The sequence below is a fragment of the Sabethes cyaneus genome, chromosome 2 (assembly GCF_943734655.1).
Source record: "Sabethes cyaneus chromosome 2, idSabCyanKW18_F2, whole genome shotgun sequence".
NCBI classification, from domain to species: Eukaryota; Metazoa; Arthropoda; class Insecta; order Diptera; family Culicidae; genus Sabethes; species Sabethes cyaneus.
In genome coordinates this window covers 165,489,697-165,633,875 of record NC_071354.1, presented here as the reverse complement: position 1 = coordinate 165,633,875, position 144,179 = coordinate 165,489,697, and the positions used below count along the sequence as shown (strand labels likewise).

General features: G+C 41.1%; 2 protein-coding genes across 2 annotated transcripts; one reads left to right on the top strand and one right to left on the bottom strand.

Moving 5' to 3' along the window:
• The first annotated feature begins 33,251 nt into the window (after positions 1-33,251).
• Positions 33,252-56,123, top strand: LOC128736295 (uncharacterized). Its single transcript, XM_053830771.1, has 9 exons — positions 33,252-33,357; positions 34,172-34,177; positions 44,751-44,853; positions 45,121-45,372; positions 45,563-46,152; positions 54,611-54,916; positions 55,181-55,441; positions 55,682-55,773; positions 55,857-56,123. Exons 1-9 carry the CDS (start codon positions 33,252-33,254, stop codon positions 56,121-56,123), a joined length of 1,983 nt encoding a protein of 660 aa, XP_053686746.1.
• Positions 56,124-68,080: 11,957 nt separating this feature from the next.
• Positions 68,081-132,925, bottom strand: LOC128734731 (uncharacterized). Its single transcript, XM_053829059.1, has 9 exons — positions 132,331-132,925; positions 102,666-102,796; positions 96,474-96,637; positions 95,890-96,064; positions 84,400-84,442; positions 83,922-84,342; positions 83,140-83,862; positions 68,631-68,858; positions 68,081-68,548 (listed from the first exon to the last, which is right to left on the bottom strand). Exons 2-9 carry the CDS (start codon positions 102,781-102,783, stop codon positions 68,414-68,416), a joined length of 2,007 nt encoding a protein of 668 aa, XP_053685034.1. The 5' UTR covers positions 102,784-102,796; positions 132,331-132,925; the 3' UTR covers positions 68,081-68,413.
• Between the last annotated feature and the right edge of the window lie 11,254 nt (positions 132,926-144,179).

Here is a 144,179-nt window from a genome sequence, read left to right as displayed (position 1 = left end):
TGAAAATTGATGCGTCAGGTACCGAGAGTACATCATGATAACTCTTTACCCGTTCATAGATTTGAAGGCGGCGTATGATTTAATTGAATAATATTAGTTACGGCAGATAATACGCCGATAATATTTTAATTTTTTCATATCCACCCTGATGTGTCTTTAACCATTTTCACATGTTTTAATTGTGTGCAGTCTCAAAATATATTCATGCCAACTTATAGCGAACTACCAGAGGAGAACGAACACGCTTACGAATGATGCTATCTAATCATGAGTATAATAATGACCAATTCTTTAGTTCATTTAAGTAATCTTTCAGTGCGGGTAATTAGAAAGCAAGAATTTGTAACAAATAATCAAAAGTAGGTAATTTGGTATCATTAAATTGGCTGAAAGAATTCAAGATCTTTACTTCGGAACTAATTTGCTTAGTAATTTCAACCTATGTTAGGTTCTTTCAACGTATTTATAACTTTACGCAGATTAGGTTTGAACACATACTTTGTTAGCTAACCATTTGATACTAGATCAGCACAAACACATGTCGCTGTGGTACTAATATTGCAGTCTAAGATTTGGACCCTCTGCGGTTTTAATGACACCTTTCGTTGCCCTAGGCGCTAGCAAAAGAGAAAAAGTGCCTTGAGTGCCACTGACACCTGAAATAAGAGGACTCTCGTGAAATTTCTTCTACGCTCTGCCTTTCTAGCAGGCATCGCTCGATGCCGACGAAAATTTGTGACACTTTTCCACGTGCAGTGGTTCGTCTCCAAGCTCAGCCGGTTATCCCAGACGATACCATTAACTTAAATCACATTCACGGCACCTTTTAGTAGAGGCGTTGTCCTTGGGGTGATAATTTCCGCTTGCGAAGTGAAAAAAAACGATCGTGTTAGATCAAGAATAAAGCTGATGGTGACTGATGGTTGGGTGACGACGGAGATATGTTGTAGTTACACTGTTTGACCAGTAGTAACACCTGACACTTGTTTATGTCACAATGCCTATTTACTTTACAAAAATATGTAACCAAACAAACACTTGATTTGCTATAAATAGGGCAATTCATTTCAAATTTGGAATTGTTTGTTTTTTTATGTATCAAAAACTAAAATGTATGAGAAAAATAAAGAAACCCAAAAAAATTTATGAGATTTTTAGTTAAATATTACCAATGAAAGATTTCAATTGTTCAATTAATACATTATTTTCATTAATACATAATTTCTCAAATCGTCACCCATTAGTCTCTAAATTTCTAATTAGTTTCAATGTGCATTAAAACGGGCTGAGCTCAGCTTAGTCAAGGTAATTGAGGTGCTCAAATCTTGAGCGAAATTGAATACTTGTTTGTGGAATCGTACCTAATTTGAATCTCTTATGACATTGTGTTTGATAAGATCAAGCTGAATTAGTTTCAATTTCTTTACTCTCCGGCACATCAAGCTTAGCAACAGAAACAATTTACGAACATCATGATTTACTACGTAATACGCAAAAACAGCAGTACCGGTTTAATCCTGACTGTTAACATGCCATTAATTACCGTGTTGCTCAAAGAATAGTTTTTGCTTTGAATTTTGAGTAAAAAAAATTAAGTCTTTTGGCACAAACGGCTTGCCGGTTACTGCCGCCGCTTGGCTGACGATTCGGCTAACGATGTGACATGCGTTTTTCAACATATGCCGTTTTGACGAAAAGAATGTATTTCGGGACGTTAAATTTAGAAACACCAAAAATATGCGTCTTTATAATGATATTTTTAAACTAACGCACTTGGCGTTTGCACTGGCATGGGAAAAAGTTTGTCTCAGTGCATAATTAAAAACTAGTATCAACATGTTGCCAAAATCTGCCACGGTGGGATTTATGCCTTAATGACATTTTGGCTGTGCAGTTCTGACATGTTGCCTGTTCTTTCTGTGCTGTGCGAATTAATGTCAGTTTCACTTAGCTTCGTGATGCCGGTTTTTTTGAGACTTTCACATGAGAGTGAAATCCGATTAAATCTGAAACGAACCTCATTATTTGACCCATTCAGTTGTTTCGGGGGTTATATAATATCATGCGTCTTTAAAACTAATTCAATTTCTTCAGACACGGTTTTGTGTAAGATCACAGGATTGTATTAGTTGAAAACATTCTTAATTTCTCATTTAGTTTTTAACATCTTTTTGTTTTTTACTCTGTTCCGTTTGTTTTATTGTCACTTTCTCCTTAGGCTTTTACTCCTTATACCTTATACTAATGAATAAAGCATCATTTTCATTTGATTTTTTCATTATTTTTAGCGGTATTCATGTTCCATATCGTTTCTATCTTTTCATTTTAACCTTTTTCCTCTTTTCTGTTACATTTCTTCGTATTTCCTGTCCAATTTTTACACATTATTTTCCTCTTTTTGTTCTCTACTGTTCCGTGTTTCATTAGTTCGTTTTTCTTCGTTTCTTTTCCTTTTTTTCTCATTGTTGGTCCTAATTTGCCTCAAGTTTTATACTCGTTTTTTGATATTTTCTTCCACGTGTTCCGTCTCCTCTCTTTTTCCTTTTTTGTTTCCAGCTTTCTTCTTTTTTCCTCCTTTCCTTCTTGTTTTTTGTCTTCGACTGTCCTGTTTTTCCTCTTTTTGATGCCAAATTTTTCCGTCTTGTCTGTGACGTTTATTCTTTTTTTGGCTCTTATTTCGCTTCCATTTCTGGTTTTCATTTTTTTTTGCCTTTCTCTCTTCCGTTTACCTGAATTTATTTTCTTTTATTGTCCCATTTTCTGTTTTCGTCGCTTCTTGTTCTTTTCATATCCCGTTTGACCACATGTTCACGTTTCCCTCATTTCATATCTCTCTCTCTATCTCCCTCTCTTCCATTTTTCCTCTTTTCCTGTTTTTTTGTCATATTCTACCTTGTTTCGACCTTTTCGGTCACGGTTATCATCTTTTCGCTCTTTTACTTTTTTTCTATGCTGTTTTTCATTTTCGTCTATTCCGTTCTTGGTTCTATGCCCTGCTGTATTTCTGTATTCTTTTATTTGCTTTTTTGGCATCCTTATTCACTTCCGTTTTAATGGTTTCTCTCCATTAATCTCCCTCCTTTTTTCTTCTTTTTTTGCTCTCTTTTCTCTTGCTCCGTTTTCCTGTTGTCGCGTTTTCTCTTTTTCTGTCTAATTTAGATTTAATTTCGTTCTCATTTTCTTAATCGGTTTTTATTCTTTTCTTTCATTTTTCTGCTTGTCTCTTACATTGTTCATCTTTTCCTAGATAGTATAGTATCTTCGTTTTCCCTCTTTTTATTTCCCGATTTCTTTTATTATACTTTTTTTCTTTTCATATTCTGTTTCCCTCCCACGTCTCTGTCACGATTTGTTTTTCATTTTTCATTTTTTCATGCCAATTTTCAATCTTTTTCTTTCTCACCTTTTTCTCTTTTTCTATCCCGTTTATCCAATTTTTGTCACGTTTTCTCACAGTGTCACAGTGCTCTTTCCCGTTTTTCTCCTTCTGTCTTATTATTCCTTTTTTGATTTTTTTCTGGAGAGCAACCGTAGACGGATTACCTCTAGAGTTATCAGTAATGCATCTGTAAATATGTATACTAAGAAAATTTACTAACATTTTCACAAGAAACTATTTGCTCTATGTTGTTTGATTCATGAGATATGAATTATTGCATTAGGTAATTATTCAGGAAAACCGCGGAATTGGAATAAATCGGATTAGAAACTAGACTTGTACATTTAATTTTTTTACCGAACACCGTAATTTTTTGACGAAACCGTTTGACTCTTGAACGTTCGGTAAAAATTTCGGTGATACATATATGTCAAGATTTTCGGATCTTTAGTAACGTTTGGTATTGCCGAAATTTTTACGAACGTTCAGCATAACTAATTTCATTAAAAAATTACGGTGTTCGGTGAAACAATTTGAGTGTGTAACACTATTGGATGTGACATCGGACTTGAAATTATTCATGAGGTCGGACTTAAAATCAAAGTTGTATAATTAGTCTTGGGGATGGATATGCAATTGAACTTGGAAACAGGGATGCCACATATAATTCTGTGTTTTTTGATGGAAAAATCTGACAATCTGTACGGCGACGAAAAATATCTGTGCAAAAATCTGTCCAATGCAAAACAATGAGAGTGAAAGAGATAAAGAGTCATTTTGCTGATTATTTCCGTCTCTTTTACTCTCATGTAAAAGCTCAAATCTGTTTAATCTGTGTAATTTGGCGAAAATCTGTATTCTATGCATACAGATTCTGTACAGGCGATTTCTTTCAAATATCTGTTAAACACAGAATAATCTGTGTATGTGGTAACCCTGCTTGGAAGGGAACTTAAAGTTAGAATTGAAAGTGGATATAAATTACATTTAAGTTGCACGTGAAATTCTACTTGGAATTGGACTTGGAACAATAAAATTTGACTTGAAATCTTGTATTGAAATTGGGCAAGAAATTAGAATTGAATTTGAACTTGAAATTTAATTTATAACTGGACTTGAGATTACACTTGAACCTGGAACTATTTTCAGGCAATAAATTTACTGGCCGATTAAATTAAAAACTTTGAACTTCTGAGTTATAGAAATTATTTGGTTTTACCTTACATTTTACAGAGAAGGTTGGACATGTGTCCCTGTGTGAATTCGATTGAATCTAAATAACAGAAATGTAGCAAAATGGTGATTAGTTTAGTGAAACTATATCTAAATATTGGGCAACTTAAATTTACCATAAAAATAACTTTTACGATTCAAATATACTATTAAGCGTACGACATCTGTTGAAGATCGCTTCAACCAGTAGTGTACCATGCCGTTTCGATTGTAGTTGTGCTGTACATATATTGCTTTGGTTACAACTGTCTAGACGGAATGGTCCCCGTTAAGCCAAACTAAAGTGCGGCCTTGAAAATCCAACCAATCGAACCTGGCAGTACAGAACACTATTTCAATATCGTTCAAAAAACTTTACATTGCCACGCGTGTCTCCCTCTCGAAACGAGGAACGAAAATTTTACATGCCACAGCTGAGCGACTAAATTTATCCTTGGCAAACGTAGTGAATGAACCTCAGCATGGGATAGGGATATAACCCGAACACTAAATTTTCCTATTTTTCAAAACTCATTAATCAAAGCATCATTTTCGGTCATTAATTAGCGATACATCAGCAGTCGAATCGCTGTCCTGGGTCAGTGGCTATTTTGAGAGAGTAAGGAGGTGAGAAAATAAATTCGTCCCAATATGAAGCTTTTTTTTCTTCGAATAACCGATCCGGTGATCCCATCATGTCTTCCTGTAACTGAGGAGATTACTGTCACTTCCAAATAAATATACACACGAAAGTGTGTTACGCACTGGCTTAGTTGGTGTACATCAGATCGGAAAACGCCGCGCATTACGTCAAATGAGCTCTCATCATCCCGCTTTGCCAACGTACCTATAGGCGAGCGGCTGCTGGTGGAGTGAAATTCAACTCGACAAAGAAAAACGATGGCTGCTGGCCGAGCAAGGCGATTATCTTACGTACAAAAAAGCAAAACGTAGAGCTACGCAGCGCACAGTTTTCCGTCTTTTCATTTTCCAACATACTTCCGACATTCTTATGCCGTCAACAATGCGGAAAGCGGGCAATTGAACGGTGTATCTTGAAATGCTAGATAATAAATTACTTTTGCGATGGTGGTCAACACCGTTATCAGACTTGAATACTTGAGCAGGCACATTGCTCGATTGGGACAATTAATAATCTATTCCACGACTTTTGACTAAAATTTTAATCCATTGTACTCGTTCCTGGGCTACTCGTCGCCAATTCGTTGCGCGTCTCGACACACGCAAGTCGGCTTCAACCAGGTCGAGCCATCTAGCACGTTGGGCCTCTCTATTCCTGGTGGCGGTGGGGTTCTTGAAGAGAACGGATTTCACTGCACAGTCGTCCGGCATCCTTGCGACATGGACGGCCCACCATAGTATCCTAACTTTTGCCAGGTGTACTATGGGAATCTCACCTAGTAGTGCCTGTAGCTCGTGATTCATACGCCTCCACCACTCTCCGCTTTCCGTTTGTACTCCACCAAAAATAGCCACTGTCCGTGGGAGGCAAACGTTACTTTCTCTGGAGACTCTTCCTACCATATATTTGGTCCCAAGGTTCCTAGTAATGATGTTGAGGTCGTCTGCGGAAGCTAGGAGTTGACTACTTTTGCTGAAGATCGTTCCTCTCGTTTCGATGCCCGCTCGCCGGATGACACCTTCAATAGCGATATTGAATAACATACAGGACAGTCCATCCCCTTGCCGCAACCCTCTGCGCGATTCGAAAGGACTCGAGAGTGTCCCCGAAACGCGCACGTAGCACATCACTCGCTCCAGAGTACGTTTGACCAGCCGCGTCAGTTTGTCCGGAAATCCGTACTCGTGCATTATTTGCCATAGCTGTATCGTATGCTGCTCAGAAATCCATGAAAATCTGATACCTGGGAAAGTTGTACTCTCGACATTTCTGGAGGATTTGTTGGAGAGTAAAAATTTCCAATAAATTCGGCTACAGGGATACCTCGATATAAAGCTTGCTTCATTTAGAATTGGAACAAAATTTTGCACATATTGTGGTGCTCTTTGTGGACGGATTTGGAAGGTCTTGGCGTCCACGTGTCGAAAATTTTGTTAGCTTCACCTGTGTATTTTTGACATTCCGTAAAACGACTGTATTTTGTAAACAAACAACATGGAAGCCGAAAGAAGGGAAAAAATTGTGAGCAGTTATTTGGAAAATCCATTGTGGTCTGCATTTAGGCTAGCTAATCAACTGAAATTTTTCGTATGGCGCGTTATCAAAAGGTATAAGGAAACATTGACGACGATTCGGAACCCTTAAGCTAATCATCGGAGTGGAACTGTTGACCAGTTTCCGGTCGAAACGTGGTAGGATTTTGAAGACCATCAAGAGGAATCCGAATCTGTCGGACCGTAATTTAGCCCGAAAATTCGGTGCTGCCCATAGGAGCACTGTAAGGAGAATCCGACTCCGGAAAGGAATCAAGTCGTATCGAGCAAACAGTCAAACCGGACCATAAAACAGAATAGTGTGGCCAAAATCCGCGCTCGAAAGCTAAACGATCGGGTGCTAACCAAGTTCGACGGGTGTCTTCTGATGTACGATGAAACCTATGTCAAGGCTGACTTCGGGCAAATGCCGGGTCAAAAATTTTACTTTACAACGGCTCGAGAGGATGCTCCAAGCAAATTTCAATTTGTTTTTGCCGACATATTTGCACGAAAATTTATGATTTGGCAGGATTTTTTCAGCTGTGGCAGAAAAACGAAAGTTTTCGTTAGAAATAAGATAATGACGTCGAAACTGTACCAAAAGGAGTGTCTCCTAAAACGAATTTTATTCCTTCATTCGATCCCACCAGCATTCCGTGATGTTTTGGCCAGATTTGGCAAGCTGTCATTACAGCAAAGTCGTTCAAGAAGGGTATGCAGAGAAAGGGGTCCAGTTTGTTCCGAATGACTTTAACCCACCCAATTGCCCCCAGTTCCGCCCTATTGAGAAATACTGGGCAATCATGAAGAGGAGACTCCAGGCAAAGGGAAAAGTTGTCAAAGACATCAATCAGATGAAGACCTGGTGGAATAAGATAGCCAAAACGATGGACGAAGAAAATGTGCGCCGCCTAATGAGCCATATTACAGGAAAGGTTCGAGAATTCCTACGAAACCGTGACGAGTAATTTAATCTGTATGTTTTCTTAAAAGTATGAAGAAAATGCTACATATGTGTAAGAAACGATCTTGAATTCAATAATAAATAACTGAAACACACGCAATTGTTTTTGTTCCAATACTATCTGAAGCATGCTTTAACCCTTTATAAGGCCGTGCCAATTATATTGCCACCAACGAAAAATATTTGTTTTGCGTCTATAATGATATCAATATAATTATAGAAGCAAAATAAAAAATTTTTCTTGGTGGCAATATAGTTGCCACTGCCTTATAAAGGGTTAAGACAACATCCTTATAAAACAATTAATATAAGACAGTTATGGCCAAATTGCGGCCCGCGAGCCACATGTGGCCCTTCGAGATAATTCATCAATCTCGAGCCTATGTGCCACATGTGGCCCGCGGACTGATTTGAAAGATGGTGGACTTATGAGAAAAGTTTTAGATGACAGGAGTCACTTAGTTTAGCCGTAATGCCTCGTGCATATTGTGAATCTAAATGCTTTCCGGTTCAAATCTTGTGGTGATTCCTAGAAAATGGTTTTTGTTGTCGCATATTTTTCATTTGGTTATGCACAGGAATGGCCAGAGATTGTTGCGCCCGCGGCATTCATGGGCGATCTGATTTGGCCTGCACCATGCCTATGCCTGGGCACCACTGATCAGACAATTTTCGTCTTATATCGAACAAATACCTTTAACATAGCTGGTAACGATACCAGTGCTAATTTTCAATTCCAAATTAGCTATGAAGATGTCACAAGGTCGAGTTTTGCAAGTTTCTGAGGAGCTCAACCATAGACGATTTACTTTGGTAGTTACTTAACTATGAAAGCATGGGTAGTTTAATATACAAATGACACATTCCAAGCGCATCTATCCCATGAGAGCAAATTTTGAAAGTAGTAATATTAAAAATATTTGTATGTAGTATGTTCAAACATACTACAAAGCATATAAAAATCCTGAATTGTCATATTGTTTATTGACAATTCATGCTAAAATGCAGCTTACAAGTGGAAGGTTAACAATATAGATTTTTTCATCATTTAGGCAAGGCTGCAATAAATTCTCTGTCAATAGTTTTAAGCCAAAATAATTTAAAACTGTATATCGTCAAAACATGTTTCATTACTAGGGGAACATTTTGTTCATACAGAGTTTTTTGAAAAATGAAAGCATTTTCCAGATAAGCGGCCTTTAAAAGCAGGTACTTTTATAATGGTGTCCCGTAACGAAAATTTGGCATTTATTTCCATATACCAGAGAATTTCAATCCGAAGTTTTTGAAACTATGGATTTTCTTTAATCATATATGTACAATCAAAATCGCGCTGTGCTGCATAAGCATTTGATAAGCATTTCTATGTAAAATAAAATAGGTGCTTCAAAATGGTGTCCCGTAACGTTTTGTTTAATGCAAAAAGTAATTGAATGAAAAAGCACTTATCACATCATGTTTCAACTAATCTTTATCGACGATAACAAATCTATTATTTGAATGACTGAATGCAAGTAAATATGTATTTACTATAAGTATGTATAAATATGATTACAATATAATAATATATTGTAATATTAAGGAATGTGCGGTAAAGACGGGCACCTCAAGATTAAAATTCTATATCTACACAAGTATCTCTGTTTGATATAGCCATACTACTACTAAATTTTGTTCAAAACTTATACTTTAACATCAAAAACATTACCTAGTAATCATATTTTTTATACATTGTACAGAAAAACGGACACATTATATGAAAGGTGGACACCGCAAAAAAAGGTGTGATGCTTGATGAGTAATACCTAACGAGGTATGATACCAGTTGTCGTATGTTTGAATCTCGACTGGATGGTGCTGCCAAAGTTAATAGGATCGTTGTACAAGCCCCGTAGAGTGATTTATCTATTTTGGGCAGACGTTGCGCGTGCGTTATTTTGGACATTTACGGCAAAATTAAATAGAAGTGACCAAAATAAAGTACGCGTAAAGCCTATCCAAAATAGACAAATCAACCTAATTGTTTTGTACTCTAATAACTAGCTGCAGAGTCTCTCGACAAAGGGTGGCTCCAGGCAAAGGGTGAACATGTGCATTCCATAACCTCTGTTTACTAAATTCTACCCCTACGTCCACGTGTTGCCGGCTGGGGTACGCAATCTCGGTTGCTGTAGGCTAACAGTGAAGGGGACAGAGTGGCTTCCTCCCACCTTAAGATGGCAGCCACGTCAGTGAGATAGGGACCTGACGCTAACAACCCACTGTACCCGAAAACAAAAAAAAAGTTAATGAAAAAGAAAGAAAGTCTCTCGATAAAGAAGAAGGGTTAAGTCTTAAAGACATTTATACCTAACGCCGATTTCGACTTACTTGAATACTTTATCATTAAAATACTTGAATAGTCTAAAAATTTGGAATTCCGTTTCTGAAAGTTGTTTAGTCAGCTTTTTTAGCAATTATAGTGGCTTCGCTGAGCACACTAGCAAGAAAGCCTAGCCCAGAGAACATTTTTTAGCTTGCAAGATGCATAGTAAGTGTCGTACTTCGAACGGCATCATTTTCAGCTACTTTTTTAGCGTTTCTTTTTTGAAAGTTTTCATGACCCTTTTCAACTGTTTTATTTTTTTATATTTTATATAATTGTTTTATGACTGTAGAATAATTTGCAAGTTATCAACAAAGTTATTTTAAACAATAGGCAAAATTAGTCTTTTAAAGCAACTTATGTTATAGTTATAGTTCGCAACATGAGTTGTTAATGTTGCATGAAATAGTAGAGGTGCTTAAAAACTTTTAAATTTATGCGTTATGATACGTTAACTGATACGTCTGAAGTAAAACAAAATACCTAATTTTCGAATATTTGCTATTTAATACCATTTTGGCGTGCAGCGTAAATAAAGCATACCTTTCGCATCAAGACGAACCTTATTTACCGTTTTAAATTTTTTCAAATAAAATTTTTGAATTTTGTTATTTTGGCCAAAATCATGCAAAATCTTACATGGGCGGAGGAGGCGATTATTTAACAATGGGGAAAACTCGTTACATAATTAATGCACAGCCCCTACATTTTAATTACTAATGTGTCCAAACCCTAAGATTAGGCAAGCATTTCATTATAATACTTCAGTATAGTTCTCACATGGGTATTTCTCTTTACCTGGAAGTAAACTTTACCTTACATATACTTCGTTACGTATGTCTTATTACCAGACTATCACACACCAAATCAGTACACTATTGTTACAAAATATAGTGAATATAGACCAGATACAGAAAATATGACGGCCTAAATAGAAATCTAGAGAAAATAAACCATATAATGCAGTTTACTTTTTTCGTTACGGGACACCATTTGCAGAATACCGTTTGCCCAACAGCGCATGGTGTCCCGTAACGAAATGATTTTTATTATATCTTAAAAACTAAAGCAAAAACCTGAATATACTTTTACATTTTGAGTTTCAGGCTGCCTTCAGCTAAAAATTTTCGGAACATGTCGACTTTGAAAAACTTGAAAGAGAGCAGAGTTTTGCAAATGTTTTAATCTCGTTCAGAATACGCATTTTCTGCGATGGTGTCCCGTAACGAAAAGTATTCCGTCACTATTCAATGATGCTTATTATAATAAATATTTCGCCCTCGTATTGAGAAAGTACTACTAAATAGCATCTCAAAACACCTATTTTGAAAGATATTCGTCAGACTGTTGGTGAAATATGAACAAATTTGCTTCGAAAAAACGGTTGCTCATGGTGTTTCGTAACGCTGGAATGTGTCAAATTTGGAATTTTTCCTCACAGTAAAGTAGAAAACAACCCCCCCCCCCCCCCGTTGCTTAGCCAGAAAGAATAAAGCGGATAGCACTTAAATATTCGCCGTGATTGTATAACATTTCGCCGAATATCATTTCGCGAAAGACCTTACGCGGAATGTATGTTATATGGAAGAGTCCAAAATTTCTCGAGCTCGATTAGTTTTTGAGTTATGCAAAAATTTCTGTTTTATTCGTATGAGAGTCCTTATCCCCCTACCACAGGGGTGAGGGGCCTCTAACCATCATAAAATAAATTCATGCCTACAAAATTCCCCAAATGCCAAATTTGAATCCATTTGCTTGATTAGCTCTCGAGTTTTGAGGATATTTGTATTTGATTTGCATAGGAGCCCCCTCCCAATCAGGATAGGGGTCCTAATTCACCATAGAAAAAAATCTTGCGTCCAAAAACCCCCTCATGCCAAATTTGGTCCCAGTTGCTTGATTACTTCCCGAGTTATGCTCGAGTTATGCAAAAATTTGTGTTCCATTTGTATGGGAGCCCCCCACTCTTAGTGGGAGGAGGGGTCTCTAACCATCATAAGAACCTTTCCCGGCCCCATAAACCCCTACATTCAAATTCTCACGCCGATCGGTTCAGTAGTTTTCGTTTCTATAAGGAACATACGGATAGACAGACCGACAGAAATCCATCATCTATCAGATCCGCATTTCGCAGGCTTCATCTGCGTCTGTCTCGAGTTTCAATTATAAATTATTTCGGCCATTATAACAGAAACTGCTGTGCAGCAAAACCAAATTATGTTTATTTGTTTATTTGTTTATTAATTAATTATTAATTAATTAAGTCAACAGATTTTTCTATCCTACTGACAAGCTAAAAAATAATAGCAAGAGCTCTAAATCGGGTTTTCAACACGTTGCGGCTGACGTCAAAGTCGAAGTAGGACTCAAAACGGTTGAAGTTCCGTTGTAAGCCGGTTATAGTACCGAAAGTACTGTAGTTAGTTCTCCGATGCGGTATAAGCAAGGACTAAGGAGGAATTGTTCCGCGTTAAGCGAGACCGAGTTAAGATGTCTAGTCTTCCTAGAATCCAAGGACAGTCAATCCGAGATGTCAGAACATCTGATTCGAAGACAGCTCTAGTTACGTGCCGACGTGTTTGCAGGGTGTCAAAGTTGATTAATCTGTAGTGCTGTTCGTAGCTTGGTAGCCGGAACGGATCATTCCATGATAATCTACGGAGGGCATCAAAGCGGATGAACCTCCGTTGCACCGACTCTATTCGACTGACGCCGTTTTGGTAATACGGGCTCCATACGGGTGCAGAAGAGTGATTTCAAATAATAAACATCGTTGATGTTTTTGGCGATACGCATGATGAATCCCAGATTTCTGCAGGCCTTGTCGACAACGAATGAAACATGCTGTTTGAAAGTCAATTTAGAGTCCAGCAGTACCCCAAGATCCTTGACGCAATCTACACGGCGTGAGGGCACGCTTGATAATCGGTAATCGAATATTATAGGGTTCAGCTTTCTCGAGAACGTTATCACTTCACATTTGTCGGGGTTTAGTACCAAGCGATTGTGTTCGCACCATCCAGCGAATATCAACAGTTGCTCCTGGAGTGCGAGAGTGTCCGATGAATCGTTAACTTTCGAAAACAGTTTCAGATCGTCGGCAAACACAAGCCGAGGACCTTTGAGCATTAAGTTGACGTCATTGAAATAAATAAGAAAGGCCAACGGTCCGAGATGGCTACCTTGTGGGACTCCAGAAAAAGCGGTGAAAGCCGATGAGGTGAAGCCATTGATAGACACGTTGATAGGACGGTTCGTCAGATACGATTTAAACACCTGAAGCAGCGGCCCTCCAATGCCCAGTTTGTCCAGTTGTGCAACGGCGATTTGATGATTTAGCTTGTCGAAGGCGGCGGAGAGGTTAGTGTAGATAACGTCCGTCTGGGATCGGTCGTCAAAGCAGTCCGTTACGTACGTAGTGAGCGTTAGTAGATTGGTAGATGTTGAGCGCTACGGCATGCATCCGTGTTGCTCATCAGCGAGGTATTGCTGGACGAACGAGGAAACAACAACATTTGAAAAGGGCGGATAAGCCAACTGTCAAACAGAACGAGTGAGAGTTCATTTTCCTATGCTGCTCCAGCAAAATATAACTCTCTTTCGTTCTGTTTGACAGTTGGCTTATCCAACCCTTTCAAATGTTGGTCGTCAATTGAATTCCGTCTTCCGGGGATACTTGCAACACTTTTGTGCATCACGCTTTTGACAGCTCTAACGCATTTGTTTGTTAACATAACCATTTGTAGTCAATGACGTTTTAAAGAAGGGATGTTTACCTATTGTTGAGTTAAGGTTAATCCATTATATCATTGATTTGATTGTTTTTATACGATTTGAAAGTAATTTAACTTTCAGAGTAAGCAAAATGGATGCGCAAAGTAGCGTCAGTGCAATGACATGAAATTATTTTTTATCGTTTGGTTCTTGTACACATTTGGAGTATCATATAAGCTAACAAATAGCAACTTTGAACTTTATTTACATTTTAAACTTGGAGAAGTAACGATGACATCGTGTTGCTACTTTCACTATGGCGTGGCTTGCAGCACTTGTAAAATACATAACTATAGTAATAGACAGTATGTAAACAATATGTTTGCATCTGTCTAAATCTGTTATTTTGTTTAGGCATGTTATCTCCAGAAAAATTAAAATTGTGAAAAAATTCACGTGCCTTGAAACGGGAACAAAACAAAATATGCCTTTAGTATCTCTTGTTTTACTTGAAATATACTTAAAATATCTAAATATGCTCATTCGCGGTTTGAAATCAAATTTAAAATCATAAGAAACGCAAAATCAGAAAAGTGTTGCCCTATTGCCCTATTTTCATTTCATTATACAGGCTCATTTTGTTGATAATTTTTCTCATAATCATAAATCAAAAGTACTGACCACTATACAAGTCTTGGTTACTTACACTTGGACCTAAACGGTTATACCGGTTACTTGGACCTAAACGGTTATAAAGTTATACCAAGTCAAAGTTCAAAAGTGTTGCAAGTATCCCCAGATGATGGTACCTAATTCTCTAACAAGTAAGACAGTCCTTCCGTCTGTTACGAGTACGTTTATAATATTAATGACATAACTAGGACTAATCGTTAACGGTCATTTGCATTTGGATGTTAATTGCCGCAACTAAAGATTAAACACCTGCAGGAAATAGGCAGTTATCCAAAACAGCTTTCAACTTCTTTCATTGGATTAAATCGGATCATTTTTTAAATTAAGCACATTACCCGTTGTATCGTCATGGTTTTTTCCCGACTTACGTCAGTTTTTCACAATAGTTTGTACTCATTTCCATCAATCACTAGAAATAAAGATCATTAAATTTTGCAGATAATGCTCACGCTATTCTTTACCAATTAGGTGCAAAGAGGTTTGTTTGAGGTATGTGACGTGTGACAGCAACCCCAGAACTAATCACTTCTCAAACGTTCTCACCAGCTGTAGAAATATCTATTACTTTATTCAACAACTGATATAAAAAATTAGTAATCTAATAGTACTCATGTACTAAGAGTACTAAGAGAGCTCAACATGGAATGAAAAATAAAGCTGATCAGATGAGACGTGAAAAAAAAGTCAAAGGAGAAACATTGGTAGCATGTTTCTATGCATGAAAATGTAACTGGGTGAACGAAAAAGATCGAGTAATAACCACTTTCACCGAGGAACAATCTTGACATTGATGAACCTTGCAACAGAAAACGGTATCATTTCGGTTGACTGTCATCACCAACTGACTGAAATTGTTTTGTTACCACAGTCGATGAGCCCAGTTAAATGAACGCCACAGCAGCAGGAGATTGGTAGAATTGCTCAAGTTCACTGTCAAGTTGAATTTTTCGCTGTTTTAAAAATATAAGCAGTCTATTTTTGCGAATATTTGAGTCGGCTTCCGAACATGAAATTTCCTTTTGCACCTTTCTTGTCGTTTCGAACGGAGCAACGACGAACGAGTTCTGTAGCGTTGCCTATAGCACGCAAATTGGCATAGCCCAAGGCTTTGCATGGGATTTGATGGGTGCGAGCATATTCTCTGTGACTCCTGAGCAATCATCCGATGAGTTATGAGATCATAAAATGTCAACAGGTGGACCATTGTTACGCTCTAGCAGCAGGCAATAAATTGAATAAATGATTCAAACTCCCGGTTTATTTCAAACACACAGAGCTTGCCATAACCTGTGTAGTTCCAAGAAATGGTCTCGTTGTCAGACAGCAATGTTCGACAGGTTGATTTAAAAGTTTATTCCCTTCAGCTCGCTAATCTCCTTTTGACATCGTTCCGCATTTGAATATGCTTCATATTTTCCCGATTTACCTGTCTGTGTCATGTTCTACTTGTGCTGCTGAATTTACAGCAATTAAATTAGTTATTTCGAGCGAGCAACTATTTCACTTTCTAAAACAATGTAGCGGAGCTACGAAAGATACCCGTGCCAAACCAACAATGATGCAATAAAATTTCCTGTGAAACATGACTCGCCCTCTCACGCAAACGCTGGCATTTGCTGGCTCTAACCTGGCGGCGTCCATGCTGAAATTATCAATTATCCACCCCCACAGGGTCACGTCATGCAAGTGAAAATCAATCATTACTGTGGCGTGAAAAGTGATCCACACTTTAAGAGATCCGGTACTGGCAAAACAACCATCCTGACTGTTGTAGTCCGACAAAGACATGACAAAGTATAGCCGTACGGTCGCGAGGTGGAAGGATGTGGAGAGAGCGTCGCATTTTCGATTTTCCACCTATTCTAGTTGCGGACTGCTGATAGAAATTTTCAAAAAATGAAGTCATCAAACGGCAAAAAAGACACGTTCGACAAAGGAAGGAGTCATTGGACGACGCTCGTTGTGTTGCCCATTCGTCGGCGCAAACACGTCTATTGCGGAAAAGTTGACCATGAACTTAAGAATGCGCGTAATCGGACGATATATGGCGAAGCGGTCAGTGTATAAGCGATTAATGGCTTGTGTAATACTGGAGCAGCATTCTTCACTTCGTAGCGGAATGATTCATGAACCTAAATGGGTGCATGCGAAATTTAAGAAAATGGATAAAAAATTTCAATGATTATGGCTTTTGATTTGATTACTCCTGCTAGATACTTTTTCCAACGTATAAATATTACTATTGATGGAAATGTTACTAAAATATAACCTGCATAAGCAAACGGTGTCATGTTGAGAATGTCATTTGAACCATTTTTAATTTACACGTCGTGCAAACCAGCGGGGATCAAATTAAAAACGGTCAAGCGAACGGGGGTCCGCGGTAGAACAGGCATTCTCTACTGCGAACGATAGCTGTGAGCGAGCTGTGTGAGAGCTGTGTTAGAGAAAGAACCTATTTATATATGAGGTTTAGGTCTGTACCAAAAACCAGGTCTCTGACAGGACGTCATAAGAGGCTTATCGGTAACTAAACACAGGTCCCTGACAGGACATCATGCTTTCGTAGCAATGGGTTGTATCCTTAATCACCTCACTGGTCGACTGCTGGACTGCTCGATTGCTCGACTGTTTGACTAGACTGCTCGACTGGACTGGTCAATTAGACTGCTCGATTTGATTGCTCGACTGGACTGCTTAACTGAACTGCTCGACTGAACTGTTCGATTCGACTGCTTGATTGGACAGATCGACTTGACTGCTTGACTGAACAGCTCGATTTAACTGCTCGAGTGGACTACTTGACTTAACTACTCGATTCGATTCCTTGGCGTACTACTCGACCCGACTGCTCGACCTAACTGCACGATTGAACTGCTGGACTGGACTGTTCGACTGAACTGCTTGACTGGACAGCATGATTTATCTGCTCAACTTAACTGTTCAATTCGACGCTCGACTCAACTGCTCGATTCAACTGCCTGGTTCCACTGCTCGTCTGGACTACTCGACTCAACTGCTCAACCCGATTCAACTGCTCGACTAGACTACCCAATTTGTTTGCTTGACTCAACTGACAGCTTGATTCAACAGCTCGCCTAGACTGCTCGACTTAGCCACTCAACCCGACTGCTCGACTCAACTGCTTAACTTCACTGTTTGATTCGACAGCTCGACTTAACTGCTCGATTAAACTGCTTAACTCGATTGCTCGGTTCAACTGCCCAACTCGACTGCTCGATTCAACTGCTCGGTTGGACTGCATGACTGAACAGCTTGATTTAACTGCTCGACTAGATTGCTTGACTGACTGTTTAATTCGACAGCTCGACTAAACTACTAGATTCAACTGCTCGAATGGACTACTCGACTCAACTGCTCGACTCAATTGCTCGAATAAACCGTTCGACTGGATTACTCGACTCGACTGCTCGAATGAACTGCTCGACTCAACTGTTCGACTTAACCGCTTGACCCGACTGCTTGACTAAACCATTCGATTCGACTGCTCGACTCAAGTGCTCGACTATACTACTCGATTCAACTGCTCGACTGGACCACTCGACTTTACTGCTAGATTAAACTGCTCGACTGGACTGCTCGACTTGCTGCTCGACCACTCGATTCAACTGCTCGACTCGACTGCTCGACCTAACTCATTAAAAATGAGTTAATAACAGCAAACGATCAAGAATTTTCTAAGCAACATTTTACTCTAATCAGACGACATAAATGTTGCAAACAGCCAGAAGTTTCTATTCAGTTAAATAAAATCCAATACGACTATAAAAACTATTTGTTTCAGTTTCTCGCTATGACTCTTTTATGTATAACGTCTTAGAGCTTTATTATGCAATATAAGAACTCAAAGAACTAACACAAAGATTAAACAAACACTGGCCTATAGAATGTATCCGCAGTTTTCTGAATTCTGAACAGTCCAATAGCCTTTCGGTGTGCTGGTGGCCGACCAAATAAAACAAAAATAAAAAAAAAAATTCTGAACAGACATTTATATTTTCCGGATCGTAAGATTCGAGCTCAACTAGTCGTTAAATAAATCGCAAAGTTTTTCTAAAATACATATTTTAATGAAACTTTTGTCTAATTCTTGTTAGTTTTCCTCATTTTTGTTGATATTTCCGTGAAAGAAAATCATTAATGTTGCCAATGTATACTATCTTAATACATGAAAGCGTGCGAAATTTTCCGCTGCTGAAGCTGCCTCTCATGATAGATAAAGTCTTCCGCTAGCTGGTTCGTTATAGATTAGCTGAATTGACCGTTTCGCCCTGAATCAGCGTTTATACAATCTTGCTTGTAAGATGACGACCTATTTCGGTGCCTCACCTTTCTTTTTGTGAATAATGCAAAACGAATAATGAAAGGTTAAAAACAGGTAGAGAGTAGTGAAAAATGTTTAAAATGCAGAAAGTGGCGAGAAGTGAGAAACGAGAAACGAGTAATAAGTAGTGAAAAGCGAGAAGTAAGTTGTGAAAAGTGTGAAGTAAGTTGTGAAAAATAAGAAATAAGCTGTGAAAAGTGAAAAGTTGTGCAAAGTTACTGCTGAGCAGTGAGTACTGAGTAGCAGAGATGCTAGAGGTGAAGACATGTCTTTATTTTGAAGACATTTTTGAGGATTTATTTTGAAATGTCTTCATTTGAAGACACTTGAAGACATGCCTTCACCATGCAATTTAAATGGGCGGGAAATTTTGGAAACCCGGAAGAAGACAAATGGAGACATTTTTTCTTGATTCGGGAAGACTTTTCAAAATTTCACCTGGTAACCCTGGTGAGTAGTGAGCAGTTAATAATGAGTGGTGAGTAGTGAATAGTGAATAGTGAGTAGTGAGTATTAGTAGTGAGTAGTGAGTAGTGAGTAGTGAATAGCGAGTAGTGAATAGTGAATTATGGGGTTGGAACAGAATGACCATTCTGATCCGCATTATAGTGGGCTATGTACATGGGACTTGTTAATAATCGATATTCGACCATTTTTAAATACAAAACTACGTTAGAACACAATGCTCCACTTCTACTCGTTAAACCCTTAGTTAACACAGGAAACAAATATCCCTCCCGAATAGAAGCGAAACCATCAAGGAGTGGAAATTCTTAATATTGTTTTCCACTCCTGTCGTAAAACACCCGACACGCACATCTGGCAAGATCGCATCCCAGCGCAGCGTGGGAAAAGTAGAATATGGAAACCGTGGGAGACCACGCTATCACTCTCTCCGCTTTCCACTATTCCAGTGCACCGATCGATGCAGCGTGGGAGATAGGAACAACCGCGTGGAGGTGGCAGCTAGGCTAGGTTAATAGTGCTAGAATTAAGAAAAATCAGTTTATAACTCGGTAGTGAATAAAGAGGACGTAAGTCCTTTTTCCTAAAGTTCACATGCCTTTTTATTAACTCCTTTTATCTGATATTCATATTGTGGAGATTTTGCATTATTTCCAGTCATATGCGGCCATTTTCAGAAAACCAAAAGTCGCCATCTTTGATTCCAAAATGGCGTCAGAGCACAATTTTCCATATTCAGTCGTCATACTCTTTCACCAATACCCATTTTGAAGCGGTTTTGCATCATTTATTCATTTAGGCTTATACAAATTTGGAAAAAAGTTTATGTCCTGGTCTCGAAATATTGTTCAAGGGGGGGGCAAGAAAAAAATAATAACATCAAACCTTCAATAACTAAACAAAGGAGAAGAAACCAGTGTATATTTTTCCAGATTAATAAAAGTTCAATACAAAAAAGTTGTACAGTTCTTAAATTTTAGTTCAAACCAAAACAACTTTCAAAATTTTTTGATCCGAGCACATAAAATAAATATTCTGGCAGAGATGAATCAACTTGGAAATAGTGGAGTGCTACAGTATCACCTTAGAGAGCAATAAACGTATAACTTGACCTTCATTTGAATTTTGTTTTTTACTTGCATGTCACTCGGTTAGTTACCTTGTATTTTAGAATAATCCAAATCTCTGTCACTTATTAGTTCAGAACTCGGTAACCACGAAATAGTATCGGAATCTAATCTTCTCGTAAAAATGGAATTTGGGACCCTAAAACTGTTTTACTTGGAACGCATGTGCTATGCTACTGACAATTTTTAGGAAAAAAAATTTCTGACACCATTCACGTGTGAAACCGCTTGTTTCTTGGTCAACCTTTTAGTCATATGAATATCAGCCCATTCCTCAGCTGATGCTGGTTCTCAACAGCTGTTTATCTTTAATATATTAAGGATATTAAGGACTTCGGATGAAGTGCAGTACTGCGCTGGGAGTTGTTTTCCAAATATCAGGGCTTCTAACAGCCCTTTGTCGAAGAACCTTGATCTTTAATTGAAAAATGCCGGATATCGGCGTAACAGGTGTTCCGAGTCTTTTTTTCTATGCCACAGCATCGACATTTATCACCTGTCAGTTTCCCCATAAGCTTCAGATGATAGCGGTTTGGACAATGTCCTGTTATAAGATCAGTATAAATGTTTAGATCTTTCTTCGAAAGCTCTAGGATTTTGCGAAGTATTGAAATGTTTGGAGAGATAAACTGTTTCGACTGCCTAGTAATGAAAGTGTTATTCCAATTCCACCTTCGTACATTTCCATACCTCCCAGTTGGTCTCGAGGTAAGACGCTGGTCTAATAAGCCAGTCGTCGTTTTTTCGAACCTTGGCTAGGAGAGGCTGTTAGAGTCAATAGGATCGTAGCACTGACCCCGCACTGTCCTGTATTCTAACAGCTGGTTGCGAAGTCTGTTGTATAAAAAACAGAAGGTCAACTTTCGATAACGGAATTAGCACCCAGGCTTTGCTTTTTACATTTCCCTACTAAAGCTCAGTAAAAAAGCAATATAACTTAACATGACTTGATTTGATGTAATGGTCGGGGCCACCGTTGATCCCAATGATAATCACAACATGACAATAGCCAGAAAAGTTTCGAACAGTTCAGTGACATCCTTTCTGCATGCGTCCAATGCATGGAAAAAATTGTATCTTTAGGTTTTTCGTCCCTTACATCAAAAATTAGGGTAGGTACATGGACACTACGGAATAAAACGATCAATTTGGAACCCCGAAAGCACCGAAAGTTGATGTTCCGGAGTGTGTAATTTGTTGTATTTCTAATTTAAGCTTATCTACTACCTATGACAGTAAAATATAATCCCACAGCAATTCGGAATATCTTCGTCAAAAGTGGTAGCAAATTTCACTAATACATTGTTTAGTTGATTGATGCCTCAATCTAATTCGGTTCTTTTGAAGCAAATTGAATTAAAATGGAACAAAATTTAAAGTAAATGGAGCCAAAAGTCTAATTCCATGCACCCCAATTTTTGGCGTCGGAACTTAAAGGTTAAGCACAATAGTCGCCTGTGACCTGTAACAGGAATCAGAAAGCATAGCTGGTGTAGAATAGTTGATCGAGACTAACGGGTAAATTACTTCAACTTTGCACGCATTGTGTAATTTAGAGATGTAAACTTGTTGAATTGTAAAAATCTGCTTACCATTAAAGAATGCAACATTATTGCACTTTATTTTTTCGCCCCTTCAAATTTCGAAAATTTTTGAAGGGGGGGGTGACATAAACTTTTTTTCAAATTTGTATAAGCCTTATTTCAAAAAAAATTCGAAACTTATTGTTTGTATACCAAAAACCTTTACGTCAGGGTATAGTCCTCATATAATACGTCCACTGCAATGCAAAGAATTTGAATTCGCTGTCATAAATGAATCTAGACAACTATATTGCTGATAGGACGAATGACAGAAGAAGCACAAAAATAAGTTTTTTTGTTTAATTATAGTCACTTTAACAACTCGGGTCATTCGTGACTTCTGCGGGGTTGGGAATTGAACCACGGTCGTCGGTGTGAGAGCCTCTCACTGAGAGGCGTGAATGCTAGCCACTGAACCGGTATTGACCCTAACGAAAATAAGGTTATTGCCTTATAAGACAATATTTTACATGCAAAAATAAGTGTGAAAATACAAATCGTGATAGAATTATTCGTCTTCTTATTTCTCCAGATAAAGCTTATAGCTTCCTCGAAACGGAAAAATGTAATTAGAAAAATCTTTCTGAGAACGCTATATTACTATTGAAGACGAAACGTGAAACTAGTGATTCTGCAGAAGAAGAAGAAGAAGAAGAAGAAGAATCAGAAGAAGAAGAAGAAGAAGAAGAGGAAGATGGAGATAAAGAAGATTAAGAAAACTAATAAGGGGCAAAGTTTTGATTTTTGATTAATATTAACTTATATGGATTTTGTGTTGATTATTAAAGCTCATACTTGCTTTGAATTGTTTTATATAATGTTTTATCCTATAAAAAACCATCTGCAATAGTTTTCCAAATGACCCTCATTTCTTATACGTCATTATTCTTAAAAAATACTTGAAAAATGGTTGAAAATTCTCCCTAACACAAAAAATATACGTTCTAATGCAAAATAAACCTGAAATTCGGGCTCAGCACCCCAAAATTACTTAAGAACCGCATATTATCCTTGATGAATCCTTGAAGAGATTTTTTTGCTTGGCCAGCATTTGTATGGAGTCGCCCCACTGTGCGCTCAGCTGAGCGTCTACTAGCTTGTTAGTAAAAATACTTGATGATTTTTATCTCCGTAAACGCACCTAATTCTGCGTACTCCACATTTTGGTCAAAACTTTCAAATTCCTGCCAATTTTTATCTTAATTAATACTGCTAGAACTATTAATTTGAGAATGCTATGATTTCTAACGAAAGTATGCGGTGCGCAGAATTAGCTGCGCTTACGGTATTCATATTTTTTATTGATACAGGATTATTATTGCTGATTGCAAGGAAAATTGTACCATCCAAAGTGCGATATCGCTTATAAAAGTGCTATTAAGTATACATTAAATCGTTTCGGTATCTTCGGCGCACTTTTTCGTTACAATTCAATGAATAAGTTCGCCGAAGAGACCTAAACGATTTAAGCTAAAATAGTACTTTTAAGAGCGAATGCGCACTTATTGATTGGACAACTTTGTTTGCAATTAGCAATACATTCTTAAAAAATAAAATTCGCAATCACGGTATCCAAAACAGAAAATCACCATATAAAAAATGGAGGGAGGAGGCAAAAGAAATGGTTAAGCGCTATCAGTTGGACACCTGCCGATGAAACATATCGGTTTTTCATTGTAGTTACGCGGAAGACCCGCGATTATTATACAGGTGAACCCGCCACTATTCTTTGTAACATTTTGTTATAGTAATTATTGACACATGACTGCCAATACATCCACCAAAACAGATGGATCGCGTTTTATTCTATCATGACCAGAAATATCTACAGTACACCATCTAGGTATGGTTTGCTTCCCGGGACATCTCGTGTCACTCAAAACAAAAAAAAAATTAAGGACAGAAAAAAATTATTACGACTATTCGAACCGACATTAAAACCGGTCAGTTATTGCCAAACTTCGACGACGAATGTCGGGCCGTCCGGCCAGCTGAGCCAAAGGGTTTCTATTTTTGCCAGCCGACCGACCGAAGTGAGACGCGCACCGAACAATATGTATAATTGACTCTTTTCGCTTCAATTTCCAATATCAGTGAGTGAGGTTTCGTGCGCCCGACGGGCGCAGAGATTTTATTTTATCGCATTCCTGCTTGACGACTGTGAAGCAGCAGCGGTTTGGCTTTGCCATCCACCGTGGGTCCGTCCACCCGTCCGTGCCGGGAACAAGGTGATGCTGGTCGTTGTTCTTTGCGTATCCCAGGAGATTAATGAGTTTTATTCGTTACATATTTAAGACGATGAAATGTTAATGGCTCGAACGTTACGAAATTAAATAATAAACAATCAGCGGAAATGTACCGAATTGTTTGTAATGCGACGGATATTTTGGCCAAAAATGAAATTGTCCCACTTAGAAGCGATGAGGCTGTGCTGATATGATAAATACGGATTTGCCGAACTTTTTACTAAATGAAATTTTTTTCGATCTCTGGCCACTTGGACGCTATGAGACAAAATTTATAGCTCAAAAAATCTTCTTCTTTCACTACTGTTGGCATTGCTACCATTCGCCTTACGCGTGTTTTGCAGAATCCGACCTGTACTCGACGTTCTAGTTTTCACGGCGTTTTGCCACTATTTTGGTTGTTTGACTCACAATACATCTTGTCACATCCATCACGGGAAATATTACTAACGACATTTCGTTGCTTTCTGTCAATGCATTGCATTATGATGCGACTCTAAAGTGTGGTATTTCGGCACGCAAAAGATACAGAAACGAATTAAATGTGAAAGGTACTCTTCGTTGGTCCGTTATATAATGATGGTTAAAGAATGAAAATTTTCGTTCATTTAGTGTCACTCTCGGTTGTACTTGGATTTCAAGCGATTAACATAATTTGTTCATTAGGCACTTATACCCCGTGATGATCATACTGTGCCAGAGACTTCTGAGGTGGCCAAAAATATCTCGTTTTCAGCTTGCTTGGGCCAATTGTGAAATGTTACGAATATGCATAGATTCACGACAAATAATACAACTTGTTGCCAACGAAAAGAGAAAACTACGTTACTAACGATGCACCATTTGTATTATTCTTTGAAAGGTCTAGCTTTAGGTGGCTAAAGTATGCAACAGAACGCACGTGCTTAGAATGACGCCAATGTTACACTGTAATCTAATGGTAAATTTCGCTTTCTATAGCTACAATAAAATTGCAGTAATATCTTGGCATGCATTAGCAAAACAGTGCGTCATACGGATCCATCGGGACGAAAGGCGAAGAAGAAGGGATAAATTTGTCATACTCTCGCTTTGAAATGACCCTCGACAGCTTTTGCAAAGACCTACAGTTTTGGGAACGTTTTCTACGCTGTTACCCGTGCCTGGCCTGGTTTAACCCTGGACGCATTCGTCGTCGATTTTCGGCTTTATGAATTGCATGTGTTCATACATCATTTCGCTCATTAGTAGTGACAAACGAAGCAACATACCACATTCTTGCTTCACGGTTTAATTTATGGCTCAATTTGATCCACTATTTTAGTTTATCGTGACCATGAAATGCTCGACAACTGCAAAACAATTATATTTCTGTAGAATGAACTTTAATTGAAATTGACCTTTGGGTAGAATCAATATAAATTTTTCATGTGCCAGTCAAATTAAACATTCGCTCGATGAATGTTTATTTGGCTAGCTGGTCCAACCAGCTCAATGGGAGCTCGTGCCACCACGGACCAAATTTTCTCCATTCCGCAGATTCTGCAGCAACATCTGGAATACAATGTTCCCAATGTCCATGTATCATATGTAAATCAATTTCAAGGCAACACACGATATAATCGTTCGAAAATAGCTGTGGCAGATAATGCATCAATACGGATTTATGGACATCCTGAAGCGACTGATTGCCGCTACTTTGGGTCAAATGAATCGTATTATGTGCGTCTCTGCGGCATTGTCGAGCGTTTCCCAGATGCGGCGAGGTATGATATAAGGTGTCGACATATTCTACATACAACATCGACGAGCGGGCATAGAAATAAGAGCTACGATTTTCAGCAAGAATTGCCAACTACTAGAATATCGCACATAGTTTCGATATTTAGCCAGAAACTTCAGAACGGCGGACACAGACACTAATGATTGATGGCGACGAACTAGAAGAGGAAGAATTTGTATGTTTGAGATTGCTGGTGATCGCACGAAAAAATACTACAGTAAATTGGGCTCTCTTAGCCACCTCACCCCAGATCAAGAAGTATACGCCGTACGACAATTTACAGAACCTATATTAGACCGATAACTCTTTATGGAATTAAAGCAGTGGACGTAATGCTGCTCACAACAGATATACGCGCTATTGCTGTGATCGAGTAGATCGAGCGAGATGATCTTTGGTCGAATACAAAGTAAAGCAAAAACCCAAATCATACACGCAAAAGATGGGTGGCTACAACAGGTCGGACAAATAATGTTTAGATCGTACGAGCCAGAAGATGAGTGCAGTGACAAACATTTTCTTTAATAATCCCACCGGCTCGAGGAATACCGAGCTTAATATTCAAGATGGTTCGACAAGAACGAAGGCAACTTCTAAAATGCCTAGGAAATTGACGACGAGTGGCAGAAGAAAGAATTGGATAATGACGAGCTCAATGACGAGACTTGCCGCTTCTGAAATCATGAGAGTGAGACCTCGGAACACCTACTCTGCGAATGCCGAGTATTGATACAACGCAAACTGCGTATCCTCGAAAGGAAATCCTAGAACTTTCCGATATCTGGAATAAAATCCCATTGAAGTATTTAACTTCATACGAAGTGCAGTACCGAACTGGGATACATGTGCAATCTGACACGGCCAAAGACCAAAGTGATGAGCCAAAAGTATGCACATAGATTAAGGTGGAGTATACCACAATAGATCTCTAGCCACTCTGACTCTACGCTGAACGAGGGGTGATGACAATTGACAACCAATAGTAAAGTTCTTGTTGATTTCCCTATAATAACGTATTCACATAAAAATAGACTGATTTTAGTGATTTTTCATACGATCATGCATCCATCTATGCATCGGCAATCATAACTACCATGTTGTATACAGAACAAAACTGAAAGCGTCATCAGTTGATTTGCAGCAGCCATGGCAAAACAGTCAAGCAACTGCGTTGGATGCTTTGTTCGTACTGCCAGCTCCACTCTGGACCGAAGAAGTTGGACAACGTGACGCACTTCGTGTCCGTACGTGACCTACTTGACACTGGACGGCAACGACTGTTACTATACGTGCCCCACCTAGCGACATTGGCGTAGCTAGGAATTATCTCTGGAGGGGGCCCAGGGGGTGCCCTCGAAAAAAAATTTTTGTTCATTATGTATGAAAATATCGATCTAATTACACAAATATAATGTTCTCAGCATGAATATTTTATTTATTTTATTAATTATTTCCGAGACGGCACGTCGAAGTAAAAAGTAATAAGAACGTTACAGCGGAAAACTCTCAAACGTAAAACTTTTCAGTTTGCAGTTTTACGAGAAGGTGAACTAAACTCGTAAAGGCTACACACCGACGCCTGACATGTGTAGGGACGAGAGAGGCAATCTAAACATAAACGAGCGCGACATTGCCACCAGGAGGAAGCAGTTTCTCGATGAACACCTCAAGTTGCAGAAGGAGGAGGAACGGAAGTTAATCCATGGAAGTAACCTGATCTCCAAAAAGTCAAACGAAAACTCGGGTTGCTGAAGACCAACAAAGCCGTTCGTTGGTACAAACTGCCTACCGGCAGATCTGTTTATAAAGAGCTAGCAACGGCTGTAGCACCTATAGCGATAGACAGGTCTTGTAGAAATATCGGGAGTACAACTTGCCCATTCCTTACATTTTTATTTATTTCAAAGTAGCATACGATACAAGTTAAGGCAGATAATGCATGAACACGGTTTTCCGGATAAGCTGACGCGATTGATCAAAGCTATATTGGATCTAGTGATATGCTTCGTGCGCATTTCAGGAACACTCTCGAGTCCTTTTGAGACGCGACGAGGGTTGAGACTAGGTGACGGCTTATCCTGCATACTGTTCAATATCGCTCTTGAGGAGTGCTCAAACGAGCAGGCATCCAAACGAGATGCTTTTCACTAATTTCTAGGCTTTGTACAGATTACTTTTGTATCAAAACACGGAAATTTGCAACCGTGACTCTGCTCTCGGAGGATATACGAGCCCTGACCATGTCCGAGCGGAAGATACTACGAACGATATTTGGCGGAGTACAAATTGAAAGCAGAGATTGGCCGAGGCATATGAATCACGAGTTACAGTCACTGCTTGGAGAGATACCCATCGTGCATCTGGCGAAAGTCAGTAGGCTGCGGTGGGCTGGGCACGTCATAAGGATAACAGAGAACAGTGCGACGAAAACAGTTCTCTTTAGCCGCACCGGCACAGGAACGGGGATGGCTCGACTAAGTCGAAAGTGATTTGCGAGTTTTACGATGACTGGGAAATTGGCGACGAATGGCCCAAAATCAAGTTGAATGGAGACGACTGCTTGAAACAGCATGAGCCACCTCGGCTCTAGGCTGCTGACGACGACAACAACAGCATGTTTGCATAAATTCATCTACGCAATGGGAATATATACACTAAATTTTTCTCCTGTGTTCAAATTCCAGTGGGGAAAATTTCTGGAGGAACCCTGGTCCCCCAGGCAGCCCCTCTAGCTACGCCAATGCCTAGCGATGATGTTAAATATATTTCCCACACTAGGCTCCCTGAGAAGGGTCTTCTGTGACTGACGATCTACGTGAACGTCCAAGCCACCGTTCTTTCCTTCGGGGCATGTAATAAACGGGGAGATAGGATGCAAACCGAAGCGCCTTCCGGAAGTTACCACCTCCATCAACAACTATCACGCGATGGAAGATGTGGTATTTTGGCCGGACCTGGCCTCGGTGTTTTGTGCTAAGGGATCACTGGAGGAGACGGATCGGTTGAAGATAAGTGTTGTACTGAAAACCCTCAATCCTTCCAACGTTCTCCAAATGCGATCGATAGAGAATTTTTGGGCGTACCTTAAACATCGTAACATCAAAGAAACATCAAACTCAAAGAACATAATCATGCTATTAAAATCTAATCGAATCTTTTCGGTTAATGTGTTGGAGATAATGCAACACAGTGCAATTTCTCACAATTTTGCAAAACAGTAATTAAATCCCGTTCTATATATCACTATCTCAAGCCTCTCGGGCTTCTTGCGACCATATTTCTGTTAGCATAGTGCAGTTTGGTGGTGGTTTGGTTGTTTTCGTCGTCGTCTTCGGCTTTGTCCTCACCTTGATCTTCGTCTTCGTCCTCGTCTTCGTCTTCGCCTTCATCTTCGACTTCGTCTTCGTCTTCGTCTTCGTCTTCGTCTTCGTCTTCGTCTTCGTCTTCGTCTTCGTCTTCGTCTTCGTCTTCGTCTTCGTCTTCGTCTTCGTCTTCGTCTTCGTCTTCGTCTTCGTCTTCGTCTTCGTCTTCGTCTTCGTCTTCGTCTTCGTCTTCGTCTTCGTCTTCGTCTTCGTCTTCGTCTTCGTCTTCGTCTTCGTCTTCGTCTTCGTCTTCGTCTTCGTCTTCGTCTTCGTCTTCGTCTTCGTCTTCGTCTTCGTCTTCGTCTTCGTCTTCGTCTTCGTCTTCGTCTTCGTCTTCGTCTTCGTCTTCGTCTTCGTATTCATTGTCGTCTCTGTCTTCATTGTCGTCTTCGTCTTCATCGTCGTTGTCGTCGACGTCAGCATAGACCAGGGGTGGCTCGTGCTGTCTGAAGCATTCATTTCCGTTCACCTCGATCTTGCACCACTCGTCGCCAGTATTCCAGGCGTTTCAGAAACCGCAAGTCGCTTTCGACCTGGCCCCTCTGTTACTTAAAACAATGTCGAAAGGGCAGTTAAAGAGAAGCGTTTCAGTTGTACTGTCGCCCGACATTCTTACTACGTATTCGGCCCACCATAGCCTAACGATTTTCGACATTCATACGCCTCCGCCATTCTCCGCTTTCAATTTGCAATCCGCCAAATATCGTCTACACCACCTTCCGCTTGAACACGGTAAAGTTTCAAGTCGATAAAGAATTACAGTCAGTCCACAATCATGGGTTCCACATAATTATGGGTTATTTTAGCTTTTTCTACCGATTAATGCGTGAATATTATACGCAGTAATGGCTAAAATTGTTACTCATAAGTAGCACTAATAATTTTATCAATAATTAGGTGATATTTAAACGCTAATCAGCAGCTAGAGCTAAAATGGCCCACAATTATGTGTGACCCATGATTGTGGACTAGTGTTCGACATCGGAACGAAAATTGAAGTCCGGGTTCCGGTCCGGTCCGGTTAAAAATCGGCACGAACTTTGTTATTCCGACTTTATTCCGGTCCGATTTGGCACTGTTCTGGTTTCGGAACCTGAACAGAGCCAAATCGGACCGGATTATTAGTCTTTATAGTCGGAATAACAAAGTTCCTGCCGACTTTTAACCGGATCGAACCGGAACCCGGACTTCAATTTTCGTTCCGATGTCGAACACTATTGTGGACTGACTGTACCAGTCTAATGAGAGTTTTGTACATTGTCAGTTTCGTACGGCGGCGTATGCTTTTTGCTCGTAACGTTTTGCGATAGGCAAAGTAGTCCGATTTCCTGTTTGAATACATCGCTATAAGTTCCTAGTAGTACAGCTGTCCTAGGTCACATGCGCTCTCAAATACACGAACTCTTGTTCCACTTCTAGTTGGTTTTCGATACACCTGTTTAAGCCCAATCCTATTAGACTCCGCTGTTAATCTGGTGTAGATTGCCTTCACCGTTGCAAAGCTCTTGGCTATGACATAAAGGGTGTCCCACATCAAATTGCACCACGGAAAAAAACCTTGCAGGAAATTAGCCATAGGGTAATTTCTCTTGAAAATTAGGATAAAAATAGTTTAGAATGTATTGTTGACACAGTATTTTTTTTATCACTGTCAGTTTTTCGAAAACTGCAAAAAATGGCGTCACCCGAATAGCAACGCCGCGAATTTATTTTGTGCAAGTACCTGGAAAATCCTCAACTCTCTCATCGGGACATCGGAAAACAACTCAGGATCGTGCAGTCAACGGAGAGTCGTGTGATTAAACGTTACTAGACAACTCAAAGCATTGAACGGAAGGATAAATGCGGTAAGCATGGATGTTCTATTAGTATCAGGATCACAAGCGTATCGTGAAATCGTTTAAGCGGAATCCCAATGATTCAATCAAGGATGTGGCCAAAAAGTTGAATCTGTCCAAGTCTTTTGTTCAGAGAGCCAAAGACCGTGAGGGATTGGATATGTACAAAGTGCCCAAGGCTCCAAATCATGACGAACGACAAAATACGGTGGGAAAGTCACGGGTCCGGAAACTGTACACCCTGATGTTGACGAAGCCTCATTGTCTTATCGTGAATGATGAGGCTTACGTCAAGGCGGACATCCGGCAGCTTCCGGGGCTATCGTTCTTCGCCGCCCAGCACAAGTTGCATGTTCCGAGGAAAGTAAGGAAGCAGTATTATTACCAATGTAAAGTAATTAATAAGTCAAAATGTAATGCATTTTTTGTAAAATGGCTTACTTTTAAAGTTTAAGAGTTTAGGAATTAAAACAGGAATGAGGATATTTAATCCCTTATAGCAGCGCTTCCCAACCTTTTTTGGTTGGGATTCCGTAAACTCTCCTGCTGTAAGCTACATTTTCGTGAACCCCAGGGTGTTCACTAATCCCCATTTGGGAAACATTGCCTTACAACATTGTTTCCAACAGTAAAGGAACTGTGGCGAGTAGCAACAGCATATGATGAATTTTCTTACCTCCAAAAATCGAGACAGTATTATTCACAAACCCGCTTTCAAACCGCATGGTAAAAATATGGAAAACATCAAAGGACACAACGGAAGGATTTCTGCAAAGCATGAATTATAAATAGCAGAGCAGACATGCATTCAATTATGATAATCCACCAACTACTGACAACGTTAGAGTGAAACGGATAGGCGAATGGATGGGGGGATGAAAGATGGACACCAAAAGTAGTCAGCCGCTAGGAGAATTTCATACTTTCCTCTGTTTCGCTCTAATGTAACGTGCATTGTTCCGCCCCATTAAACTAATTACCTGTTTTGAACCGTATCGAATGGATCGTTGAGTCAGTAAAAGATGCCAACGTGTCTATTTTTTTAAATTAATTCTATGCTATTCATTCAGTACAACTCGCCATAAACTCTATCTTCCGAACATGAGCAAAGTAGAATATTTTCGTTGCTAACTAATAAAAGATCATAACTCATGCCTAACTGTTGGCTATAAACTGATCATTAAATGATCGCAATAATACAATCGCTATTTTACGTGTACAAGGAATTTCTTTTAATTAACGAGTACTACTTATGTGTTTGTTTTCCACCATCCAAAGGAAGCAGTTATTGGCAGATAAACTCCTGTCTGTGTCAGTAATATATACAACCAAATTGAAACGTCATCAGTCTGAGCGGTGGCACGTAGGGCACAGTGTAATTCGCAATTAATTGCATAACCGCACCAGCCCGGCTTGGCAAATCCAACATCGGCATGTAATGTTTACCATTTAATAAAAGTGAAAATACTCAGCATCGCTTGCATCCCGATTACCATTCGCATCTCAACAGGAAAACTACAAACTATTGTTATCTGTAGGCAGCGCGCACAGAAAGCATGGAGTATAACGAAACCCGTTTTCACGCTAATAAGGAAATGAATTAACCAACGTCACCTGGCTGGCAGGCTGCAGCAATATTCGAGGGTTCGTGGGAGAAATTGCAGTTCAGCGATCACCGAAGCTCTTTCTTCGCGTCATACATCCACCTGAATGCGTCCAGTCATGACTTCTTCGGCGACCCGGTAAAATCGCGCGCGACCTGAACTGATCGTGCGGTGAGTGAAGAGTGCTTACCTGGCGTAAATGCAGTTTTTGTTATTTTTCGTGTTTTCGTCGTGCCATCGCATGGAAATGCGAAACGAAGGGCTTCGCTGGAGCATAAGGTAACCTACCTCAATCGATCGGTTCTCGCATCGCCAGTTGCGGTTGAATGTTTCCGGGTGGCTGGTCGGCAGGGATGTTCGACACGTGAAAAGTGACTGATTCTGTAGAATAGAGTGTACCGTAATCGAAACGCAATGAAGAAGGTACGGTCGATAGCGGTGATAATACAGCGAGTTTTGATTACGCTGCTAGTGTTTTGGTCTGCGATGAAGGTGATCCACCATACGTCGATTGTTCCAAGTAAGTTACGTGGACCGAGTTGTGAGTGACGTGTGCTGTTAATCACTAAAGTTATGTTAATCGATTGAATTTTAGTTTAAATTGGAACCATTCGACAGTTAAAGCATGTTATGCTAGCGATGAGTAATTTGGAACAGTCAAATGGGGGTTTAAATTAGTTATTTTAAACGCGCTCGACATATGAAGATTGAATATTTTCGTGCTATTTGAGACCTAAAAATTTTCTTTTTTTTTTGTTTCAAATTTCCCGTGATGAAAAGGAATTAATTTTGATTTATTTTCTGTCTAATTAGTTTCTACCACCCACGAAGAGAACTTTGTGTTGTTGCGTAATCCAAGTTACATTCTTTATTTTTTATGTCGAGATTCGGTTTAAGACATTCAATTTTTAACTGAGATGTAGGATGAAGTAGGGGTCTGCGGGGTACGGCTGGCTTCGCGAGTAAATTTGTGATTATAAATACATGAATGTTACATTTACGGAAAGTATATTTCTCTACATAGATCCTGTATGAGTTTGGTGGCAATCAATTATGGCTTTCAATGAGTTTGGTCAATATGTTTTGTTATTCATATTCGATGGCAAATCGATACGCAGTTAATTTTTCCTAAGCACCATAAAAGGGCAGAAGATTTTTGAAAGCTTTAATCTTTCGCCTGAAAAATTTACTCACACAGTTACTACTTTACGTTGGAATATAAATGCAAGAATATTTAACAATTTAACATACTAATATATTACAATAAAAACACCCGCATATAGTTTTCTTACAAATGTTTGTACGACCTATTTGTTTTTCCCAAAACATTAAAGCGGAAAGTTTGTTTTTAAATTTATGTTGGTAAACAGCTTAAAGCGTTTCAAGTTATTGGTCATATGTACTTGAAACATTTCGTTACATACAGAGTACTTTTACATGTATGCCGCCGGTGGGTGGTCGGCCTTAACCCCATCCACTCCTATAAATTTTCCTTGGTATCGAGCAACGAGCTCAGTTCGTTTACTGCCGGCGGCATAGATCATCCTGACCATCCTCAAACAGAGCGAAGCCGGTCGGTGTTGAGTGTAGGATACCTTTAACAAACCGATTTGACCCGGCTGCTCTCATTTTCACACATACACACACGCTCGCGGCAGTACTTTCAAACTGATTTAGACAAATCCATCAAACTGCTGATGAGAAGGACACCTATTTATTTTTGTTTTTGTTTGCGTGGTAAAATGATGATGACTGTCAGGGCAATTTATGGCACTTTTGAATTAGTCAGCGAGAGTCTGAATCGGTGCCGAGCTGAGGGTGCTTTCACTTTTTACATTTCTAACTTTCCTTAATTGCCACGGCTGTAGCCTTTCTTAGGAAAAACTATAGCAATCACCGTGAAATATAATATTAAAAGTCAGCATATAAAAAACGATGGTCATAATATTGTTCATACTTTTAATATTTGATGTTCAAGTCGTTGACAGCTCTTGTGAAATTTCTGTTCTAGTATTTCAAAGAAGTTATTGATTGAACAATAAATTAAAACCTTTTATTAAAATACCATCAAAAGAAAAAGCTTGCTTTTCTTTTTGTAACAATTTTTTGACGTAGGACTACGTTTTACGGCAAGTTTTGAGATAGGGTGTCATTCCAAAAAATCGAAAAATGCGAGCGTCACGAAAAATGAAAGGTTTTGAGCGCTAATAACTCAGCGGTTTTCCGATCGATTTTCAATATTCTTACACCAATCGATCGGAAAATCTTCTAAGAATTGACCCAAATGAAGAAAAGTATGAATTCTTGATGCTGAACTATTGAAAAATTGAAAATAATGAACCTATGTTTTACCAGAATTCTCGCTTCGTGATTGGTTGGAAGATTCTTTACGATGATCTAAACCTATACCAATTTGATATCTGTGCTTGGGAAGTAAACCAAAACAAGTGACAAAGTTTCCTTATTTCAACAAGATTTCTTAACACCGCGGTTAAACCTAGACCATTTTGATGTCCTTGCTTGGGAAGTACGCCAGAGAGAGTGGCAAAGCCCCCTCGTGCCAACAGATTTCTTACGAACGCGATTAAACCAATTTGATGTCTGTGTTAGGGAAGTGTGCCAGAAAAAATGACACAAGTTCGTTGCCCCAACAGATCGCAAATTCTTTACTGAGGGACGATTAAACCTCGGCGAATTTGATATCTGTGTTGGAAAAATGTGCTACAGCTGTAGTGTTCGGTTATAATACGACTCTGTATGAATACGCATGCTTGCCGTTTCATTAGAAATGTAGTGAAAAGATGTGCTGTTGATAAAATATGATTGAATTGGTAAAATCTCTTTAACGTGGGAAACCATGGATAATAAAAATAATCTTTAATTCCAGTAAGGTAGCAGGAAAGCAATAGTTTGTGTTCTTGATTTTGTTAAATTGTTTTCAAATACACAATCTTTTGAGAATTGAACGTGTGCAATGTTACTACTTTGATAAATGTCACATACAACGCATGTAGCATGTATATATGTTGCATATAGCATGTATACTTGAAGAATCGAATAATTACAAGCATGAATACATGCTACTATCACTACAAAGAGACTTACGTAGTCCTGCGTCACCTATATATGCGGTCGTGTCTTGTACACGACCCCTCTGATTTTTTATGAAATCTTGTCACAGATAAAAAACAAATAAAAAAAATTATAGGTATTTATATCTTGTTAATAATTAAGATATTTGGTCTAAGTTATTGACTAACTTATTCTATCTCTTGAAAAGGAAAACTGTTGAAATATGGATTCTTGTCGGAACAATATTTAGAAATGTGGATTTCATGGATAATATCCATAAAGGGTGTACCTATTGTAAATAAATTTTGGTATAAAGGTTTATAGTGAAATATTTCGTGTGATTTGAATTGTTGCAAATGAACTCTACGTTTAGGAATAAAACTAGTTTGGAAGTTTTTGATATACAGTCAATTTTTTGGTATAGTTTTACTTCTTACTTCTAACCGTAATATAAACACTGGTTTTTTTTTTATAAATTTAATACCATTAAAAACAACAAATTATTAATTGTTTTAAAAACTACACTAAATATCAGTGAACTGATGTGAACTTTTCGTTTGGACATTCACGACAACCAATAATGCGTAGGGGAATGTCGTCGTGGTTGGGCCATGTTTTGGAATTCGCCTATAAGTTACGTTTCAAAGGGAATTTTGGAAATCTAAATGCATCGTTGCATAGGTCTAAGAATAAGGTATATTTCCGGAAAGTTTTGAGATGATTGCTTGAAAAATAAAAAAGTTATAGTCATTTACGTGAAGACAAAAAATGTTGTCATAGTCGGGCCATGTTGTACAGGTTGGGCCACCGCAGAAAATCTACGACATACGAATTGAAATTCTATATAGGGACATTAAAAGAATGAATTCCGTGAAGAACGGCTCATATAGGTACAAATACGTTAATTTTAATTGCATTTTTGCGAAATTTTGGCGATCTTGTAAAATCAATATTGCTCCAATCGCCTTTTCCGTAGTGTATAACTACAATGAAAAAACAACAAACATCTAGGTTTTTATCGTATTCATTTTGCTTTATTTCATCACATTTTACGTGACAGACAATCTCTAGCGATTATTGCGCTTCTGCGTTTAAAATTATGGTGGCCCAACTATGACTACTCAAGTGGCCCGACCTTTACAAATAGCGCTTTTCTAGTTTTAACCTTAACCTTCCCAAACTCCTTACTGGAGGGGCTTTTTCTATAGTCTTCGTGTGCAGCACAACACACTTCATGCATTTTCCAAATTTATCTCGATAATTGCATTTCATGAATCATTTGTTGGAGAAAAGTTCATTGCGCCTGGAAAACTTTTTTTGTAAGATTTAGTCACTGAATTCAGTACGGGTGTTTTGAATACACGATTGAAACTCACAATATTGTGGAAAGTTAGCTATCACAGTAAGAAGTTTTACAATGGTTGTAGCATAGATATCATGAGTTACTAAAACTGTAAAATCGTGATGGCCCGACCATAACAGTGGCCCGACGATAACGACAATACCCTATCTATTCCTAAGTAACAATTCTGAAATTTATCATGTTTCTCTTGTGGTTTTCATGATCAATTTCATAGAACCGCTAATGAAACTATGAGCTCCGCTAGAACTTCCTGATGACGGCTATAAAACTGCCTTCCGAGCAAGGGGCCCACTCTGCTGAAGGTCTTTATAACCACTCTAAGAATCAGGTTATAAGCTTAAGTGGTCTTATCATATTCTGCTGAAAGCTGAAAGCAATATAACCGATTATGCTTTTCGCTGTTTGACAGCTTTCGCCATTATTTAATGAACCTATTCGCTACAAAGCTATAAAGCATACGGTTTGCTCTGGTAAAAAGCAAATTCTGTCCGCCAGCTTTGTTAATATGAAAATACATCCGTGAGCAGAAAAGTTAAAGTTTTATTGTCAGATCATCCTGATCTATTAGGTTTATAATGACCATAATAAAATATCCCACAGAATTATTAATACATTTTCATAAGTCTCCGTTGGTTTGCAGCATATGCGTATTAAATTTGATCGTGCATATTGATATGATAGGTAAATAAACCCTACGTGCAGTCGAAATTTTGCAATTTTTGAAAATAAAATAAATATATTTAGTTAGTTAATCTTAATTTCTACCAAAATCATTGTAATTGCTTCTTGTGACAGGAAACCCGATTGATGATAACTTTCTTTCTGCAAAACACTTTGCGTTGATGAGTTTTGTTTGCGAGCTAAAACAAAATACTAAAATATGACATATGGCTTCGCATAAAAAATAATTCCAGTGTTTAATTTTAATATTCTTCACAATAGTAGCAATTAATCTAATTGGTCATGGTGTTACCGTTTTAATAGCTTTAAAAAACTAACAGATTTATTGTGGTTTGACAGGCATATTGTATTGCTACGCCACACATATGGTAAGTTTATAGGAGACGTGTTGCAGCCAACAAGTTTTATCGTGTTAATATAAGCAACTACAACAATTTTGCTTTATTAACAGCTTTATTGCGATTTTATAACCAGTTATAATTGTGCTTTGACTCTCAAGACTTTGATTAGTACTGCCATAAAACCTTTATAAAATTGAAGTAAAACCAGGTATAAAATTGTTACTTGGGATATGACCAGATTTTGAATTAATTTGTTCGTGATTTATGTCAAATTGAACTAGATCTTAAATTGGATTTGTATTTGAAATTGGCATAGAACGTGACATTGGGATCATTGGGATTGGTACATTGGGATTGGTACATTGGGATTAAAATTTGACTTGAATAGGGACTTGAAATATGGTTAAAAATCACTTTTAAAATTAAAGTTAAGAGAGGATTTAAAATGAGACATGAAGTTTGACTAGATGTTCCAGAATCACCGAAGACTATCCTCAATAAGCTGTCCGTTCTAGTTCGTTCTTATTTATTTACCCCGAGTAAGAAATTCAGTTCTAAGGAGCACTTGTAATTCTACAAAACAGCGATTCAATGTTGAGAATCGAGCGAGAAGTCAACCATGCCTACTCACACGCAAAAGATTATAAGAAACAGTGGCGACTCGTCCGCATGTTCAACCTGTTCATAGGACAGGCAACATAATTCAGCCCGACAAAATTATTTGCATCACTCGTTCATAATTTCGTTAGCACCGACGCATATGCAATACGAATCTAGTTTAGTTACGAAGCTGAAGAGCAAAACGTTCAACACGACGTTTGAACGTTGCTTTAGATATCACAATGAACAAACAGACCAACGCATTATTCCTGGTGCTGATTGTTGATACTAGCACCAGGAACAATATGTTGATACCTACGAAGGGGATTTGAAAATAGAGCGCGGTTGGCATGCATTATTCGCAAATTTTTTTCATTAACTCGTTCATCTTTAGCATTGAACAACTTACGCATTTACCTATTCACCTATTTGCCAACGTGTGCGTGCATCGCAGTAAGGTGGTTATTCTTGAATTTGCTTCAATAGGTAAATTGAACGAAAAGTTTCAGAGACGAGTTTGCTGGTAAAGTCATCCTTCGTATTCCGTTGCTATTTATAATGTTTATTTGACGCTTGTAATATAGTATTGATTTGCATTTTTCGCTGGTTGAACAGGTAAGCTAAACCCCCACGAGTCACCACTGATAAGAAACATAGCATTCAACACTTACGCCGCACACGCAGGCGTAAAAGAAACAGGCGCCAGTGCTGAGTGCAGACATTCTGCTACCCACACACTCCCGCACGCACATTTTCACATCGTCTTCCTGCATAGCTTATTTCCGAGGCAAAAAACTCATAGGGAATCCCTGCCCTCCTTCTGGTACTAGCCCTATCCCTATCCCTACCTCCTTCTGGTACTAGTCGGGATACGAGCAACCTTGGTGGATATCGGGTAACCAATCCTGGTGGAAGCCAAGACTGTATTATGCCGATAGGGAAGGAGGGCTCTTTTGAGCTTTGTTGGCCCACCGGCGAAATAGGGGGTTGGTGTAGCAGGCTTTGCAAGCCGCCACCATGAAAAAACTAAAGCTCGGAACGAACAACAAGGAAATTCGGACTGGAACAATCGGAAAAGACCCACGCAACGAAAAAGGATTATGGATTATAAACTCGGGACGTGAAACTGCCAATCTCTCAACTTCCAATGGTGGTGAATGACCCTTTGGGTTAAAACCACTCAAAAAAAAAAAACTTCCAATGGAGCACTTGGGTATAGCTTTCATAGTGATTAGCGAGATGCAAAAACGGGTGATTGGGTGGTGGCTAATCAATCCTTGAATGTGCAGCCCTACTAGCACGGTTGTTACAAAGTTGTTGTGGTAACCAAAATATAACTAATTTCAGTCGTAATTCGGTTGCATCAACATAATGGACCTACAGTGTGCTACTTGGGAGGTTAAGAATCAAGGGCCGGTTATGTAATATAAGCTTCATCAACGTGCACAGCCCTCACCGCAAATGTACCGATGACGACAAAGAGGAATTCTACGCGCAGTTGGAGCTTGAATACTACCACTGCCCAAAACATGATATCAAGATCGTCATCGGGGATTTCAATCCCCGGCCGAGATGCGCAGTGGCACACGTCAGAACGTGGAAAGACACAAAACAGAAGAAGATGCAGTGAAACCAAATCTTTCGGGAGAAAAAGCGCTACCTGGTAGAGCAGGAATATGCGGAATTGGAGTGGCTGCATCTTCCTCAGGAAACGTGAATGTTCTACCAGAAACTGGACGGATCCCGCAAAGGCTTTGTGCCGCGAGCCGAAATGTGTCGGGATTAGACTGGCAGTATTCTGACGGACGATCGTGAGGTGACCGATAGGTGGAAGCAGAACTTCGACGAACACCTGAATGGCACCCAGGCGGAGAACCATGGCGGCGGGGGAAAGCGATTTCGACGGTGCAACAAACGGGAAAGAGGTGCCAGCTCCAACGATAGGCGAATTTAAGGAGGCCATCATGCAGGTAAAGAACAACAAGTCAGGACCAGAAAAGCGTATGTATGCACCGGCTAATTGTTAGAATTAGGGATACGGAACAGCTTCCGGAGGAGTGGAAAGATGGAGTTATCTGCCCGATCTATAAAAAGGGCGACAAGTTGGACTGTGATAACTATCGAGCGATCACCGTTCTCAATGCTGCCTATAAAGTACTCTCCCAAATCATTTTCCGACGACTATCAGCAATTGCGAACAGATTTGTGGGAACTTATCAAGCCGACTTCGTCGAAGGTCGATCTACAGTGGATCAAATATTTACACTGCGGCAAATCCTCCAAAAGGGCCGTGAATACAGAGTTCCCACGCACCATTTGTTCGTTGACTTCAAAGCCGCATATGATTCCATCGACGGAAAGAGCTACGGAAAATCATGGACGATAACAGCATCCCCAGGAAGCTCATCAAGCTGTTTCAAACTACGATGAATGGTATTGTGCTCGGATTTCGGGTGGATTGTCAAATTCATTCGAATCACACAGAGTTTCTCATGCCTTCTATTCAACATAGCGCTACAAGGTGTTATGAACCGAGTGGATATTAACACGCGGGGCACCATCTTCAACAAATCTAGTCAATTCGTCTGCTTTGCCGATGACGTCGATATCATCTGCAGAATATCCACGGCGGTGGCTGCACAGTACACCAGACTAAAGCGCGAAACAGAAAAGATTGTCCAGTTTGAAAAAAAAAGATTCGGAGGCGTATTATCAGCGGAAGTCGTGCTTACTATGGGCCCACCAAGCAATTGCGGTGGAGCAGACTAAGTCCCCGTACAAAGTGCACCCGGTACAAGACGCTTCTCTTCTCCTCTGTTGGGTACTCTTACCACTGCGTCCATTATTTTGAACTATTGTGGTATGCCCCGTTTCATTATTTTACTGTGCGCTTCGAGGTAACCTATCACTTATTGATATTGACACACTTAGTGGTATTGAATACGCGAGCATAATTTGGCAACCATGCTATGAAGTGCATAAGAAACGAGTCGAACGAATTCAGAAAAAAATTATACGCTATGCCCTTCGGAATTTAGGATGGTCTGGAGAGATGCCCGATTACAAGTCGTTATGCATGTTGATTGGAACGGAAGCTTAGAGAGCAGACGACGTACCACAGATGCTCTTTTCCTAAAGGATCTACTCAGCGGCAGGTATAACTCGCCATATCTGTTGAGTCAGATAACCGTGTACGATGGACGTTCTTCGTTGAGGCGGGTTAGGCCTTTCCAATTGACAAATAGAGTCCAAAACTATGCTAGAAACGAACCAGTATATAGAATGATGTCCATATTTAATAATTATCGCGATATTGTTAATGTTCAAATGACAAAGCAGCAAATTAAGTGTAGTTTTAGATTGTTTTATGTAAATTTTATGTGATAAATAATTATTTTTAATGATGATAACGGGCGAAGCCTATCAATCAGTTAATCAATAAATAAATAAGGCTGGTAGCTGGAGCGAGACATGTGCCAATCAGGGATGACTAGGTTTATAAACCTAGTATCCTGATCGGCAACGCCGACCAGATCTCCCCTTTTTGAGATACTGCAGCCTGCGTACTATTTGTGCTCCACGATAGCAGAGCAAGTGTTCCGAGGTCAAATATCATCTTGTACGAAACTGAGATTCCGAAGATGATATTTACTCGGATAATGTCCTGCCGCAAGACCGGTAAGCTTGCTGAGATCTCTCTTATTGAGACTCGGCAACTTTGGAGTAACCTAGGGGTGGATACTCCTCGTTATATATTCTTTTTATAGATTGTTTGAGCGATTGTACAGCCATCCTACTGGCCATAACTGTTCCGCTCTCCTTTTGTTTCAGTCCACCCTCCAGCACACAGTTAGAGATCAGGCAGAGTGAATCTCGACCCGTGAGTAGAGAGTAGGAGCCACATCTTCGTTTGTCGACTCACAACGAGTTGGCGTGTTGAGGATAGACGAGGATCAGGACTGAACCTCTGCTAGCGAGTCGTTCAAGTCCTGCTCCTCCCCTACTCTCCTCTCCACCTCATTCGTTTTGTTTTTCGGCAGAGAGAGCTTGCACGGTAAGAAATCGTCCACTGCACCAGTGACCAGCTTGATGCAGCAAGGGCAAATTGCTGTGGAGGGCGCCCTGGTACTCCACAGGCTCCGTTGCGGCGAGAGAAATTATAGACCCCCCTCCACCATTCATCCCTCGGCACGGGTCGCATCACACCTTGGATTAGGGGTTTATCCATTCAAATTTTTACATAATAGCCATAGATAACAGCTATTACAACCATTTCCTTTAGGGGCTTTGGACCCTCTGCTTTGGTTCCTGGGAGTCAAGAGAACCGTCCGGCAGGCGGAGAGTTTACACTTCAGCCTTTGCATGAGTGCCCCCTTCTCTGTCCGCATACGACCTTAGTTTTCACCGGTTGTCCGATTTCCACTAAGAAACGTATCCCGGATGGTACCACGAGGAGGTCGAGATAGGAGTTGCTAAATAAGGGGCTGTGGAACCTCTAGGTGGTTCTGGAGCGCATTATTCAGCCATTTACCATCCTACAAGACGCTTATTAGACCGATTGTTCTCTACGGGCATGAAACATGGACAATGCTCGAGGAGGACCTGCGAGTGCTCCGAGTTATCGAACGACGAGTGCCAAGAACGATCTTCGCTGCGTACAGGAGAACGGAGTATAGAGGCGGAGGATGCACCATGAACTCGCACAACTCTATGGAGAACCCAGTATCCAGAAGGTGGCTAAAGCTAGACGGATACGATGCGCAGGGCATGTTGCAAGAATGCCGGACAACTACCCCGCAAAGATGGTGTTCGCCTAAAATCCGGAGGGAACAAGACGACCAGGAGTGCAGCGAGCAAGATGGTTAGACTAGGTGGAGCGAGATCTAGCGGAAAGTACTCGGTGTCCGAGGAATTGGAGAGCGGTAGCCCTCAACCGAGTTACATGGAGAAACTTTGTTCAACAGGCTTTGTCTTAGGTCGGAAAGCCACCTAAAAAGAAGAAGAAGGCTATCTTTCTGTAACCGTTTCGTATACACCAAAAACATGAAAATGCTTGCTTTTCAACTGATTAAATGGCGGCTTCCCACACACCTCCCAAGTGTGCAGCTTTTGGAGCGTTTTAGTTCTAATGAATTATTTTTTCACTTCACTTCAAGTTCCATCAAGTTCTTGTAGTCTTTGTTCCGTATAAGTCGTTTTTACCCGTCAAAACATCAGAGCAAACGGAATTGAACGAAAAATTGACAGTAATAGCTGGGCTTTTGTGTGGACCATAATCTTAACTCAAGAGTTACGTTTGTTTTTTTGTACTAAAACGGAGGTTTGTGCTGTTGTTATTGAAATAACTATTTCCTGGTTATGCGCATATCAGCAACAACAAATTTTTTATAATTGATCCACCTTTTCACGATTAACGTGTAAAAAAAGAAAGAATAGAATCTACAATTACTGAAAGTTAACTATTACACGAAAATTCAGTCTTATGCCATTGATTATAAAAAATACACAAATAAATTCTTTAAGCTTCGAAAATACACGTTTAGCCGGTACGGTTTCGGTGATATCTTCCATGCTTTTTAAAATTGATATAACTTTAAATGATATAGTTATATAATCGAATTATATCTACTGAAAATTCAAATTTCGATATGCGTGAATCAACTATTATCAATATAATGTTTACATTGTATTTCTAGATTGAATGGAACTAGCTTGTAGTTGTGATACTATATACAAAGAAAAATGGAAGATGAATTTTATGCTCGTAAAAATACGTTGCAATCATTTTCCAACTATCAGTCACTACCAAAGTTTTGCGTGTATTTATATTCGTAATAAAAATTACCCTACTTGCAGAAGCGATCCTCGACTCGTGCGATAGACCGTGCAACCGAGCAGACTGGCCCCGCATCTGCCGATACAAGCTGGTAGTGGAAAAACGTACCGTTTTCAAGTCCTCGTGAGTAGTTTCAATATTTATTATTCTCCTCGAAATTGTTGCATTAAAATCCGGATATAACAAAGGGTGCGACAGCACCATCAACGAAGTAATTAACCAACCAAAACACTATCCTAGCTAGTTTGGTCAACAAACGAGCGGCGGCCGCGTTTTCTTTCCCTACGGCTAATTGAGCTGCTGCTGCTGCAAGGAAAGGAACGCCAGCCCCGCTATACCGGAGCTGTATTTTCGCTCAAAATATAATGCGTTCCGCTTGTTTAATTACAGAGTGGATCATAAAAGTATAATTAGCGACGCTGAACCGGCTGGCGCTGTCGATGCCGGGCAGTTCGCTGGTGGCAGAACTGGGGCCGATGACTACTACCTTGTCAACGGAAAGCACACCGGACCGACGCTGAGCGTGTGCGAAAATGATTTCATTGTGATTGACGTCGAGAATCGCGTCCCAGGCCAAAGTATTTCGATTCACTGGACCGGCCAAACTCAACGCCATACGCCCTTCATGGATGGGGTACCGATGTGAGTAGGTGGTGTACCGAACGGGTGGGTGACTTTTTGCAAATTTTCAATGGAAACGCCTGGTAGTTGAAGCTTACCGTCTCCATTGATGTTGATTTAGCGCTCACTTGACGACATACACGGAATGATTGGTTTAATCTGTCAATGTCATTGGGCAAACTTTGAATATTTTTATTTTCTACTATTTTAGGGTTACCCAATGTCCGATTGCGAGTTACACCACCTTTCAGTACAAATTTCAAGCAGACCGTGCCGGAACGCATCTGTACCATGGCTTCTCTAGTGAAGAACGAAAAATGGGTTTGGTTGGTGGCTTGCTCGTTCACACGGTTCATGAACAAAGAAAGCATCCGTTGACTAAAAACATTCGAGGAGATAAAATCTGGATTATATCCGAAGGCAGCGGATCGCTTCTGATAAACGGCAAGAGTCGACTGCTTCAACCGGTTCTGGCTGGTGGCGTGAAATATCGATTCCGTGTCGCCTACATTGCTCCGGTCGATGAAACGAGGTGCGAACGATGGCTCGAGATACAAGACCATCATCTTACGGTGGTTGCAATCGATGGAAATCTAATAGAGCCACTGGTAGTTCAGCGGATGGCCCTGTCGGATGGGGATCGTGTTGATTTCATATTACAAACTGCCACTTCGGCGAAGGACTATCAGATACGGTTGTTCGCTGGCAGCGAGGATGGCAAAAATGGTACCTGTTTCCAGCGTCGTAAAAACATTTTGTCGAACAGGTTTAAACTCAGGATGATTGCAAACGGTGGTGAAGGTGAGTTTGTCATTTTCTACTGTAAAATTCTCCGGTATATCAGAGTAATGAAATTAGTTGGTTTAATCCGGATTTATATAGTTATGAACTACAACAGGTATAGAAAATTTTTAATGCAAATACTAGACAATTGACTAATAGGGTCGGGAACCATAATGGAAGAGTCACTATTACAACCATAGACATAATTGTATTACATCGAATATTCAGCCTGCGTTATAGCTTATTTTTGAGTCAAAATATTCTACGCGGTTTCAATTTCGAACAGCGTGGTCCGCCCAGCAGAAGATCAAAGACGAAACAAATTAAATTGAAACCGACAACTGCAGTTGTCTCGTTTTCAGGTTTGTATTTTGGTTTTTCGCTTTTGATTTCATCGTGCTGCACAGCGATATCAGTGGCCATTGGAAAAATACCGCTTGTTACCGGTTTTGCCGTTTCTGTTGAGTGGTTTTACTAGACGTAATTCTGATTATAATTTTAATTAGCACCTTGTATTTCAAGCATTACAATTGCCCTGTCGAGAACGCAAACTGCAATGATAATGATCAAATCATTAGGACGCGATGTTCGCATTACCAAGTTTCATCTAAGCCGTGCACTTTTTATAGCAAAACGATTTAAAAGAACTTTTAACTTATTCTTACAAGATTTTGTTTCGAACAGAAATAGTGCCAAATAAATGCCAAGATCAATATGCATTATTTTTGTTTTCCCCGAGTTTTTGTTTGATGCTTTGAATTACTTTTCGAAGGAAAATTTCAATTAATGGTTTTTGCTATGCAACTGAATGATTTTCATCACACTGCGCGAAGGGAAAATAAAAATAATACCGAGATATGCTTTTCTCACCAATGAGACTTATATAAGTGTCGAAAAATTTCTGAGTAATAAACACAAGTACAAAACGCGCTTACGTCTTCGCTGGTCGTTCGTTCGACATGCTTGGTACGTAACAAGCCTATCTTTATACACTTAGTGCAACTCGTGGCTCATGTGGCTAGGTCACACTTCATCCTCAAGTCTGGTAACAAGTGACCGCAATGTATTAAGCGCAAGAGTCTTCGCTTCTTACCGTAGACTGTCACCAGGTGAATCAGTGTCTTGTAGATTACAAACTTAATGCGAGCTTGTAGTTCAATGCAGTTGGAGTCTATTTTAATTATCTTACAGGTTTTTACATCGTCGGCTTAAAAAGACTGGAAGCCTGGTGGCAGAACAGTTGCCAGTTCATTTACAAAAAGAAAAAAGAGCAGCGGCCTAAGGCTGCTCCACTGTGGTACACAAGAGATGAACTCGGACCCGATCTTCACACTCATCCTATGGTGTATTAGGTACGAGTGTAGCCACTTGAAAAACGGTGCGGAAACTTCCAGCTTTTCAAGCCTTGTAAGGAGGATACCGGGCTGGTAAACGGCTTGGTAATGCGTACCTTCGGTGCCTTGTGCACTGGGCATAAAATAGACCCCACAGTGGTTCACAGCCTCTTACCTAGCAACTCCTACCCCTACCTCCTCGTGGTACCAGCCGAGATACGAGCAACCTCGGTGGAGATCGGGTAACCAACCCCGGTGGAGGTCGTATGCTGACAGGGGAGGAGGGCTACGTCAGCCCTCCGGCGATACTGTGTGGTTGGTTGCGGGCTTTGCAAGCTTGAACCACTAAAAAAACCAAAGCAATGGACTCCGTAAGTAATAATAATAACTCTAATCGGAACAATCGGCAAAGACCCAGGCGACGAAAACGGACTAACGATTGGAAATTAGGAACATGGAACTGTCGGTCTCTAAATTTCCTCAGAAGTACCCACGTGCTTTCTAAAGAAGTGAAGAGCCGCAAGTTCGACATCGTAGCGCTGCAGGAGATATGCTGGAAAGGAACGATGGTACGTACGTATAGAGATGGTCATACCATCTACCAGAGCTGCGGCCATACACACGAGCTGGGCACAGCTTTTATAGTGATGGGCGAGATGCAGAAGCGGGTGATCGGGTGGTGGCCGATCAACCCCCGAATGTGCAGATTAAGAATCAAGGGCCGATTCTTCAATATAAGCATAATTAACGTGCACAGCCCTCACCTCGGAAGTACCGATGATGACAAAGACGAATTCTACGCGCAGTTGGAGCGTGAATACGACCGCTGCCCTAGACATGATGTCAAAATTATCATCGGGGACTGTAATGCTCAGGTTGGTTAGGAGGAGGAATTCAAACCGGTGATTGGACGGTTCAGCGCCCACCCGCGAACGAACGAAAACGGCCTAAGACTTGTCGACTTCGCCGCCTCCAAGAACATGGCCATACGTAGTACCTTCTTCCAGCATAACCTCTACCATCGGTACACCTGGAGATCACCCAACCAGACAGAATCACAAATCGACCACGTTCTGATAGATGGTCGGCACTTTTCAGACATTATCGACGTCAGAACCTATCCGGGCGCTAACATTGATTCGGATCACTACCTAGTGATGGTAATAATACGTCAAAAACTATCTGTTGTGAACAACATACGATACCGCCGCCCGCCACGGTATAATCTAGCGCGACTGAAGCAACCGGAGGTCGTCGAAAACTACGCGTTATCTCTCGAAACCGCGCTGTCGGAAAAGGGTGAGCTGGATGAAGCCCCTCTTAAGCACTGTTGGAATGCAGTGAAAACGACCATTAAAAGCGTGGCGGAGAACGTCCTAGGTAGTGTGGCACCGAATCGACGTAACGAATGGTTTGACGAGGAATTTCTTCTTCTTCTTCAGCAGCATAGAGCCGGGGTGGCTCGTGCTGTTTCAAGCACTCGTCTCCATTCAACTCGGTCTTGGGCCACTCGTCGCCAATTTCCTAGTCGTATCAGAAGTCGCAAATCGCTTTCGACCTGGTCGAGCCATCGTGCACGTTGGGCCCCCCTGTTCCTGGTGCCGGTGGGGTTGTTGAAGAGGACTATTTTCGTCGCACAGTCGTCCGGCATCCTTACGACGTGTCCGGCCCACCGTAGCCTGCTAACTTTCGCTAGATGTACGATGGGAGTCTCCCGAGCAGTGCCTGTAGCTCGTGATTCATACGCCTCCGCCACTCTCCGCTTTCAGTTTGTACTCCGCCAAATATCGTCCGCAGTACCTTCCGCTCAAACAAGGCAAGGGCGCGTATGTCCTCCCTAAGCAGCGTCACGGCTTCAAGTCCATAAAGAACTACCGGTCTAATAATGATTTTGTACATTGTTCGTGCGGCGGCGTATGCTTCCTGATCGTAGCGTTTTACGAAGGGCAAAGTAGGCCCGATTTTCCGCTTGGATGCGCCGCTGGATCTCCTTACTAGTGTTGTTGCCGGCGGTCACCAGCGATCCCAAATACACGAACTCTTCTACCACTTCTAGTTCGTCGCCGTCAACGGTTACCGTCCGTGGGAGGCGCGCATTTGTTTCCTTTGAGCCTCTTCCTTTCATGTATTTGGTCTTCGACGCATTTATTTTTAGCCCAATTCTCCTAGACTCCGCTTTCAGTCTGGCGTAGATTGCCTCCGCCGTCGCAAAGTTCCTGGCAATGATATCGAAGTCATCTGCAAAGCCTAGAAGTTGGCTACTCTTGGTAAAAATCGTGCCTCTCGTTTCAATGCCCGCTCGTCGGATCACCCCCTCAAGAGCGATGTTGAACAGCATGCAGGATAGACCGTCACCTTGTCTCAACCCTCGTCGCGTCTCGAAGGGACTCGAGAGTGTCCCAGAGATGCGTACGAAACACATCACTCGATCCAATGTAGCTCTGATCAGTCGCGTCAGTTTGTCCGGAAAACCGTATTCGTGCATTATCTGCCATAGCTTGTCTCGATCGACTGTATCGTATGCTGCTTTGAAATCGATAAAGATGTGATGCGTGGGCACGTTGTACTCCCGACATTTCTGCAAGATCTGTCGGATAGTAAAAATTTGGTCCGTAGTTGCGCGAACCCCCATGAAACCCGCCTGATAATTCCCTACGAAACCTTGTGCTATCGGTGACAGCCGGCGTAACAGGATCTGGGAGAGTACCTTGTAGGCGGCATTAACCAGCGTAATACCACGATAGTTGCAGCAGTCTAGCCGATCACCCTTTTTGTAGATGGGACAAACCACTCCTTCCATCCATTCCTCCGGTAGCTTTTCCTCCTCCCAAATCCTAGAAATAACCCAGTGTAGAGCCTTTGCTAGCATTTCTTCGCCATGTTTATAAAGCTCTGCCGGTAGGCGGTCCTTCCCAGCCGCTTTATTGGTCTTCAGCAGCCTGATTTCTCGTTTGACTTCTTGGAGATCAAGTGCTAGGACATCACTATCTTCCATGGGCGCTCCTAGGTTAATTTCCGTTCCGCCTCCTTCTGCGACTTCGTCATTGAAGTGTTCATCGAAGAACTGCTTCCACCTGTCGACCACCTCGCGCTCGTTTGTAATTAGATTCCCTCCCTCGTCCCTACACATGTCAGGTTTCGGTGTGTAGCCCTTCCGAGTTTGGTTCATCTTCTCATAAAACTTGCGCGTGTCATTAGCTCGCAATAGTTGCTCTAATTCTGGTTTGACGAGGAATGCCAGCAGATATGGCTGAGAAGAACGCAGCGCGGGTACAAATGCTGCGTGGAGCCACCCGTCAGAATTTGGAGCGATACAAACAGAAGCGGAGGCAGCAAACCCGACTCTTCAAGGAGCAGAAGCGCCACCAAGAGGAGAAGGAGTGCGAAAAACTCGAACAGCTGTACCGCTTTCACGACACATGGAAGTTCTATCAGAGACTCAACGGATCTCGCAAAGGCTTCGTGCCGCGGGCCGAAATGTGCAGAGATAAAGATGGAGGTATCTTGACTGACGACCGTGCGGTGATCGAAAGGTGGAAACAGCACTGCGATGAACACCTGAATGGCGTGCAAGCGGAAGGCCATGATAACGGAGGAAGTGACCATATTGGTGCAGCAAGCGACGAAGATTTGCCACCCCCATCGATAAGGGAAGTTAAAGAAGCCATCCAGCGGCTGAAGAACAACAAAGCAGCGGGAAAGGATGGCATTGGAGCGGAACTTATCAAAATGGGCCCGGACAAGTTGGCCGGCTGTCTGCATCAACTGATTGTCAAGATTTGGGATACGGAACGACTACCGGAGGAGTGGAAAGACGGGGTTATCTGCCCTATCTACAAGAAAGGTGATAAGCTGGATTGTGAGAACTGCCGAGCCATCACTATCCTGAATGCCGCCTACAAAGTGCTGTCCCAAGTCCTCTTTCATCGACTATCGCCAATAGCCAATAGATTTGTGGGAAGTTACCAGGCCGGCTTTATTTTCATTTTTGATTTGTATTTTTTTGCATGATTAAGTTAAATACAAATATTTAGAATTATTTTAGTTTTTTAATCTATCTTATTTCCGTAAAAATTGTGATTTTGGTAAGTAAAACGGTAATTTTTACTTCATATTCAATACAGTCTAGCAAAAAAGGGCCGACCTGGACCGATGCGATCTCAATTAATTTCGGTGGCCAATATATTTCTAAACATCCATACAAAATTTCATGTGCTGCTTTTGAGCAGTTTTCACGTTATTGACATTTGAAAAAAGCATATATTTTTAGAAAAACTGTCTGTAGCTTCAGAACCGAAGTAGATAGCGACCTGATTCCTTAAGATTAAGATTTAAGAAAAAACGGATTTTTTAGGTCCACCCCGACCAAAAAACTTTAAATTGCCCCAGTCCATCAACCATAAAAGATAGGGCTTTTATTTCTTTAGCAAAGTTACTCAAAATTTAATGTTCTTTAACTTTGCTGAAAATTTTATTCAGCTAACTTCAATCATAAAAAAGTTTATATTTTGCACACGCCTACTATGATGGTCACCCTAATGCCATATACAGCAAAAAATGCGAAAGTTGAAATAACAAATTTTCTCCGAAGATACTTTATACCTAGGACTAACGGTTTAAGCGTAATTACTTTTGTCCACCTAGATTTGGGTTTCAACCCGCGGTGCGGCGGTAGCTCTAGCCTCTTGATATCCATGCTCTCCATGCTCTGACATGTCGCAGTGATACCCAAAGTGTGGGTACTGGCCGGGATTTTCTTATCACTCACTGATCGTGACTACAGCAAAAAAGTCCAATATTGGCTGAAATCATTAAGAATCGTCCCCCGCATGTTTGTACCCAAATGTTTTACTAACTAAACTTCCGATAGTTATATTAGATAGCCTAATACATAATTTTATTTTATTCTAACAATGCTGTCACTCCCAATATATGCGTCACACACTTCGTGGCAGCACGGGTGCCAATTCCAGCTGCCATTGCCCCGAAATATTTATGGTCTATATCAGCAGTTTCCAACCTTTTTTGGCGAACCCCCATTTTGAAAATGCGCGAAGACTGCACCAGGTGATGCCAGTGTTTTTTTTTTTTTTTTTCTAAGTTTTAGGGGTGTTAATGAAACGATGTTTTGTTAGAAAATGTGTTCGAGCTGTTACGTCTGTTAGTCTATGACTAAATCATGTCTTTGAAGTACTTGTACCTTTTCGAACAACATTATACCCGTACCTCCTCCTTAGTTGTTGTATTCCTTAAAAATCATTTTACAGTTGGGAGATCACCGCAACCAACAAAATGCAGCAACATTTTTCCGCAACGCACCGCAACGGATATATGCAGCACATCTTTCTAAGATGCCTCGGGACAAACTAGCAGTTCAAAGGTTCTAGAATATTTCCAGAGTGCAAAAATTTGAAGGTTTCGCTGTTGTTCATTGAAATATCAATCGATGTAATTCATAGTGTTAAAATCTACACGAAATATTACATCGATAATGTTTGAACGATAACGTAGAACCGTTTGCTTCCTACGAAAACACTGCAAAAATGCACCATACTGTTTACAGCAAGATTCTGCATCGTCTCACCAGGCAAAAGCTACACAGGCTTGGTGTGAGAACAATTTATCGTATTTTATTTCTTCTAAAGAGTGAGCTGCCCCTTCACCAGATTTGAATCCTTTCGATTTTTATGCATGCGGTTACATGCTAGGCAAACTATATGGGAGCACCTAATGATTGACCGCTCTCTAAGTACCAAAAAGTAGTTAAAGTAAAGAGAGAAAGATTTGAGTTGGAGTAATTTAAGATGGTATGGATATACTTTCACGAAATAGACTTACAGATAAAATTTATGCAAGCGTCCTATTTTTGTGACCTACTACACTTTACTATACAGGGTCAGCACTTTATTGAATTTTTCAGGAAAAACACTGGATTGAAGCACAAATTTTGAAAAATTGCTAGAACATTGTATCTCCTAGCGGTTTTTAAATTTTTTTTAGAAAGCTGAGAAGGTTTTACGTAACAAAAATTCGTTTTTAGTCATTTATTAGATTTATCAGTCTTACTTTTGAGATACAATGTTTAAAAGTTAACGTCAAGTTAACGTTAAATTGTGACAATGAGCATACTAATGCGTAGTGGCGTATCTTGCTGTATATTAATTATAGAACGGTTGATTTCTGATTTAATGAGGACATTTGAAAACTTTCGGCGTGCCTTAATGCGAAATTTAATGCGATTTTGTTATTGCATTGCATCTACTTTAATTAGAAGGATATACAATTTTGATTCCATATTCATTTATATGCGATTTATTACATACTTCGATTTACGATATCTGGTTATCTGGGTTGTTACGGTTCAATGAAGACACATAGTGCTTTAACCGTTTTACTTGTGGCAAAGAAAGTGGTTTCTCTTTGCCAAAAATAAAACCTTTAAAACTGGATGCGGACCATAAATAATATTTTAGTTATCTTAGATATCTTAGCAGCTGAGCGTAGTTAGCTTCTTCTGTTTATTATTATTATTTCATAACGTTTTTGGACTAGTTTTAAAAAAAAGTTCAAAGTATTATGTTTTAAATAAACACGGTTAGTGATCAGATAAAAAATTAAAGCAGGGTTTTGAGTAAGAAAGACATGATCATAGCATGTACACTTAAAAATTTTAGAAGGACATTACCGAAAAATGAAAGTCAAGAATGACTCTAGAATCTAAATCTGAAATGAAAATTGTTTAGACCAGACTCGTGTTTTGTCTTGACGATTTGTCCCATTCCGTTTGGACACTATCAACACATTTGTTTCATTGTTTCTTCTACCGTTTCCTCCGTTGATTGTACAAGCTATCGGTATAAAAAATTATAACCAAATGATTCTTTCAAAAATTTTCGACGACGATTTCCTCTTAACGCGTCGTTACAGCTTAAAGTAACTAGAAATGTTTTAAACCAACTAGAAATGTTCCCCTTCAATAGCACAGATAGCAATAAAAACTGTAACCAACAGTACCTAGTAGTGACGCTGTATCATCCAGACCATAGCTTCCCATATCCGGATAGAAATGATTAAGTTTAAATTTAATTTTTAATCCAACCACCTTCCTTTTAAAAACTCTATCTCTCGTATCCCTATTGTAGGCCCACTTTCACAGGAAGTGGCCTCGAATGGACTGTACCCAAATCAGCAACAGCAGCAGCATCCGTTGGGATTCAACGTGGGACGGTCGATTTGCGAGGAAACCCCTTTTTCGATCGGATCCCAGCAGCAGCAGCAGCCGCAGTACCGACAACTTTATGAGCAGCAGGTCTGCCTACTCGGTGCCAGGGCCAGTAACGATGACGACACCGCCGGAAAGGATAAGTTTCCGCCGCTGCTGCGTACCGTCGACAGGCAGATTAAACTGATTCTTTCGAAGCAGAAAATTGAAAGGGAGATCTTTGGTGGTAAGCCCCAGCCAGCGTTAGCGGACGTTTTTCATGCTGTGAAACATTGTAAGGTGCCAGCTTAAAGCTTTTTTTATAAACAAGAATTTTCTCGTTTTTTTCTACACATGACAGCGGAGGTTTGGTTTTCCCTGCTTGTAATTGAAAACATTTTTGCCAGTATCGCTAAACCGGATTTATAACTCTTGCAAGCTAATAAAAACTGACACCTTAACGACTCTCATAAAAATCGAAAGAGTTTAAACTCTTTTTTATTACTTCTAGAACATTTTCACGATATCTCCTACTCCGTCAATGGATTTAGTTTCATCTTTCCTACGGTGTTGATGCTGTCAAACATTCGGGATGGCGAGTTAGTGCCACACCTTTGTGGTAATAGCAGTCGCATAAATAGCGCCAACGGTCACAGCCAACAGGTGCCAAGTAAATGTCATTGGCCAACGACGCTTGACAAGTCATGCGAATGTGTTCACGTTGAGACTATCGAAACAGGTCATCGAGTTGAATTGGTATTAATTAACGAAGGTAATGTCTCTCTAGGATTTTGTTTCGGAATCAAAAATGTTATTGCTTCGTTGCCTACGTTATCGCAATTTCTTTGAGAAAGTTTTCCAATTTAATTGCCTCTAAGTCCCAATGCCAGACGACTAGAAAGCCATTTCACATTTTAATAAGGCCACACGAAACAAGATTATATCATCCCAGTTACGAATTGAAAGCGTTCTGACTACATAACTCATTACTATCTTTTCCACACACACGCAGATCCGGATTCTGACCATTCCTATCATCTTCACGGCTACCGATTCTATCTGTTGGCAGCAACCCGCTGCTCTGACAAGGGTTGCTTAAACCAGGTGGGTGCTGCCTGTCTCGTCGTTTCACTACCGAATTTAAATTTGTTACCGCTTTTTACATGTGGCTGTTCGTGTCGTTCCAGCTGGAAGCAGTGCACCGGAATTTCGACCGGCCAATACAGAGGGACACGATCAAAATCGAGAAAAGGTCATTGGCGGTGCTGCGATTTGTTGCTGCCAATGCCGGTCTGTGGATGCTGCGAGATCTGGGCGCTTGGTCCGGGTGGTCACGGGGGCTGGATGTGCTGCTCAGTGTGACAGACACACCACCACAGCAAACCGGTATCGATTTTCCACCAGGTTTTCCTACCTGTCGAAATTTTATAGGACCAAAGTATTTTCTTATTTAGAGTGCTGAGTGAATGGGCTGAGATGAAACAGAGTAGCTGGTGGAATGATTCCGGGATTCTGAGAAACTATCTTTGTTAGTATGAATTGACGCAAGTTTTCGGTTGGTGTTAGCACTATAGTTTAATTTTCAATTGATTCAATTGTTGATAATACGTGTCGTTGTTATTTGGTCTCGTAATATGAAAGTATAGTATTATTTATTTACATTTTTCACCTGAAATGTTAGAGTTGTTATGCAGAATAACTAAATAAATATTTATGAATTATAGCGTATTTTTAAATTATTGATTAGAGATTAACATATCTGATATATTTTAAATTTAGAAGTTATTTGTAATTGATGTTTTTCAAATTGAATAGAATAATTTACCATTCGGGGGGGTAGGTGGATATCATTGAGGTATAGTAGGAATATTAAGGGGCCTAAATTACTTCCATGTGAAACTCCAGATGTTGCGGCAAAAAATATCGATTGCGAGTCACAATCGGGTCATTCGTGACTTCTGCGGGGTTGGGTTTTAAACCGGGGTCCTCGGCGTGAGAGGCGTGAATGCTAAGCACTACGCCGGGACTGACCCCTAAACCATGAGGTTGGTGTTTGTAGAGTGAAATAAAAACATGTTGTTCCTCCGCAATATAATTATGACAATTGTGAGTGAAAAAGTTGAGTGTAATATTTTCGAACAACTGGGAAACGGAGCACAGAGACGCGATTCCATGGTAGTTGTAGCAGCTTACCTTATTTTATTTTTGTGCACAGGATAGATGAAGGATTGCTTCCAGCTTTTAGGAAACGTACCTGAGCTAAGTGATAGATTGAATGAAGATTTAATAAACGTAGGATTCAAGGGTACGTAGGAATTTTAATATCATGTTTTTTGACTCATTTCAATTTTTTTTAAACGTAAAAGACGAATTGATTAGGGTGTTTTAGCATTCTAAACGTTGCACTTCAGCAACACTTATTAAAGGCAAAACAAAGTGATGAAATCAAAGTTCGCGACAGCCGGTTACCCGCCGTAGACTTCATCTGTTGCCAGGAAAAGTTATCGTCAACAGACCGGATGTCGTTGGATAAGCTGCGTCGCCATGTTCTTCTGGGTCTGCCTCTTCTACGGTGTCCTTGAGGATTCCGCTCGAGTGCTTCTCCGCAGATCTCGTTCGCTCCCTTCCTCAAGGTATGTCCGATCCACTTTCACCTACGTTCACGAATTTCTGTTGCTATTGGTCGTTGATGACATCGCTGATGGAGTTCCTTTTCGGATATCCAGATTAATAAATACCTGCAGTTTTTGCGTTTTCTTCGCTGAAATACACTACGTTTCGAAGGCATACAGCAGTTCGGATTTAACGTTTAGGGTTTTGGCATGTAGAGTGATCTGCGTTGAGCGCCAAATGTTTCACAGACCTTCAAAGGCAGCCCTGAACTTCCTGATCCGTGTGGCTATATCAGTCTTGGTACCACCATCGGGTGTTGTCTGGCTACCCAGATATTGAAAGGCGTCCACCTGCTCAACTTGTTGTCACAGTAGCGATGTGAAGTTGGTGGGATTCTCAGTGTTCATTATTATAGACTTAGTTTTTTCCACATTGACTTCGAGACCTGCTGCCTAGGAGCTCTCGAAGAGGTCATCTAGCTTGCTCTGCATATCGTTTCGGCGTTGTGCGAGCAAGGAAATGTCATTGGCTAAGCATAGGTCATAAAGCTGCTTCATCGTTAGAGGATTCCAGGGCAGTCCTCCGTTTGGTCTACGACTAATAGCCCCAACTAATATCTCACCCATAATGATGAGAAACAGCTACTTACTTTTACTTATGTGTCCATGTCCGCCGGTCCGGCAGAACAAACGGATGAAATCAGAGATCTCCACTGCTGACGGTTACCCGCCATGGCTTTTACCTGTCGCCAGGACAGGTTCTCGTCTACAGCCCGGAAGCCATTGGCTAAGCTCCGTCGCCATGAGCCTCTGGGTCTGCCTCTTCTACGCTGTCCTTGTGGATTCCAGTCTAGTGCTTTTCTGCAAACCTCGTTCGCTCCTTTCCTCAAGGTGTGTCCGATCCACTTCCACCTACGTTCACGAATTTCTGTGGCTATCGGCCGTTGATGACACCGACGATGGAGTTCCTCATTGGATATCCAGTTATCAGGCCACCGGGCACGAAGGATGTATCGCAGGCACCGGTTAATGAATACCTGCAGTTTTTACTTTGTCTCCGCTGAGACGCACCACGTTTCGCAGGCATACAGCAGTACGGGTTTAACGTTTGAATTAAAGATTCGGGTTTTCGTACGTAGAGTGATCTGGTTTGAGCGCCAAATGTTTCGCAGACCTGCAAAGGCACCCATGGTCTTCCTGATCCGTGTGGCTATATTAGTCTTGGTACCACCATCGGGCGTTTTTTGGCTACCAAGCTATTGAAAGGCGTCTACCTGCTCAACTTGTTGTCCCGCTACTGTGAAGTTGGTGGAATTGTCAGTGTTCACTACCATAGACTTAGTTTTTGCTACATTGACTGTGAGACCTGCTGCCTGGGAGCTCTCGGAGAGGTCGTCTAACTTGCTCTGCATATCGTTTCGGCGTTGTGCGAGCAAGACAATGTCGTCGGCTAGGTCGAGGTCATTTAGCTGCTCCATCGTTAGAGGATTCCAAGGCAATCCTCGATTTGGTCTACTGTCAATTGCTCCAACTAATATCTCGTCCATAACGATGAGGAACAGAAGCGGTGATAAAATACAGCCCTGTCTCACGCCAGCAGTAACCCTTATGGGGTCGGACAAGACGCCGTCGTGCAAAACCTTGCACGAGAACGCCTTGTACTGAGCCTCGATGAGTTGGACTAGCTTATCTGGAACTCCTCTACGCCTAAGTGCGCCCCAGATGTTTTCGTGATTGAGTCGGTCGAACGCCTTTTCGAAGTCAACGACCACCAGCAGAAGAGAGTCCTGGAATTCTGCTCCAATATAATGCGGAGCGTTGTGATATGGTCTACACATGATCGGCCAGCACGGAATCCAGCTTGCTGTCGCCGGAGAGTAGCGTCGATCTTCTCCTGGATCCGGTTGAGGATTACCTTACAGAGTACTGTGCGATGAGAAACAGCAGCGGTGATAAAATGCAACCCTGTCACGCCAGATATAACCCTTACAGGGTCAGAGAAGACGCTATTGAGCAACATCTTGCACGAGAACACCATGCATTGAGCTTCGATGAGATGGACTTGCTCCGCCTGCAAATGATGGATCTCGGTAGAAGCATGTTCGATGAACCTGAAAATACTGCGAACAGGAGCAGAGGGTGCAAAGCCCCCAAAGGAGGACGGTTTTAATAGCTGTTATCCATGGCTAAAAGTTAAAACGTGAATGGATAAACCCCTAATCCAAGGTGTCATGCAACCCGTGCCGAGGGATGAATGTTGGGGGGAGAGGGTTCTTTGAATACCCAGCCTCAAACGGAACCTGTGGAGTACCAGAGCGCCCTCAACAGTAATTAGCCCTTACCGCATCATGAGGGGCTCTGATGCGGCGGACTCTTCTTTCCCCTTAACTCGTGGGATTCTATATGAATATACAAAATAATTCAAAAACAAATTTAACTTCAGTGAGCGTGGACAGATTAGATAATCCGTTCGCAAGAGGCGGTATCCAGAAATCTCCGCCGATAGATACGAGCAGAAACGCAAGTGTAAGCGGAAAGGGAAGCGGCACACCTGCCGCTCCAACTGCATCTACACCGAACGCAGCGATAAAAGCAGTGGAAAGAAAGAGAGACATGCTACCAAGAGTGGTAGTGGCGTCTCATTAGCTCGATGCCATTATCGAGTTCGTGGCAGGTCGAAGCACCCTGGCCACGGACCTGAAACAAAATCTGTTCATGCTTCGGAGCACCATGCGTGCTGCGACGAAGGAGCACAGCGAACCCGAAGCGCGAGTAGAGTGGCAGAGAAAGAGACCGAGAAGGCGTTTGCATCGAGATCTGTACAAACGGATGCCTGCCCGTCAATGACTGACCACACTGTGGCGCTCGTGACTACGGAGCAGTCCAACGACAACAAGGTATCCACCAAACGTGCGAGGCAGTCCCCAGGGAAAGAAACCCCCACGGGCCCGAAGAACCGCCTGATCGCAATGGATCGCAAGCCAACCGAAGAACCCACTGAGGGTAACGAGACGCAGTTGGCGTCCGACAATCACTGGGAATTAGTGAAAAAGAAGAAAGCCAGGAAGAAAGAGGAGGATCGAGCTTCACCGAAAGTGGTCAGTAAAAAGAGGAGCAAAGGCAATCATCAAAACTGAGGGGCCGAAAGTTGAAGGGCCTTGGCGCGGATGAGCGGAGTATTCGCCGCTCTCGCACGGGCGACATGATCCTTGAGCTTAAAAAGAATGCCACTGAGAAGGGTTCCGCCCTTTTGTCCTTTCGCCCTGGACGAGATCACTGAAGCGGGCGAACTAGTACGAGCTCTCAAGGAGCAATGTAACGTGTTGGTGACTACCGAGGCAGTTCGTCTGCGTAAGGGACCGGCGGGAAACCAGGTAGCAACTATAAGACTTCCACTGGTAGACGGGAATGTAGCCCTGAAAGTGGGTAAGCTGAAGGTGGGATGGTCCGTATGCCCATTTAGCGTGTTCCAGCAGCCGGAGGCCTGCTTCCGGTGCTTTAAACGGGGGCACAAGTCCTGGAGGTGTAAGGGGCCAGACCGAAGCCACCTGTGTAGGAGACGTGGCGGTGTGGGCCATATAGCGAGGGACTGTACTGAGTGGCCCAAGTGCCTGATATGTACCGGCCAACGGGACGCTAAGCACACAACAGGAGGCCCAAAGTGCCCGGCAGGCGCGCCGGCGACTAAAACACGAGCGTAGTGCAGGTAACGCAACTAACCTTGAATCATTGCTACGTGGCCCAGCAGCTGTTGTACTCGGATAGGTCCGGGACGGCGGCTATATGGACCCGGTTTCCCGGTTCCCGGTTCCCGGTTCAAGAGGTATTTGCGGTTGCCAAAGTGGGTGGAGTGTTCTACTGTGGTTGTTATGCTCGGCCGACTTGGTCTATCGAGCAGTTTACGCGGATGGTAGACCAAGTATCAGTTGTGCTGACTGGTCTAAGGCCGTTGGTTGTGGTGGGCGACTTTAACGCTTGGGCGGTAGAGTGGGGAAGTCGTCGCACGAACCATAGGGGTCAGTTTCTGCTTGAAGCTCTGGCAAAGCTGAATGTAGATCTGGCCAACGTCGGCACAACAAGTACCTTCAGTAAGAACAGTGCGGAGTTCACCATCGTCGTGACATTCCCCGAGTAGCACACTTTTGTCATTTCTGGTTGCTGTAACCTATTCATGACTGAAATTAGTCATTATTCGGTTACCATAACTTGTTTATATCAACTGTGCTAGTGGGGTCGGCAGTCCTGGTCTGACAGGAGACTGGAGGGTAGACAATGACTACACTCACAGTGACCATCAGGCAGTCCGCTATGGTGTGGGTCAGATAACGAGGCGGCAGGCGGCGAGTAGAGCCGACACTCCAACCACCCGTGGATGGAAGACATCATACTTCGATCCCGAAGCATTTGTGGAAGCGATCCAAAGAGAGTGCGGTGATCGCGGTATGCTCGATCCGAACGCTGATCATTTGGTTGAGGTACTTTCGCGAGCATGTGACGCTACCATACCTAGGAAAGGTCGAGCTAGGTATAGTAGGTCACCGGCTTACTGGTGGACAGATGAAATTGCGGAACTCCGCGGAGCATGCTTTCGTGCGAGGAGAACTATGCAAAGAGCTCGTTCGGACGAAGCCAGGGCTGAATATCGAGTAGCGCTTGTTGCTGCACGCACAGCGCTTAAGAGTGACATAAAAGCTAGTAAACGAGCCTGCTTCGAAAGGTTATGTGCTAGTACCAATGCGAACCCGTGGGATGATGCCTACAGGGTCGTAATGGCAAAGACCAAGGGCGTGATGGCGCCCACAGAGCAAGCACCAGAGAGCGTATCATCGAGGGCCTTTTTCCGCGCCACGAGCCAAGGCCGCTGAGTCGTCCCACGGCCGGCGTTCCAGTATCTCAGGCCATAGCGTAAGATGGTCGGCTTTCATGGCGAACATCCAAAGTAACGTGGGCGACGGCGGTTTAGAGGACGGGGAGGAAGCGACGGAATACCGAATTTGGCCATTAAATTAGCTATTTTGGGAGCCCTTGAATTATTCGGGGCAATAATGAGTAGATACCTGGAAGATGGCCACTTCCCGGACAGATGGAAGCGACAGAACCTAGTCCTCTGGTATCCACGGAAAACTGGCATCCGCTATTGCGCAGTTGTCACGCTTGACGTGAGAAATGCGTTTAATAGCGCTAGTTGGGACTCCATAGGCAACTCGCTTCGGAACGTCCAAGTGCCGGTGTCGCTGTACATGATTCTGGAAAACTATTTCCAAAATCATGTGCTATGCTACAACACGGAGGAGGGTCAGAAGTGCGTTTCAATCACTGCAGGGGTTCCGCAAGGTTCCATACTGGGCCCGCTGTTGTGGAACGTCATGTATGATGAGGTGTTGAAGCTAAAGTTCCCGGTAGGGGTTGTGATTGTCGGCTTTGCGGACGAGATCACTTTGGAAGTCTACGGTGAATTTATCAAAGAGGTTGAGTTGACGGCCATCCACTCTATAAGCATTGCTGAAGATTGGATGCGATCCAGGAGACTGGAGCAAGCGCATCAGCTCAACTTCGGGAGTCAGGTCGACTATGCCTGCAAGAAGGCTTCCACAGCTATTTCGGCATTGTCTCGTATGATGTCTAATAGCTCTGCGGTATATGGCAGCAAGCGAAGGCTATTAGCCAACGTGGTCCAGTCCATTCTCAGGTATAGCGGGCCGGTGTGGTCATCGGCGTTAGGTACCAAAAGCTATCTAGCTAAGCTGGAAAGCACCTATCGTCTCATGTGCTTGAGAGTGGCGAGTCCGTATCGCACAGTTTCACATGACGCAATCTGCGGCATCATCATCAGCGAGGACGTAGAGTGCTTCAACCAACGTGGAACTAGAGGCATACGGAGTACCACAAGATCATCACCGGTGGACACATCGACTTATCCCGGAACTATCTGGGTGGGTCGACAGGCGCCACGGCGAAGTCAACTTCCACCTGACACAGATTTTGTCAGGGCATGGTTGTTTTAGACCGTATCTGCACAAGTTCGGGCATGCGGAGTTCCCCGCGTGTCCCGAATGCGTGGAAGTAGAGGAAAGTGCAGAACATGTTTTCTTCATATGCCCTCGTTTCGCGGACGCGAGAAGCACCATGATGGCAGTGAGCGGACTGGACACTGCTCCGGATAACTTAGTCCAAAGGATGTGTTCCAACTCGGACGTCTGGGGAGCGGTCAATGCGGCTGCTAACCAGATTGTACTTGAGCTACAAAACCGCTGCAGAGCCGGCGACGGCTAAACAGCCTAATTACCATAGTCTAGTAGTTACTTCGCAGCTTCCCGAGGCCTGGTGATCCGAAGTACCTTTTTCCCGCGCAAGGATATCCACAAAGCCACCTGGAGATCACCTGACCAACGTACAATGAACCAAATTGACCACGTTCTCATAGAGGGCCGGTTCTTCTCTAACATCACGAACGTACGCTCCCGTCGGGGTGCGGATATTGATTCTGACCATTACCTAGTAGCAGTACATGTGCGCTCAAAACTGTCCACCGTATACCGGACACGTCAAAGCCGCCCTCCTCGGCTGAACATCAGGCAGCTAGATAACCCACAAGCTGCCGAGAACTACGCGCGAGTACTGAATGAGGCACTGCCTTCTTCCGAGGAGTTAGGTGCTTCAAACCTCGAAGACGGTTGGGGCAGAATACGCTCGGCCATCGGAGAGGCCGCTACCGCGGCACTAGGTATTGTGCCTCGGAGTACACAAAATGATTGGTTTGATGGGGAATGCCAACAAGCGGTGGAGGAGAAAAAAAATGCTTGGAAAAATTATCTAAGTATTGCCACTAAAGAGAACCTGGCCAAGTACCGACGAGCTAGGAACCAGTTGACCACGATCCTGAGGAGAAAAAAGCGCCAAAAGGAGGACAGAGATCGTGAAGAATTAGAGCAACTATTCCGAGCTAATGACACGCGCAAGTTTTATGAGAAGGTGAACCAAACTCGAAAGGGCTACACACCGAAACCTGACATGTGTAGGGACGAGGGAGGGAATCTAATTACAAACGAGCGCGAGGTGGTCGACAGGTGGAAGCATTTCTTCGATGAACACCTCAATGGCGAAGTCGCAGAAGGAGGCGGAACGGAAATTAACCTAGGAGCGCCCATGGAAGATAGTGATGTCCTAGCACCTGATCTCCAAGAAGTCAAACGAGAAATCAGGCTGCTGAAGACCAATAAAGCCGCTGGGAAGGACCGCCTACCGGCAGAGCTTTATAAACATGGCGGGGAAACGCTAGCAAAGGCTCTACACTGGGTTATTTCGAGGATTTGGGAGGAGGAAAAGCTACCGGAGGAATGGATGGAAGGAGTGGTTTGTCCCATCTACAAAAAGGGTGATCGGCTAGACTGCTGCAACAATCGTGGTATTACGCTGGTAAACGCCGCCTACAAGGTACTCTCCCAGATCCTGTTACGTCGGCTGTCACCGATAGCACAAGGTTTCGTAGGGAATTATCAGGCGGGTTTCATGGGGGCTCGCGCAACTACGGACCAAATGTTTACTATCCGACAGATCTGGCAGAAATGTCGGGAGTACAACGTGCCCACGCATCACATCTTTATCGATTTCAAAGCAGCATACGATACAGTCGATCGAGACAAGCTATGGCAGATAATGCACGAATACGGTTTTCCGGACAAACTGACGCGACTGATCAGAGCTACATTGGATCGAGTGATGTGTTTCGTACGCATCTCTGGGACACTCTCGAGTCCCTTCGAGACGCGACGAGGGTTGAGACAAGGTGACGGTCTATCCTGCATGCTGTTCAACATCGCTCTTGAGGGGGTGATCCGACGAGCGGGCATTGAAACGAGAGGCACGATTTTTACCAAGAGTAGCCAACTTCTAGGCTTTGCAGATGACTTCGATATCATTGCCAGGAACTTTGCGACGGCGGAGGCAATCTACGCCAGACTGAAAGCGGAGTCTAGGAGAATTGGGCTAAAAATAAATGCGTCGAAGACCAAATACATGAAAGGAAGAGGCTCAAAGGAAACAAATGCGCGCCTCCCACGGACGGTAACCGTTGACGGCGACGAACTAGAAGTGGTAGAAGAGTTCGTGTATTTGGGATCGCTGGTGACCGCCGGCAACAACACTAGTAAGGAGATCCAGCGGCGCATCCAAGCGGGAAATCGGGCCTACTTTGCCCTTCGTAAAACGCTGCGATCAGGAAGCATACGCCGCCGCACGAAGCTAACAATGTACAAAACCATTATTAGACCGGTAGTTCTTTATGGACTTGAAGCCGTGACGCTGCTTACGGAGGACATACGCGCCCTTGCCGTATTTGAGCGGAAAGTGCTGCGGACGATATTTGGCGGAGTACAAACTGAAAGCGGAGAGTGGCGGAGGCGTATGAATCACGAGCTACAGGCACTGCTTGGAGAGACTCCCATCGTACATCTAGCGAAAGTTAGCAGGCTACGGTGGGCCGGACACGTCGTAAGGATGCCGGACGACAGTGCGACGAAAACGGTCCTCTTCAACAACCCCACCGGCACCAGGAACAGGGGGGCCCAACGTGCACGATGGCTCGACCAGATCGAAAGCGATTTGCGACTTCTGAGATGGCTAGGAAATTGGCGACGAGTGGCCCAAGACCGAGTTGAATGGAGACGAGTGCTTGAAACAGCACGAGCCACCCCGGCTCTATGCTGCTGAAGAAGAAGAAGAAGTAGTTAGTTAAGAGAGTGCGTTAAGCACAATAGCCTCTGCCTGAAGTACTACCGATAAGGTGATGCCAGGGAGGATTTAGGCTGGAGACTCGAGTAGGGTTTTAGTGGGTCCTTTCGCCCCATTAGGGGGGTCGGGATACTTAACCCCACATCCTGAGTTGTCCTCTAAGGTGTCTGATAGTAGCGTAGGTGCTGAGCAAATTTCCCTACTCGTTAATAAAAAAAACTCTGACAACCTTGTCGTTAAGTTGAGTGGCACTAAGAACATTAATATTTATGAAAATAATGCTAGTGTTCGATGTCTCAGACAGATATATTCGAATCTTGAATGTCGACCATGAAAGTGTTCTAAGTTTGAATCAGAATGGTAAACTTTCTTGCGAATTTTCTCACCAAAATGAATTTGAATTTGCCAAGGATACTTTTGTCCGGGAAGCTGTCCATAATCTAACTTCACGTAAGTTCCATTGTTCATGCATCTTCTTCGTATTTCCAAGAACCTTATTGCATAACCTCCGGGCACGTCTTTTGGTCACTAGAATCTGTTTTAGTGTTGCTTACCGGCCCGAGAAGATCAAAATCCTTCTGGTGATTGCTTTTGACGGTGCTTTGGTTGGCATTGAATTTCTTGGCGGTATCATAATCCAGGCTGGCAAAGGATTAACAAGTGCATTCCATAACCTCTGTTCGCTAACTCTTATTCCTACCTCCACGTGGTGCCGGTTGGGGTACGCAATCTCGGTTGTCGTACGCTGACAGGAAAGGGGGCATGGAAACACGGACACGAATCGGTACATGTAATATACTGACCATTGGCCAGCAGGGCAAGCTGGCTCAACTTGCAAGGGAAGCTAGCCGCCTGAAGCTTGAAATCCTGGGGCTGAGCGAGGTCCGTTGGCCGGGTACTGGCGAACACAACACACCATCCGGGCAAGTTATGCTCTACTCTGGCATACGAGGTGAAAATGCTACTCGAGAAAGAAGAGTTGGATTCCTACTGAGCACAAGGGCACATGCGGCCCTGATGAAGCTAAACTTTCCAATAACCGTTTTGAATTTCTTCTTCTGACAGACTTAAGCGTTGAGATTTCCGCAAAACAAATGGATCAGATTTTGAAAATAAGTTTTTCGCAAGCAATTGTTTTTGTTTATTCTTGCAACCATTATGAATACAGAAAGAACAGTCAGTGGAGGTGAAGGCGCAAGAAATGCATACGGGGTAATGAAATATCAGCACTGCAGAGGATTCAAATAAAATGACTAAGTAGATCAGTTTTCAACAGTAGTTGCCTTTTTGCACTAAGGCATAAGAACAAAACAAATACTCTGTAGTTTAGTAGAATTAATCCAAAGAATGACCCAAACACCCAAATAAACAAAATAATTTATGGCTATACTACTTTTTGCTTACTACTTTTACGTAAATAAACTTGCAAAAGTTAGGATATATTTTAACGAAATGCATCCTAAAATATCCATCCATAAAACTATCAAGATGAAATAAGCGGTCGGATTACCGTTTTCGAGTACATGCGATGTATTTATTTTTCTGCTATCACTTGTTCTATATCCCGGTCATGTGGGCGGTACGGGCGTCATTTATTCTTAGATTTACTAGATTAAATCGTCAAGAAAAATTACTTTCCGAGTGTTTCTGTGATGCTATTAGTTTCACCCAATTGCAGCGGTACAGTAAGGCGACACACTTAAATTTTTTTACCGAACACCGCTTTTTTTTTTTGACGAAATTAGAACTGCTGAACGTTCGGTAAAAATTTGGGTGATGCCAAACGTTACTGGAGATCCGAAAACGTTGATATCCATCTCCGAAATTTTTACCGAATGTTCAGCTGTTCTAATTTCGTCAAAAAATTGCGGTGTTCGGTAAAAAAATTTAAGTGTGGAGGAAGGAATTTGTTGTTTAAATAAAAATCTCTTGTCTGTTAATAGTAAATATAAAAGTTGTTATTTTCGAATTAAATTGAAAGAAATCATTACATGAGCATTGTAATGTAAAGGGATCCAAGAGAGAAAAATAAAACATTGTTTCGGATTGTGACTTTATTGATAGCCGGTATTAGAGTATTTAACATAACAGCAAAGTAAATTGTTAATACGCTTTGTAGTCTTAGAGATTTCAAGCATTTGTGTATTTCAATTGCCACTCTATGCTTATTAGCTGCATCTTATTTAATCTTCTCTGATCTCCACATAGAATACTATATTTTTCCATTTTGCGTCCTTCTTTTCAAAATAATTTATCCTCCGCTACTGAAAATGGCACTTGTATACAAAATTAAATCGTTAACATTGTTAATAGTTTAAGTAATCATGCTTTTTGATTCCATCTTATAAGCTACTTGCATTTTCTGAACAAAAATGGACCAACAAGAGTGCACGTTTCGCCCTCTACATGATACTGCACGGCATTGCACAACATAACGGAAGACACACGGGTACGACGGCGGCACCGGATTTAGAGCTGCTCTTGGATTTACTTTCCGCTTCATACATGTACTTGCCACTGGCTTTCGCATACTCGCCCTGTTAGACAAGAGAGAGAAAAAAAAATGCAATCCATCACTTTTCGGCTACACTTAGTACGATTGGAAATCCCAGTGCCCACCTGTGCCCGCCATGCGCCGGCTTCGCTTTCCTTCTTGGCAAACATTTCATGCCCGGGTGGATAGTACACCGGTGGGCCGGCGATGTTTTTCGATGAAACAAGCGCTGCCTTGCTATCGATCGGTTCCTCCAGCTGGACCGTCTTTCGGGGCGGTGTCGGTTCCCGTGGTTTCTTCGGACCGGTTCCGTTTTCAACCGTGTGCTTCGACATGTAGGTTATCTGCCCGTTCTGAAATGGACCGGAAAGTGGAGTGTTAGGTAAATTTGCTATCAACGGTGCAGCTGAACGAAACCTGTAAAATTTCGTTTGTTTAAATTTTGCTTTTTGGCCGAGAGGTTGAGTAACAAGTATTAGAAGTCACCCTCTATCTTCTCCTTTACATCAATTAGGATGAGGATAACAGAAGCTTATCCGTTATGTGTGCGACAAAAAAAACACCTTTAGCAGGGCGACAAGGGTACCCGGGTACCCAAAATTGATATTGTTATAACATCAACAATTTTAAACCGATTTCGATGAAATCGGTGTCATTTGATTCGTTTATTTATCTAGTTTTGAATCATTTGGCCATTTGGCCACTAAAAGACATACGGGGCCCGAAAATCCGGAATTCCGACAGAGTGTCCGCTGTGAGGAAGAGAAATGATTGTATTGCAGGAAAATCAGTCATGCGGATATAAAAACTCTAAAAATTCATACAATGTACTATTTCATACAATGAGATGAATCAGGTTGGCCATTCCGGAGTAGGTTCCTGTGGGGTCATGGGTGGCCAGTCCAGGATTGGAGGTAAAACCTAGCAATATGGGTATCAAAGTTCTTGGAATTAGTTCGGTAGGTGATATTTTTTACATTTCGATGTATTTTGATTGGTTATTTCGAAAATGGTTTCTACGGGGTCACAGATGATACCGCAGGATTCAAGATAATGCTTAGCATTATCAGAACCGTTCAAAACGTAGAACCATCCGTTATACATTTGGAACCAGTTCCGAAATTATCAATCAGTACTAAACTGACCATTTCAGTCCAAAACATCTAAAAGATCCGCTAAACCAATTCTAATATTGGATTAGGCACCCAACTCGCCATCTGTATCCCTACAGGAACCAAATTCTGGAGTGGCCAATGCGATCTAAAGTCACCAATTTATATAATTAGATGAAAAAAGGGTCCACAGTGTCAAGTTCAAAGCTAATAGGTTTACTGAAAGCTGATATTCTTTCAAAACATGCGGCTTCCCACATTTTACCGGATGTTGCTCCGGAATTATCGATTCCCGGGAACTACTTGTCATTTGATGGCCAAACGTTTTATCTAATCAAAACTAGATAAATGTACGAATCAAATGCCACCGGTTTCATCCAAATCGGTTCAACATAACTAAATTTATGAAGATAGCAAATCATGGGTACCCGGGTACCCTTGTCGCCCTCCTACGTAATAAAAAAATTCAAGTGACTCTCATTGCTAAACCCCTTTATGGATATGCACCAAAAAAACCTCAATTACTTAAGATCAACGAGTTTTACGATGTCGCAAAATTTCAATGACGTATGTTTTAAATTGAATGAGTTATAACTATTTTAAAACTGAAAAGGTACCCGGGTACCCTGTCGCACACATAACGGTTATTGAAACTAAAAACATCCAAAAACATGTTTATCATAATTAGCGTAATCGCCTGTAAATCGAAAAATAATTTAGGAACAGATGCAATAGGATTGATAGATGGAAGGAATTCGAAAACCTGGAAGAAGGATTGTAGTACTCTAGACACTGGCGAAGGTGGGGCATACTCAGACACGTATCCAATGTTCTGTTTAAAATTTGATGACAAACATAAAAATTACGGTGAAGCGCTGCTATCAACTGGGACATTTGCTTCTAGTATGGTATTGTGTATCCTGTTTCTGAAACTCTGAATTCTTGCGCTCGATAATTTTGAAACCATACATTTCACTGGACGGGTCTTCTGCTTGAGGCAATACTGCCTTTGCCTTAGGTACTTTTGCTTCTGTTATTGCTGTTTTTGTTATCGGTGTTGGTGTCTCTCCTATTACAATTGCAATAACCATTAACTGCTTCATTTTGTTGGATAAATTTTTTTTTTTTTGCAGCCTGACTTCCATGATGTTTCGTCTTTTCTTCACTATATCTCTACATATTTGGTGTTATGAGACGAAATGCTAATTAACTTAGGGATTTTATGTTTCAAGAAATTAACAACAGGTGATTGTTGTATCAATATTTTAACGCCTTCCGATACTTGCGTCAACTTTGATTAGCAGGCGTGCTAATCAAGATCTGAATACACCCGAATGATAACGCCGTCTTATGACAAATCTTTCAAAATTTTGTTCACCGATCAAATGATCTTGGCCTACTGTACTTTGCTGAAAACAGGACCTATCCTTTATTGCCAGAATCGTGAATTATAACGAGGTTAATTTTTTAAGTTAATTTTGCAAAGCTGTGGGTAACCGTAAATTTGTTGCTTTTTCGTGATGACCAGCTTTCAAAAAAAAAAATTTGCACTAATTTTTTACTATGTTTTACTCAGTTTTCATTATTATTGCGAGTGTTCAGATTTGGCGCAATTTTTTGTACGGGACTTTAATATTCCTTGCTTTCGCGTCTCGTTTGAAACTGAGACCTTTCCGTGAAACCGAGACTGTCGCCCAGTTGTCAATTCAGGCCAGCTATATTAAATTTTTAGTTTGTAGCCCACAATAAGGCTCCTTAGTAGCCTACTAAGGAGTCACGTTGTCTTCGACCCTTGTCGAATCAGGTGATTTGTGGCGAAAAAGGAACAGGTCTTTCTTCGGGTGCCACAGTAGTCCCAAAGCCTTCATCACTTCATTAGCACTGGAGTCCTGAATGGGTACCAGGGTTTTTCGATCCGCTTCAGGAATTCCGTCAAGCACTTCCTCCGAGTTGGAACACCACTTTCGGATAGGGAATCCAGCCTTCAGCATCAATATCTCCAGATCACGGCGTAACTTCTTGGCTGACTCGATCGAATCCGAGCCAGACAGGATGTCGTCCATGTAAGAATCGTTCAGGGTCTGTTACTCTGCCTTTGTTACTTGGTAACTGGTAACTTGTCCAGAGCTGCTCAGCGGTGTGGTGGTGAGGGAGGAGGGATAGTGAAGGTTCGGGTGGCAAACCCCGGCTAAACTGCAACTCACCACGGACTCGCGGTACACTGATAGGGAACAAAGAAATGTGAATCTTCAATCGATGCAACACCAGAAGAAGGATTATTACAGGCCAATCCATGCTATTGGCTCAAAACGCTATACTAAAGTGAACCTTAAACCACGATTAGCAAAACGACAACTAACTCCTTTCGAGTCGAACTAAGTGGATTCACGAAATCACGAAATGGTGAAGGATGGAGCTATCTCTGCGTCTTGAGGAATACAGATTGAATTAGAATTTTTTGGTTTATTTCCCTCCCGTACACTCGTCAGTTTCCTCTTAATTACTAAGTTTTGGCTTAAATTTATCTACTTATCATGCTGGTGTTACGGATGGTTATTTTTATACAGGTCGTTTCACGGCCGGACAGCGTTGAATTTTCATCAAATGCCGATCCCTGATTGGCGCGTCATCTCCTACGCTCGCCGGCGTAGCGCTGGTTTCACGTACGGTTCTTTTCAGCAAATGCCGATCCCTGATCAGCCTACCACCGCCTACGCTGGCCTCGCGTAGCAATGGCATCTATGGTCTATCGCCACAATGGCGGACGTATTGATTACTGGAATAAACGGTGTCCTCTACAGAGGCAATGGCTGACGTATTGTTGGCCAAAACAAAGACTATCCTCAACAGAGGCAATGGCTGACGTAGTGTTAGCCGGAACGAAAACTATCCTCAACCAAGGCAATGGCTAACGTATTATTGGCCGGAACAAAACTGTCCTCAACAGAGGTACCGGATGACGTATTGTTCGCCGGAACAAGCACTCCTAAATAACCTTCCGGTTCAAACGTCGCCTTCGGTGGAATGTATCAGGAATCAAGATAAAAAGGTCCCTCGAGGACCTTTTCGTTTATCTTTTTATAACTTTTAACTGTAGTTTCTGTTGTGTCGTCGCTTTTTACTTTTCTTAGCACTTTCTGAACACTACTTTTTACTGAGAAAGACTTTTGTTCTCTATTCTTGTAGAGAGTACTCACTTTGCACCACTATTATTTTTAGGTAAAATGAAAACTTTTTACGCGACTTACTGTCGTTCGCTGTTGCGACAGAATCCAATTATTTCAGCATAACAGCTGAGCCTTTTAAAGGATCTGTCAGTTGAGGTTCGGGAACGAATTTTTCCCGAACGCCAACAATGCCCCATTGTAATGGTAACCCTTCTTGTGATTTTGCACCGTGGCTTTGAATGCCAGATTCGTCTTTTCCTTTGTATCTGTAAGCTTACAAATATTGGTGACCACTCCGCCAAGACGCAAACCGCGCCCGGCTTGGCGTGATATCACCCATATTGCTGTGAGTGACCGTGGTGAATTCAGTGAAAGCTTCTTTGTTAGAATGACCACTCCGCCCAGGACGTAAACCGCGCCAGGCTTGGCGTGCTATCACTCAAACAGCCATCTGCATTCTACCTCTCGGTAAAGCTTTCCCATGTGAATCATCCATCCGTCCGCAGACTTGGAAGGTTATCACCCACATCGTTGACAGCTCTCCCGGAGAGGAATGCTTTTACAAAACATCTACTTTTGAGTAAACTTTCCTCCGTGAGTGGCCTCTGCATCCAAAGACTTAGAGAGCTACCACTCCTTCTGTCAAAGTTTGCTCAGAGGTGGACTTAGGATATAGGAATAAACTGAGCAACTAGGGACAACATTTTGGATTTTGGCGGAGCTAAAATATAAATTGTAACCAACGGTTAGGGGAACTGGGGGGAAAATGAACACCCTTAGCAATTTCGCCATTTTCTCCCCCAGGAACCAACCAAATGCTGATCGCACTATATGAATTGAAAGCTGGATTCATATTCCACGTAGCAATATATAAAGATGTTTAAAAAAGGACTATGTGTCATGAAAAATTCCTCGTTTTCGAAAGCGTAACATTCGAGCCTAATTTTTTTCATGTGGGTAAAATGAACATGCAGTGAGGGCAAAATGAACATGTCATAGAAAACTAAAGTTAACATGCAGTTTGGATAAATTAAACATTATTTTACATTATCATTGTTCTACATAAGCCGTAGGAATTTAACAGGGCTGTTGGAATTAAAATGGGATTCCACAAAGTTAACATAATGTATCTTCCCCACGTTCATACAATGCTTGACTTTTAGCTCGCAGGATTTTCCAGCACTCGGTCATTTTTCGTCATTTTTCGAGAGACTCGATCATTTTCGTTGCTTGAATTTTAATTATTTCGTAGCTGCTGATAAATGAAAAGTAAAACATCATGATATACACTGTTCATTTTGCCCCCATAGTGAGGTGTTCATTTTACCCCCAAAACACCAATTGTTTTCAAGTGTTTATTATAAACAAATAGTTGATAAAAATATTTGGATTTTTCGACAGACCCGCAGGATAGTGATAAGCAAACAACACTAAATGATACCAGTAGTCGAAATTTAATTTGTTTCGCCAAAATAGCTTATTTACTAATAGTGGAAATTACCATCGGCGTCAGATTTCAGCAAATATTTTTTACTTTTTCAATTTTTGCCTTTCTACTATATAAATATATAGTATAAAGGTATAGAAATCACTTGGAAAACCGGAAATGGAAAGAAGGTCCTGCGGGCCGAATGTTATATACCATTCGACTCAGTTTCGAAAACTGAGCATTTTCTGTGTGTGTGTATGTATGTGTGTGTGTGTGTGTGTGTGTGTATGTGTGTGTGTGTGTGTATGTGACGCTTTTAATCTCACTCACTTTTCTCGGAGATGGCTGGACCGATTTTAATGTTCTTAGTGTCAAATGAAAGGTCTAGGTGTCCCATTGGTCGCTATTGAATTTCATACTGATCGGACTTTTAGTTCAAAAGTTATGTATAAAAATACGAAAAATATGGGACTTCATTATCTCATAGGTCTCTTAACCGATTTGAACAAAATTGATTGCATATGAAAGAGGAGCCTTGCAAACCCTTAACTTCCAAATTTCATGACGATTGGACTTGTAGTTTGAAAGTTACATAAAGAAATGTGAAAAAATAGTATTTAAAACATATTTATGTAACATATAAGCATTAATTTAATGAAAAACATCACACATTTTATGATTATTTGAAAATTACTGCTGAGATCTATCAAACGAAACCGAGTTATTTAAAATCGGACGCTTCATTCAAAAGTTATTCAAACTTTAACACTTAAGCACCGTATATTAAACCGTTAAAACGTGTGAAATCAAAACATATCAATCAAATGTTGATTGTATTCAATGTATGAGATGTGTGTGATGTATGTGTGTATGTATGTATGTGTGTATGTATGTATGTATGTATGTATGTATGTATGTATGTATGTATGTATGTATGTATGTATGTATGTATGTGATGACAATTTGCAATTTTAAAATTTGCAATGACATTGAAGAAAAGTGAGAAACATGTCAATTGTCTGAAGTTTTTGAAGCCTATTAGTGGAATACGAACTCTGAAATTAAAGAAAAGAAAAAACTTTTACCGACTAAATTCCACTATTTAATATTTATTCGCGACAGATACGTATACGCTTTGAAATAAGACACTGATGAAGCCTGCACGTCGTAGGTGAACTACGTATCTGTTGCAAATAAATATTAAATAGTGGGATTCAATCGAAAAGTTTTTTCTTTTCTTTGATTTCAGATTTCAATTGTCATTTTCTTCACTTGCTGTTACTCAGAATTGTACAAGAAAAGCAAAAAGCGAAGAAAAGCAGTTTATTTAAGCATGTAGGTATAGTGGTGTATAGAATCAAAAATACTAGTGAGTTGATTTTTCCAAATAAATTTGTACAAATTCCAAACAAATTCTGCGCATCAATAGATGCTCTTTTCAATCCATAGATACTAGAGCTTAGAAATGTTATATGAAAAATAGGAAGTAAACGTTGCACGGTAGAAATTTTGTAAGATTTGTTTTCGTTAGTGATATTTTAAAGGACAGATGTCTTATGTCATGTATCATGTTTTAATAAATAAATAAAAAAAAGACAAGCACTGGGAATCATATCGATCGTATTTCCTATTCTCAAGCATGTTTATGGCGCAGCTTTTGCACTATTTTTCGACCTCATCTTGTTTTCCTAACCCTCTAACATTGTAAAAACGATGCGATCAAGCTAATGACTATCTTTTCATGAAAGTACATTCAAAAGAAGCTTAAGTTTTGATTTTCATGCAAAAATAATTATCTGAAGGAGTGCTAGCTAAGAAATAGTTCCATTTCTCGTTTCCATATCCATATCCATATCGTTTCCAGTAATTTTTTTCTAACTCAGATATATTGCAAAATTGAAGCCAAGCAAACCAATAGTAAAATTTTGAGATCAATCATTTTGTTGTAGATATCCTTTTTCTTCAAAAGTGAAATATAATAATAATTTTTCTGAACTCTTGTTTTTCAAAGATGCTAACTTTTGAATGAATGGTATTAATATCAAAATATCAAAAAATCTGCTATGAACAAATACTTCATATTATCAATTCAAAACAAGTTTCGTATGTGGCTCTGAAGCCCGAAAGTTAAGGCCGTCTGTAGACCCGTTAGAGGGTTAATTTCTAATTTTCTATACATATTCATTCAAGTCTGTAAAAATTATTTTTTGTGTTTACATTATTTTTCTATAAATATTATAAAACTAAATAAGGTGTTCATCAAGTAACGTAAATGACGCTTACATGTATTTACGTACCCAAGGAAAGAAAATATAATTATTCTACACAATACGTTGTGAATTTTACTGGCAAATAAGGATTTTGAGGAATACGGAACGGATATTTTAAAATATAGTCTAATATAACAATTAAGTTCCTGAGAAATTAAATAATGATAATTGTGGCAGTAGAAAGGCTAGGTCACGCCGCTAGGTGGATTAATTCGGGTTTTTTCACATTGGAAAGGTTATGATCACCACATATTGTCTCAAACAGCTTGAAATACTTCTAGGAGAAGATACCTTTTGCTCTGGAACAGATTTTAATCGGTTTACTGGGAATTTGGCTGCCTGTTCATTTTACCCCCCCTGTTCATTTTACCCACAGTTCCCCTACAGGTCACTTCAGCCGCTTCCGGATACTTCTTACTCTCGTCACGGACTAACTGGATAAGCGATCTCACAGCGAGAAATGAGGCAGCTGAAGTTCCGTATGTAACGGTCAACAACACCAACACCTTCAATGCTCTCGACGGGTGATTTCGCCAACAGATTCTCTGGGATCGATGAGAATTTGCCGGTTAGTAGCCTACAATAAGGCTCCTTGTGCACTTAATTTTCATAGCATAACTAATAAAAAGGTTTTGTAACATATGTTGCGTAACTTGAAATCATCTTATCACTTAAGTCGCTTTTTACATGGTTTTTACGCGACTATTTTCATGTGATTTTTTACCCTAGTTTCAAAAATTACGCAATTTTTTACACGATTTCCGGAATTTATGTGTGAACGCATCGATTCTAACGCGTAGTTTTGGAATTTACTTAATTTTTAGAACGGTTTTATATGAAATGTGATTTTACCTCCGTCATCGTCATCGGGGATATGAACGCCCAGGTCGGCAGGGAAGCAATGTATAGGCCGGTGATCGGGACTCATAGCCTGCACACCGACACGAACGCTAACGGCCAGTGATGCATTTACTTTACAGCTTCCCGAGACTTGGTGGTCAGAAGCACTTTCTTTCCCCACAAAGATATCCACAAAGCCACCTGGAGTTCACCTGACCAACTAATTTCGAAGCTTCGGACCAAATCGACCATATTCTCATCGAGGGCCGGTTTTTCTCGAACATAACCAGCGTACGTTCCCTAAGGGGAGCGGATATCGACTCGGACCATTACCTAGTAGCAGTACACGTGCGCTCAAAACTATCGACGGTTTATACTTCGCGACAAAGCCGCCCTCCTCGGTTACACATTCTGCAGCTAAACAACCAGCCAGTTGCCAAAAACTACGCGCGCGTACTGGATGAAGCTCTGCCTTCCTGGAGTAGGATACGTTCGGCCGTCAACGAGGCCGCAACCGCGGTGCTAGGAGTGGAAACCTTGAGTGCACGAAATGATTGGTTTGACGGAGAATGCCAACAAGCGATAGAGAGAAAAAATGAGCCTGGAAAAATCATCTAAGCATATCCACGAGAGAGCATTTGGCCAAGTGCCGTCGAGCGCGGAATGTTTTGACCACGATCCTGTGGAGGAAAAAGCACCAGAAGGAGGACGTGAGGAGCTAGAATAACTATTCCGGGCTAATGACACGCGTAAGTTTTACGAGAAAGCGAACCAAACTCGTAAGGGCTACACACCTAAACCTGACATGTGTAGGGACGAGGAAGGGGATCTAATCACAAACGAGCGCGAGGTGGTCGACAGGTGGAAGCAACTCAACGGCGATATAGCAGCAGGAGACGCAATGGAAGTTAAGCTCGGAGTGCCTACAAACGACAACAGCGTACCGGCTCCCGATCTCGAAGAGATCCGGCGAGAAATCCGTCAGCTTAAGAATAATAGAACCGCCGTGAATGATCGACTCCCGGCAGAGCTCTACAAAAAGGCCAAAAACCGCTAGCAGCGGCACTTCATTGAATAATTTTTAGGATTTGGGAGGAGGAGCGGATGGAAGGTGTAGTCTGTCCCATCTACAAAAAGAGTGACCGGCTAGATTACTGTAATTACCGTGGCATTACGTTGGTCAACGTCGCCTACAAGGTGCTCTCCCAGATTTTGTTGCGCCGTCTATCGCCAATAGCAAGAGAATTCGTAGGGTATTTTTTCGTAGGTATCAGGCGGGTTTTATGGGGGCTCGAGCGATTACGGTTCAAATTTTTACTCTCCGACAAATCCTCCAAAAATGTCGGGAATACAACGTGCCCACACATCATATTTTCGTGGATTTCAGGGCAGCATACGATACAGTTGAACGAGAACAGCTATAGCAGATTATGCACGGGCACGGTTTTCCGGACAAACTGACGTGGCTGATTAAAGCTACTCTGGAGTGAGTGATGTGCTACGTGCGCGTTTCGGTGACACTTTCGAGTCCTTTCGAATCGCACAGAGGGTTGCGGCAAGGGAATGGACTGTCCTGTATGCTATTCCGTATCGGTATTGAAGCTGTGATCCGGCGAGCGGGCATCGAAACGAGAGGAACGATCTTTAGCAAGAGTAGCCAACTCGCAGCCTTCACAGACGACCTCGACATTATTACTAGAAACTTTGGAACGGCGGAGACAATATACGCCAGACTTAAATCGGAGGCTAGGAGGATAGGGTTACAAATCAATGCGTCGAAAAACAAATATATGGTAGAAAGAGGCTCCAGAGAAAGCAACGTTTGCCTCCCACGGACAGTGACTATTGATGGTGATGAACTGGAAGTGGTTGTAAGAAGATCCAACGACGCATTCAAGCTGGAAATCGAGCCTACTTTTCCCTCCGCAGGATGCTTCGATCTGGGAACATACGCCGCCGTAAAAAGCTGACGATGTACAAAACGCTAATCAGATCGGTAGTCCTCTACGGACTTGAGACTGTAACTTTGCTTACAGAGGAAATACGTGCACTAGCCATATTTGAACGAAAGGTGTTGCGGACTATTTTTGGCGGAGTACAAACGAAGAGCGGAGAGTGGCGGAGGCGTATGAATCACGAGCTACAGGCACTGCTTGGAGAGATTCCCATCGTATTCCTGGCGAAAGTTGGGAGGCTACGGTGAGCCGGCCACGTCGCAAGGATGCCGGACGACTGTGCAGTGAAATCCGTTCTCTTTGAGAACCCCACCGGCACCAGGAATAGAGGGGTCCAACGTGCTAGATGGCTCGACCAGGTTGAAGCCGACTTGCGTGTGTCGAGACGCGCAACGAATTGGCGACGAGGTGCCCAGGACCGAGTACAATGGAGAGGAATTCTTGATACGGCAAGGGCCACCCCGGCTCTCGGCTGCTAAAGTAAGAAAGTAAGATATTACCTCCAAGGCGAAACAAGACGTGAAGCAGAAAGCGTAAAATTAGGTAAGGGAGGGTCGTTGCAGTAACGATTATTAAGTTTGTACAATGCTCCAAGCTATAAGAGTGGCCAATCATAACCAAATTCAAGCACAACTTCTTCTTTCAGGTCCTGTGGATCGCAGATATTGGTTATCTTATCTCATCTTACCTTATCTTATCATATCTTATCTTATGTTATCTTATATTATTTTATCTTATCATATCTTAACTATCTTAGTACTTCCTAAATCCTATGTGTGCCCTATATTTTTGGAAATTTTTTTTAAAAGATATCGAAAGAAGAACAATATCGACGATACCGGTTTTCTGTCGTTCTAAAACCGGGATTTTGACATCCAAAAATTTGCAGGTATTATCGGTATCGGTACTCCGCTACTACCGGTCATCGGCTCGACCGCTGCAACTATCGCGGTACAACGCTGGTAAACGCCGCCCATAAGGTAATCTCCTAGATCTTGTAACGCCGGCTAACCGATAGCACAGGGCTTCGTAGGCGGGCCAGGCGGGCTTGATGGGGGTTTGCACAACTACGGAACAAACTTTTACCATCCGACAGATCTTACAAAAGTGTCCACACATCACATGTTTATTGATTTCAAAGTAGCATACGATACAGTTGATCGACACCAGATGTTGCAGATAATTCATGAACATGGGTTTCCGGATAAACTGACGCTATTGATCAGAGCTGTGTTTCGTGCGCATTTCGGGGACACTCTCGAGTTCCTTTGAGACGCGGCGAGAGTTGAGACAAGCCGACGGCTTATCTTGCATCCTGTTCAACATCGTCCTTGAAATCGTGCTTACTATGGGCTTCATAAGCAATTGCGGTCGAGCAAACTGAGCCCCCGTACGAAGTGCATCCTGTACAAGACGCTCATTAGATCGATTGTTCTCTACGGGCATGGACTACGTGGATTATGCTCTAGGAGAAGCTGTGAGTGCTCGAAGTTTTCGAAAGACGAGTATTAAGAACGATCTTTGGTGGCGTGCAGGAGCAGGAACAAGACGACCAAGAACGCAGCGAGCAAGATGGTTAGACCAGATGGAGCGAGATCTGGAGAAGAGTACTCTGTGTCCAAAGAATTGGAGCTTGGTAGCCCACAACCGAGTAAATTGAAAGATCGAGTTGAATGGAGACGACTGCTTGAAACAGCACGAGCCTCTAGGCTGCTGATGATGACGATTGTACTACCGGTTAGACAACCCTACCTGAATTACAATTACTTACAATAATCATAAGTTAAAATACAATAGTTACATATAGTAATAGAAATAGTTACAATAGTATGCTTTGTGAAATTGTAACCAATTTATAGTAAAACTTTAGGATAGGTCGTGACACGTTGTATCGCAAAAGAGTCAAGCTGCTGTCAAAAAAGCCAGCTGCTTGATAGGCTGATTTCATGCGTGCAATTGTAGACACAAGAATTCACAAGGGAAGCGCAAAAGTGTTGCTGGAAACCACAGCGAACACTGAAACCATCAAGTTTTTCACATTACTAGGTTTTTAAGGCTGTGAACCATTTTGCGAAATTTTTACTTCTTTGGTTAAAATTTGACAGTTCGATGGTTATTTCTCCTTGAGTGGTTAAAATCAGTTCAGAATGCGAACCATTTCATATTTGACGGATCGATAGTTTTTTGTTCAATGAGAGCATATAAGGTGAGGATGAAAATATTGTATATTCTGTCCGAGTTAAAATTGGATGAATTTTTGATGTTCATTTGCTTTTATTTGATAGATAAAATTCATCTCATTTCAACCCGGATTGTTTGAACAAATTTATTATGCGATAAGCATCATACCAATGTAAAAAAAATCCAACGAAAAATCAGTGAAACACGTCGAAGCTCTCTTCCTCACCTGTGCATATCTCATTGGCTCTCAGAAGCGAACCATCGAACTGTCAAAACCAAGGTCAAAACTAACCATGCTCCCGAGCAGGGTTATTTTCAACAGAAGGTAAAAAACCATCGAACTGTCACATTTTAACCAAAAAGTTAAAAATTTTGCGAAATGGTTCACAGCCTAAGAGTCTGTTTATCGTGGCGTGTTGATATAAAACAAACTTAACTGAAATGTAAGTGTAATTCAGCCAGATTGGATCCATTTTTGTATAATTACTGATCAACTAGGAAAGTGGCTTCTATCATGAACTGCAGCCGCATTCTTGGAAACACTTTTCGTTTCCGTAGTAAATTTTAGTAAAGAAAGGGAATCGCCAATACAAAATAAAGAAGAATAAGAAGTCACGTGTCACATCCTGTGCTAGGCAGAATTGAAAAACGTAGACTAAATTGCCAATTGTTGCACAGTCAAGCACTCGTCTATAGCTGTTTGATGATTTAAAAAAAAAATGAAAGCAGATTTTTTTGGCAAACCCGATTACTATGCCGATAGACTAATATAAAATAGGTTTCCATAGCTATCTGTGTGGAATTTCTTACACAAACCAAGTAAAATACGTTTTTTGCATAACAACTCTGCACCCAATTATTGCACACCAAAAAAACCTTCAAATCTTATTATTGCACACCTCACGCCCTTTTCGACTTTTCCTCATTATTACATTGGCATTATTACCAAGTTGTTTTATTACTGTACAGAGCGTGTGTATGTAAGTGATACACATACTTTGGGATTACCTTAGCATACATTATGGTCCTGGAAATCTCGCAATTAGCGGTGAAAAACGGGAAAATGTGCAATACGAAAAACTATGGCTGCCACCGCTTGTCTTCATAAACAAAAGGCAACACCACAGAGATATGAACTGTCAAATGCGCGTTGCAGAAAAACAGGGGTTACGATAAGGAAAACAAGTGTGCAATAAAATTGGAAGGAGTGACCTACGTTGTTCCAATGATTGAATTTACGAATTTATCGCAATTTGTGTTCTAAAGGCCAAATTTTATTCACTTATTGAGTGTAGTAAATTTCTATCAATGCTGCGAATTCCACAGAACATATTTATTTGCATCTAACGTTCGGTGAAAGCTTATTTTGTAAATGTACTTTCTTAATAATTTTGACAAGAAAATCGTTTGGTAAAACATGTAAGAAAATTTATAATTACGCTTTAAAACACGTTCATTTACAGGAAATCGTAACGTTCGATGGATAATGAAGTTGTATAGCCGATGTTGTTGTCAAATTACATTTAACATTAAAAAAACGGTAAGAAAAGGTACGAACACTACGAATTGTGCAATAATTGCATTTCATTAAGAATTGGATTTAAATTTTGTTTTAAGTCTGCTTTAAGTAATCTTATGAAGCCAATTACTACTAATGGACCTATTTGAAAATTGACATACCTCTCCGAGTGTCGCCATCAGATCATCTACCCTCTTTGGTGGCGCACCATCGACTTCACTGGGTGGAAGTCCATCGGTTGGGAACGGATGCAGCAGCGGTTCCCGTTCGTCCGGTGGTGGATAAACGTTTCTGGTAGCGTTTGTGGTCGTCGAGCTGTACTTGTACGTTACCGTCGTCGGTTGCGGATCCCGTGGATAAGTTCCGTGCCGGTCCGGGTATTCCACAATGGGAACGGGTGATCCGTAACGATTGTTGTTGGTATTGGTACGTTCCTCACGGTAAATGTATGTGTTCTGTCCTGGCGGATAGGTAGGGCTTTCGGTGTACTTGATTGGTCGTGGTGGAGGATGATCTCCAATGGGAGGACCCTCGATTGCTTGGAAATTGGTCGGATATGGGCCGTTCGGGTGCTCCGGATAGTAATTGGTGGTCGACTGTTTGGTATCCTTTTTGTAGTAAATGGTTTTGGCTGTGTTAGGTGGAAGCTGGTGGTCTAGCATTGTAGGTATTGGATATTCCTGGACATTGTTCGATGTGTTAATGGTTTCATTCTTAACCAGAATAGTTTTTGTGCTAGGATTCACGTGTTGTGTAGGCGACAAATCGCGCTCCGGATACCCAGCTGGCAAGGTGTTGGTAGTCTGGTTAAACGAATCATTGCGGTACGAGAGGGTTTGGTTTATCTCGCTGTCCGGTGGTAGTTCGTATGTGTAAGTGCGGACCTTAAAGAAGAAGAGAAATTAATATGACTGCCAACTTTTAAACGGTCAACTATTCTCACGGTTGTGGTCACTTTAGTATTCGGTCGTGGTAAAATGTTGTCGGACAGAGGGATATTGGCCAGCGCCTTGGAGGCCGGTATTGTGTCCGTCGTGATCGTTTCGTTGTAGTGTACATTGCGCGGGACCAGATCCGAACTGGGCGAAACGGTGCGCGTTTCAGTGTAATACTGCTCGGATCGAACCGGAGTAACGGTTCGGGAGCGATTAATTCCACCGTAGATTCCGCTATTATCGGAACTGTAGGATACATTTTTCACCGTGGATGAGGAATTCTCGTACGATGGGCTGCGCTGTCGTGAGCGTGATTGACGCACTTCGTAACTACCGGGTGAATCGAAAACCAGCTCTCGTGATACCGGCTGCTTGCCACCCGTTGATGAGTATGTATGGGTTGTTTTAATGACCTTCGTTCCCTGTTCGCTGTAAAGAGACGATATATGTTTAAAGCTGCTATAAACTATGCAAAAATTATCTAACCTCAGTCCTGAATCGATTCCAGCTCGATTGAGGCTGCGTTGACCTAAAAGAATAAAGAATCTGTTATAACATGATAAATCGAATTCGATTATATTTTTTAATTTTTTGAGTATGCACACTGGCTTTTCTCATGCAGTTTTTTTTCGAAGTGATCTATCGCTAAAATGCTGTAGTTCTGTGAAGTTTGATTTTTATTGGTCAGCTAATTTAACATAGTCGGTATAGACTAGACGGCTATGAACTTCAATATAGGAACCATTGCAACAGAAGAACCAACGGCGACTAGCTTATTGGTGGAACAACACAACAGCCTTCGCAGTAATTGTCTCAGAGCAAGAAGACGAGTTTACATGCTGCTCTGCTAAGAAGAGCGTAGGTTAATGTTCCAAAAGGCGCATCGACAAGGGAGATAAAATGGAAGAAACTGAGCTGAACTGCTATATAGTGCTGTGCCGTGGTCCTATTGTCAATTCCTGGGATGACGCTTAGAAGGACTTTTTCCGAGGCAACGATCCAACACCGTACATCGACGAAAGGTACAACGTCATGATCATGACTGTGTACAGGTGTCTAATAAAGAACGCGTAGCTTTTGCAAGAGGCCTCAACATTAAGATAGCGCTGGCGCTGTATCACGGTAAAATATCCCTAACATGTGCAATTTAAGAATTCCCGGATATGTTCAGAACGGCACTGCAGAATTGACCTGAGCAGACATGTAAAAGGTACATAGGTTAGTATTGCTGCGAAGGCCTTCGGGAAATTCTACACTGGCTACTGTGGCCTGACACGTCGTAAGGTTGCCGGATGACAGTGCAACAAAAACGCTTTTGGTTCTCCACCACACCAACAACAGACGGGCTCAACGTGCAACGTGGCTGTGCATGATGGCTTGATTAATCGAAAATTATTTGCGACTTCCAAGACGCCTGGGGAATTGGCGACGTGTGACACAACATCGAGGCGACTGCTAGAAACAGTTCGAGCCATTCCAGTTCAATACTGTAGATGACGACGACGACGATGGATCAATGGCCTGCAAAATGCACTCGAAAATCTTTGGAAAAGGTAATTCTCGATAGGTTGACAAAGTTTACAGAAAGCGCGTACGATCTGTCGAAGATGAAATTTGGATTCTGAACATGGAATTCAGTGGTTGATGCAGACTAGAAAAAGACGAAAAGGCGGCCAACCAAAAGTGCAGGGGCGATCGGTAATGCGCGGTGATAATGATTGAAGTAGAAAATACCATCAGTTGGGAAGCTGTAGTTTCATAGAACGAGAGTCCTTGACTACCTGTGCAAGAAGAGTTATTTTCAGAATATAATGCGAAAGTTTCTCAAGGCTCCAACATCGCTTCAACGCACCGGAATGGGATGTACAATGGTATACAGACTCTAAAGCTGTCCAAATGAGTATAGAGTATTGGCTCTGTGAACGTCATCTTACTGTCGGTAACTGTCGGTAATGATAGATAACTGGGTGCAAGGACCGAAGCAATGATGCAAGTCAGCTACTGCCAAGCAGTGTAACAGACATAAATTGCTGTTGAAGAGTGCATCATAGTTTTGAAGCAAGTACTCAAGTATCCAGATGTGATGATCGACGATCGGTTTAGTTTCAGTTGCCAAATGGACTATGTCACAAAGGCTTTGTGGATTATTTTGTTATTTCGAAATTCACATTATTAACTATACATGTTATCAGACCTTCACAACAAACGAGTTCAAGATATAGGGTAGACAGCTGCTGGTTGAGACAATCCGATTGTTTTATATATAAAAATGGATTTCGGTCTGTCTGTCTGTCGGGATGTCCCTTATAGAATCAAAAACTACTGTACCAATCGGCGTTAAAATTTGCATGTAGAGGTTTTTGGGGCCTGGAAAGGTTTTAGTGATGGTTAGAGACCCCTCCCCCCACTAAGAGAGGGGGCTCCCATACAAATGAAACACAAATTTCTGCATAACTCGAGAACTAATCAAGCAAATAGAACAAAATTTGGCATGTGGGTATTTTTGGTGACAAGAATTTATTCTATGGTAAATTGGGACTCCTCTCCCCTTTAAGAGGGGGGTTTCCATACAAATGAAATACAAATTTCCTCATAACTCGAGAACTAATCAAGCAAATGGTACCAAAATTGGCATGTGAAGGTTTTCGAGGGCAAGAATATTTTCTATGGTGAATTAGGGCCCCCACTTTAAGAGGGGGGGCTCCTGTACCAATAAAATACAAATTTCCTCATAACTCGAGAACTAATCAAGCAAATAGAGCCACATTTGGCATGTGGGTGTTTTTGGAGACAAAATTTTTTTCTATGATGAATTGGGACCCCTCGCCATTTTAGGAGGGGGGATCCTATACAAATGAAATACAAATTTCCTCATAACTCGAGAACTAACCAAGCAAATGGAACCAAATTTGGCAGGTGAAAGTTTTCGAGGGCAACGATATTTTGTCTGGTGAATTAGGACCCCTCGCCACTTTAACAGGGGGGGCTCCAATACAAACGAAATACAAATTTCCTCATAACTCGAGAACTAATCAAGCAAATGGAACCAAATTTGGCATGTAGGTGTTTCCGGAGGCAAAATTTTTTTCTTTGATGAATTAGAACCCCTCGCCACTTTAGGAGAGGGGGCTCCTATACAAATGAAATACAAATTTCCTCATAACTCGAGAACTAATCAAGCAAATGGAACCAAATTTGACATGTAAGTGGTTTTGGAGGCAAGATTTTTTTCTTTGGTGAATTGAGACCCCTCTCCTCTTTAGAAAACGAGTTATGACTTATCTTCCCTTTAAGAGGGTGGGCTTCCATACAAATGAAATGCAAATTTCCTTTTAACTCGAGAACTAATCAAGCAAATGGAACCAAATTTGGCATGTGGGAGTTTCAGATGGCAGAAGTTTTTTCTTTGGTGAATTAGGACCCCTCGCCACTTTAACAGGGGGGGGCTCCCATACAAATGAAATATAAATTTCCTTATAATTTGAGTACTAATCAAGCAAATGGAACCAAATTTGGCATGTGGGAGATTTTGGAGCCTTGAATTTATTTTCTGATAGAGACCTCTCACCCCTGTGGTAGGGGGATATGGACTCTCATACAAATAAAACAGAAATTTTTGCGAAACTCAAAAACTAATCGAATTCGAGAAATACGAGAGTCTTTCATAAAACATTAGTCAATAACAAGACCACTAGAAACTATCAATAGTAACATTAGATGATTCAGGGCGAGACGGACACAGGCCAGGAGTATTGCCGGCGACCTGCCGTCGGAAGCGTCGGCAGTGGCCCGCAGTGGCGGGTGGCAGCCCCCCAGAGATCACCTCTATCTAGGTTTATTTATTTTTCTAGATCTACTGACCTCTTTACTTTCCTTCAGTTGGGGCATCCTGCGAAATGGTACTTTCTACGGAAAGATTTTCCGTGAAATGGTACATCCCGCGTAAGGTTTTTGCGAAATGGTATTCTGCGAAACTTTATATTCCGCGTTATAGTCAACCGCGAATTGGTGTTCCGCAAAATGGTATTCGGCGAAATGGTTTGTAATGATACCGATTGTTTAAATGCTATCTGCTTTATTTTGTCAGTCTAAGCAATGGGCCAGCAAACCAGAGAATGTGGCAAACGTGAACAAACCGAGCGAGAGCTGATTTTCTTATACTGGTCCAGCAGAAAATAACTCATTCGTTTGGGTTACATTTGTGACATTCGCCCTTTTGTTAATTCTATCTAGAAATGACTGAACTCTATACTGAAAGTTGAGTTGTTTCCGATAGACGTGTTCAATTTACGGTGTACTTTGGTAACCTTTTATGCAGCAATGACGCTAGTAGTCGTGTTTTCAGGATTATAGAGAAGTGAACTATATTGTTAATATAGTATTTTTGACGAGAGACTCAAGAAGACGTATGGAGAGTGTCCAAAATAATCATCGGAGAAGCAAATGCGCATATCGGAAGGAAGGGATTTTTCCGTCTTGTCATTGGAAGATATAGCTTTCATCTGTCAATCAGTGATAGTAGTGGCCGAAGGAATCTGTAGTACCTACTCTCTACGTTTGAATATTCAAAATCACACCTGGAGGCTATGCAGACTCTAGATTTCAAATTGATCATGTCTTGATTGACGGTCGACACCTTTAGGATGTCATCGATATACGGTCTACGGCGAAGGCTCGTACTGAGAAGACATTGCGTTTCGACATCCAGCGATTGATGACAGATGGCGTGGCAGTGAAATATGCCAGAAATTTGATCAATGAATCGCAGAACAGCAGGATGAAAAGAAAGAAGATATAAGTGAGCTGTGGAAGAACCTCCATAGTACCATTGAAAGAACTGTGAGAGAGGTGATAGGCACGACACGTGGAGGACAGCGTAAAAGCAAGTTTGATGCCGAATGCCAGAGAGTGACAGATGGCCCAGCTAGCATTTTCATATGTATAAAAAAGGTAAAAATCAGTATTACGTACAGATTTCTTCTTCTTCAGCAGCATAGAGCCGGGGTGGCTCGTGCTGTTTCAAGCACTCGTCTCCATTCAACTCGGTCTTGGGCCACTCGTCGCCAATTTCCTAGTCGTCTCAGAAGTCGCAAATCGCTTTCGACCTGGTCGAGCCATCGTGCACGTTGGGCCCCCTGTTCCTGGTGCCGGTTGGGTTGTTGAAGAGGACCGTTTTCGTCGCACTGTCGTCCGGCATCCTTACGACGTGTCCGCCTCACCGTAGCCTGCTAACTTTCGCTAGATGTACGATGGGAGTCTCCCCAAGCAGTGCCTGTAGCTCGTGATTCATACGCCTCCGCCACTCTCCGCTTTCAGTTTGTACTCCGCCAAATATCGTCCGCAGCACTTTCCGCTCAAACACGGCAAGGGCGCGTATGTCCTCCGTAAGCAGCGTCACGGCTTCAAGTCCATAAAGAACTACCGGTCTAATAATGGTTTTGTACATTGTTAGCTTCGTGCGGCGGCGTATGCTTCCTGATCGTAGCGTTTTACGAAGGGCAAAGTAGGCCCGATTTCCCGCTTGGATGCGCCGCTGGATCTCCTTACTAGTGTTGTTGTCCGCGGTCACCAGCGATCCCAAATACACGAACTCTTCTACCACTTCTAGTTCGTCGCCGTCAACGGTTACCGTCCGTGGGAGGCGCGCATTTGTTTGCTTTGAGCCTCTTCCTTTCATGTATTTGGTCTTCGACGCATTTATTTTTAGCCCAATTCTCCTAGACTCCGCTTTCAGTCTGGCGTAGATTGCCTCCGCCGTCGCAAAGTTCCTGGCTATGATATCGAAGTCATCTGCAAAGCCTAGAAGTTGGCTACTCTTGGTAAAAATCGTGCCTCTCGTTTCAATGCCCGCTCGTCGGATCACCCCCTCAAGAGCGATGTTGAACAGCATGCAGGATAGACCGTCATCTTGTCTCAACCCTCGTCGCGTCTCGAAGGGACTCGAGAGTGTCCCAGAGATGCGTACGAAACACATCACTCGATCCAATGTAGCTCTGATCAGTCGCGTCAGTTTGTCCGGAAAACCGTATTCGTGCATTATCTGCCATAGCTTGTCTCGATCGACTGTATCGTATGCTGCTTTGAAATCGATAAAGATGGGATGCGTGGGCACGTTGTACTCCCGACATTTCTGCAAGATCTGTCGGATAGTAAACATTTGGTCCGTAGTTGCGCGAGCCCCCATGAAACCCGCCTGATAATTCCCTACGAAACCTTGTGCTATCGGCAGAGGTGGCATAAACCGCAGCGCAGACCAAAAGACACACATTCTTAAACAACACAACACTCGCCATGCGGTGTGTGTTCCCCCACAAATTCCCTTCAGTGTCTCTTTTGCTAAACACGCTCTTTCGTGTTTTACGCGCACCAAGAAAAGGCAGCCGCAAACGCAGAGTGATAAATTTGCTGCGTGCTTTACCACACCAAGAGCCGCACTCTGCGCGGCTGGATTGTACACCCTGCGCTGGGTCAGTTGATGTGGTGTGATTAAAAAAAGCATTTTTACTGTTGCGGTGCCTGATCCGTACTAACTTAACATAGACCATATTAGTTGTTCAGTGCAGCGTGTATTTTCACTTTTAAAAGGGCAGAAAATTTGTAAAAACAATTTTTTTGCGCAATTCCGCACGGAGTGTGGCAAAGGGCAGCACCAAGTGCTGTTTGTCACTCACTGGGCGATTTTCACCGAGTGCTGTTGTTCGCTCCCACTCCGCTTTCGCTCGTACGCTGTGTGCATATTAGCTGTAGAGGTGTGTTGCCGAATCGCTCTGTGCGACAAGGCATAATATTGGAACATTGGGCGCATAGTGTGAGCGAATGACAGCCCTGGCTATCGGTGACAGCCGGCGTAACAGGATCTGGGAGAGTACCTTGTAGGCGGCGTTTACCAGCGTAATACCACGATAGTTGCAGCAGTCTAGCCGATCACCCTTTTTGTAGATGGGACAAACCACTCCTTCCATCCATTCCTCCGGTAGCTTTTCCTCCTCCCAAATCCTCGAAATAACCCAGTGTAGAGCCTTTGCTAGCGTTTCCCCGCCATGTTTATAAAGCTCTGCCGGTAGGCGGTCCTTCCCAGCGGCTTTATTGGTCTTCAGCAACCTGATTTCTCGTTTGACTTCTTGGAGATCAGGTGCTAGGACATCACTATCTTCCATGGGCGCTCCTAGGTTAATTTCCGTTCCGCCTCCTTCTGCGACTTCGCCATTGAGGTGTTCATCGAAGAACTGCTTCCACCTGTCGACCACCTCGCGCTCGTTTGTAATTAGACCCCCTCCCTCGTCCCTACACATGTCAGGTTTCGGTGTGTAGCCCTTCCGAGTTTGGTTCACCTTCTCATAAAACTTGCGCGTGTCATTAGCTCGGAATAGTTGTTCTAATTCTTCACGATCTCTGTCCTCCTTTTGGCGCTTTTTTCTCCTCAGGATCGTGGTCAACTGGTTCCTAGCTCGTCGGTACTTGGCCAGGTTCTCTCTAGTGGCAATACTTAGATAATTTTTCCAAGCGTTTTTTTCTCCTCCACCGCTTGTTGGCATTCCCCATCAAACCAATCATTTTGTGTACTCCGAGGCTCAATACCTAGTGCCGCGGTAGCGGCCTCTCCGATGGCCGAGCGTATTCTGCCCCAACCGTCTTCGAGGTTTGAAGCACCTAACTCCTCGGAAGAAGGCAGTGCCTCATTCAGTACTCGCGCGTAGTTCTCGGCAGCTTGTGGGTTATCTAGCTACCTGATGTTCAGCCGAGGAGGGCGGCTTTGACGTGTCCGGTATACGGTGGACAGCTTTGAGCGCACATGTACTGCTACTAGGTAATGGTCAGAATCAATATCCGCACCCCGACGGGAGCGTACGTTCGTGATGTTAGAGAAGAACCGGCCCTCTATGAGAACGTGGTCAATTTGGTTCATTGTACGTTGGTCAGGTGATCTCCAGGTGGCTTTGTGGATATCCTTGCGCGGGAAAAAGGTACTTCGGATCACCAGGCCTCGGGAAGCTGCGAAGTTTATACATCGTTGGCCGTTATCGTTTGTGTCGGTGTGCAGGCTATGGGGTCCTACCACCGGTCTATACATTTCTTCCCTACCGACCTGGGCGTTCATATCCCCGATGACGATCTTGATGTCCCGTGACGAGCAGCTGTATTACATACAGATATACATGCTAAATAAATCGTATTTCATGCGCAAAATTGGCATATCCGTACTATTTTGGAGGCGATATACGTGATTACGAATAATTTTGAGCGTTACGATTATATAAGTATTTATATACGATAATATCCGATTAAGCGCGAGTCGCTCCGTACTCCTCTACGATTTTGTGCTGAAAATCGTATGTATGTCAGTCATTATCACTATATACGACAAAAAAATCAACTTGATCCCACTTTATCCAGCTTTAGTTACAATTTCGAGTTTGTTAGGAGATATTTACGATAGTTTTCGTACATTGATATACGAGTTGGTGCTAGCTGGGGGGAAGAACCAGGCCAAGGGTCGCATGCTCACTGTGGCTACACGTCAGAAAAGAAAGCTTGCTTGAAACGTTCTGTTCAACAAATGAAACAAGTTGCTTCATGTATGAAGCGAAGGTAAGGGAATGTTAGCTTCATTTATTTGTTTCGACGATGCCGGGCTCTGATCAGAATACGCTTTTTGAGCATTTTTGAGCATTCTTGCCATCAAAGGATTTGCCGGGAAAGAATTTGGAATATTTTTTAACTCTTTCACTCGATTAAACAAGGAGATGAAATGTGCATCCCACTATCTTCGAATAGTGGGCTTGATAACAGACAAGAGAAGGCATTTGGGAACGATGATGAAGAGGATGGCGTTATGCAGGAGTTCCGGTTTGGGGATGGAGAAAAAATTGTTGAGAGGAGCCCGGAGTTTTAATTACGCTGGAAACTACAATACAGTAGGATTTCGAATTTGGCAACAAATGCGTGTCGCCTATGTTGCCAAAATCGAAACCGTGCCAAAATCGAGCCCCTTTTTCGATATGAAAATTATTAATGTAAATGCTTTAGAAATTGACTAAATATCATTAATCAACCATTACAACCATCTTATGTTTAAAAAATCCAACAAGAGCTATCCGTTATTGGCGCCCTGCGGTAACACGTAGTCCTACGACAATAAAAATATTATTGTTCGAAACCACATAACTTTTTTTCATGAACATACTGACGGCATCATTTCTTCGTCATTTAAAGCATGTATGCGGAATTTGATTGATATTCAAGCATATTTTTGGAAGTAAAATATCTTGTGTTGCCAAAAACGAATACTTTTGTTGCCAAAATCGAGGCATGCCAAAATCGAACCATGCCAAATTCGAAATCCAACTGTACAAGATATTTTGTAAATAATTAAAGGCGGGTTTCCCTACTATAAATTTGAAGAAATGAAAGGAAAATTCCTGATCGATATCGATGAAAGCGGAAGTTTTTTCAATTGTGTTCAAAAGTGTTGGCAATAAAATTCGTTCTAGTATGGGAATTAAACCGCTAAAAGTATTATATCTGCTTAAATTCTACTTTGCTAAGCAACAGTACAGAAGCTAAAGTTTCAATATAAAAAGATTTACTGAAAAACATCGACATTACTTTTGATTTCGAATAATCTGCCAATACCGGTATTTTACCAGTATTACCGGTATTATCTACGCCGATACCGAAATACCGGTTTTCACCAAAATCGCCCAATACCGACAGCCCTAGTGCTCTTCCGTATCTTGTTCTGTAGATTGAGATCGTTAGCGGAGCTCTTCGTCGGCGAGTTCCAACTGATTTTCGTAGGAGTCGTTTCACGACGGATCAACTGTTCACCCTGTCTCAGTTACTGGACAATTTCTGGGAGTACAACTTGCAGGCTCATCATCTGTTTGTGGACTTAAAGGCGGTGTACGATTCAGTCAAACGATATCAGCTGTGGCAGATAATGCTAGAACACGATTTTCCGACGAAGCTAGTTAAGCCGATTCGCTACGCTACGCTTGATGGGTCAAAATTATACGTCAGGATAGCGGGTGAGACTTTAGCCGCTTTCATGATGTTGCACAATGGGTAAAAACGAGCTCATAATCCCATGTATTAGAAGCCGCTGGTTTGGAATCTTACAAGTTACCTATTCTTATGTAAAAAATGCGGTTAATCGATGTGTGGTAGTTTCATGGATTGGGCAAAATGAACTATACCTGTATTTCGCACAGTATGGAATGGATGGGATTTGATTCTTCGTATATTTTGGCAAAATTTGGCAGCTATTTGACGTTTCACGGGCGGCAAATAAGTTTTTATACTGTTTAATTAGCTTTTATCATGATTTGATATCTTGTAAGATCCCAAACCAGCGGCTTCTAATACATAGGATTACGAGCTCGTTTTTGCCCATTGTGCGTTGGATGGGCTCAAGCAAGGGGATGCACTTTTTCATCTGTCAACGATGTAAGCCGTGAAGTAAAACAACGAATTGCAGCTACGAACCGGGTTTTCTACGTATTACGTTCCCAACTGAAGTCCCGTAATTATTAAATTCCATTTCAGAACACTAATCCTTCCGGTGACCTTTACGACAATGAATCATGGATGCTAAAGGAAGCTGATCGACGAGTGCTTAGGATTCTTGAGCGTAAAATTTTGCAATTAATATAATTGGTAGCAAAATAGAAAATGGAGTGTGGCGCAAACGAATCAAGTATACAAATATGCTGATATAGTGAAAGTAGTACAAGGTGGCAGGCTGCGTTAAGCTGGGCACGTGGCGAGAATGTCCGCAGAAATGGTACCCAAAACTATTTTCAGCAGAGAACTAGAAAGATCCCATATATTTCAGGGTAGGCCCCGCATTCGATGGATGTGCGGTATCGAGGACGATCGGAGGACGAGGAACTTGGAGCCCGGCCCCGACAGTACTGGAGGACCATAATTCGTTTGGCGCATGATCGATAATGGACCGTCACCACTAAAGTAGAGTCAAATAAAGTAAGTGAGAAACCCTTGATAAAATGTCGGAAAAATTATGATTCACATCATGGAAATTTAAGGAAAAATCGTTCGCTAATGACTAGTCTTCAAATGCTAAAGTTATAATCGAAAAGAATATTTAGGTTTTTGTAAGCTTTGACTGTTTTGAAAATTCATGATGCCTGGTTTGATTAAAGTTCTGTAATAAAATTACATGTAAATTTTCTCAGCAACACATTTTTCTCATTGCATCGTACACTTTTAATATTGTTTCGCGAGAGTTTCTATTTGAACCATTCTATTCGTTTTCAATAAAACAATGCAACAACGAGATAAACAAAGGCTTTCACATCAACATGGCTCTCGGCCAGTTGAAAACCATTTAATTAAACACACACTTTTCCGACCGGTTGCAGTGAATCATCAGTAGACGATTCTGGCTGACGAAGGTCAGATTCTGTTCTTTAGTATTGGTTTGTCTGGTCGGTTTCCCTACGAAAAATTCATCTCGTTTTTCAGAAAATTTTCAGTCTACCAAGTCTGTAAAATGTGTCTATGAGGATTGGTTTGGGTACTCGGTCGGCACGACCGCTAAATTTAGAACTTGGATGACATTGTAACACTTTTGCACGCGTTGTGTGTGAAATCGGCCTGAAGATCACTTTTCATAGCCAGAGAGCGATGATTATTCATTCATTGAATGTCGGAAACGGCGTCATGCGCTGGCCGCCGCCGACGCTCGTTGTTTATTGTGGCTTTAACATTTTGAATAGGTGCGAATTTAAATTTTATTTACGATGAAAATGAATCTATTACATTACTAAGAAGATAACCCTGAAGGGGTTTAATCTTTCTGCGAACTCGAGGAAATCAATATTGTTTTTCAATTCCGAAACATCACAAACGACATCATCTTCGCAGTCGCGTAACTTGTTGCGCCTGAGTTTTGTGTTCAATAAATAAAATGAAATAGATTGGGTGACAAATTTCCGCGAAAAATATACAACTTACTTCTGTCCAAGGAAGAATCTCGCTCTCGTTCGAGATCGTTGAGCAGTGTGTCAAGCTGATTGATATTGCGCTGGTACACTTCGCTAACTCCCTGGGAACCGGCTGCTGGCGTTGTGCCGCTGCTGCTGCTGCTTTTGTATTCGTATTTGGCCGTCTTGTACAGTTTCCGTTCGTTCTGCCGGTGGGTTGGAATGGGTAGAGCGAAAAAATGACATCGTATTAGGGGAAATATTGAATCATCACTTTTACTAGAACGATTGTAAATCTGCAATAATATTCAACAAGGCCTTGCCTAAGGGCACTTTAAGGCCAGTAGTTGAAAAACTTGTTGCCCCACCTCTGGGCGCATAATAAATATACTTTTTAAATATCCTACATTACCCTGTTTAACCTACTCTAAGGTCGTAAAAACTAAGCAATGCAAACAACAATAAAACCAAATGCTTAAATGAAAAAAATAAACTCATTTATAGAAGGAAAAAAGTTGGAATACAGGATATATAATTTAACCGCAATATAAACATTACATACATTCACTTCAAACACTGGCAAAAACAGCTTGGCTGCAAACTGCATGCGCTTACCGTGTGCATGCTGGGGCTGAGCGACCGCTCCCGGGCAACTGTGGTGACGTTGGCAGGCTGCAGATACTGCACTTCTCGGGTTGTCGTGTAACCGCCGGTAATGGGTTGTCCTAGCGAACTCCCCGGGCGAGAAACACTCGCTTGCAGGTCCTCCAGAAGATTATCTGTTAGCGGAAGGAAACAGATGATGACAAAGAAATGTGAAAACTTGCTTTAAAACGGTGTTTATATTTAGACTATAAATCGCACCGGTGAAGTGCTATTAAATTACACTTTGCATCTGAGGAGAAAAGAATTTTTGGAAATGTTTTCTGGGTTGATTTTATCTTTTCATCATGTGTTGTATATTTTTGCATAGCATGCAATTGTGAGGTAAAATGTAATTCGTTAACCTAACCATTAAGTAGAATTTTTACCCAAATCAGGTCAATAAGATTGGAGTTGTGGAGTACTGAGTGGACACAGAAACAGTAAAAATCTCTCTTGCACCATCTTGTCCGGTCTCACTGAACATAAGCGTGTTGTCAGCAAGAAAACAGGGTCAAGGAAAGGGAGGAGTTTTCCGAAGCTGCAGCCACCTGTTTGTGGAGCGTAAATGAACAAACAGTCGAGCTGCAAAATGAAGCAAGCTGCGGCCTGCCTATCGAAGTAGAAGAATCCCGATGGTCCGTTTTGTTTGACTGAAAATGAATGTTCCTGTTGAGTCGACCCATTGACTCGTGCTCGATGCTGGCAGTTGGAAATGGGAGAAAAAAAAAGATCTGCAGGATGCTGGAAATACCAGGGTAGCTGCCACGGTTCAGCTGGCTTGCACAATCCGACCTACTGAATGCAGTGCAACGATGCGATCGGTATAACCGCACCGGAATGAGATTCTTTTCTCGTTAGTGGTAATAAGAGATATGGTCGATGCTGATTGGTGAGATTGCGGCGGAAAGATTTTCATTCATCATGCTACCTTGGTCGGTGAAGTGAGTAATAGATTGCTTTGCCAGATGATAGACGTTTATGTCGGGCTGATAGCCCCAGCCAAGGCAAGATGCGTACCAATTAAACGGCGTAGAGGAAGGCTAAGTGACGCGTTCTTTGATTTTGATATGCACCAGATGTGTACGATCTTGGAAAATTGCTGTTTTTGCAGATTGTGGGTCATAATAAAAACACTGTGATGAGCATTCACACATGGCAAAACATTTTCATTACATGAAAGCTTTTATGTCCACGGACGGCAGCTATTAGTCGAGATAGTTTGTAGACTATAAAACTGCTTAGCATCATTCGGAATGAAAGCAGTTTATGGAGCTGATTTTGCACCCTAGCTATGCCTTGCTATGAGTTCAAACATCAAACAAGGTTTTTTTGTAAGACTATAATATATAATATTATAGAATTCAAGAAGTTACTATAATAATCGTGGAATACAAAAAAATCCGAACACACAAAAATGATGACATTTATTTACCTCACGACTGAAAATTTTCAAGTCATCACTGAATTTCATTGAGAGTGTATAGAGCTACAGTATGCACTTGGCGTTATCCAGAACCAGAGCGCTGCTATTATTTATATTGATCTGTCGGACTGAATAAAATGGTTACATAGCAAAATTCGAGAAAACGGGAATAGACTGTTGCAATCACTCTTGGTCGTGTTAATATGGGATAGGACGGAATATGTTCGTTAAGATAAAATAATTTGTTTTGTCTTTGTTTCTAGTTGGGTCGGAGTGCTACAAGGCTGCCATCTCGGTCCACTTCTTTTCCTGGTGTACTTAAGTGATACAACATCCCCATGTCTAAAACGTTTCCGCTGGGATGCGATTACCAAAGAATGATGGAGTAACCAACGTCATTAGCAATTATGCAAACAGGAAAGCGGGACTCTTTTGATCTTCCGAGCGTGTTTTCCATGTTAGGAGCCGCAAAATGACGTCTAATAACTCTGTTAGAGGCGGTTAATCACCATTTATGATATATCGACTATTACCAATTGCGAGCAGATTTGTGGGAATTTATCAAGCCGGCTTCGTCGAAAGTCGGTCTACAACAGATCAAATATTTGCGCTGCGGCAGATTCTCCAAAAGGGCCAAGAATACAGAGTTCTCACGCACCATTTGTTTGTTGACTTCAAAGCCGCATATGATACCATCGACCGGAAAGAGCTATGGAAAATTATGGACGAGAATAGCTTCCCCAGAAAGCTCATCAAATTGATTAAATCTACGATGGATGGTATACAGTGTTCAGATTTCGGGTGGATTGTCAAGATCATTCGAATCACACAGATGGCTTCGTTAAGGTGATGATCTCTCATGCCTGCTGTTCAACATAGCGCGACAAGGTGTTACGAACCGTGCGGATATCAACACACGGGGCGCGATCTTCAACAAATCTAGTCAATTCGTCTGCTTTGCCGATGACATGGATATTATGGCAGAACATGTGTGGCGGTGGCTGAACAGTACACCAGACTAAAGCGCGACGCGAATGTTAAAGGTATATACGTCTGAAACAAAGTACAAAGTGAAGTCAAAAGCTTATAAAGTACAGGGTGTTCAATAAGTTCGAGTGCAACTTTTCATCGTTGCTTAAGTGCGCATCATGTGCATTCTGTATATTGGTATTGGTGTCAGCTTTAGCTTTATATATAGGCTAACCGACGCGCAAGTTGTCGACTTGATGCAATTTGTTATTTGTTTATCGTGCGCGATGAAGGAGTACCGCAACGCCGTAGTAAAGTTGTTTGCGAGAGGTGAGCGACCAGGCGACATATTTCGGCCACGGGGTGTAGCGAAATCCCATCTATAACACCATCCGTCGGTAACGGGCGGCCGCGTTCGGCGAGGACGCCAGCAGCCATCAAGGTGGTAAGGGAGCGGGTTCGTCAAAAAATGAATCGCTCGATCCGGAAGACCGCTGTTGACCTGGATGTGTCGCTCGGAACTGCCCACACCATCATGGCGAAGGACCTGGGATGCAAGCCGTATAAGAAACGCAAGGTTCACGGGGCAACGAAGGCTACAACGAAAAATTTCGCGGCACACTGGTCAGGAGTTCGTGTTTTCTGATGAGAAACTCTTCATCTTGCAACAGCCGCACAATGTCCAAAATGATCGGCTGTGGACACCTATGTTGACCAGCATCCCCCAGTCCCACATAAACATCCCTTGGTTCCAGAGCGCCGCGTCGGTGATGGTTTGGGGAGCCGTATCCCAGCGTGGGAAGCTTCCACTGGTGTTTATCGAGAAAAACGTGAAAATCAACGCCGCGTACTATAAGACCGAGGTTCTAGAGAAGGATGTGGCCCCGGCCTCTCGTGACCTCTACGGGAAAGATCATTACGTCTTTCAACAGGACGGCGCACCGGCTTACTCGGCGAATATCGTTAAGACTTTGTGGCCTCTCAGCTCCCCGGATCTTAATTCCCTGGACTTTTATGTATGGTCGTATATGCTGGCCAAGCAGTGCAAACTGCGAACATAAAGTGAGCACTATGGACCAATGTAACACGCTCATTTCCAAGGTCTAGGACGAGATGCCCATCGACCAGGCGGACCGCGTGTGATTCTTTTGAGAAACGTCTTAAGCTCGTCATAAAGCACAAAGGGGTGGTGCTTCCACCAAACTTGTCGTAAAGATTCTCAATAATTGACTCAGAAAAGAATATCTTGTATTTTCATTTTTTAAACACATTTTTAAAGTGTATTCGAACTTATTACACACCTTGTATATGTTAGCCAGTGGAACCGAGGCCGACCGACGCTCGTTGGTCAGTAGTATAATGATGGACGGCGATGAGTTTGAGGTAGTCGACGAATTTGTCTATCTTGGCTCACTGGTAATGGGGGACAATGATACCAGGTGTACCAGGATACCCGGCGAGCTGCTGAAATACGGTGGGAACGTACTGTCTAGAGCGCTGCACTGGGTCATTGTCAAGATTTGGGAAGAGGAGATACTACCAGAGGAGTGGACGAAAGGCATCGTGTGTCTGATCTACAAAAAGGTCGACAAGTAGGATTGTTGTAATTGCCGCGCAATCACACTATTGAACGCCGCCTACAAGGTACTCTCCTAACATTTATGTCGACGATTATCACCATTTGCAAAGGAGTTTGTAGGGCAATATCAAGCGGGATTCATGGGTGCCCGTGCCACCACGGCTCATATTTTCGCGCTTCGGCAAGTGTTACAGAAATGTCGCGAATACAACGTGCCCACGAATCATTTATTTATCGACTTCAAATCGGCATATGACACGTTCGATCGAGATCAGCTATGGCAGATTATGCACTACTACGGATTTACGGATAAACTAACGCGATTGGTCAAGGCGAGTTCAAGTACCAGGGGCAGTTTAGAGTCCTTTTGAATCTCGAAGAGGGTTATGGCAAGTTGATGGGCTTTCATGTTTGCTGTTCAACATCGCTTTGGAGGGTGTGGTAAGAAGAGCGGGTATAGACACGAGTGGCACGATATTCACGAAGTCCGTCCAGCTTCTTGGCTTCGCTGACGACGTTGACATTATTATTACACGTACCTTTGAGAGGATGGCGGAAACGTACAACGGACTGAAAGCTGAAGCCAAATGGATTGGACTTGTCATTAATGTATCGAAAACAAAATACATGATAGGAAGAGGTTCTAGAGAAATGAATGCTGACCTCCCTCCCCGGATTCATTTAGACGGTGATGAAATCGAGGTGGTAGAAGAGTTCGTGTATCTGGGCTCACTGGTTACCGCAGACGACGACATTAGCAGAGAAATACAAAGATGCATTATGGCAGGAAATCGTGCCTACTTTGGACTCCGTAGGACGCTGCAATCGAACAAAATTCGCCAGCGCACGAAGTTAACAATCTACAAGACGCTGATTAGACCGGTAGTCCTTTACGACCATGAGACATGGACTATACTCGTGGAGGACCAACGCGCCCTTAGTGTTTTCGAACGGAAGGCGTTGCGCACCATCTACGGCGGAGTGCAAATGGACGACGGAACGTGGAGGAGGCGAATGAACCATTGCATCAGCTGCTTAGGGAACCACCCATCGCTCACACCGCAAAAATCGGTCGCCTGCGATGGGCTGGGCATGTCGTGAGGATGTCGGACGACTGCCCGGTTAAAAAAGTTCTTAATAACGATCCGACTGGAACGAGATGGCGTGGCGCGCAACGAGCAAGATGGATCGATCAAGTGGAAGGCGACCTGCAGACCCTACGTAGACTACGTGGCTGGCGAATCCGGTCCGATGGTATCATATGCGGCTTTGAAGTCAACGAACAAATGCTGCGTGGGAACTCTGTATTCACGGCCCTTTTGGAGGATCAGTCACAGTGTAAATATTTGATCCGTTGCAAACAGACCTAGACGAAGCCGGCTTGATAAGTTCCCACAAATCTGTTCGCAATTGATGATAGTCGGCGAAAAATGATTTGGGACAGCACTTTTAGGTGGCAAATCGTACGCGATATACAACGATATAACGATGCATAGGTAATTGTCTTTCTAAGTTACCGGATATTATTGAATTCTGCATAGATTTTTGCAGCGTTATAGATGAGACCCAAGTTTTCGATACTCAACTTTCGATCTCAAAATAAAAACAATGCTTATACTCAATACTCAATATACTCCATACTTATGCCTTCCGCCTTAATTCCGCCCACTTAGCTTCGAGGTACGATGCTGGTCTAACAAGCCAGTCGTCGCATGTTCGAATCTCAGCTAGGCGGTGCTTGCTTAATAGAGTCAGTAGGATCGTTACACTGGCCCCGTAATTTTCCTGTACTCTAAACAGCCGGCTGCGAAGTCTGTCGATAAAGAAGGGTAATGTCTAATGACGGTTTAAGCCCACGACTTTGCTTTTTTTACTTATGCCTTCTTGATAACATTTCCGGGCTGCCGGTCCAGTTATTGAGTGGCAATGTTGCTAAAACTACGTTATTGTAGAGTGCCATATCTACTTTATATTATAGGGCTTTAAGTAAAATGGTATAACTGGCAAAGTTGATCAATAGTTGATCAACAGCAAACAACTAAATCGCAAAAGGTTATTTTGAGCCGAAACAGGAATTCGAGTGAAACGTCCTTGATTATCTTTATTAGAATAGAATAATAATTACAATCTGCTCCTTTATGTACTTTAGTGTTGTTCCTTATATAATTTTAGTCAGTTAAACAAAACTTACCTAAATTGCTATCGAACTCGGTCGTGTGCGTACCGGGGGAAAGTGGCCGGGAAGGGGATAACGTGCGAACCACGTTGGAAGTGTGGTACTCTTCTCGCCGCTCTCGAGTCGTTGTCATGCTTCAGTCAATTCTGGAATAAAAAAAATATCTCCGATTAGACAGTATCAGTATAACTGACTACGAAAAAACAGTGAAATGCAACACTTGTCCAAACACTGTCAATTTTTCATAACAAAACCTTGTATTAAGATCATTCTCGAGTGGAGTTTTTTTTGCATTCACAACTGCAAAGAGATTTCTGAAGTGTCATTTCGGTGATCTCAAGTTGTTTATTTTATTTCTCTAGAGCACTCCCCTGAATCGAAAGCAATAACAATGTGGGCGATTATGGTCGTTCACAATTCAATGGAAATCGTGGTATTACGTCATGTGCTTAATTGGAAAGATGAGAGTATCGAGTTCAACGATGGGCCTCCTGCAGTTTACAACTAAAATTCCGCAATTTGCGTGTATTATTAAGAAAATACTAATAAAAGTCCAAGTTATTACATATTTTGTTTACCGATTGGGATAGAATGATCTAACGGATGTTTGCAAATTTCACAGTATCCATGCAAGCACCTTTTCGCGACTGCGGGTGTCAGCTTCCGGTCGCAAAGTTGAACAAACTGCTCAATGACCAAGGTTGCATGCAACAAGACGAGAGAGAGAAAAAAAGTCACACACCAATCAGCAACAGCAACAGTTGTAGCGCAACTTCACGAGCATGATGTTCGCTTCAGCGGTGCCGTGCTTCGTCATCTCCACTCACTCCCTTCGAAAGCGAGCTAAGTACGTACGTGTCTTGTTGCCGTAAACCTCCCTGCTACTGGCGCTGCTGTTGACCGTGAGTGAGGCCGACGTGCGGTCTTTCCTTATTTAGCGAATCTCCGATTTCGTCCAAGTCACCGCCACCGGAGAGTCAAGGTAACGGAACTGACAAACCCGATATGGGCTAAATTTCCGAATGCGCCACGAACGGGTAAGGCTTTCAGATCGTGACATAAGTCGTTCTTTTCGTTTCGGGAAGTTGGCCACCGTGATAGGTCTTTATCAAACAAATAAACATTTGACATTGGATTCCGAAGGAATTCCTTTGACATATATTTACCTAAAAATAGGAAACAAAATCTGTCGATTAAGCATATCCGGAAGTGTGACTCTGGAGTTGTTTAGAAGTTGAACAACCGTTTCTCATGTGTTTGATCTTTTCACATTTTATGGGTCATTTCTAAGAAATACAAGCGACTTTTAATCCTCAAAGTGTTCAGTCGTGTATCAGTTTAGCTCGTGGGAGACGATCCCGTAATGATATTTCCGAGATCCACCAACGCGGTTTGCCATTTGTCATTTTGTAACACACTGCAGCAGCGCCTTCGTAGAGATGAGATGAAATTTACGGATTAACAAGTGGAACTTAAACTCGTTTATGACAGCGAAATGATGTCATATCGTTGTGTCTGGGCAGTTCACTGTGAATGCAACTGACTGCCAATGACGCCGGTTGTCCTTGTCTTAGCTGGCAAAGATTGTAAAATAAAGTGCAGTCGCCGCACTATTCAAGCGATGCAGTAGGGGAAAGTCGTCTACTGTGAGTCACTTTTTTCCAAAAATTTGCATATTTTCTATAAGACTAATGAGTTCTTAAATTCATTTGGAAGGTATTCCCTTCTAGCCATTAAAAAAAATCAGTCATTTTGGTTGTAATCCACATTAGTTACTACCACAAATATGAAAATACCATTTTGTCTCACTGTTCCTCAATAATAAGCGTTTTACATAATAAGTGTTTTGCATCAAATAAGCGGAAAGAGTGAGTTAACGACCCTAGCACCACAGTTGTTATAAAGTAGTTTTAGTGACTGATATATGACTAATACAAATCATAAATAAGTTATTTCAATTGAATGTGGTAGAAGCGTGCTACTTGGGAGTAGCGCATATTGAGACCCATCTCTGAATTGAATTTAAACTGTATTTTTTGACGTAGAGTAGTTTAAATGTCATTCTGTTTATTGAGGAGCTGTGAATTGAATGCATTTTTTTGCCGGCGCATCACATCTTTATCTTATTGATTTCAAAGCAGCATACGATACAGTCGATCGAGACTCGCTATGGCAGATAATGTGCGAATACGGTTTTCCGGGCTAATTGACGTGGTCAGTCAGAGCTACATTGAACCGAGCGGTGTGTTTCGTGCGCATCTCGGGGACACTCTCAAGCCCCTTCGAGACGTGATGGCAGAAGATGATGGCTTATCCTGCATGCTGTTCCATATTGCTCTTGAGGGGGTGACCTGACGAGCGGGCATCGAATCGGGGGGCACGATTTTACCAAGAGTGTCCAACGTCTAGGCTTTACAGATCACTTTGATATCAAAGCCAGGAACTTTGCGACGGCGGAAGCAATCTATGCCAGACGGAGTCTAGAATGATTAGGCTAAAAATAAATGCGTCAAAGACCAAATCATGAACGGAAAAGGTTCCAAGGAAAGGTCTTCGGGAAGACTACAAGTATTATCGCGCAAGTAGATAACGCGATAAATGTGTTTACTCGACGAAAAAACTTATACCAATGCCAATTTCAATCAAATCCCGGGGCTTTCAAAATCTGCGGGGTTCCTACTCGTGGCGTGGCAAGGTTCTTAGCAGATTCAAAATTGTTTTCGATGAAGAGCTCACGAAAAAATCGTGTTTTGGCAACAGAACTATTCATGTGGCAAGAAAAACAAGCTTTTCGGGACGGGTACGACGGAGTCCTCGAGATATATCGATATAGGGGAGATAATAGTTTCATCCATGGCGACAGCTTTGTCGCCGAACGTTCTATTGAACGTTGAATATTTTAAAAGACTGGTTATTTTTCCAGCACAGCGAAAGTTATTTGCATAAAAAGATAAACAAGAATTTTTCGTTAACCAGTCTAGGTATGGGAAAAAAATATTTCACCTTCAAGTGTAAATTTTTTAAACCGACGAAGGTACGCCCATGGGGTATTCCCTTTTATCTTTTCTGTGTGAGCTCTTCATGGCTCTTCATTCATAAATTAATTGAAAGATATTTTCTACCAAACTGTTAGTGTTGATATGTGAACGGTATTTTTCATATTTTCATTGGATTTTCATTTCATTGGAAATTTGATTACAGTCCGCTGTGGTTCAAAGATTCACCAAAATCTGCGATTCGGCGGATCTCGCAGCTTGGGTAAAGAGCAATAAAAGAAATCTTCCCCGTCCTAGGGATAATAAACCTAAACAATGATTATTCTACGGTATGGGCAACGGCACTAATGTTACTAAACACTGTAGTTGCAAAAGAAAATATTTCATTTGAAGTTTGAAGTATTCAAAATAAATAGGTTATTGGTCCTATAGAAATGCAGTTGAAAATCCACCCGGTTAAGTTCCCGACGGAGCACCGGCATCCGAAATCTAATTTTAACCAAAGAATTGGTTTGTTTTCACAATTACTCATGTTTTCCTAGTTTCGACAGAGCAACTGTACGGTGCAAGTGGCGAGATTTTCAGCAATTTCCAACCATATGCGAGCATAAAGGCCATGCGCACCGTCGCGTCGGCGTCATTTCCATCGACATGCAGCCATCGTCCGGCGACGGCAGCGGATGGCGGGCGGCGTTGTTTCAATTATTCAAAGAAGTCCGCTCGTCCGGCTGGACGTTCCTTCCGAACGAGTGTCGTCATTTATTAGCCAGTTCTGATGAAATTTGTTTCCATTTCCGCAAAAAGCAATTTATCACCTCAACGCAGCGCAGCGTTGGCTCCCGTCCGTAATGTTCATTCGTATTTAGTCTTTGGTTATTACTTATTCCCATACCCGGTGGAGCAGGTTGGCACACCAACAGAGCGCAGTTCTCGAACGACTGTATTAAAACACTAGCCAAACATATGATTAGTTATTTATTGTCCATTTTGGTTGCTTCATGAACTGACAACGCACGCATGGCTTGGTGTAAGATCACAAACTCCTACGCAGACTGCGTTCCAATGCGATATCGTCAAACCGCGCACCGTCGTAAATGTTACGCGAAAAGTCGAAACATATGTCGACCGTTGCCTGTCGAGATGTTTGCTATAGTTTGTTTGTTTGTTTATTATTTTTCTTAAACCTTCTACCGGCACGAAGCAAACGGTAACTCCAACTCCAATACATATCTACGATGTGTTCCGCAGTCCGGTCCGTGAGATTTGTTAGTTGTTGGTCAGAGGGTAGTGCGACACACTGCGCTGCTGCTTTGATTGTATTGTATACGATCATGTAGCGTAGGTAAATTACGTCGTAAGATGTATCAGTAACTGCAATAAGTAAAGTTGCGTGACCGATGATCGGTTACTGTGATTCAAAGAAACGGGTAGGGTAAAGAAGTCGAATTTGTACATGAACAATAATTGTTGTTAACAAACTATAGAGATGTCTTTGGCAACTAAAGAGGGGGGGGGGGGGGGGGTGCCACAAAAGAAACAATGAGATTTTTTAAATCATCAAACAAAAATGAAAGTGTTTTATGCATTATTACTGAATGTTTAATCGTGAAAACCAAATCTATCTTACTCTATCTATTCTTACTTTTCAAAGGAACGTTATTATTTTCCATGCAAAATGAAACTTTTTTTCGCCAATTTTCGGAAATTATTTATTTTGATAATTTTAATAATCTATTTTGTAGTGCGACGAGCCATAATTGTGGAATGACTGTACCTTTTTTGAACTTCCATTTCTGTTTCGTACTAGAAGCGTAAACACTCCGTACACTCATTTTTCGAGTTCCTTAAATTGTAAATTTAACTTTTTTTCTTTCACACACTGACGTCATAATTTTGCGTCATTTTAAACATGTATACGGAAATTGATTGCTATTTAAGTATATTTTTGGAAGCGAAATACTTCGTGTTGCCAACAACGTAACGTTTATTACCAAAGTCACTGTAGTACATAGTTATATCAGAATTTGCAGAGTCTATCAGGTTTTGTAATGGTTTTCCTCAAGTAAATTTTGTCTTATTTTATTAAAATTCTGAAGGATGATTAAAGCATATTTGAAGAAACTCTCATCAAACTACCCTATCAATAAGGTTTTGAACGATGCTTGATTCTCGCTTCCCAGTTGGCTTCGAGCTATGACGCTGGCCTAATAAGCCAGTCGTTGTATGTTCGAATCTCGGCTGTTAGAGTCAATAGGATCAAGGTTAAGTTTCGATAACGGAATGTAGCACCTAGGCTTTGCTTTGATTCTCGTTTTAAAAGATGTTTTTTAGCTCTCTCAAAATGATAGACAATATTTTTGATGAAGCTTTATAATATTCTTCTGTAATATGGATTTATCTTGACAATGTTTCCACAAAACTCTCTTAAAACTGTATATTCTTGAAAAAAAAATCATACTCTTAAGAAAGAAAATTCTAGCACAAACAACTAATCTGTCAAAATGAACGCGCAAGCCTGGAAGAAATTGAAAAATTGTTGATATTATAAACGAAAATTAAGCAAAAATTTGTCCAATATTTTGAACACACCTTCTCATTTGAATAATCAGCGTAGTCACAAAACGACGAAGATGTATAGGATAGTGATTACATGTGGTACAAGTATGAATTCGAACCAAAGAACACTTGACGCTTTCGTTTTTTATACTGATAGTGCTTGATAATTTGTGGGTTGTTTTCCCCCAGTTTGAAAAACCCTAGAACAGCGTCATAGAAAACCAATAGCAGCAGCAACAAATCGCGTGTACGTATACGGGGCATAGTGTGCGTACGGTAGCTGTCAGTAATCACAATGGCTAGGGTAAGTTATCGTATAGTGGACCCTTTACCTATAATGGACCCCGGGCAGTTTCGGCGTTTATTAGCTTGTACTTCTTATTTCTGAGGATATATTACATGAAACAGAACGTACTAAACATGCCACACAATTCAGATTACAAAGTTTTAGCCGCATTTGATGATTAATGCCTTAAAATCGACATTTTTAACGGGTGAGGGTCCATTATACGATTAACAATGCAAAATATATTGCTATTAGGGGTCCCTTATCATGCAACATGCACTATAATTCCTATAACGGACCCGGTCGCTATCCTATTGTAAACCAAAAGGTCCATAAAAGGAAAACGGACATTCTAATTTGTTTTAAAAAATGAGGAAAATATAGAGATTTGCAACATAAATTGACATTGTTTTTAGCGTTAATCGAAAGTTACTCGTATTGTAAGTGCGTGTTTAGCGTTACCAGTTTAAAATAATTCGTGGAAGAAAACTACTCAGGTACTAGCTGGTCCACTAATGGCTAATTTACCCTATATTGCGAAAAACCTGAAGTACCGTCAAACGGGGTAACTTGCAACAGTTCTCAACTATGACTACAAGTGAAAACTTGTCTGTAGTACATTTGAGGACATTTAATTAATACAAGTTATTAGGTCTAGCATAGAACAATTTCACATATTGAGAAAAAATATGCGATCAATATTGTCTGTTGTAGAATTTTTTAACTAATATGTTACTGGTAACCCCTTAAACGGGGTAACTTGCAACAAGCAATATTTTTTGGAAATTGAACGATTTGTATGAGTTTCTTTTGACTTGAATATGCAAATGATAATCCGACTTCCGATTTTTAATGCTTTTGCTATGAATATACGCATAAATGTCCTATGTCACGTTGGTGAAAAAAAATTTATGAGCGCCGTAACGGAAATTACAGAAACTTTTTATATTATTCATGCAGTTGATATTCCTTGCCTGGATCCTTTAAAGCTGCCTTCTTTAAGGACCATTCACATATTACGTAACGCACTTAGGGAGGTTGTGTAACAACGTATTACACGCCGTATATCCACTATGCAAAATCGCGTCATGAAGTGGAGCAGGAGAGTTGAAAATCATCGATATCTTGGTTACGTAATATATGAATGTTCATTACGTTACGAGTGATCGTAATTAGACACAGTCATATTCCTGGTCAATTTTCTAAGTGAGGTTATTTTCTTTTTGGCCTCTTCTATGGCCATTTTCAGTATATCCAGAGAAAAACTGGCATATTTCCGGCTTACCGAAAGTATCTTACACTCTTCAGGTGTGCTTTAGTATTGGTTGATGCGAAATTAAATGATAACTTGCCTCTTGAAGCTAACGGAACACAGCTTTTTATATCTACCAGCTGTTGCAAGTTACCCCGTTTATGTACTTGTTTTACGAATAATGTGGTAACAAGTAAGATAAACAAAACTAGTCATCATAAATCGATTATTTTGTTTCCTTATTGTTCATTATGCTATAAAAAATGTATGTTAGGCTTCTTTTATTTGAAGTGCCTGTGGGCGACATAAATGTTTTACTGATGAAAAATTGACGATGAATTTGACACCATCTTGTGGAATTTTTTAAAAATCACCAAAACAGCAGAAAATCAACATAACAGTATCTATGGCTTCTTTGAACTGAACTGTTAACAACAAGATTCAGAGACTGATATAGATTAAAAATTGAAGTAACAGATCAAAAGGTACAGTAAATTGGATCGATATAGCGTTGTTGCAAGTTACCCCGTTTGACGGTAATTCAAACAATTCCTATTCAAGCTAACATTGCCTTCTTTAAAAACTTGTAAACTTGTAATTAACTTATCGCACTTTTGGAAAAACCTTCATTGTTTTCTGCAAGAAATATTGAAAAAAAGGCGAACAAGGCTGTATTGACTGCTTTCGAAATGGTAGCCGATTGCATTTGAGCGTTAATAAATAAGTGATCTATTCTCTTTTATAAATGGTTGAGCTTAGAAAAGGCTTCTTACCATAATTTGTTTGAAATTTGTAACTATCAGGGCTGGTGGTCTCCGACGTATTGAAAAGCTGCAAGTTCGACGTCGTAGCGCTGCAGAAGGTGCTGCACATTCAGATATAAACATACCATCTACCAAGGCTGCGGCAACACACACGACCTGCGTACAGCTTTCATAGTGATTGGCGAGATGCGGAAACGGGTGATTGGGTGGTGACCAATCAATACTCAAATGTGCAGATTGAGAATCAAGGGCCGGCTCTTCAATATAAGCATCATCAACGTGCACAGCCCTGACCTCAGAAGTACCAACGACGACAAGGATGAATTCTTCGCGCAGTTGGAGAGTGAATACGACCGCAGCCCAAAACATAATATCAAGATCGTCATCGAGGATTTCAATGCTCAGGTCGGGCAGGCGGAGGTACAAACTGGTAATTGGAGGGCTCAGCGCACACAAATGAAATGGGCCCAAGACTTATCGACTTTGCCGCCTTCAAGAACATGACCTTACGTAGTACCTTTTTCCAGCACAGAATCCACAAGTACACCTGGAGGTCACCAAAACAGACAGAATCTTAGATCGACCATATCTTCTCCGACATTATCGACGTCTGATCCTATCGAAGCGCTAACCTTGATTCGGACTACTACCTAGTGATGGTTAAGATGCCCCCAAAACTCTCCGTTGTGAACAACATTCGGCACCGCCGCCAGCCTCGGTTAGATCTCACGCGGTTCAAGCAGCTAGACGTCGCCGCAAACTATGCGCATTTACTCGAAGCTGCGCTGCTGGAAAATGATAAGCTGGACTCTCGAGGACTGTTGGAACACCATCAAAACAGCCATCAGCAGTGTAGCGGAGAACTCCATCGGGCACGTGGCCCGGAATCAGCGGAACGATTGGTTTGACGATGAGTGTATGAGGATGATGGATGAGGGGAACACTGCGCGGGCGGCTAGGATGCGCTGTGTTACACGTCAGACACAAACAGAAGAAGATGCAGCGAAACCAGTTCTTTCGGGAGAAAAAGTGCTACCTGGAAGAGCAGGAATATGCAGAGTTGGAGCGGCTGCATCGTTCTCAGGAAACGCGTTCTACCAGAACCTGAACGGATTCCGCAAAGGCTTTGTGTCGCGAGCCGAAATGTGTCGGAATAAGAACGGCAGTATTCTGACGGACGATGGTGAGGTGACCGATACGTGAAAGCAGCACTTTGACGTACACCTGAATGGCGCCCAGGCGGAGAACCATGGTGGCGGGGAAAGCGATTTCGACGGTCCAACAAATGGGAAAAAGGTGCCAACTGCAAAGATAGGCGAAGTTAAGGAGGCCATCATGCAGCTATAGATCAACAAGTCAGCTGGGAAAGATGGCATCGGAGCGTAGCTTATTAAACTGGGACCAGAAAAGCTAGCTGTTTGTATGCACCGGCTAATTGTTAGAATTTGGAATACAGAACAGCTACCGGAGGAGTGGAAAGATGGGGTTATCTGCCCGATCTATAAAAAGGGTGACAAGCTGGACTATGATAAAATCATTTTCCGCCGACTATCACCAATTGCAAACAGATTTGTGGGAACTTATCAAGCCGGCTTCGTCGAAGGTCGGTCTACAACGGATCAAATATTTGCACTAGGGCAGATCCTCCAAAAGAGCAGTGAATACAGAGTTCCCACACATTATTTGTTCGTTGACTTCAAAGCCGCATATGAGTTGTGCGACCGCAAAGAGTTGTGGGAGTCATGGATGAGAACAGCTTCCCCAGAAAACTCATCAAACTGATTCAAACTGCGATGGATGGTACACAGTTCTATGTTCAGATGTCAGGTGGATTGTCAAATTCATTCGAATCACACAGAAGGCTTTGTCAAAGTGATGGTCTCTTATGCCTGCAGTTCAACATAGCGCTACAAGGTGTTATGAACCGAGCGGATATCAACACGCGGGGCACGATATTCAACAAATCTAGTCAATTCGTCTGCTTTGCCGATGACATGGATATTATCGGCAAAACATCTGCGGCAGTAGCTGAACAGTACACCAGACTAAAGCGGAAAGTAGTAATGATTGGCTTAAAAGTAAATACGTCTAAACAAAGTACATGCTGACCAGCGGGAACCGAGGCCGACCAACGCCACTTGGGCAGTGGTATAATGATCGACGGCGATCAGTTTGAGATAGTCGGCGAATTAGTCTACCTTGGCTTACTGGTAACGGCGGTCAACGATACCAGCCGTTCGGAAGGGAATTATCAGCGGAAGTCGTGCTTACTATGGGTTTCATAAAAAATTGCGGTCGAACAGACTAAGCCTCCGTGCAAAGTGTGCCCTATACAAGCCGCTAACTATAACTAGACTGCTTGTTCTCTCCGGGCATGAAAAATGAACAATGCTCGAGGAGAATCTGTGAGTGCTTGGTTTTTCGAAAGACGAGTAGTAAATACGATCTTCGGTAGCTTACAGGAGAATTGAAAGATTGTATAACATTTCGCAGAATACCATTTCGCGGAATACCAATTCGCGGATGACCATAACGCGGAATATACTGTTTCGCGGAAAACCATTTCGCGGAAAACATTTTCGCGGAAAGTACCATTTCGCGGAAAACATTTTTGCGGAAAGTACTATTTCGCGGAAAAAAATTTCGCCGAAAGTGCTATTTGGCGGAGAACCACCGTTCATTCAGTTTGGAAGCCGCAAAAAGCGGCTTCGCCGCTTTGTATTCAACAAAAGTTAAATCGATGCGAGGACTAGGGAAAACTAATTAAAGGTCAGTTGACCTAGGAAAACGAATAGACCTAAACAGATGTGATCTCTGCGGGGGGGCTCCCCCCCCGCAGTGGCCGGTGCTTCCGACGGCGGGTCACCGGCGAACACTCGCCGTTGCCTGCGGCCGGCTCGCCCTGAATCGTCTAAGAAACGTTTGTTACTAACATGGTTTTCCGCGAAACAATATTTTCCGCCAAATGGTTTTCCGCGAAATGGTTATTTCCGCCAACCGGTTTTCCGCGGAAGGGTTTTCGGCGTTTTGGTACTTTCTGCGAAATAGTACTTTCCGCGAAAATGTTTTCCGCGAAATGTTATTCCGCGAAACGGTACTCCGCGATATGGTCTTCGGCGAAATGTTATACAACCGACAGGGCATGTTGCAAGAATGCCAGGCAACTACCCTGCAAAGATCGTGTTTTCCTCAAATCCAGTAGGACGACCAGGAGGTGGAAGTAGGTGGAACGAGATCTGGCGAAGAGTACTCCGTGTCCGAGGAATTGAAGAGCGATTGCCCACAACCAAGTTAATTGGAGAAACTTTGTTCAACAGGCTTTGCCTTGGGACAGCAAGTCACTTAAGTAAGTAAGTCTCATAAGAGCAAAATATGGCAAAGTTATGCATGAAATATTTATAGAGCTGAATGTAATCTTCCAACAATGTTCCTGAATGGAGTACTGCAATATTTTTGACATTTATGCTAGTTAAGGCCTTTAAACATTGTTATATAAAATGAACGTTTGTTTGCACTAATGATGAAGTTCTAGCATTAAGACAGCGTGAATACAAGAAATAATGGAATAGTCAATTTAGGAAGATGGTAAATTGCATTCAGCTTTGCAAATGTTTCAAACATGACTTTTACCGAATTTGCTTCTATAAGGCAATATAGTTGAAAGATCGTAAAAGAGCGTATTTGAACGCACCAACTCTGCTTTAAAATAATATTCTCCGTATTTTCTCCACCACATATATTTTTTTGAAAAACATGGAAGGGTAAAAATTAATAAACATAATTATGATGAGAAAATTTTTATTTTAATGAAATCTATCTCCGGGAAATATCTACTGCAATACACTCAAGTCGCTTTTTACGCGAATGATACGTCCCGCGTAAATCAAAACCGCGTAAATTCCGAAAACCGCGTAAAAAAACCGCGTGAATTCCAAAAATCGCGTAAAAAACCAAAATTTCGCGTAAAAAAAACTTTGTGGATTTTAACACTACTCGAAAAAATAGACGTTTTGAGCACATCCGCGTAAATTTCGAAAATCGCGTAAAAAAACCGTGTGAATTCCGAAAACCGCGTAAATTCCGAAAACCACGTAAAAAAAGTCGCGTAAAAAACCGCGTGAAAAGCGACTTCAGTGTATGTCTATAACCATGTTTCAAAAATGTTCAATAAATTTCGCTAGAAAACTGGACTGGAATTCAGTGAACAAAAATCTATAAGAATCAGTTGAAAAATCTTATGCAGTTTTTTTTATGCAAACCTGTGACAATGTTGTTCGGCCTCCCAGCTGGCTTCGAGGTAAAACGCTGGTCTAATAAGCCAGTCGTCGTATGTTCGAATCTCGGCTGGAAGAGGCTGTTAGAGTCAATAGGATCGAGGCACTGGCCCCGCACTGTCCTGTATTCTAACAGCTGGTTGCGAAGTCTGTCGTATAAAAACAGAAGGTCAAATTTCGATAACGGAATTAGCACCCAGGTTTTGCTTTTTGTGACAATGTTTTGAGGAACCATTTGTTTTCCATCGTTAAAAAAACTACCACAAGAGTGCACCATACCGCTTCCAACAAGATTCTGGACCGTCTCACCAGGCGAAAGCTACACAGGCTTGATGTGAGGACAATTTCCCGGGTTTTATTTTTTCGAAAGAGCATGCATAAGGTTACATACTAGGCAAATTAGGCAGCACCCAAGGATTGACTGTGGGTACTTTCAAGCAACGTTTGTGTGGTATCATGATATTTATAGCATATTGAAAGGTCTGCCTGAAGTGTGTAATGTGATGTTTACTCTATATTAACTGGGGTGATCGGTAGCGTGCACTGGTTGACAGACAGAGGAGTATAAGTAACGAGGTGCCACGGAACGGTCGGTAAAAAGAGTAATGAGTGTCAGAAGTCAGAAATACACGAAATACACTGGTAACTGGAATTCTGGGTTTCCACAGTTTGGAGATTTGAGATGAAGTTGCAAAGCATGGCAAAAGTTGAAATTCAAAAATTTAAAGTAAGATGGCAAGAGTCATAAGCTGAAAGTTACATCTCAGTATTTGTAAATCAAAAGTTGTACATCAGAATTTAAAGGGCAAAAGTCAAAATTTTACTCAAAAGTAAAACCCAAAAATCAAAAGCCGAAGATTAAAAATTAAAAGTCCATAGGTAAAGACAAACTTTGAAAGTTAATGCAAATTAAAAGTCAAATCAAATTTTTACATTCAAAAGTCAAAAGTTAAAAGACAGAAAACAATATTAGAAATAGGAATTTAATCAAACTAGGGATTGAACCACAATTTGAGATTTGTTATAGGATTTATTCTTATAATGCTTGAAACCGATCTGCTCTGTCACCAAAGCGAGGTGCCTCGATCTCTTGTCGCTTTACGGCGCGCCGCGGCGGACAGATACATTCGATGGATGCGGTTTCGTATCTTTTTTTCTCGACGACTTATATTGCTAGCATATGCGCCAAACAACTCTTAGTAACACCCACACTGCGCTACGATCGAAAAGTGGAATTGCAAAAGAATGCAAATTTTCTGGTCGATTTTCATGGTGCCATATGGTGCTCGCTGCCAGTGTGAAACCTATTTTGCTGACGTCAGATTTCAGCGAAACGGCATTCAGTGGAATAACCAATTAACAGAAGTAATGAATATAAACAACCTGGTTGATTCTTGGTTCAGAATTCTTTGAAAAATGCATCTATTTCCTGCATAATTTTTGATTGCATTTATTATTTCGATCAAGATTCCAATTAAAAACAGTTCAAAAATATACGGGAAATTGACTGAATACATAATAGGCATTTGTTCGAATACTTGCGATAAAACAAAAAATCATTAAAACTGTAGCAAGCATCCTGACATATAACATAGTTACTGATAGTGCAGCATATTAACAGGAAAATATCAAATGTTGTTCTACTTTATAACTATTAAATTAGACTAGGTAATGCTTTTCATGCTTTTTCTCTTAGTGGAAAAAACTACACATAACCAAGGAAGCTATATTCTGTTTTCTGATAGTTACGAAAAAGGTCACTTTGCTATAGCATGAAAAAGGTAATGCCATTCAGTGATTTGTAGTAAGTCAGATGTTATGCGCAAAATTATATTTATTGACCCTTTGAATATTACGAAACAAACAGTTTGATTGCGAGAAAAATATTTTCCTCTTGGAGTGGTGGCGGTTCAGGAGCTATAAAAAATAACTACCGTACTTTGGCTTGCAGCCACTTTCATTGAAGATATACGTCGTTCTCCTTTTGATCAACATAATTCATTCGATTGGTGTATCGGTGAAATTCACACCTGAATTGATTGCTCCGACAGGTTAGTGCGCCATGCGATGGATGCTGCCTTGCATGCTAGGTATTCAGTCTCACTCATTTCAACCGAATTGCGGCCTGGCGTGCCGTGGTGGCGGCGGCAATGGTTGACAGAAAACGCGTGGGTGCCACTGTTTCTTGTTTCGATACCAGGATTGCTATAGCATACGTGAGTATAAATACCAGCCAACTTGGCAAGGTGTAATGAAATCATCGGATTAAATTAAGGTTTCTTCTTTACCTGGCAACGGATAGAGTACGTTTAACAACAATCCGCTAGCGAAAGCAATTCTCGCAGGATGTAAACACTGTTGACAACAATCGGTGGCGGCTGCTAAAGTCGAACGAATTTGAAGAGATTCAACCATAAGTACCATTAAACTTGATTTATTCTCATTATGGGTCTCTTGAGCTAAATCGTAATTTTTTCCTACTGTCTTATTATGTATGGAGTTTAGCTCGAGATGTGGGTCAAACTTAGCCATTCTGTTGAGTGGAATTTATTCTTTCTTCATGTTGTTCTGATCTTGATAGTATCGTTTCCAATGCTTGCGATTCAGCAAATTGCTCAGACTAGCTTTCCGTGGTAGCAGAAAGGCGGTGGCAATAATACTCGACTTACTGCGAGTGGGCCATCGAGTAAACCACTTGATGCTTATGGAGTACTATCATCAGCGTGGTTTTAGTTCGTGCACCTTCGCTTCATTCCGATCCCCGCCTGTTGACTATATGGACTGGTCTTGTCCTATTACTGGGTTACTGGTGTGTTCGTTAATACCAGTGCCACAGGCAACATCTACGAATCGTGCTTAATACTTGGTACACAAACGCACCGCCGCCGCAACGCCAGGAGAAGCGTCGGCGACGTTCGTTGACAGGCGCTGGATCTCGCGGCAGTAACGTTCGGAGATGTCGAGAATGAGACTAGTACATGTAACGTGTGTTGGCGGATCAGCGAAGGTCTCCGCTGCTGACTGTGTAACCCAGTACGGACGGATATTAAAAAGGGCCGTGTTTGCCTTTCGTGCCAAACAATTTGTGATCACACAAAAGCGGAGAGACGACCGACGCCTTGATGATGATGATGTGAGCGCATGGTGCGAAATTGCCATCTTTTATGAGGCCAAAAACGATGAACTGAATGATGAATATCAAAGGTTGTGCCTATTGTGAACGGTTGATTAATATTACTTTCCCATAAGCGAACCATCATAAATTTTCAAGGCGGTGAAAATAAATCATTCGACACCATTTTGGTTTATATTCGTTTTAAAATAAATGTTGGTAATTCCATGTATATTAAACCTGATCGATTTGTGATACTATTCATCACTTATTAAACCGACAGAAGTGAATGATTTTTTATTATTAAGACCCCGACAAACCTATGTAGAACCTATGTTGAAAACACATGGAAAATTGCTTTGATTGTGTTAAATTTATATAATTTCTATCAATGATGACCAACTGAACTGACTTAGTTCCTAATTTCATAATCCAGTGATTTATTGTTGAATGGCCATAAAAATGTTTGCCTTTTCAATCAGAAGAAATTCGTTGGTACGGCCAACGGGATGGATCACGCCTTCTTTTTGATCATCACGTCACGGAAAGACAGGCTATATGGAATGGATCGATCAACAAATTATTTACGCTTGAATGTCAGTTTTGTCTCCAGTAAGACACCAAGGTCGCTAACCTGTTCAATATTGCATAGCTCAGTATAATCGATAGTATAAAGTTTATCAGGTTTTTAATACGGTGAGAGTTCATCACTGCGCATTTTGCAATACTTACAATAAGGCAGTTCAGTTTGCACTATTCGGCAAACAAATCCAGCACATTTTGCAAGCGGCGGCAGTCGTTTTAATTACTTATCATAGCAAACAGTTTCAGGTCATCAGCGTACACTAACATTCACACGAGATGAACCAGCCCATGGCTGAAAATCTCGATAATAAAGAGAGAAAAAAAACACTAACATTCAGCCGGTACCCAACTGTAGCGTAACATCGTTAAAGAACAGCAGGAAAACCAAAGGTCCCATGTTGCTACCCTGTGGAACTCTAAATATATAGGTTAATGCCGATGAAATGTTGAATCCGGGTTTGACGAGTAGCAGTCCACTGCTAAGATATGAGTTTAGCTATTCGACTACCAAGTTGGGAAAGTTTCTCCAAATATGTTACATAGGCAATTCGATCGAAAGCAGCTTTTAAGTCTGTATAACTGACATCAACTTGTATCTTGTTTCTATTTACGAAATGCACATCGAAGTGAACTCTAACAAATTCGTACAGACCGATCGACCAGACATGAAACCATGCTGAGCCGTTGAAATATAGTTCTTAGTGCGGGACAGTATTAAACCCCTCGCAATTATTTCAAACAATTTGGATGCCGCGGAGATTCTGGTATATTATATAGTGGAAACATATACGATTGTTTCCAAATATCACGAAATTTTCCTTGTTCGACGAAACACTTATTAAAAATAGAACGCAACGGACTTGCCAACATTTCTATGCATCGAATCAAACCGGCTATGGTTGGAATACCGTCAGGTATCGCAGAGAAGAGGCGCTTCAATATTTTAGTACAAGTCACAAGAGCTCGCAAGAGTCAGAGATGGTACTTGACTCAACGTCATCATAGTTCCTCTTAGTGGTAACGAAATTCCAAAACAAGAAGAAATCTGTTAAATATCTTTTTACTCATAAATTTCACGGCAAAAGCTCATCAAATAAGTACGTAAAGAAATTTTCCAATGAATGTATCTAAAGATTCCGTTCAGTTAGTTTCGAGGTATGACGCTGATCTAACACGCCAGTCATCGTATATTCGATTCTCGACCGTGTGATGCCTCTGGAGTCAAGTAGGATCGTTGCACTAGCCCCGTCTTTGTCCGCCTGCGAAGTCTGGGTCGAAAAGAAGAGTCAAGTCTTAAAAACATTTTTTTGTATGCCAGAAGAGCATTGAGTTAAGAGGCCACTAGAACAGTCTTAACGATGGTCTTTTGCGGCAGTTCCCCTGTTCTGTACACAGTTTACGGACTGCCTGCACATACCCATTAATGAAGTTAAGAAGTTGTGTCCGAAGAAGTTGTGCCTTGATAATGCAAGAGCCCCGCAATTACAGACCAGATGGGCTAAACTTCCGGGTTCAGAGTTACAAAATCGGCAGGTGTCGACAGGATGATACTATGTCGATATTCTTTAAATGATAAAGAGCGGGGCTGTGTCATGTTAGGAGTCCCATGATTATGCGAAGTTCACTACGAATTAAATTGAGTAGTTTTGGGTAGATAAACTGTTTAGCTGTTTACAACCCTGTGTTTGATTCCAACGGGATACTATTTTTAGTTTTTCCTATGTCATCAATTCGCCTTTCACGGCGGATGTAGAGGTGCCCAGAAACGGTTCAGGGTCAATAAATTGCTGAGCCAATCCTTTTCTTGCTAAGTTGTCAGCAAATTCATTGCCCTCGATTTCGCAAAAGTTGGTCACGCATTTGGCAGACTTGAGTGCCAATAATGCTACTTGGATGTCCGTGATGAAACCGATTTTTGCATGCCTGTACTTTCGTTTCAAGCATATTGTTGCACAGATGTATATTTCATATACTTCTGCTTGAAAAACGGTTGACCACTTTTCTAATGAGGTAGTTTCCCTGATGGCGGGTCCGTAGACTCCGGAGCCTGTGCAGTCCCCTATTTTTGAACCATCTGTAGAAAAACAGATAGTTCCAGATGGAAGAACGGGCCCTCCATTATTCCACGTTGACTGATCTGTTTCAATCACCTCACATGGTCCATATTGCATGCAGTCAGAGACTGAAGTTACTAAGGGTATCCTCCCGAAGTATGCGTAGATGACCGATTTGGTTTCCTTCGAGTATAGTTTTACTCCTTTGCAACCGTAGTGCGCCGAGCTCTGCTTCCTTGCAAAGGCATGTAAGCATAGCATTGCCTCCATGGCTGCCGTAGCTGTTGTACGCATGGCACTGGTAACTGTAAGACATGCCAGGTGCTGAACTTTGTTTAGTTTTACTTGGGCTGTCACCTCATCCACCCTTGGCCACAATACGACTGCAGCATAGGTTATCCTATATGACCAATAGACTAGTTGAGATTTCAAACCTCAGGTTTTGCCAAACAGTAAGTTGCATGCCCAGATAGCCGAAGTTGCTTTCTTAACAGCATATACTAGGTGGGCATCAGCCCAGTTCAGTTTTTCATAGAAAATCATTCCGAGGTGTTTGACCCTTACTGAAGCTCAGTCTGACATTATTCAGTATAGGGGGAGTAATAGTACGTTTCCTTCGCCTAATGAATGGTATAATGGTTTTTAGGGCGTTTACATTAAATCTCCCTTTTGAGCACCACAAGAGGTGGTGGCGATGGTAGTGTTTAGAGTTCCTTGCAAGCGACTTGACACTTGACACGCGACTTGATAAGTACAACGTTATCGGCGTAAGCAATGCTCTCATAACCAAGCTGTGATAGCTTGTAAAGGAGTGCGTCGGCCACCAGTGACCAGAGCAAGGGGGAGAGAACTCCCTGTGGACATCGTTCGATCACCGAAATCGTGACCGACGTATCTCCCAATGATGCTGCAATTTCTCTGCTCGAGAGCATTGCTTGAATCCAGCCCATTGTAGTGTGGTCGATTCTCTTTTGACAAAGAGCCGTATTAATTAATGCGAAGGACAAGTTTTCGAAAGCTCCTTCACTATCAAGAAAAGCACAAAGTGCCGTCTCTTTGAGCGAGTTCTCAATTAACGACTGAACCTGTCCTAGCGTGAGGATTCTGTCAGCTTAAAGGCGTTTATACCGTAGGTTTTTTTCCGAACATTGACATTTTGTGAATTTTTAACTATAACAAATAGAAATTTAAATCACGGTTTTCTTGACCTTGGTCCCTCAACCTTGATCCAAAGTCTAAATATCTCAGGGTCTGAATATGCAGGATCTAAATTCCTAAATCTAAATACCTCGAAGTCTAAATATCACAGTAACGGCTAAAATTTATGTTCTTGTTTGTTTTAAAGATGATTAAATTAGCTCTTGTTGGACGCACGCTTTCTTTGACGTTTTGATTGATGATTAAATAACTTATTTTTGACTAAAAACTCTGTCATTCGGTTTTGTCTTGCAAATTAAAAAATAAAGTTCAAGTTTGTAAAAATATGGGTCAAACAAGAAATAATTAAGCAGATTTTTTTTAAGGGAGCATAAACAGCATTGCTTCTATGCCATTCCTTTTTCGATATAGTTTGTTTCGCTTACCCGATTTCTCAAGTTCGATTAGTTTTTAAACCTCCACTTGCCAAATTTAGTTCCATATTCTTGATTATGTTTTCAGTTATGAGGAAATTTGTGTTTTATTTGTATGGGAGCCTTGCTCTTAAATGAAGGAGGGGTCTCAATTCACCATAGCAAAAATTTCAACCTCCGAAAACCCTCTTATGCCAAATTTAGTTCCATTTGCTTGGTTAGTTTTCGAGTTATGAGGAAATTTGTGTTTCATTTGTATGGGAACCTCCCCTTTTAAAGGGGGGGGGTCTCAATTCACACAGAAAAAAATCATGCCTTCAGAAACCCTCATATGCCAAATTTGGTTCCATTTCTTTGATTTGAGCTCGCAAGGCCCACACACCAAAACCTGGCATGTGTAGGGACGAGGGAGGGGATCTAATCACAAACAAGCGCGAGGTGGTCGACAGGTGGAGGCAGTTCTTCGATGAGCACCTCAACGGTGATATAGCAGCAGGAGACGCAATGCAATGCATAACCTCGGAGTACCTACAAACGACAAGAGTGTACCGGCTCCCGATCTCGAAGAGATCCAGCGAGAAATCGGTCTGCTGAAGAATAATAGAGCCGCCGGAAAGGACCGACTACCGGCAGAACTCTACAAAAATGGGTAAGAACCGCTAGAAACCGCACTTCACTGGCTGTTTTCAAGGATTTGGGAAGAAGAGAAACTATCGGAGGAGTGGATGGAAGGCGTAGTCTGTCCCATCTACAAAAAGGGCGATCGGCTAGAATGCTGTAACTACCGCCGCGTTACGCTGGTCAGCACCGCCTACGAGGTGCTCTCCCAGATTTTGTTGCGTCGTCTATCCCCAATAGCAAGAGAATTCGTAGGGCAGTATCAGGCGGGATTTAGGGGGGCCCGTGCTACTACGGATCAAATTTTTACTCGCCGACAAATCCTCCAGAAAGGTCGAGAGTACAACGTGCCCACGCACCATATTTTCGTGGATTTCAGAGCAGCATACGATACCGTTGAACGCGAATAGCTATGGCAGATAATGCACGAGTACGGTTTTCCGGACAAACTGACGCGGTTGATCAAAGCTACTCTGGAACGCGTGATATGCTACGTGCGCGTTTCGGGGACACTCTCAAGTCCTTTCAAATCGCGCAGAGGGTTACGGCAAGGGGGCGGACTGTCATGTATGCTATTCAATATCGCTATTGAAGGTGTGATCCGGCAAGCGGGCATCGAAACGAGAGGAACTATCTTCAGCAAGATTAGCCAACTCCTAGCCTTTGCAGACGACCTCGACATCATTACAAGAAATCGTGGGACGGCGGAGGTAATCTACGGCAAAAACGGAGGCTAGGCCAAATATATGGTAGGAAGAGGCTCACGAGAAAGTAATGTTTGCCTCCCACGGACAATGACTATTGACGGTAATGAACTGGAAGTGGTTGATGAGTTCGTATATTTGGGATCTCTAGTCACCGTTGACATTAATACAAGTAAGGAGATCCAATGACGCATTCAAGCTGGAAATTGACCCTACTTTTCCCTTCGCTTCGATCAACGAGCATACACCGCCACACAAAGCTGACGATGTACAAAACGCTAATCAGACCGGTAGTCCTCTACGGACTTGATACAGTAACTTTACTTACAGAAGACATACGTGCACTTGCCGTTTTTGAACGAAAGGTGTTGCGGACTATTTTTGGCGGAGTACCAACGGAAAGCGAAAAGTGGCGGAAACGTATGAATCACGAGCTACAGGCACTGCTTGGAGAGATTCTCATCGTACACCAGGCGAAAGTTGGGAGACTACGGTGGGCCGGTGAAATCCATTCTCTATAGAGCACATACAGACAGACAGACAAAAATTCATTTTTATTTAGGGTACCCCGGGGCAAGTGGGGATACAGGGTAAGAGAAAACGAGGCACATAACTTGCTTCAACCTCGATTTCTCCAACCGAACCTTTCTAGAAATGAAAGATACAACTCCAACGCATACATTAAAATTATAGATTATTTATAATTGGCATTCCAAACACCAAAATTGAATTGAAAATTTTGACATAATTTTCAATTCGCGTTGTAAGTTTGATGCACCTGTCCATAAATGATATTTTGGCGGAAGACTTTTGTAGAAATACATGTTTTTCCGGCAGTAGATATGTTTATCTTATGAGTTGCACCCAAAAACTGTTTGCCGAATTTGACAAACGTTATTAAATATATGGGTCTAGCGCAACTATGGGTAAACTATGGGCGGCGCAACATTAAACCTTCAGTTAACAGACATTAACATACAGTTAATGTATCTTGAGGCACAGTTTTCAACACCTAAAACCCAGTTTGCGCCACCCACCCCCAGTAGCATCGTTTGTATCTTGTTCTAGTCTGAAAATTTATATTTATATTTATATATTTATAAACATTTTTTTTCGAAAAATAGAATTATTTTCATTTGAATAGTAAAAACAGAGTGGATTTTCGTTGAGAAACAACCGCATCACTGTTTCCCGCGATGTGCTTAGGCACGATCCACTGAAATTCGCCAATGGCGAAAAGTGAATCACATTTAAATCATTTCAATATGACGACATCAACTAAAAATAATGCCAATTTGAGTTATATAACCATTAAGGATTTGGAGTCATATTATATTGGTTCAGTACATAGCTGTGGTCAAATTATTAAATATGTTATGCTAATTACGGTATTTCAAATCTTAATAAAACACTTGTGAACCCCTAGGGTGGTGAAAACTGGTTCCGTTACCCTACTATATCGCAGTAAAAAGGCAGAAGTATGAGCTTACTTCTAACTTCTCCAGCATGCTTGGTTATTCCCTCATGTTTATCAATAAACTTTCAGTTGATACTCCTATTTTACTTGATCATTTTGGAGAAAAACTCCATCATAGTAAAATTACTATTTCAACTGCCATGACCATTATATTATAATTACCATAAAGTAATGAAATCAGAGGAATTTATAATATCCAAACCGAGTAGAATAATGCGTTCTTTCCCCTTCACGCAATATCCTGACTAACATTTTTGAAATTATTTCTTCAAAAAATAAATAAATGATTCAATTGGTCTCGTTGGTCTTCTCATTTTGAAATGCAAAAATAAATATTTTCTATGTGATTCTAATTATAACGAAAACTAACTTGCAATCCGGTATTTTTGCTCAATAGCTCATTACAATAGTTTACCATGATCATTTCCTTAGTTTCGTTATATAAAAGTTTGATGGTACAAATGGGCAAAATTGGTCATTTTCAGAACCTTGCAAACTCAGAATAATTAAGTGCCAAATAAAAAAGCAAACTAAAATTTTCCGGTAAGGAACAAGTATATATGATTTAAATGAAGTCGAAGCACTGATAGGTTTTTAGAGTAATTTTTTTTTCATAGAATTGCTGAATTGTAACGTTAGTCGAAGTGGACGAAGTCAAGTTATGACACATATTTTGCTGAGTTTTGTTTTTCTACATCTCTGTAAGTCAAGAAACAATTAGCACATTGTTCAATGTATCTTGCAGTACTTTCTAGATCTATATTTTTTCAATGGGACCAAATAGTTTTAACGAAGAAAAATCTTGCACTGTTTGGACAGGATGTATTCAGTATAAATATTGGCTTACAATGGATTATAAAATTCTACAAAATGGATGATAAAGTCTATAAAATTACAGTAATTTTTTTTTTAAATTTTTTACATAAAACATTTGCTCTAACAAAAGACATTGCGCGTTGTGGTTTCATGCTGCACTATCAGCGAATTAATAATTATTTTCTATTTAAAAACGGGATTCCCTATTAGGATAATTAAAACTTGGGTTTATTCTATTAGGCACATACGCCTGCGGGATTGCCCTGTTAGTCATAACCAATATCAATATCCCTAACAATATCCACCTCGTACATAAAAGCGTTTTGCCGTCCCGCAAGTTCTACCTCGCCGTAATCTTCTAATAGTCCGGCATTTCGTCGAGTTCTATTGGCTCTGCCTGTTGTCGTGCTTTCGCTTCGAAAATGTACTTTCTACTTGCATTGTGCATCCATCTATCGCATGGAAAAGTCGCTGAAAAAACGGGTATAATGTTGGGTTGTCCAAAAAAATAATAATGAAAATTACCTAAATATACCAACATATCACATATAAGCCACCATATCCGTACAGGAGGATCAGTGGTAACGAATGCACTGTCATATTTGTCGAGAAAAGCGGATAAACCGGCATAAAGCAGGCCGATTACTGCAACAACGAATTTAAATATCGTGAGGCCCATAAAAATCCTGAGGCACATGAAGTTTAGCCGGAATACGGATTTTGACAAAAAGAATATCAACAGCATATGGTAGACAATGTCGAGGACTATTCTTGCTGCGATCTCGGATCCGTCTTTGCGAGCTAGAAAAAGTAATGGCGTTTACAAATGTTAACGTGAAAGCTGTTTTTAAAGTATGTTTACGTTCGAAAAAATAATATCTTGGTATGAAACTCATCGTAAAACCGAAAACCGAGAAGCCATACACTACTGCAGTTGTCGGAAATGAACTTATATCCGAATCCATTGTTTGTTTGAATATACAGATCCGACCTAACAGAGACTAATAGAACGCAACTTATTCGTTGCTAGCACTGAACAAACTGTTGAAAAGATGCTTACAACTATTGTATTGTATTGTTTCAGAACTGGAATTGAACGCTTAAACGCATTGTTGCCAATCGATTTTGTTTTTCATTTCAGAAAAGATTGTCCCATATTTCGGCTTTTCAACCGGTTGGAAGGAAAATTAATGATAATTGCGTTACACTGTGGTTTAATTATGCATTTGAAAAAAGAAATGTATTTAAGATAAATAACGCTTACAAAAACAAACAATTTTCAAAATTTAATTGATGTTAGTAAAAACTTGTGGCGTTCTGAAAATTGAACAAAACATAATACAACAATCATCACTTTTTGACAATTGCAACGCGTAGGTGCAAAGAAATTTTAGTTTATAAGTAAGCAAGATTTATTGGCCAGATTAACTTTCAACTTAGAAGTCAGCTCAGCCTTCAGAGATGTACCTATTGTATTTGTATCCTTATAATTCGAACGAAATAAAAATTCACAGAGCCATTACTTCTAGGGTGACCCTCAAACGGTCACTGCGGATGTTTTATTCCTGGTGTTTGTTTTATGTATTTAGAATAATTTTCCTGCAATACATACGCTGACGTCACTTTTTACGCGGTTTCTTTTTAGGCAGATCCTAAAATTTACTCGTCTCTCGTCTTTTACGCGATTTTTGAAATTCGTATGAATGTGCTTTCCAGTTGGCCTCGAGATACGACGCAGTGGTCCAGTTTCGAAAAAGAATAACAATTTCAAGTTTTATTACGTTCGTATATTGGTTTTCATGGCCAATTTCATAAGGCCGCTAATAAAACTATGAGCTCCACCAGAACTTTATGATGATTGTTATAAAACTACTTTCTGACCAAGTGGTCCACTCCACAGAATGTTTTAAAAACCTCTACAAGAATCAGGTCAAAAGCTGAAGTAGTCTTATCACGCTCTACGGAAAGCAGCAATAAAACTGATCAAGCTTTCGCTGCTTGACAGCTGCCGCCATAATTTAATAAAACTTTTCGCTCTGGTAAAAACTAAATCAGTTCGCCAGCTTTGTCGGCTTAAAAATATATCCATGATCAGAAAAGTAAAAGTTTTACTGTCAGATCATTGTGAACGATTTGGTTCATAGCGACCATAACAAAATATCCCACAGAATAAATAATGAATTTTGAGCAATCTTAGGTCGTGTGGGGCATGTGCGCATTAAATTTTATCGCGCATTTTGATATGATAGGTAGATAAAATCAACGCGCTACTGAAATTTTACAATTTTCGAAAAGTGATTGTTTTAACAAAATAAATATATTCAGTTCGTCAATTCCAATTTCTAGCAGAATCATTTGCTGTGACCTGTGACAGGAAAACCGATTGATAATAATTTTCTTTTTGCAAAACACTTTGCTTTGATGAATTTTTGTTTGCGAGCTAAAACAAAATACTAGAATATGACAATATGGCCTCGCAAAAAAAATGCTAGACGATGTGAGTATGTGCATGCGCGAGTGTGCGGGTAGCAGAATGCCTGCACACAGTACCGGCGGCTGTTTCTTTTATGCCTGCGTGTGCAGCGTAAGCGTTGAATGCTATGTTTCTCATTCTTTTTCGCGTGTGAGTACGCATGGTTGACTTCTCGCTCAATTCACAACACTGATTGGACGAAACGCGATACATGTGTCTTACTCGATGATGAATAATCTTCAGAGAAGACCGATTCCACGACGCCAAACCCAGGGGTAAGTTCTTCATGCTCTGGGTCGAGGTACGATTTGAGCAGATTCGAGATTGGTTTTGGGGTTGGGTTCGTGATAAAAGATCATGGCTTGGCAAGGGATCTGTTTAATTGGCATTCGTTTAAAAACCAATGTTTTGTGATGGATAAGAATTCGGAGATACACAGTGGTAGGTGCCTCACTAAGTGGATTATACCCTTCATTAAGTCCCATGATAGCCTGCCGCAGTTTCAGCATGCATGCTACAATGGGCAATGAACTTAACTTCATCTCAAAAGAGCTGATTGCACCAAATTGTCCCCGGGTTCGTGCGGTATTGAAATACTAGGGGATAATGAAGCGAAAGTTGAAGATGAAGAGAACAGTCACCAGCGACATTGGTCAGATTCGAGGTTCGAGGTGCCGGCTGGTTGGGGCTGTGGCTGGGGAAGGTGTGCATCGGCTGACGAGCGGTATCAGCAGTAGGTTTTTTCGTGCAATGTAACATAATTTCCTGTGTTTCATCCTTAGAACCTTTTGCGATTAAAAAATTAATCAATGCGGGACACTTTCCGGGACGCTTAGTAATCCGGGACGTCTGGTCAGCCTAACTTAAGCGTAGAAGGGTCCCGTATAAGAGAGTCTATCTCATCGAGGCTTAGTACGAGATGCTCTTGTGCAAGGTATTTCACAATGGTATCTTGTCCGACCCTACAAGAGTTACTGCTGGTGTGAGACCGGGCTGCATATTACCACCGCTGCTTTTTTCATCGTTATGGATGAGATACTAGTTGGGGCTATTGACAGTAGATCAAATCAAGGATCGCCTTGGAAATCTCTAACGATAGAGCAACTAAATAATCTTGACTGGCTTCGGCTAGCATCATCTTGCTCGTAAAACGAATTACCGATATGCAGAGCAAGCTAGATGACCTCTTCAAGAGCTCCCAGGCAGGTCCAATACTTTGCGTAAATCTTCACAAACTTTCTATATTACATGAGAGTACAAGAGATCGATTTGTACTTACATAGCGAATTAAACTAGATTGAGCAGAAAATAAGATTTAAGCACCAACGAAATATTTGTTAACTTGCTTTTTTAAGCATTCGTTTTCCTTCTCGTAGTGATATTTTAAAAACCTTTCTAAGCATGAGATGGTGGTTTTAACGAGTTGTATACAGTTGGGAGGCTTAAAAAACCGATTTTTCTGTAATTTTTCTAGAGAAACCCCTTGAACTGATAAAGTGACAATTTCTGTACATCTTACGGCAGCTTTTGGCTGTATTTTATTACATTTTGTTTTTGAAAATACTTAATGAAATCGCTGCTATAGTTAATCTTTTGGAACTCTTCTAAAATAAGGTGTCTTGCGGTGAACACGATATCTATGGACTGAATCATCGGAAAGCGAAAAACTCAAAAATCGATTTTTGGCATAAATGTTGGTCTTAAATTGTCCATAAAATGAGAAATATTACCATCGATTAATCTCTACATTTTATCCTTACAACACTTGTGTTAAAATTTGAGTGTTTCTTCTTCAAACGCTTTGGCACGTCGTACAGTGCGTTGAGCCATAGACAAAAATCGTTTTTCACTTTTTTTTAATCAGGTATACTAAGTATTTAGACTTGTTTATAGATGCCTTCTGCTATATAAACAAGTATTAGTAACAAGTATTGCTTGGGAAAGCGTCACAACTACTATTACAAGCGTTCAAACTGTCAAGTTGGAGAGTGGATTTTATTTACAAATTTTGCTTTCATTTTTGAAAGTAATTCATCACGCTCGTAAAAGTTTCATAGTTTGTGTAATTAAAATCTTTAAAATGGAGAAAAACAATCAAGATAAGTAGAATAAATTTTGGTTATAGAAGGAATTCATTTTGACCTCATTCCTAAAAAATCGCCCCATAGAAACGATATAGATATTGTCATTCAAAAAAACAGAACTCCAACTTTGATGACTGATTTAAAAAAATATTCCACCGACTTCCAAGCTAAAATATACACAGAATAATTGCTCAAAGTGTCTTCTACAAGATCGAACAGGTTTTAGCTGCAACTACCTGCAACTCTGCAAGATATTTCAATATTTGAAGATCACCGTCAAGCACGTCAAGCAGATAAACCGTCAGATTTCCGTTGATTCTACTATATTATGTTATCCCTGTTAAAAGAAACCACTGTTTATGAAGCTTAGTGCTATTACTGTTCAAAATAAAACTCAAAGCGATTTTATTTCATATAGCGAGTCAATATTTCTTTTAAAAAATTAATAATCTTAATACTGGTTGCCGTTTTTCCCCGTTTCTCGGGTTAATAATAATGACGAACAAGCAATGATAACGGTTTTCCTGCTGGAAATTCGTTTCGTGGATCAAATTAAAAGGTTTTAAAAATTGCCCAACAAAAACAGAACGTCAGGCTGCAGATTTTGTCTCAAATTATGCCACGGAATATTATTATTTACTTTTCCGTTACGGCTTAGAATGGTAAAAAAGGCTTAAGTATTACTTAAATACTAGCTCTGTTCACAGATATAGATTTGTTAGTGCGAAAATATATTTTACTTAGAAATGCTTAAACGTCTTCCATAAACATAACTTTCCAAGCTTTCATGCAATGAAGAAAAAACTTTTCAATTACCGAAATTGCAGCCAAGGTTGATCTTCGAGTGCTGCTTAATCTAACACTAGATGGCATTGCTGAATTTACCAAAGTATTTCTAGTACAAATGCCGCTTTCACAAACAACTTTGGTAGTTATATAGCTGACGGCAACCCATATAATGATGAAAAACTTTTCCAATGCTTGTGTAAAAATTTGGCGTTTGGGACATTATGCAAATATTTTGACACATTTAAGCAAATACAAGCTTCGATTATCACAAACTACTGTTTGTTTACTGTTTTACTGATTGGCATGAAATTTTCTGTGTGCATACCTAAATATGAGTCACTACAATCATGAAATAAACAGAAAATCGATTTTTTGAAAATTTTAACTGCACACAGCCCCTTAAAGATAAATAGATAGATAAATATGTTTTATTTTTTGAACATTTATTTATTCCAGTGCATTTACCAAAAATTTTGGGAAATCTGGAATGCTTTATCTAATTCGGTTCCAATGACAGCTTAAATAACTTTGAAACCAAACTAGTGTCGTACCTCGAGGCCAACTGGGAGGCTAATGATGACAATAGCAGACAATAAATTTTGTCCGAGAGACTATTTCTCTCGACCACCGTGTCCACAACGGATCACTCTTGCCAACCATTTTATGGATCAATTAAACGTTTCTGCTGCGTGGGATGCTGATCGAATGTCAATATTTTCTCGCCGAATGGATGAGTCGTTGAATTTTTCGACCAGATAAAAATCAACAGATAATAACGTGAAGGTCACATCAACCTCACGTGAGTGGATTTATAAACTTCAACGTTGGAGTTCCTTTTAACAGCCAACCAACCTTACCTACAGTCGGGCTATCGCTAATCAATACGGCAATCAAGTATAATGTAAACAAACGAAATTGAAAGCCTGGCTCGAGCGAATTGAAACGCTTTCCGGTGAGTAGTAATTAGATTTGTTGCGAGACACGAGTGCTAATGTGGGATTTGCGGTTGTTTGATGAACTTAAGGTGGTTTATGGGTTTAATTCACAGCCAAACAATGTTCGGCAGGATTGACATGTAAAAGCTCCGATAATTAAATAAAATGAAGCACCTGGTAGACCGTAGATTTTAACCACAAAACAATACAAATCTGCACAAGCCAGTTTCAACCTACTGCAGTAGAACCTGCCTAATATAATAAACAACATAGCCGTATTCGAAAATAGATTTTTTACGCTATTGCACAAAAATTGAATTATTGAATAACTTACACGGCTTCTATCCGTTTTAGTCTATCTCAATGCAGGTGCTGCAGACTCCTGTTGTCCGGTCGTAGGGGCTGCTTCTATGTTTACCGATTACGTTTATGATGAAAAAAAACGAGTTTTCTTATTTTTAACCTGCTGCGTCCACACTGCTTACACCTTTCTATTCTGTTTTCTTTGCGGCTCAGCAAAAACTACACCTCATAAAAGAAGACCCGGTGCGGATCTGCGAATCGATACACGGCGAGTAGGTTCCAACACACGGCACAGTAGTGATGGTATACAGTATAAACTGGTTGAGTATATTCGGCGAAAAACAGTCAGCACTTCTTTAAAACATCCTCGTAAAATTTTATGGTTGTCCAATTCTGAATTGTGCAAGGTATGAAATATTAACGTGTGTTCTTTTTCTGAGAAATTGCACTCGTTGGATTTTAGCACTGCACTGCACTCGGACGTACAAAAAAGGAAAATCACCCACAAATTGCCAAAAAAATCCTTTTCTTTTCACGGATGTTGCAACACAGGCGGAAACCAAACGGAAGCAAGTATGGGGGGACGTGGGCAGGTTTTAGCGCACAGATGCTGAACGGTGACGAGTTGAAACGGCGATCGACCGTCGTTGCGAGTGATTAAAGTGTAACTAAAGCAAAAATTTGCCCCGCACAAAACTTTGCGCATCAAGCAGTGCGCGCCTACCATACCGTCGTAGGCCGAGGAGACGCGAGGCGCGCGAATACTTGAAACGTGATGTGGTGGCGGCCGGCAGCGGCTTTGCGTTCGAGCAACACATGCTCGCGGAACGAGTAAATCGGCCGCCGCAACACAACCCATACGAACGATCCTGTGATCGCGTTAACCTATACCTTCGCTCATTGACGGGGGCGATCGCTTGCGAGTGTGCGGCACCGCTCTGCACTGGGGATGATCAAAGATTCGACGGTAAGCGGATTGCTCAGTGAGATGGATTTGTTTCGAGGCAGTATAAACTTGTTTCAGCAAGGAATTTTATCGCCGGTCAATCATCTCTAAATTTTCCTGTAGTACAATACTCTTCAAATTTCTGACTGATCTTTGAGCGTCTTTGCCAAAATCATCAAACGACAAGTTTTACAATTCACATTTAAAAAATGGCCGCTATGGTTTTCTTAATGGCTTGAAAAAAGCATGTTAGGTGTTCTACATGAACAGCTTGTCCTGTATTTGTCCGATGATAGATGAGTCGCTCAGAAGGAAAGGGGTCTAAGTGACAAAATTGAAAAAATCGAGATAATGATAGGAAACGATACTTTGAGCATGGTTTTATGCATGCTAGAAAATTCATGTCAAAATTTTACCGTTTAATGACTTTTTTAGAAACATGAAAAAAAAGAGCAAAATCATACAACCTGAAAGTAACTTAGAGTTCGGATAATGGTGTCTAAGGAAGGTTAACAAGCTTTATGTCTATGGAGGTATAGCTTGCTAAGCAGCTTTACTGGTAATTAACCAAACTTCAAAGCTGCCCTGAGTTCGCTGCATAGAGCGCTAAGCAGCTTCTGAAGAAACTTTGGCAAAAGTTTATATAAAACAGCGCTTGTAGTTCTATTTTTATACTTTTCCATTTTCTACCTCCGCCTCCTCCTAACTTTTGTAAAGTCGGTTCATGCGATTAAGATAGACCATTTAAAAAAAGTCTAACTAACACCGACCGCTACTTGATTTGAACCCGAGCGTTCCTCGTTACATGCCTATCCTGATGCATTGCGCCATCTCTTACGCCGCTAGTGACGTGAATTTTGCCGATGAGTTGTTCTTAAGTGTAAGTTCGTTTCGGGGCTGTGATAAATGAGAAATTAGCACATCGAGTAAAAACGATGCAAATCGCATATTCCAGCAACGGAGCAGTGGTATGCGTGTAAGTTACCGAAAAGAAGTACTCGAGTTCAAATCCCCGAGGGTTTTATGTTGGTGGTGTGTGGTAAGTTACAATAAATTAATATTTATAAAAAAACAGTCGATTATTAACCGAAATTAAACACTTTAGTTAATGAGAAATGTCATGAATCTGCAAAACAGGAAGAAGTGGGAAAATATTCCCCCAATCTTTTTTATTTTGAAAATTATTGAAGTTTCTTTTTGGGCTGAACAGTGTTCTATATAGCGACTTAAGTGAACTTTTTGCGAACTTTCTAGTTCTGTTAGAAGTTACTTTGTATTCCCTTCAAAGTTTAAACATCAAATACGAACTTGAAAGTACGGTTAATTACTTAAAAATTAAGTTGAATAGAGTTCTATTCATGATCATTTCGTTGGCTGATTAAGCCAAAAATCCCCTTTTATCGGAACTTTTGGTTACTTGGGTGTTGAACTTTCAATCTGCATGTTGGACTTTCAAGTTGCTACAGATATTAACGGTACTTTAATGAGAATGAAGTTCGGTTTACAAATGTAATGTCTGGTTGTTCAGCAAGAAAGTTCTGCGGGACTAAACTTGAACCAAATATGAACTTTCAAGTATGTTTCTTAAGTGAAATTCGAACTTTTGGTTACTTGGGTAAAAGTTGGGTTTCGCTTGGAAGGAAAGGGGTGTGTAAGTGCAAATAACATTTTCAAAAATGTCTTATATCTCCCAAAAAATATAAAATGCTTTTCCAAGATTTCAATAGAAATTAATAAAGTGAAGTTAACAGAACCATAGTGCGCCATTAGTTTTGTATTTTAACCTGACGAATTTTCTAGCTGACTTCTAGCTTAACTTTGGATCCGATTTTCTCGAAATATACTTTTTGTCACTTACACCCCTTTCCTTCTAAGCGACTTATATGCTCTATTGAAAATTCGGTTGTTCGTATTAGAAAGAAGGATACATGAAATATTTTATAGCGTGTTTCCTTAAATGGATTTAAATTAAATGATTTTTTTTATTTTCCGTTAGTGAATTCCCCTGTCTAAGCCTAAGTATGAAAATGAGTGGAAGAAATTGTACTTTCACATTTTTGGAAGCTTTTCTGGTTTTTGGATTATAGGATGTAGGATGTATACATGATAACAAAAGTAACTGAAAAAATATCACGCTGTAGCCAGCTGAGTTCCCGTATTCCCTGAATTTTTAAAGTTTTCCAAGTGTGCTATTAATGATTACTTGCCTATAATAACAAATTATTTTGTTGATTTTTCATCTATTATTTCATTCATTGCGTCACTGATACGTGTTACAAGATTTGTTAACTATTGTGTATCAATCTTGCAGCCTAGGGTGCTGTAAAGTCATAAATTGCAATTGAATAATAAACCCTCTAAGGTAACGCATATATTTTTAACAACTAAAAATCGTCCCTAACTTCAAATTACTGTAATTTAAAGCACACTTGAGAGCTTTAGTTGAATGCTTTCGCTGTGAAAATTAAACAAGTCGGGTCAAGTTTTGTAACAGAAACAACAAAAATTTGTTAAATGATTTAGATGAACTGAACTCTCGTTGGGTAAATGTGATGGGAATGACAAAGTTAAATGAGTGCAACGAAATTAGGGTAACATCTACGGAATATCAGACGAACTAGTGGTGTGAGTTCAAATCTCACCTTCGCTTAGTCAATATTTTTAATCTAACATGCAAAACTCCATCTAATTTTTCATTTTTTCACACGAAGCATTTACTCTTTCCAGAAAAGAATAAATTAATTAAGCAAGCAAGAGTAGATCCTACATCCGCCATCCTGCAAGTATCGCTTTGATTCAAACAACGAACATTTAAGCTATGCTGAAACTACTTTATTTTAGCACCTTAAAAGGTTTAACAGCATGACAATTTATTTGTTTTTGTGAAAAAATGTTGAAAATGAAAATAATATATTAAACCAGTGGTGCCCAAGCATAGGCATGGTGCGGGCCAAATCTAATCGTCCCATGAATGCCGCGGGCCGGAACGACCTCTGGCTATTCCTGCGCATAAGCCGGAAAGCATCCAGATCTACAACATGCACGACTAAACATTACGACTAAACTGAGTGACCCCTGTGTCATTTACTCCATTAAGTCCACCGTACTTCAAATCAGTCCGCGGGCCGCAGTTTGACCGTCAGTGTATTAGACCATTACAAATCTTTTATGAAGTTTTTGCTCTTATGACATCGGACCATTGGTGCCACCCAGGGAGATTTTTTAAATCACGCAAAACAAAATTTAGAATTTTATGCATTTTAACTTTAAAGGGTAATTGTGAAAACATATTCTATTCGTCCTTTTTATATACAGACACGTTATTATTTTCCATGCAAAAACCTGCCAAATTAGAGAAAAAATCCAAATAGTTTTTTTTTGCCAAATTTCGGACAATTTGTAAACCAACAATTTGTAAACCAAGACAGATACTTGAAGAAGATCTGATTTACTGATATAAAAAACACATTGTTGTTGTTGTTGAGGTAGCTGGTATAGGGGGTAATTCCAAAAAATCTTTCTCGAAATGTGGTCAGGTTTTGAACGCTGATAGCTTAGTGGTTTCCCGATTGAATTTCAATTTTCTTACACTAATCGATTGGAAAATCTTCTAAGAATTGAACTATTGAAAAATTGAAAATAATAAATCTATGTTTTACCAGCATTCCCGCTTCGTGATTGGTTGTTGGAAATGACATCATCAAAGTGGAAATGCGTTTTCACGCATCGGCTTATAATTGAGTCAATTTTCAATAGATTTCCAATTTTTACACCAATTGATCGGAAAATCGATTTGGAAAATATTGAAAATATAGAAAACTACTGATTTACGCGCATTGAGCGTCATTGAAAAATTGAATTATTTTCATTTTTTGTCTTCCCACGTTAGTGCTTCCCTAGCACGGATGACCCCTATAGAATTCGATCGAAAATTGTTGAGCTTTAGCTGTTGCTGCTTTCCCGGATAAGGCATCGAAGACATCCAAATTCATCAAGCGAGACGCCAACAAACCGAAGAATTCATCGACTCATCCGCCAGTGAACGATATGGTTTTGGCTGATATGCCTTTTAATGCGCATCGTCAGTCGGTCAGCGGCTTTGATTGGCGACCCATCGGCAAGCAGCTAGCTTGCGACACATCGGGCAGGCAGCTTTCGATTCACATCCGTGGCATAATTTTAAAGGTTGTATTTGAAACATTGCCTTACGGTGCACATCGTCGTCAGTTGATCGTGTTCATTGGCTGCTGAGGAAAGGAAAGTATACTGAAAGCTGGAGCACTCGTCTCGCTGCCGTGATGGAATATCTGGCTGCTGAAGTTCTGGAATTGACAGGAATGATGCTGCTCGTGACAACAAAACGACCCGAATTATGTAACGTCGTCTGCAGTTGGCAACCTGGACTGGTATTTCATCGTGACTCATGACCATACACGAACGGCTTCTTCGATCGCATAGCTGCTGAGGCTTTCCGGCTGGTCCGTTGCAACAAGCCGTGCCTGGTTAGCGGTTATCGGGACTCCAATTTACCGAAAAGAAAACTACGTTAGGTGCGTTAGTGCAAGTTTATTGCAAGCTAGAGTTATGATAATCAAACAATCTGTCCTTTTAAGGATCACACAACGATTGAAGAGTTTATTATATTTTCTTGCCCAGTTAATACCATAATAACACAAGCAACGAGGGAAAAGTTGAATTTTCTGCCGCTGCGGACGACCAACAAATGGCGGGAATAAGTTTTCTGGTCACGGGCGACATTTTCTGCCACTTCCAAAACGTCTGCAGCTTGGAATTGCTTTATTATCAGTGTTCTTCTTTTGTAAACTGCAGAAAAGTTTTGCGTAAATTTTTCAGCTTTGTTGAAACTCGCGCGTACCGTCTACCGATTACCAGAAGAAAAGCACTATTCAACGTAGAAACAGATCACGAAAATTTATTTACTGTTTGGTTTAGTGTGACTTCGATTCGTTTTAATAAAATAGATTCAATCTATTCATGGATATAACTCCAAAATCGGTTAAGGATTGAACGTATACAATGTTACTACTTTGATAAACGTTGCGTATGTAGGTTGTATACATGAAGAATCGTATTATTACATACATGGATACATCCTACTATCGCTTCAAAGAGACTTACGTAGTCCTACGTCACCTATGCGGTCGTGTCTTGTGCACAAGCCCTCAGATCTGTCGGCGTATTTAAAAGGCGTATTTATTTTATTAGGTACTACGTTTCAAAAATCGTATCTCGGATACTAGGATTCGCTCCAAAATGATGTCTAAGCGTGAGTAGTAGAAAATTGATTTTTAAACATAAAAAAATAAACACTAGTGCTACAAGTCACGCAAAAATTTTCAAAATGCGATATCGCCGCCAATCACCAGAAGAGGTGTGATTGTGACTTGATGAAACTCTTAGTGGAACTACAAACTCTAAGAAATGGTTCTAACTAATTTAGGAAATTTAAACTTGTCTTCTTGTACTAAATTTATAGGAATGTTTCAGAACATTTATTACAATATAGTAAATTAAAAATTTGCATGGCAAACATTAGCAAAATGTCAAGCTTTGTCGAATTGAACATTCGTTCCCCCATTACGTAACCCTACGTGAGCCCCTCGTTCGTGCCCTAGGCACAGACCTGCATACTTTTTTCTAAAAACACGTTAAAGTTATTATGGCGTCTTTTCCAACCAATCACGAAGCGAGGATTTCCAGTTGGACAATGCTGCATTCTTTCTAATTTTTCAATAGAGCACACTTAAAAATCAAGTTTCTTTATTGGCGTGGATGCGTAGAAGATGTTTTAAATCGATCGAGAAACCGCTAAGCTTTAGCGCTCAAAATTTTCAATTTTTCGTGACGTTCGTTGTTAAATGTGATTTGGTTTAAAATACAATGGCCAGAAATAATAAACCAAGTTAAGGTTCAAACACGAATCGCCGATTTCTGGAATTTCAAATGCGATTTTTATACTCAAAACAACAGATATGTTCACAAAAATTTATCATTGTGTTCTGACAGACGCGAAGAACACAATAAAAAATTTTTGTGGACATATCTGTTGTTTTGAGCAACTGCTTTTGAAATTCCAGAAATCAGCGATTTATGTTTGAACCTTAAGTGTATACGAGTTAAATCCTATTGCTTGCAAATGATCACACTTTTTACAGCTATGAAGTCCTGTACGTGTTATGCCATTAACGATTTTTCCAACGAGACATCAGATTGCTAGACTGAAATTGCCATTACAAAAACAAATTGTGATATTTTCTAACTGGTAGCATCCAACTGTAAAGCAAACTAGTTTCTGTTTTGACGTAAATTATGCTTCTTTCAGAATAAGATGTTTCGTCTTGAATTTACGAAGTGTCTTCAATAACTAGGTCGTCGTAGAATATTTGGTATGGCCAACGAGGAAACCGGATTTGATCTTGAAGCTACGTAGTGTCTTCAAAACTAGGTCCGTTTAGAATCGTTGAATATTCGAGTGATAGCCTAAGTTTTTTTTCTATAGTTTTATCTTGAATCTACGTGGTGTCTTCAACGTAGGTCGTTTAGAATATTTGGGATACATCGTTGTAAAGCTCTAACGGGTGGCAACTAAAAGTTTGGAATTTATTAAGCTGTCAAAAAAGACAGATACTTCAAGAAGACCTGATTTACTGATATCAAAGACACATTGTTCATTGTTGAAAAAAAAAGAGTAAACATATGAAAACGATTCGTAATCGGCTGTTCGGCGAAGGTTCCGTTCGATAACGGAACAGGACCGTTGCATTTCTTAATTCTACCGATCGACTGTTTGCCATTCGTGGCTCGTCAGTTGTTTTTGTAGACCAAGGAACTCAATATCCCGAAGAAATCTTCGATTGGGCGACACTGAGGCAGATTTGTCGATTTGTGGTTTTTGGATACATTTGGAATCGAATGAGTATTCAGAAACGATTGTGTTTTTTGGTGTAATGCGATGAAGTTTTATCCGGCCAAAACACGTATTGTCCATCGGCATGATGTTTTTGTAGAAACGGGATCAAATATTCGTTCTGCTTTACATTTTGATTGATAGCCAAACCAGAGGGCTTGAACCATGGCTTAGAAATACCTCTCTCGGAAATAGCATCACTTTCTGTGCAAACTTATGTTTAAACTTGTACTTTAAGTTCGGAGATGCAGTAGAACTATCCATGGAATAGTATCGATCATTTCCGTCAATGTGCGTCTTCGAAAGAGGGACGAAAGTCATCGTTCAAAACAAAGCATTTTTCGGAAGTTTTTTATCAACCAGCGGCATTAGGATTTCAGCGTCGAAATCTATTCCTCAATGTATTCCGGGGCTCTTGTCTTCTTTCAGCACTTTATTCCGATTTTTTTCAATATTTTGCAAATGTACTGGTAGGACCAGTTGAACTTTTTTGCAGTATACCGTTGGTTCACGGAATTCTTGTTGTTGAAGGCACCAGAAAGAAAACGAAGTACTTCTGCATCCATAAATTTGGATGGTCTTCTGCTACTCTGCTTGCGAGTAGTTGTTAGGGATCTTAGGATATGGTAAATAGTCAAAGCCTCCACAATTTTGCTTTTAAAATGCTGTACCGTATACTTTTTGCCGAAGTCTTTGTGCAATTCGTAGAAGTGTACAACGCGCTCGCGAAATGCTTCTTGTTTTGACGCCATTTTGAACGAAACTTGGGCAGCATAAACAAAACAAAAAATACTTTCAGAAAGGGGAGAGAAAGAACTGACACATACATTTTCTCGTTTCTCTCTGAGCTCCTTTGTTGTGCATAGGACCTCGAAAAAGTTTATTTTAGTAAAGAAATTTTAGTTGCCACCCGTTATACACAATGTATATTTCTGGCAAACCTCGAACTAATTGCTTGGAAAAAATTAAGTCAAATAAAGAGCAAACATATTGTTAAACTCGGACTGTGTTGTAATGCTTGGGCCACCGCCGGAAGTTGCAAAAATGTGCACTGAAATTATATTAGGTACCCCGGGGCAAGTGGGAATACGGGGTAAATGGGAACGGAGCTCATAACTCTCTTCAACCTCATTTTTTCCAACCGACCTTTCTAGAAATGAAAGATACAACTCAAATGCATGTATTAAAATTATAGATTATTTATAACAGGCATTCCAAACATCAAAATTGGACTTTAAATTTGAGCGTTATTTTCAATTTGCGTTGTAAGTTTGACGCACTTTTCTATAAATGATATTTTGGCCACAGGATTTACGTAAAAGTACATGTTTTTCTGACAGTATGTAAACATAATGAGTGTATTAACAAATTACACCCGAAAACTAATTGTTTGATTTGACAAACGGCATTAAAAAAATGGGTCGAAATAAGGTCGGCACTTCAAAGCACTCGGGGCAATTAAGACCAACGGGACCTATTAAAAATAAAGTGTTTCAACACAAAACTTCCTGTCTTAATACACTTTTTAGATGTACTACCGAATATTTTCAGTTCAATTACATAATATTTATACCAGTAGAGCTTTAAAATAAAACCGAAAAGGACTAAACCAAGGGGCCCCAAAAAAAGCCCTTTAGCACAGCTTGTGAGGGAACAAACAGTTTAGTCAGATTTTGGTTACACCTAAAAGACGATGATTGAATTTGGAAAGGCAAATTTGATATAATTAAGCAAATCTGCAACTGGAATTGAAACAATAAAGTGTTGTGGTTATTATAGCGTAACTATCTCTCATGAGTAGCTCTACCGAATTGGGCATGGTAGAACAAATAGATCATAATCGTATTTTCGAGCTATTAAACAATGATTAATCCTCAATTACGTCTCGCAAGAATTGGATACAACGACGTGTTCAACTACCTTTCATTATAATAATGCTTTACAGCGTAATTGCTCACGATCTGTGTTTTATATAAAGGGTTCTGAATGAACCCTTCGTACATATATTGTTTTTGATTGCTTCTTGCTTCAACATTGCTGTATATTAACTTACACAATTTTCTGTTATTTTATGCTTTTAATCAAATTTGAATATAGGTCCCACTTGCCCCGGTTAATGGGGCAAAAGGGACCTATCGCCATAATTTTAAAAATTCGCCTCCAGATTCATTTCATGTAAATTGATGGGCCTTTTTCGTAATTAATCCTTCGAAGTGATGCCACTGAAGAATTTCTCTGCTGAAAGAATTTTCAAATAATCATAGGTATAGAAAACACAGTGGAATAAACCCAAACTAAGCATTTTTTAGGTCCCACTTGACCCGGTTTACCTTATCGGCATTCAAAGAATAATCAGTCACGCTCAAGCTGGTTGTTCTGTAGTTCATGAGGTTAACTTACTTAATGGTACGAAAAAAAAATTGTATGCCTATTAAGTTTAATTTCATAAATTGATTTAATTGAATTTGATCATCCCTACCCGCAGTTCAGTTCAGTTGTTTGTATAACGAACCGATCACCATGATGATCGCACATCGTACCACGAACGGAATGCAATACAGATGGGTGCGCGCTGTTGTATGTATTCCAACTGGCCGGCCACTCGAGTATTGATTAACGATGGCTGAGCCGCGATTTTTTCCCATTCTCCTCTTACTCTGACCTGGCGATTCGAAGACAGACAGGCCGGTTTGTATCACACTGTGTATACGACTCGGCACTGTTACAGTTGTTGTTGCTGGTGCTGCTGCTGTTGTCGGTTGCGATGCGATGATTTTCTCGAGTAGTTCTGCGGTCACTTCTGCGGTTAGGAACTACAACAACGTCCGCATCAAACACAGGAAACCCTATTGTGTGGGAGATGTACTGCTCGGATGCATAAGGGAAGACCATTAATCAGGTTTGAATGTGGCGCCCTATACTTTATGCTCGTGTTCATTAAGAGCCGGTTTGTGGTTGATGTTGCAAAACATGCATATTTTGAGTCGAGATCGGATTGCTTTCGTAGTGAATGAAATGTTGCACATTTCATTTGCCGGTTCGAATCAGCGTTCAGGCAGTGAGAGGTGACGTCATTTGCAATCGCCAGCGATCAGGGATGTAACATTATTGGGTAAACATTATTGTTCCAAGAGAATTTTTTAGATTTTCTCGTATATTTCTTATAGGTTTTTATATGAAAGCCCAATCAGGCCATGGTTAATGACAAAAATTTAATAGTGACATTTATAGTTGAGCCCGAATTACGACCGAAAAACTAATGATCAGTTTTGTGCCGTCGTTAGCCGTTAGCCACAATGAGATATATCAAAAAGTTTATTTTTTGTGTCTTGTGTGGATTGATCCATAATTTGAACATTAATTTAATTTAAGAAACATTAATCTGAAACATTCTAGGCTGTGCTATATTTATAATCAACCGACTAATCATGTTCAAATATTACGAAAAAAAATCAGATGAGATTCAAATCAATCCAGTTTAAATTATTTATGCAGTATTTTGCCCTTATAACAAATTGTATGACATTCGTGTGTAAAAGATATCCTATCGACGAAAAGTAACGTTCCTCCGAAATGCCCATCATGATGACATCACCTTTCAGCAGAGCTCATAAATATTGAACATAACTTTATCTTTTGTCACATTTACTTCCCGCTTGTATCGTAGCTCGCTAGATGCGAGCAGCATGTGCGACCCCGTCGGTCGTCGTCGTCGTCGTCGTCGTTCCTACTCCACCCCAGTGGACGGTCAGAGCATTACGGTGTAGCTTCCTTCCTTAATGTAACGTTTACCCCAGCACCGTGGCAGCAATTGAAAAGCAACACCCCTAAAGTTATACTCGCGCCTCATCGTAGATCGTGAAACCAGCAAAAGTTTTCCTTGTCGTATTCATATCTCGACAAGAGCTTTTTCCGAGCACGGTCTACCTATATTTGCTTCGCCTCTACCAACGGGTTATAAAACATTCGCATTAAACTAAACCTGACTGCGCTTCGTTACTCACTC

Coding starts and splice junctions, on each gene's coding strand:
- LOC128736295 (XM_053830771.1), top strand. CDS start 33,252: ATGAAGAAGGTACGGTCGATAGCGGTGATAATACAGCGAGTTTTGATT. Junction 46,153..54,610: donor GATTGCAAACGGTGGTGAAG/GTGAGTTTGTCA, acceptor TCCCTATTGTAG/GCCCACTTTCACAGGAAGTG. Junction 55,442..55,681: donor ATTGGTATTAATTAACGAAG/GTAATGTCTCTC, acceptor ACACACACGCAG/ATCCGGATTCTGACCATTCC.
- LOC128734731 (XM_053829059.1), bottom strand. CDS start 102,783: ATGACAACGACTCGAGAGCGGCGAGAAGAGTACCACACTTCCAACGTG. Junction 83,863..83,921: donor ATACTAAAGTGACCACAACC/GTGAGAATAGTT, acceptor TTCTTCTTTAAG/GTCCGCACTTACACATACGA. Junction 68,859..83,139: donor TGATGGCGACACTCGGAGAG/GTATGTCAATTT, acceptor GGTCCATTTCAG/AACGGGCAGATAACCTACAT.